At 44.5% G+C, this 142403-nt stretch overlaps 5 protein-coding genes across 17 annotated transcripts in view; 2 read left to right on the top strand and 3 right to left on the bottom strand.

Moving 5' to 3' along the window:
• The window catches only part of CFAP99 (cilia and flagella associated protein 99), a 37996-nt gene extending 16876 nt beyond the window's left edge, over positions 1–21120 (top strand). The window contains exons 8-16 of the mRNA XM_053387758.1: positions 1–52; positions 935–988; positions 1791–1879; positions 3546–3750; positions 4926–5067; positions 12513–12664; positions 13500–13705; positions 15986–16166; positions 20608–21120. The exon at positions 1–52 is cut by the window's left edge and continues 20 nt beyond it. Coding sequence (XP_053243733.1) covers positions 1–52; positions 935–988; positions 1791–1879; positions 3546–3750; positions 4926–5067; positions 12513–12664; positions 13500–13705; positions 15986–16166; positions 20608–20766 — 1240 coding nt within the window. The 3' untranslated portion in view covers positions 20767–21120. The remainder of the gene's footprint in view (positions 53–934; positions 989–1790; positions 1880–3545; positions 3751–4925; positions 5068–12512; positions 12665–13499; positions 13706–15985; positions 16167–20607) is intronic.
• Positions 21121–24384: 3264 nt separating this feature from the next.
• ZFAND4 (zinc finger AN1-type containing 4) lies at positions 24385–49347 on the bottom strand. 7 transcript variants are annotated; one of them, XM_053387749.1, is made up of 10 exons: positions 49215–49347; positions 45613–45924; positions 41895–41970; positions 41739–41806; positions 33826–34012; positions 32537–32684; positions 30427–31587; positions 28544–28595; positions 27966–28079; positions 24385–24874 (listed from the first exon to the last, which is right to left on the bottom strand). In XM_053387749.1, the coding sequence occupies exons 2-10, from the start codon at positions 45794–45796 to the stop codon at positions 24624–24626; spliced, it is 2241 nt and encodes a 746-aa protein (XP_053243724.1). In that variant the 5' UTR covers positions 45797–45924; positions 49215–49347; the 3' UTR covers positions 24385–24623. The 7 variants fall into 7 exon arrangements, with proteins under 7 accessions (XP_053243724.1, XP_053243728.1, XP_053243727.1 ...); XM_053387753.1 differs by having other exon boundaries at positions 27966–28076; XM_053387752.1 differs by lacking the exon at positions 49215–49347 and adding an exon at positions 46963–48147.
• Positions 49348–51107: 1760 nt separating this feature from the next.
• Positions 51108–96510, bottom strand: LOC128413596 (WASH complex subunit 2A-like). 7 transcript variants are annotated; one of them, XM_053387737.1, is made up of 30 exons: positions 96196–96510; positions 92247–92411; positions 91487–91552; positions 88914–89084; positions 87132–87225; positions 85942–86000; positions 85667–85711; positions 83113–83211; positions 82083–82155; positions 79782–79835; positions 78475–78584; positions 76663–76735; positions 76140–76196; positions 75063–75227; positions 74356–74474; positions 71627–71716; positions 71218–71313; positions 69666–69752; positions 67380–67534; positions 66147–66258; positions 65180–65311; positions 63259–63375; positions 61787–61912; positions 59643–59744; positions 58392–58496; positions 57144–57206; positions 56569–56760; positions 55315–55923; positions 53308–53482; positions 51108–51533 (listed from the first exon to the last, which is right to left on the bottom strand). In XM_053387737.1, exons 1-30 carry the CDS (start codon positions 96379–96381, stop codon positions 51394–51396), a joined length of 3837 nt encoding a protein of 1278 aa, XP_053243712.1. In that variant the 5' UTR covers positions 96382–96510; the 3' UTR covers positions 51108–51393. The 7 variants fall into 7 exon arrangements, with proteins under 7 accessions (XP_053243712.1, XP_053243706.1, XP_053243707.1 ...); XM_053387731.1 differs by lacking the exons at positions 91487–91552; positions 92247–92411; positions 96196–96510 and having other exon boundaries at positions 65180–65308; positions 88914–89013; XM_053387732.1 differs by lacking the exons at positions 91487–91552; positions 92247–92411; positions 96196–96510 and having other exon boundaries at positions 74356–74462; positions 88914–89013.
• A 7827-nt stretch (positions 96511–104337) lies between these two features.
• On the top strand, positions 104338–111412 carry MSMB (microseminoprotein beta). The gene is made up of 4 exons (XM_053387415.1): positions 104338–104355; positions 107519–107606; positions 108891–108993; positions 111280–111412. The coding sequence occupies exons 1-4, from the start codon at positions 104338–104340 to the stop codon at positions 111407–111409; spliced, it is 339 nt and encodes a 112-aa protein (XP_053243390.1). The 3' UTR covers positions 111410–111412.
• Positions 111413–126869: 15457 nt separating this feature from the next.
• On the bottom strand, positions 126870–128423 carry LOC128413375 (neuropeptide Y receptor type 4-2-like). The gene has a single exon (XM_053387413.1). It carries the CDS (start codon positions 128280–128282, stop codon positions 127176–127178), a length of 1107 nt encoding a protein of 368 aa, XP_053243388.1. The 5' UTR covers positions 128283–128423; the 3' UTR covers positions 126870–127175.
• Positions 128424–142403: the final 13980 nt, after the last annotated feature.

The raw sequence follows: 142403 nt of genomic DNA, 5'->3' as shown, positions 1-142403 counted from the left end.
TGTTAACCAGTTCTCCTGTGCAGCCCCCAAACCTGGATGTCACTGTGGTGCTGTAAGTAAAATCAGCATGGATATACATATTCAGTAGTGTGGGAATGAATAATAAGTCTGCCTCTAGTATTGGGGTGTTAGGATCAATCATTTTATTGAGATTTCCTTGTTGAGATCATAATATTGAGCTGCAGTTTTTGTATTGACTATTAAAACAACACAGCTAGTATAGAAGAATGACATACAGTGCAATCTGTACTTGGATTGCAGCTATGATCCAGTTAGTTCCTACTACGCATCTCATTGGGGCCACAAGCTCACTAAGTGGCCTAGGCAAGACATTTCTACCCCAGCCTCAATCCCACCTCCTTGGTCTGTAATAGTGGGGGGAAGGATATAACTCCGGACCACCTTATTGGGTTGTTGCAAACATTACATAAATAATGTAACCTATCACACATTCCCCATCCTGTCATAACCCTAAGTAAGCAAATTGAAGGCTTTCTGGGGGGGGGGGGGAGGAAGATGGGGCACTTTGCTTTTCCAGCTACGGTTTCTTTCTTGCCCTTCCTGATCTATCTGCTGCCACATTTTCAAGCTATCATTTAGGCACCAGGCAAAAGCATTTGTTTCCCCAGGCTTTCAAGAACTGCTGATGTTACCATTTTAAACTTACCACAGTGTGATTTTGCTGTCTATTAAACATTTGAGTGGGCTGCCAGTGCTTTAGTTCTTTTGAACTTGCTATATTAGTATAGTATAGTATTAGTAGCATCAGTGTTATTTTTCTTACTACTCTCTTAGTTACCATCGGGACATAAATTTATGGAGAATGTGTGTGATAGAACTTACGTAAAATAAATAAATACTGACTTTTCGTATTCAGAGGCAATATACCACTAAATGAAATAATTATTATATTTATATTATATTATATTTTTAGGGTATAATTCAGACTGTTCCGGAGACCTTTCAAGCTCAGAAGATCCAAGGGGAGGTGAGCAACTTGTTTGATTATGTTATCCTGATGTTCCAACCAGCAGGAAATAAGAGGTAAAATTTCAGATTTGGTATAAAAGTTAATAGTTCTGCAATTGAGGGCACACCTCTCTTTAATAATTAAATATCTTAGTTAGGTAAGAATCCAGGTTTTAATGATATTTTCCTTGTCCATCATACCCTTAGCTCAGTGTTATACATGGGGGATGCTGAAGTGTTCAGAATACAAATTAAGGTATTACATTAACCATCTGAAGTCCTTAAAAAGTTCTTTAGAATTTTACTGGCTGGTAAAGTAAGGTAAGGTAAGGTAAGGTAAGGTAAGGTAAAGTAAGGGACGCGGGTGGCGCTGTGGGTTAAACCACAGAGCCTAGGACTTGCCGATCAGAAGGTTGGCGGTTCGAATCCCCACGACGGAGTGAGCTTCTGTTGTTCGGTCCCTGCTCCTGTCAACCTAACAGTTCAAAAGCACGTCAAAGTGCAAGTAGATAAATAGGTACCGCTCTGGCGGGAAGGTAAACGGCGTTTCCGTGCACTGCTCTGGTTTGCCAGAAGCGGCTTAGTCTTGCTGGCCACATGACCTGGAAGCTGTACGCTGGCTCCCCTGCCAGTAAAGCGAGATGAGTGCTGCAACCCCAGAGTCGGCCACGACTGGACCTAATGGTCAGGGGTCCCTTTACCTTTACTTTTTAAATTGCCTTAATTATATTTAAATCATTCCAAGATTCGTTACTGCTTTTGTAATTCTTTTTGTATTGCTTTTTGTAATTCTCTTATTTATGTGCTAAATTTCCTTGCAGATTGACAACGTACCTGTGAAACTAAACACAACAGCGATCTTAAGAGAAGGTGTCCTTTACCAACGAAAAGTGGAGCAGGAGCTTAATAGGTACTTTTTACTCTCTGTCTGCTTCTGTTTGTGCATATGCATTAACTGAAAGATGTCACAGAATCATAGAATTGCAGAGTTGGACGGTACCTCAAGGGTCATGTAGTCCACACCCCTGTAATTCTGGAATCTCAGCATTGCATTCAAGTGAATTAATCAGTTGTTCTTAATATAATTATTCGCTTCTTTTCCAAACCTTCATGAAGGATTCCAGAAGCCAGCTCATCAGAAGCTTGTTACTTGTTCAGGTGATGACAAGGCCAGAGCCCTGCCTGAGGAGAAGGCATACTAAGAATATGCCACACAGTCCTCTACAGTCCAGCCCAAATTTGGGGTGGTGAAGGACTGCAATGCAGGCCTCTTAAATAGTGCTTTACTGGTAAAACATTACAAAACAAATCAATATTTCAAATCACTGTACCCCAAGATCACACTGCTGAAATACAATCAAATATTTTCCAAAATAATAGGTATATGCAGTCATGACTTGAAAGAAGTTTATATAATTATCTGTATAAAATTATAAAGATAATAGAAAGTCCTAACTTTCATAGTACAGTATTACGAGTTCCAGACAAATGACACTGACTGACAGTAGGTTTATTTATTTTTTTATTTCTATACCGCTTTATATTTTTAATAAAAATCTCAAAGCGGTTTACAGCATATTAAATCAATAAAACATTAGCCGGGTGATGTTCCTCCAGCCTCATCAGGAGCCTCTTCAGTAGGGCTGGTGAGTGTAGGTTGAGGACAGGTGAAAGGAATTATTTCAAACAATACATGGAATTCACTAGCACAAGATTGGTGAAGACTAGGAACCTAGACAGCTTTTAAAAAATGGGATTAGTTAGGGACATTTATGGAGGAAAGCTCTATCAAATATTTGTAGAATAGATACATGTACATGTACAGAAGTGGGATAACTGTGGACTAGCTACTGGAGACAAAGAACATGTAGAGGCAATTGTTCCTGCCCTACCTAGGAGCTGACCACTGCTGAAAACCGAATGCTTCATTAGATGAATGAAACAAAAACTAACTGAAGCAAAGACTTCATTATTGGACAACAGAGCAATTGGTACTATAAATTTATGTATGGGATTTTTATTTTCACTACTCGTGAACTCTGAGGCAATGTTTTCAGTGAGTTCTTTACCATAGTCCCAAAATCTTCCCAAGGTAGCCACAGACCAGTTCGGGCACCCTGGTTTTAAAAATAATTTTTTTGCCTCATTTAAAGTCACAGTGGTGCCTCGTAAGACGAAAGTAATCTGTTCCGCGAGTCTCTTCGTCTTGCGGTTTTTTCGTCTTGCGAAGCACGGCTATTAGCGGCTATTAGCGGCTTAGCGGCTATTAACGGCTTAGCGGCTATTAACGGCTTAGCGGCTATTAACGGCTTAGCGGCTTAGCGGCTTTAAGAAAAAGGAAACAAACTCGCAAGAACTCGCAAGACGTTTCGTCTTGCGAAGGAAGCCCATAGGGAAATTCGTCTTGCAGAACGACTCAAAAAACGGAAAACCCTTTCGTCTAGCGAGTTTTTCGTCTTGCGAGGCATTCGTCTTGCGGGGCACCACTGTATTATGTTGCTATGTAATGCCACGTTCACCTTGACAGCTCTACTCTGTTCAGTTCCTCAGAGTAGCCTGTTTTCTTTTCCTTACAGGATTGAACAACTTTTACGAGGGGCTCGGGATCCTTCTGAGTTTCTGGATTGGCAAAAAGAAATGTATGAGAGAGATTTGAACCAAAAGCTGGCAGAAGCAGAATGTAAGAGGCTGCAAGGACAGCTAAGCCACGAGGAGGCCATTCTTGCACGTCAGAATCGCATTCTGGAAAACCATAGAAAAGCTGAGCAGAAGAGGGAAGAGGTACTTTATTAGTATACTGTTCGTATTTTATCTCACCACGACTCCTGTGTATGGGTATGTTCAGTGGCAAAATGAGGAAGAGGGTGTGCAGAAGAGGCAAAGTCCACATCGAGAGACAACATCAATTTCAAAAAGGAGTGGGAGCCACCTATAAACTACCGTATTTTTTGCTCTATAAGACTCACTTTTTCCCTCCTAAAAAGTAAGGGGAAATGTGTGCGCGTCTTATGGAGCGAATGCAGGCTGCTCGGCTAAGCCAGAAGCCAGAACAGCAAGAGGGATTGCTGCTTTCACTGCAATTTTTTTCTTGTTTTTCTCCTCCAAAAACTAGGTGTGTCTGGTGGTCTGGTGCGTCCTATAGAGCGAAAAATACGGTATATAAAAAGACAGTATAAAAATTTGGACCCATTGGCAGGTTTTGACTAAACTTTCACAACTATAGAAGAGGTAAAACCAGCCGGGTACAGAATTTGTTTAATAAATCAGTACGGAAATACGGGGGAAGCCAAAGGGGGGAGGGAAGAAATATGGATATATAAATTGTTCAACTAAGGTTTGTGGAAAATTTCTACACCATGTTGGACCAACTTCCTTTATCTGCCTTTTTAATGCTGATGTCAGTACTGTTTGTGAGGCAGTGGGTGGCATCACACAAGATTAGTTTTACAAGGAGTGCATCTGCCACCATGTCCAATCAATAAAGAGCATATCAATAATCAATATCAATATCAATATCGAGCATCATTTGCCACTCAGCGGCTGCCTTGTAGAACATGATGCAGCCTCAGAAACAATACTGGTATCAGAATTAAAGAAATGGACAAAGGAGATCCAAAAATGCCATAATAAAGTTGTTAGCCTTTAAGGTACAACAGTAATCTTTGCCGATTTTGCTGCAACAGTCTAACCCAGGTAATCTTCAGCCAGGTGTAGGAAAATGATTAAAATCAGGTTTGTTTCTTTATCTGTAGCTCTAACAATCTCAGGTTTTAGGGCTTTCATTCAGATTTGAAAGAGTAAAGAATGCTTAGCGTTTTAAGGTCAAGGAAGCTTGCTTGCTTATTTATTTATTTATTTTAGAAATGCATGCTTAAAGTTAAAAAAACAACAACAAATAAAGCAAGAAGCTTTCATTGTAATTAATTTATCTGGCTTCAATTTTGCTTGGAGTTTAGGAAGCGGAAATGAGCCAGCAAATTGCAGAAAGGCGCATTCAAGAAAGGAAGGAAAGGGAAAAAATGGTGCAGCAAGTGGTGGAAGGACGCAAAAATGTGAAGCAAGCACGAATGAAGCTCCAAAAACAGAAGCACCAAATAGGTACGAGTAGTTCCAGATCTGTGTGTCTTTTTAAAAGGTACATTTTCTTCTGATTTCCTCAGCAAAGCATTGCTATATATAGAGAGAGATTCAAGTGCTGTATTATAAATAGCTATTGAAAAGCTCCTGTTGAGAGATATATGAAATCCTGAGACATTCCACCCATAAATATGTGTGCACAGAATTTGAGAGCCAAGCGACAAATTTGCTTTTGTTGAAGGATTCACCTAAAATATGCCTACTGTGTGTAGGCTGGCATGGGAAACATGATGGCTTGCTTGTCCTGATTCGCCAAGACCTTGTGACTTTGCAGATTAGTATAGCATCCTTTCTATAGTTTCCTTCCAGTGCTTTGTCCTTGCCCCCCCCCCCGTGAGGCAGCCAATCATACTTCTAATATTGATTGATTGAATTTATATACCACCCTATACCTGGAGGTCTCAGGGCAGTTCACAAAAAAGGTCACAATATATAAAATCAGAATAAAAACAATAATCCTATAACACGCCCCCCCAAAAAACCAGTCACATTTTAAAGGGTATAGGATGTTGATTAGGTCAGCCAAATGCCTGGTTAAAAAGGAACGTTTTTACCTGGTGCCTAAAGGTGTATAATGAAGGCACCAGGCAAACTTCCCTGGGGAGAGTATTCCACAGGTGGGGAGCCACTGCAGAGAAGGCCCCGTTCTTGTGTTGCCACCCTCCAGACCTCTCAAGGAGGAGGCACACGAAAAAGGGCCTCAGAAGATGATCTTAGGGTCCAGGTAGGTTCATATGGAAAGAGGCGTTCTCTTTGTTTCCCCTCCATTTTCTTGGATCCCTTGCTTCCCACAGCTATTTCTGACTCTTTCCTCCTTGATGCGTGTGTCTCACACACATACAAAGTCTTTACCTTTCTCTCCACTCCTCCTCTTCTCTTCCATGGCGCCTGCAAGCAAGGATGAGCACACTGAGCCTAAATGGGTGGCTGCCAACCAAGGCACTACAATATCTTCTTCTAGTGAAGCCATGCCTAAAACCATCTTCAGTGAGGCCACTGCTCCTCAGCTGCCTACCCTGAATACCTCCAGGGGCTTCTCTTGGACCTTAGCATGCATTGCCCAGCATTGGAAGAGTAAGTTCACCCTGCCATGGACGTTCCCAAATGATTCATCTCTTGGCTGCAAGATGCATAGTTGTGGGGAGAGCAAAGGAGACATCCTCATCCGCTCCCAGCCACAGCTTGGACCAGGTTCCATGTATCTGAAAGCAGAAGGCATCAGGGTTTTGAGCCACCAAGACCACATTGAAAGACCTGCATTGGCTCCCAGTACGTTTCCGAGCACAATTCAAAGTGTTGGTGTTGACCTTTAAAGCCCTAAGCGGCCTCGGCCCGGTATACCTGAAGGAGCGTCTCCACCCCCATCGTTCTGCCCGGACGCTGAGGTCCAGCGCCGAGGGCCTTCTGGCAGTTCCCTCATTGCGAGAAGCAAAGCTACGGGGAACCAGGCAGAAGGCCTTCTCAGTAGTGGCGCCCGCCCTGTGGAACGCCCTCCCATCAGATGTCAAAGCGATAAACAACTACCTGACATTCAGAAGACATCTTAAGGCAGCCCTATTCAGGGAAGTTTTTAATGTGTGACATTTTAGTGTATTTTTGGTCTCTGTGGAAGCCGCCCAGAGTGGCTGGGGAAACCCAGCCAGATGGGCGGGGTACAAATAATAAATTATTATTATTATTTGAGCCCACTACTCACGTTGTTCTGCGTTTACCCCTGCCTCCACATTTGGTGCAGCGTTCATTTTCTCTAGAGCATAGCTCTTCAACCAAAGGGCCAGGCAGCTGTTGTTGCCATGCTGGACTCCAGCTAAGGCTGACCAGACCAAAGGGACGCTATTTGAAGTGTTTGGGCAAGGATGTGTTCTTCTGATGAGACACACATTTGATGAATTTCTCTGCTGCCGTAGGAGGTAAAGCCTCTTTCAATTAGATGCCTGCTTCTTGCCAACCATATATCCCACCTTCCTATAGCTATGCCTTTAGTGAGGGAGCTCTCTTTTGAGCAGGGGCAGTCTTTTTCTCCCTTCTTTTTTTTTTTTTTTTTTGCTTTCTAGGCTCCTTCTGTGGCTTTCTAGATTTCTCCTGGAATGGAAGTATGCTGGAGACTAAAATGCAGACGTTGTTGACATTTCCATTCCACCTTAAGGAATAGGCATGCTTGCAACTCTCTGAAGCTAGCAAAGCCAAACAGGATCTGTTGTCTTGATACACCTGTATAGGACATTGCACAGGAACCCTGACGTCCTTAAACAGTTGCATCAACCATTCACAATCCATTAGTGAATATGACAGTGCATTGAGTTCAGCTTCACAAGAACTTAAGTTAACTGTGGTTTGCCTCTTGCACAGCCAGTCAAACAGACACTGGTTGTACACGTCGCTCTTTCTGGATGTACTTGTGCCATCTTTGGTGTCACTGCCAAAACTTGCATCTGCAAAGATTTCAAGACCTCCAGACTCCTGACCAGTGAATCTGAGTCTGTAGTGCATAGTACCTTTGAGATAACGTGCTTGAGAGCTTTCCAATCATTAACAGTAGGATTGTTAGCACAGCTGCAGTGTGTAGTCTGTTTGCCATCATGGCAGCAGCTGGGGACCCAGGAAGTAATGGTAGGAGCCTGACTGCTGCAGGAGTCAGCAGGTGGGAGTTGGAGGGAGCAGGGATGCCATATCACCCTCATGCTGCTCCCTGCAACCCGAAACAGGGCTGGGATAGGGGGAAAGGTTCTTGGTGGTCAGAGAGGGGGATCCATTCACAGGTTTCTGTACAGTTGCCAAGTTCCGAAGGCCTCAGGTGCCTCTGCTACCATTTCCCTATTCTCTGCTTCACATACACCAGTGTGGTGTAGTGGTTAAGAGCGATAGACTTGTAATCTGGTGAACCGGGTTTGATTCCCTGCTCCTCCACCTGCAGCTGCTGGGTGACCTTGGGCTAGTCACACTTCTCTGAAGTCTCTCAGCCTCACTCACCTCACAGAGTGTTTGTTGTGGGGGAGGAAGGGAAAGGAGAATGTTGGCCGCTTTGAGACTCCTTCGGACAGTGATAAAGCGGGATATCAAATCCAAACTCTTCTTCTTCTTCTCCTCAGTTTCAGGGTCTTTGCTCAGTCTATTTGCCCAGCTGCACAATAGCATGCTGCTCCTTATCTGCTGATCTGCAAAGGAAGAATGTTGTTGAGAGCTCTCTCTCTCTCTCTCTCTCTCTCTCTCTCTCTCTCTCTCTCTCTCTGTGTCTCTCTCTCTTGCTTTCTGTTGGGGTAAAAACGCAGCATCCACAACTAACATTACCGAAGTTTGGGATTTTGATCAGTAAGAAGATTACCTGGAATGGGCAAGCGAAGCTGTCATCTGTCTGCTGCCATTTGGAATCACCTTGTGAGCAAGGCTTCTCAGCAATGGTGACCTTCCAAACCAAACAGCTTAGCGCTAGGAAATGAGTCGCGAGTTAGCCTTTCTGTAATATCACCCCTCACTGGAATGAAATCTGGAAGAGCAAACATGCCCAGGTGTCCCATGGAAATTGTGAGTGAGACTTTTTTTTTAAAAAGAAAGCTTTCGTTTTGCAGTAATGCTAAGGTAACAGCATGTATATTGCTCTGTAAATTTTAGGATTAATAACGTGCATTATAAATCAAACATGGAAGTGGTTCCCATGTTGCAGGTGGAGAGTCAGAGGGAGTCTGTTCTGTGCCACTTGCAGATCGCTTCTCAAGGCTTAAAAAGTACAGTATCATCTCTGACCACCAGAGGCCCACACGGGATGCAGAAAGTTAGTGGTTTTCCTTCTGCCAATCACGAAACCTCCTTCAGTACAGTACGTTACAGCACAGTAGGCTTCCCTTCCCTTCTCTAAAAAGTCGATTTCTAGCTTTAAAGAGGCTTTGCTGACATTTCCAGCAAGCTGCAGCGTAAAATGGATATAAGCACAGAAAGAGATCTAGTCTATCTTCTTCCTCCTCCTTCCCAAAGACGCCCCTCTCCATATCACTGTAGCAAAGGGAATGGGAAGAAAAAGTTAAAACATCAACAACCACCCTGTGCAACGCGCCTTTGGGCTGAACTCCAGTTGTTCACTCTTCTGAGGCATCTGGATATGATTTTCTCAATCCATTTTCCTTGGCTAAAGGGCTTCACCCTTCTAGGATCCAGAGCCGCCAAAAATCAGTCATACCTCCCAGACAAGCCTTTCACCTCTTTCTCCAGGCAAAACAACCCACAGTTTTAGTGGCATGTGGGGGGGGGGACATCTTCAACACATTCTCTAATCATTCGCTTTACCAGATAAAACTGCGATGAGCGTCGGCATCGGGCGCCTTAACCCGGCGTTCGGTTCATCCCGCAGCGCCAGTTCTGCTTACCAAAAGTGGCCCACTAGGCGGCTCGCATTCCACCTTGCCCGGCTCCACGCCAGCGAGCCGGGCTTCTTACCCATTTAAAGTTTGAGAATAGGTTGAGATCGTTTCGGCCCCAAGACCTCTAACTTCAACACATCTATTATTAGTTTATCCCATAAAATTTATGCAGTGGACCCTCAGGTTATGTACCTCTCTGGATACGTAATCTTTTGGTTGCGAAAGTGGCAGACCCGAAAGTATTTTTCCGGGTTTCACCGCTCACACATGCACAGAAACGGCGCCTCTTGTTACGGATATTTCAGGGTGCACACGGACTCCCAGAACAAATTAAATCCGTATTCAGAGGGTCCACTGTATAATGCTTGATTGTATGTATGTATGTATGAACAGGTACAGCGGGTGGTGCTGTGGTCTAAACCACAGAGCCTAGGGCTTGCTGATCAGAAGGTTGGCGGTTTGAATCCCTGCGACGGGGTGAGCTCCCGTTGCTTGGTCCCAGCTCCTGCCCACCTAGCAGTTAAAAAGCACATAAAAGGGCAAGTAGATAAATAGGTACCGCTCCGGCGGGAAGGTAGACGGCGTTTCTGTGCACTGCTCTGGTTCGCCAGAAGTGGCTTAGTCACGCTGGCCACATGACCCGGAAGTTGTCTGCGGACAAACGCCGGCTCCCTCGGCCTATAGAGCGAGATGAGCGCGCAACCCCAGAGTCGGTCACGACTGGACCTAATGGTCAGGGGTACCTTTACCTTTACCTTTATGTATATATGAATGAATAAATAATCAATCAATCAATCAATCAATCAATCTCCAAGTGTTTTACAAAATGTAGAAAGGTCACATATTTGCTAGGGTCTATCTCTAATTTGCTGGTCATAAATAAATAAAAAGTTGGATCTCTGTGGCTCAGCAGATCCTTCCGTTGGCAGGCAAATAATGTGCAACGTTCTGCCTCCTCAGTGAAGAAGAGCCCTGCACACAGCATTTCTGTAGCTCCAAGAAGTCCCATCATGTGGATGCCTCAGCCAGCCTAGGAATGAAGTACTGATGCACTTACATTGAATGGGACTTCTGGGCTGGCAGAGTGAGCCATCCCTTCTCCCACTTCTAGTTGCACTCTTCATGCCTCGGTCTCAAGAGTTTTTCCCCTTAAAAAAATAGTTTTATTGAAGATTTTCTTGTGTAATAAAAAAGCACGCCCACTTTCAATTCATAGTCGTTTTCACAGTTTACAAGCGGTAGGAGACACCGTTGTCATAGACATTACACAGTTGGGGGGAAAGATAGGAGAGAGATGTGCTATTTTGTTCTATTGCATAATGTTTGTGCAGTGGTTTTGTGTCGGCGTCACTCGAGTAGGTCCTTTGTTTATGTATTTATTTTTGTTGGCAGTGTGAGAGATTAGAGGATGCAGAGCTTGGTTTGTTGAGTTCAGGTGGTTGCTGTGGGGTTTGTTTGTATGCGGGATGGGGTGTTGGGTCAGATTAGGCATATCGGTTTGTATGCTGTTGGCTGGGTTATGACATTGCTTTGTTGTGCTGCATATGTGATAAAGGGGAGCCACACCGGGCTGAAGACATATGCCTCAGTCTCACGAGTTGAAGGGGAGGAAGCCACTGTAGGGGTTGGTCTGTTCTGTGGATTTTTCTTTCTTTCTCTGTCATCCTTCTGAATCCGACTTAGTCAGAGCTTTGTCACATACAAAAACTGGGCAAAGGTAAATGAACCCCTGGATGGTTAAGTCCAATCAAAGGCAACTATGGGGTTGCAGCACTCATCTCACTTTCAAGCCAAGGGAGCTGGTGTTTGTCCACAGACAGCTTTCCGGGTCATGTGGCCAGCAGGACTAAACCGCTTCTGGCGCAACAGGACACCATGACGGAAACCAGAGCACATGGAAATGCCGTTTACCTTCCCGCCGCAGCAGTACGTATTTATCTACTCGCACTGGTGTGCTTTAGAACTGCTAGGTTGGCAGGAGCTGGGACAGAGCAACAGGAGCTCACCCCGTTTCAAACCGCCAACCTTCCGATTGGCAAGCCCAAGACTCTCAGTGGTTTAGACCACAACTGGAGGGAAGGTGGAAGAAGGATGCTAAATTAATCTGCAAAATCACATGGCCACTGCTCAGGTGAATTGGGACAAATAACTCATCATGTGGGTGCTTTGCTGTGTGAGCTCAGAAGGCTCATTCATGGTAAGCAAGTCAATGGGCCATTCCCTGTGCAAAGCATGCAACTCCTATGTCACTTTCAGAGTTTACAGGATATAATATAGCACTAGCTTTGAGACAATGAGTAATTGAGTCTCCAAGCTGATGAGCTACCAAGGGATTTTTGAAAGCCAGAATCCCATGAATTGTCCGGCTATATTTTGCTTGAAAATTGAGGTAGGGGCATCAAAATGGGTTCGGGAGCCTTGTTGGGTCCAGAGATTCCCATAAAGATCTCACGGGGCCAGCCCAGATACTTTTTGCAAATTTCGGTAATTGTGTCATTAGAAAACTCCAGAAGCTAGAGGTCTCTGGATAAGCAAGGGTAGAGGGGAATACCATATTTTTTGCTCTATAAGACTCACTTTTTCCCTCCTAAAAAGTAAGGGGAAATTTGTGTGCGTCTTATGGAGCGAATGCAGACTGTGCAGCTATCCCAGAAGCCAGAACAGCAAGAGGGATTGCTGCTTTCACTGCGCAGCGATCCCTCTTGCTGTTCTGGCTTCTGAGATTCAGAATAATTTTTTTTCTTGTTTTCCTCCTCCAAAAACTAGGTGCGTCTTGTGGTCTTGTGCGTCTTATAGAGCGAAAAATACGGTATATCCCTGTGAGTCTACACTGATAGAATCAATAAGCACAGACTCCTGAACACCAGAGAAAAGGGTAGATTTTGCTTTGATTGCCTGAAAGATCACCATGTGTTCTGCTTACTGAGAACCCCAAATCCAATTCAAATTCCGGTCTTGACAGAATTGGACAGCATCCCAACTTACATTACTAATCCACTCTACTTAACCTTATGCACTGCTATGGAGACTGCACATCTTTCCTACAATTTACAGCTCAGGAAGTTGCTGAAGAAAGCCAGGAAATCCTACTTCAGAGTTTGAAAGAAGAAGAAGAGAGATTCAAAAAAAGATATGAACTGATTCAACAAATAAGAGCGATAGAGTATCTGCCTTTAATGAAGCAAAAATTTGTTGACTTAACCCAGGTGAGCTCATTAAGACAGATTACAAAAGTGCTTGTGTGCATTTATTTGTTACTTTCCCATCTTGTTTTTCCTCCAAAGATCTCAGTCCAGCACCTGACTTTACAGCTCCTTTGTGAGATAGATTAGGATGAGAGAGATGTTCTTGGAAATCTCCCGCTGTAGGTTGCCAGGGCTTGACTGCCTTAAAGCAACTTCTGGTCAATGCAATAACTAGCCATTTCTATACCCAGTCATAGCTCTCCATTCCAACTCAAACCTCAAATAATTTTCTAATGAAGTCAGAGTTGTGTGTCAATTAATGTGCAGGCGACTCCCCACTTACAGGGGGATTACATTCCGGGCCGCTGTGTGCATAAGCAAAATGTGTGTAAGGGGGATCCTTGTCAGAGCAGGGAACTAGGGAAATTTCTTTTCTTTTGCAACAAAAAATTCAGAGCTGTTCACAACCCTACATAACCAAACCAACTCATACTCTTAACCTTTGCCTCCAGAGCACCAGAAATGGCAGGGAACAGCACGCCCGCTCTTACTGCATTACAGGTTCCCTGCCCAACAGTGTGGTAGCAGTGAGAGCTTCCACGTGCCATCTTGAAACCCATACATTCTTTTTTAAAGCCTTTTTGGGCTCCGGGAAGGGGTTTCTCACAAGCCACGAGGACTTTCCAGCTCTCTCCTGCCATTTCTAGGTTTGAATTGAAATCAGTTGGTTGATTCATTGATTGATTTTCTGGCGCTGCACACATACATGGTCACACGCGAGTTGATCATGCATAATTGGGGGGGACGCTTGTATAATAAAAAAAAGATAGAATTTGCCGGTTTCTCTTCTCTATAGACTCCTAACCATGGTGTTCTTGGTGAGATGTCCATAGTAGAACTGCAGGAACGCTTAGCCTTACTGAAACAAGCTCAGAAGAAGGCCGAAGAGGAGAAGAGGGATCAGATAATCCAAGAAAAATATGCGAAGGAACAGCTTCTTTTGGACAAACTTGAGCAGATCTCCATGTTCAGAGACCAATTTGGAAGAGCAGCTGCGCTGAAGTTAGTTTGAAGCACTGTAGCATTTATAATACATAATTGTGGATTACGTATTTACAGAAACAAAACAAATAATTCCTCTTCAAGTTAATAGATAGGAAATAGCTGTATTCTGTGACTGATTTCAGAAGTTTAATTAACACTCCTTTTTAGTAATATTCACAAGTTGAGGGGTCAAGCAGCTCACATGAGTAAATTTTGACATTTAAATAGTAAATCTGAATTCTTTGTGCTCTCACTCGATGACCAGAATACCATTTCAGAGGTAAAGGACCTTGCATGTGGGGGAAATGTCAAAAACAAGTCTCAAGAGTAGATTATTCTGTCATTCACCCTTTCAGAACAAGAACCACTAAATGCCTTCAAAACAAAACCAGGGTGTGTCCTTACAGAGGGGACTGAAATGGATGTTTTGGGTAATTTATAAAATTTCATTCTATAATGTATATAAATCAGAGAGGACAATTATAACAGATACCAATTAAAAGATGAAAACAAAACCATTGACTAGGCACGTAGAATAAGTAGTTACCGTATTTTTCGCTCTATAGGGCTCACCGGACCATAGGACGCACCTAGTTTTGGGAGGAGGAAAACAAGAAAAAAATGTTCTGAATCCCAGAAGCCAGAACAGCAAGAGGGATCTGGCTTCTGGGATACTGTGTGGCTGTTTTGGCTTCTGGGATAACCGCGCCAAGCCTCTTCAGGGCAGCGGGATGAAGGCTCCCCCTGCCCAAAGAGGCTGTGCGCAGCTAAGGCAGAAGCCAGGACAGGCAGGAAGAAGCCTTCTGTTCCTCCTCCGGCTTCCAGGTCAGGCACGTTGCCGCAAAGCTGGAGGAGGAACAGAAGGAGTCCCTTCTGTTCCTCCTCTGGCTTCGCATGATAGGCGCGTCACTGATAGCCACCTGAAGCCTTTGGAGCTCAGCGGGAACTCGCGCTGCGCTCCAAAGGCTTCGGGTTCCTTTCATATCATACCCCTCAGCAGTCCCGAATTGAGCAGGACATCCTGGAATTACAGAAGCCATTCCGGATTCGGATTGGATCCCAGAATGCCTTGCAGGAATCAGCTGGCTCACACGAGTGCCAGACCAAAAGACGCTTGGGTTTTTCCGTCTTGCACTCTTTCACAAATCACCTGCGAGAGCTCAGGACCAAAAAACAAGCATCTTTGATTTTGGTCAGTGGGATTTTGGAGAGTGTGACATATGAGTTAAGTAGCAATGTCCAAGCCATTAAAGCAAAAAGCAAAAATAAAAGTTGTCTTCATATAAAGAAATAATATTAGTGCTGTTTTATTGTCAAGTATAGTTCCAAATTTGCCATGCTTGTGATGATGGTTGTCTTAAAATGATGCTTCTGCTATATATGTAATGAAGGAATGACAAACCATATAACAAGTGTCTGGAGACTCTAGTCATCGTCAAAATATGCATAATTTTCTCCATCATAGCTATATTCCATTGTGAATGGTATTGTGTCCAATGTAGGATTTTGGGCTGTTTCCCATTGAGTTGCATTTAATACAGTATGTGAGCTGCCAGGACCATACATGAGGTCAATTCTCAATTCTCACTTTTATATATCTACCTTTGTATCATGAAAAATATTCCATAACTGTAATATTGGACAATCGTTTATTTAGTAATATTTATCATTTCTGCCAAAATTAAATTCCAGAAATCTTGTACCAATGTGCATTGTCACCAGAAATGATAAGCACCAAATTTATTGCAGCTCCCCCAAGAATTAGGTGACAGAGAAGAAAACATTTTGGGCATTTGCAAAGTAATGCGATACCATCTATGTGGTAATTTCAAGGAGTTTCCCCTAATGAAACTAGAAACAGATTTTAAGGGTTGCGATTCCCAAATTTTATTCTAACCTTTGGGGAGAATTCGTGTGCCAATATCATGTTCCTAAGTTGCATTAAGCAGCACAGAGTGCAACTTAGAAATTAATCCTTTTGCTCTCTACCCATTGTGTTCAATAATTTTAAAAATTGTGTTAAGGGTCTCAGAGCTTGTTTCTTAATTGTTATTTTATAATTGAACTATGAGTTTGATTAAAATAAACCCAGTTCACATTAAGGTGTGACAGAGCTAATTTTATTTGGTTAATAGCTGTAGGTTAGTGGTATAGAAAAATCACGTGTGTAAAATCTTTGGATTCCCATTGTTCAAATCACTTATCTCTCCCCTGCTAGAAAAAAAAAGGTGATCTGATATTGTGATTAATGGAAAAATAACAGCATTTGTTCTTACTTTTTTCTTATTTGCTTTGCAGGCTGGAGGAAAAGAAAACCAAGCCTCCGCTTCGTGAACGCATTTTGAAAGATCAACAAGTTTTGGAGCTGAAACAAAAGATTATGGAAAAATCTATGGAGCGTAAAATGCAAGCTGAGAAAATGCAGACTGCATCCCTAAAGTATGATGAAGGGTCAGTCACATCTTGGAGGCCAAAGAAAGTAAGATATTTCTTGTTCTCATGTAAATCACTGTCCAAACATAGCATGGAAATAAGTTCTTTGCAGCCGGAACTGGACACAGTATTCCAAGTGTGGTCACATCATAGGTTTGTATAAAGACATTGCGATCTTCGGTTTTACTGTCTTTCCTAATGATACCTACCATGAAATTTGCATTTATCACAGCTGCCACACACTGGATCATGTGCATTGTTCACCGGGATCCTAATATCTTGCCTGGTCAGTCACTACCAATTCGCACCCCATTAATGTACAGTGGTACCTTGGTTCTCAAACGCCTTGGTTCTCAAACAACTTGGAACCCAAACACTGCAAACCCAGAAGTGTTCCAGTTTGCGAACTTTTTTTGGAAGTCGAATGTGGTCCATTTTGCGTTCCACACTTCCGTTTTAAGTGTTACGCTGAGGCCCGTCTGTTTTTGCTATTTATTTTGCGTTTTTGTGGCTCTTTTTCGTGTGACTGTGTGGAACCCCGTTCAGCTACGGATTGATTGTGTGACTGCAGTACATTGTTTATTGCTTTCATTTTATGGAACAATGGTCTCATTAGATAGTAAAATTCATGTTAAATTGCTGGTTTAGGGGTTGTTTTTAGAAGTCTGGAACGGATTAATCTGTTTTGCATTACTTTCTATGGGAAAGTGCACCTTGGTTTTGGAACGCTTTAGTTTTGGAGCGGACTTCCGGAACGGATTAAGTTTGAGAACCAAAGTACCACTGTATATTTAAAGTTAATATTCCTGCTCCCCCAATATATCACTTTATATTTGCTTATGCTAAACTCTTATTTGCCACTTTACTTTTTACCACCTCGAACAATTTGGTGCCTGCAGCAAACTTGCTCCCCTTACTGCTGATCCCTAACTTCAGATAGTTTGTGAACAAGCTAGAAAGTACTGTTCCCAGTGCAGGTCATCATTGGCGGGTCCCACATCCGTTGTGAGAATTGTCTCTGCTTCCTGCCTTTACTGATCCGTAAGATGACCTGCCTCATGACTGCTAAGCTTACTCAAGAGTCTGGTGAGGAACCTTTTGAAGATTTGTTAGGCGCTATTTGAAAGACGCAGGTGGCGCTGTGGGTTAAACCACAGAGCCTAGGACTTGCCGATCAGAAGGTCAGCAGTTCAAATCCCCGCGACGGGGTGAGCTCCCATTGCTCGGTCCCAGCTCCTGCCAACCTAGCAGTTCGAAAGCATGCCAGTGCAAGTAGATAAATAGGTACCTCTCCGGTGGGAAGGTAAACGGCGTTTCCGTGCACTGCTCTGGTTTGCCAGTAGTGTCTTAGTCATGCTGGCCACATGACCCGGAAGCTATAGGCCGGCGCCCTTGGCCAATAAAGCGAGATGAGCGCCGCAACCCCAGAGTCGGCCATGACTGGACCTAATGGTCAGGGGTCCCTTTACCTTACTATTTGAAAGACGGCGGAAACGCCTCTTTCTGTTCACTTACAGACTTACTAGAGAACTCTTCAAGGTTAGTTAGAATAGGACATAACTTGGTGGAAGCCATGCTGATGATTCTTCAGAAATACTTGTTCTTCTGTATGCTTGTTAATTTTATCTTTAATAATATTTTCCACCAGTTTTTCCAGAACAGATGTTAAACTAACTGGCCTGTAAGGTTAGCAATTTCTTATTTGAGTTCTTTGAGAAAGCTCAAGTGGTTACCATCTGGGTATGGATATTTGTTAGCTTTTGTCGGTGCAACTTAGAACTTCATGTCTTGCCACCACTATTTGCCTGAGTTTTTCAGACCCTTTTTCTGAGCAGCCTGCTCTATACTGCAGTGAAGACAGAAGCAAATAATTCAGTTTCTCTGCAGTCTCCCTTTCCCCCTTAGCGCACCTCTAACTCCCTTGCTATCCAATGATCCAACTATCCCCCAGCCACTTTCCTGCTTCCAATGTTTAAAGAATTGTTTTGGCTATCTTTCCCCCACAAAGAATCATTCCTGCCTCTGATAGCTTTTGTGACTCTGTTCATCAACTCTGCTAGCAACCTCTTGGACTTGCCAGTACCTTTCCTGATCTGCAGAAGCTTCTGTTATTGTAGTTTTGAATAACCACCAAACCTTCTGGAGATTTGACTCTCTTGACTTTCCCCTTTCAACTTGCTTTTCCCCAGTCTCCTTGTTTTTGAGAAGCTTCCTGTTTTGAAGTCAAATAGGATTGTGTGATTTTCGCAATTGTTCAGTTATGTTGAATTTGATAGCACTGTGGTCATTCTTGCCAGTTGGTTCCACAGCTCTTAGTTCTTGTGTCAGGTTCTCGGTGCCCCTTAAGATTAAGTTCAGGATCATCATCTCCCCCCCCTTTCAGCGCCATAAGCAACTGTTGTAAGGATGTATGATATTTAGAAATGTTACCTCTTTGTTGTGACCAGAACATGCATTTACCCAATCTATGTGAGGGTGTAATTGTGATCACGTTTTGCTGTGGGTTAAACCACAGAGGCTAGGACTTGCCGATCAGAAGGTCGGCGGTTCGAATCCCTGCGACGGGGTGAGCTCCTGTTGCTCAGTCCCTGCTCCTGCCAACCTAGCAGTTCGAAAGCACGTCACAGTGCAAGTAGATAAATAGGTACCGCTCCAGCGGGAAGGTAAACGGCATTTCCGTGCGCTGCTTTGGTTCGCCAAAAACGGGTTAGTCATGCTGGCCACATGACCTGGAAGCTGTACGCCGGCTCCCTCAGCCAATAAAGCAAGATGAGCGCCGCAACCCCAGAGTCGGCCACGACTGGACCTAATGGTCAGGGGTCCTGTACTACAACACTTACTTCTTGGGATGCCTCCTTACTTTCATGCTCCATCTCAATTTTTTGGTCAGGTGATACGATAGTATGTAGCCTGTTCCAATTTCCTTTTGGAGCCTGGTATTGCCATTTACAATTCTGTGGAGGAGTCTGCCTCTGGGGGTTTCTAGCTTGTTTGCCTCCGTGTCCTCTAAGCAACACTCACCACCTGGCATACGTCTAGGGCTGGCATATGTCTGGGATCTCCTAGACATTAAAGGTAAAGGTACCCCTGCCCGTACGGGCCAGTCTTGCCAGACTCTAGGGTTGTGCGCTCATCTCACTCTATAGGCCGGGAGCCAGCGCTGTCCGCAGACACTTCTGGGTCACGTGGCCAGCGTGACAAGCTGCATCTGGCGAGCCAGCGCAGCACACAGAAATGCCATTTACCTTCCCGCTGGTAAGCGGTCCCTATTTATCCACTTGCACCCAGAGGTGCTTTCGAACTGCTAGGTTGGCAGGCGCTGGGACCGAACGACGGGAGCGCACCCCGCCGCGGGGATTCGAACCGCTGACCATGCGATCGGCAAGTCCTAGGTGCTGAGGCTTTAACCCACAGCGCCACCCGCGTCCCCCTCCTAGACATTACTGGGATTTTAAAGGTGGAAGTGATTCCTAGGGGGGAATCTGTGGAAGGCGGCGGGTTTTTTTTGGCATTTCCATAAAAAAAAAAAAGCTCAAGAACTTTGGGGTTAGTCTAGAAAAAAGCTGAACAATTTTGGGGTCTTCCTGAAAAATACCTCAACTTTTGGGGTGTCCTGCTTTTTACTTTTTGAAATGTGACATCTCTACCCTTGCCTGCCTTTCCAATAGAATCTGCATGTAGAAATAAATATCCCACTGGTTCTCTCCATTCTACTAGGTTTGTTATTCTCAACATATAGCCAGTGTGGTATAGCAGTTAGCAGGTCGGACTAGGACCTGGGAGACCAGGGTTCAAATCCCTATCTGGCCATGAAGCACACTGGGTGACTGTTATGTACTGAGTTGAATAGGATCCAAAGGCAGCAGTCTGATTGGTCCTAGAACAATAGGGTCCAGAATGCAGCAGTCTGATTGGTCCTAGAACAGTGCAGCAGTATGACTGGTCCGCAGGTGCCACCCAATCCAGCTCCAGGTAGAAGTGAATCTGCAACCTGATTGGCCTACAGGAGAATTCCAGAATTAGCCAATCACGTGCGGCTCGTTGTGTAAATAATGTATATAAAGCAGATATTTTGGGGGAACTTTCATTCCTCACTACTATGAGCTGAGTAAAGAGCACGAAATCCACACTCGACTCAGAGTATATTTCAGTGACCTTGGGGCAGCCACTGCCTCTCAGCCTAATCTACCTCACTGGGTTGTTGCGGGCATTAAATGTGGAGGAGAATCAAGTATACCACCATGAGCTCCCGAGGAAAAACATTGGCTCCTTCTGCCCAAGCAGTATCCAGGAAAGCTGTACTGATGCTGGCGACGAGAGTGTGGCTCTCCTTCTCTGCCCCACCCCACCAGCTGCCACTGCCAGTGCTAAAAGTCCAATAGGACTGCCTTTGATCTACATTTGCGGCGGACGAGACCATAAAATGCTTTTCTCTTATTGAACACCTTTGTACCAATACCAGAATATTCTGTGTGTTGCTTCCACAGAAATCTCAGCGTGAGGATCACTGGAAGAAGTTGGAAGAAAGTCAACAGCGGCAGTTCAAAATGCTTCAACATGATTTTATGGCAAGAGAATTGACTCAGAAAAGGATGACCAATGAGACTTTGAGAACTGGAACCAAGGCTTGTATATTGCGCTCTTAAGTTAGACAAAGCTATTTCTACGTTTATTTCTGTTTATGAGAGGTTTACTAGGTCTTTTATACTGTAAGCACCGAGAGCTAGTTTTGGTTCACAGTATCTCAGTATTCTTTTTCAGCTCTTCCCTACCATTACAAGATTTCCCTCCCATTGATGTCAATGGGAGAGAGAATTAATGCACTAAGGCTAGCGCCCTCCCTCCCCAACCCCCGCCTCCTATTCCTGCCCCAGCCAGCACAGCCCCTTTTTGTCATTACCTCTATTGGAGCATCAGTGTCAGACCAGCAAGAGCAGTGGAAATTTCCATGTCCACAGTGGGGAGGTTTGTTCCATTAAAGATAACCCACATTGTGAAAACGTGTCTGGCTCAGTATGTCTTCCTCATCACATGCAATTGACAATGCTCTGCTAAGGCACTGCCCAGACCACAAATTTGGCAAGAATTCTCCTGCGCTCCTCCACTGCTTGACAATCTCTAGGCTTGCCAACAATAAAAGGAAAGTTACCAACTTTCAGTAGCACATACCGTATTTTCGCCCTATAGGACGCACTTTCCCCCCCTCCAAAAATGAAGGGGAAATGTGTGTGTGTCCTATGGGGCGAATGGAGGCTTTCGCTGAAGCCTGGAGAGTGAGAGGGGTCGGTGCGCACCAATCCCTCTCGCTCTCCAGGCTTCAGGAAGCTATCCGTAAGCCTTGGGAGCCTGGCGGGAGTTCCCGCCAGGCTCCCAAGGCTTGCGGATAGCAGCATCTAAACTAGACCTGGTTTGGAGGCTGGCGGAGGGGAAAGCAGCGCTTCTCCCCACCGCCAGCCCCACAAGCTCGGGGGACAGTGGGGAGGAGGAGCGCCGCCTTCCCGCTGTTCCCCGACCTGGTCTTTGGGGCTGGCGGTGGGAGGAAGCAACACTTCTCACCCCCCCCCCCGCCAGCCCCAAGAGCAGGTCAAAAGGAACCCAAAGCCTCCAGAACCCAGTGGGAACTCCCGCTGGGCTCCGGAGGCTTCGGGTGAACGCACCTTGAACGCACAGAATGCACCTTGTTTTAGAGGGGGAGAACAAGAAAAAAAAATCCCCCCCCCTGTTCTCCCCCTCCTATGGTCCGGTGCGTCCAATAGAGCGAAAAATACGGTAATTCTTGGGAAGAATTTTTTATTCACCCCCTTTGCTGTTCTGCCAGGCTTCAGTGCAATGCATCATAAAGTAACCGGGGTCCACTGTGCCAACCAGTCATTCGGTCCTGCCTTTGCCAGTTAACCCTCTGATCCCTGATAAATGGTGATTCTGTAATGCAGAAAATAAGACGGTAACCTACATTATGACCTCTTGATCATATAAGCTCTGTTAATGCATTCAAAGGAATGCATTAACATACACAGCTTAAACGAAGCTACTGGGAGGTGGGTTTGTAGCTGGTTGACTGACCAAACCCAGAGTGTGCTCACCAATGGTTCCTTGTCATCCTCAAAAAAGGTGACAAGCGGAGTGCCACAGGCTTCTGTCCCGAGCCCAATATTGTTCATCATCTTTGCAAATGACTTGAATGATGGAATTGAGTGGATGCCCATCAAATATGCAGATTACACCAAACTTCCTCAGTTTTCAGGAACTAGTAACAATAGATATAGCATTAACTATATAGCCCTGTTTAGGGAAGTTTTAAATCTTTGATGTTTTATTCTGTTTTCAATCTGTTGGGAGCCGCCCAAGTTTGAGCAGATGTCTTATCTGAAGCTGCCTGTCCATTTTAAAAGATACAGATGTGTTTTCTTAGCCTTTAAATTGTTTGCACTGAAACACAAGCAATAGCGGAGACTTTTCACACACCCCCCCCACGTTTGCCATGCTCGAAAGAGGCTTCACATTTCCTCACAAATCCTCCTGTATGTGTGGCTTTACGATGATGCCAACTAGCCACATAAGGCTACTTTCCAAGCCTCTGAAATAATGTTTCAAGTTTGGGCTTTTCTAATGGCTGGTAGTCTGAGGAAGACAAAAGTGTATTAGCAGGATTATTGTCTCCCAGTTTCCCATTGTCTTTGTGGTCCAAGGTGTGTGCAAAATTCAAGGAAAAATATGGGCAGGGTAGGTGAAGTATCTTACTCTTTTTTTTAGTCATCGGCCATTTCCATTTCTTCCGCATCTTCACAGATGTGGTATATCGCACCGAGTTTCTTGATGTACTGGAAGAGGGGAGGACCAGGGTTCAGATCCCATTTAGCTATGCAGCCTGGGCCAATCGCTTTCTCAGCAAAACTCGCCTCACAGGATTGATGAGGAAAAGGGCGGGTGGTTGTGAGAACTTTGTACATTAGCCTGAGCCCCTTAAAAAAGCGGTGGAATCAAAGTATAATAAATAAATTCAAACTGAGCTTGCAAATGCCTTGGGTGAAATACAGTGCAACATCTTAGCTGCAAAAGGCGAGAGCTATGCCTGCGGCCTTTTAAGCCCCCCAATGCACCACCACCACCAGCAGCCCATTTTCTAAGGAAGTGTGGATGTGTGTTCAATTATCAGGACAAAACTTGAGCTCAGCCTGCAGAAGAGCTGACTCGGGAAAGGTGGAGAAGTGCTGTCATGAATGCGTGCTCTATCATTTCACGTTCTTTAATGTACCGAGTAGACCTGTTGCACCAAATTGCAGCCACATTTCAGGCCTCCTGAAAGGGGCGAAAAAGGAACAGAGTCCTCATGCTCTTAGCAATCCTACACGTTGCCAGCTGCACGTATATTTCCAGAAATAAATGCAACCGCAGATAAGCAGAGGTAAGTAAAAACTTCCAGCAACTGACAGGTAATTCGGCAAAAGTACAGTTATGTTTCTGCTAAAGGAAGGGGGGGGGGAGGAAGAAAAGACAGTGTTAACAGTCGCTAAAATCCCCTCCATATTATGGTGAATGAAAGTAGAAAGGAGATCAAGGCTGCTGGTGCCACTCCTATGTGGATTCAACATTTCTGAGAAAGCCAAAAATGTTCAATGAGGAATGCCAGAAAAAGGCGTAAGAGTCAGGAAGATGGTATGTGAAGATTCTGACGGAACCTGCAACCTAGCTGGGATACTTTGAAATTGCCTTGCAGTTCTGCAGTCTGCCAGCTTTCCTATGTTTTAATTGGATAAACAATGGCATAGCTTCTTAATCATTGCTCCTACTTGCCATCAGCCTGTAAAACAGTAGAAGTCAGTTGCTCTGTTTATAACTGCATGAAAATTTAATTTTAATAGATTCCCCCTGCCCCCCCGGTAATAGCACTCAACATTTTTAACAAACCCAGTCTTTTGAAAAAGGGAATTACAAAAAGGTAAAATAAGTTGTCTCTTCTTTTAAAGCCAAGGTAAACTTTTTCTTTTGTAAAAATGCGAAAACAAAAGAAAGACCAACTGCCTCCTAAGAAATAGCAGGATTAACATGATATGTTATTTGAGACTGGATCACACAATGTATGTATGGCTGACCATCTGAATGGAGCCTAGTGCAGCCGATAGAGCACTTTCTAAACTCTGAAAGGGTAAGGCTTGATGTGTGGGAAAATTTATATGAAAATAACTTACACCCCAGAATGGACAAAAACCAAGGTAGAACACAGAAGAGATTACATGACACCCTCATTACAGAACCTCCTCAAGTCTCATTATAAAATTTATATTAAAACTTAGTAAAGTGCATCTTTTAAAAGACTTGTCTAGTGAAAGAGCATTTGGAAAATATAAAACACTTAACACAAGACATATAATAATAGTTAAATCAGAATGTACATTTTCAAAAACTACTTTTTTAAATTTTTTGATTCACTCAAGAATAAATGGTGTCAGCTACAGTAGTGTTCACATTATTCTTCAGTATTATGCAGCCTCATAGGATTTTGTTAGTTGGCAATCTTTAGATTTGGAGCGTGGCAAAAGAAGCAGTCTAAACCACCGCTACTTCTCTCTGTGTAATAAGGCTCCTCTGGCAGACAGATGCATGCCATAAAATGATGCTCAGATTTTGGGAAGCTTTGGTGCACTGACCACAGGATTGGCCTCCTGCAAGTACCTTCGCCCTGCGTTCTTGTAGTCATAAGTACATGTGTGAGTCTCTGCATAGCGGTGAGTTGCACAGAAGTTGTTTCCACATCTGAAAAGAGAAAGGCAAGTGTTAGAGATCTTCCACAAATCTCATAGTCCAGATGCTGTCCCAGAAATAAAATAATGCCGTTTTTAATGGTTGAAGGTCTCATCTAAACGAGTTGAGTAATACAGGAAGGCTAGTAAAACCAGAGAGACAAAATCACTAACTCCTGACGCGAGATCTGCATTCTTCGTACAGCACAATCCACTGTATGTTCACTGGAAAAAAAGTCCCATTGTGTTGGATAAGGAAGATATTGGACTATGCAGAACTGGCAAAATCAACAGCAAAATTAAGAAAAATCTAATGATGAGTGTTTTGTAGAAGAATGGATGCTTTTTCAGACTACTTAAATATTATAGTATGGTGAACGTGTGAGCAGGATTTCAGCTATAAGAAACAGAAGTAATTTGATTGTAATAATTGAGTTATGTTTTGATAGATGGAAGATAGGCTGTAGCAGAAGGGGAATAAAAACAACTGCATGGGAAAAGGGGTGGGGAGTCAACAAAAATCAGAGAAAAGGTGAACTTCTGTTATGGCTGTGTATGTTAAAAATGTTGAAACTCAATAAAATATAATTGGAGAAAAACCAAGTCCCACTGTGCTGAATGAGGCTCACTCCCAGGAAACTGTGAATCAGATTCCAACCTAAAAGGGTTAAAAGTATAGCACTAAAGGAGGAACATTGGCTTTGGATGGAAAGGGGGCGTTGGGAGGAAGAGCACGACAGAGGAGTGGAGAAAAGAGATGCCATAAGCTGGATGGGATCATGCTGGGGGTTCTATCCTTGCTTGTGCTTGCTTGCTTGTGCCCATGCTAACCACAAATAGAAAGGGGAAGGTTGATTTCTCTTGCAGTCTGCTCTGTCACACCTCACAATGTCCTCCAGGGTCACTTGAGTCCTGACCTTCTGGAGCAAATTTCTGAGAGGCAATGGGATCTACAGGGAAAACTGCTGAAGACTGCCTCCCGTCCACCCCCCAAATCCATTAGCAAAATCCACCCTTTGCTGTTGTTATCAAAAGCCCTTCTGAGGATGGAAGGGCACAGTAACTTAATCTGAGGCAGCAGCACTCGTAAAGGTAAAGGGACCCCTGACCATTAGGTCCAGTCGTGGCCGACTCTGGGGTTGCGGCGCTCATCTCGCTTTACTGGCCAAGGGAGCCAGCGTACAGCTTCCGGGTCATGTGGCCAGCATGACTAAGCCGCTTCTGGCGAATCAGAGCAGCACACGGAAACACCATTTACCTTCCCGCCGGAGCGGTACCTATTTATCTACTTGCACTTTGACGTGCTTTCGAACTGCTATGTTGGCAGGAGCAGGGACCGAGCAATGGGAGCTCACCCCATCGCGGGGATTCGAACCGCCGACCTTCTGTGTCCTAGGCTCTGTGGTTTAACCCACGTCCCAGCAGCACCGGATTAATAACCCGGGTTCAGACCAGTCAAATAGAGGTACTGAACTTTGATACTGATGAACAGCGGGCAGAGTCAGTGGGAGTGAAGTTTATGAAGGCCTTGAGAAGATTGCAGGAGGTGACAGTCTGACAAATGTATTATGTTCGCAAATGAGGAACCTAATGAGGAGATCGTATTTGCTTAGCTTGTCTGGAGCAGCAGGGTGAGAGGTAGGGAGTCAATCGAAAAGGAATACCTGAAGTTGGAGAGAGATAGAAAAAGGGGATAGAAAGGTGACGGTCAGAGACAGAGGAAAAACTACCTAGAGTGGGACCAAGTAATCAAGACAAGAAAGAGCAGAGGAGGGGGGAGACCAGAGTCAATGAGAGTCACTCAGGCTTGCAAATTCAGAGATCCTGATGTCTAAGAACCAACAGCTTTGTATTTGTGGCTTTGTCTTGTGTGTCTGCTGTAGCTGCAGCTTAACAACATTGCAAAGCCATTTGAACTTGTCTGATCTGTCACTGCTTGGTTCAAACGGTGAATGGATTCCAGGTATGCACTTCAAACAGGGCGATAGTGTCCCTGCCGGGGTCCTATTATAAAACGCCACAAAAATCCCCACAACCACCACTTCTAGGTGTATATCAAACAGCTTGTAAGGAAGGAAATAGCTCATTTCACCAATTGTCTTGGCCAGCCAATTCCACTGGATTAGAGTAGGCATAAAGAACTAGTGCCTGAACACAATTTGGCAGACATTTTGCAATTCCCTTTGTCGTGTTTGACTTAGCTGAGATTCCTGCATTGCAGGGGGTTGGACTAGATGACCCCTGAAGTTCCTTCCAACTCTACGATTGGGACCGCCTCTCCTGGTATGTCCCACAGAGGAACTTACGGTCTGCAAATAAAAACATCTTGAAGGTCCCAGGCCTCAGAGAGGTTAGGCTGGCCTCAACTAGAGCCAGGGCTTTCTCGGCTGCGGCTCCAATCTGCTGGAACGCTCTGTCACAAAAGACTAGGGTCCTGCGGGACCTGACATCTTTCCGCAGGGCCTGCAAGACAGAGCTGTTCCACCAGGCTTTTGGTCAGGGCGCAGCCTGACTCCCTCCTCTGGCAATCTGCACAGAATTTTGCTTAACGGTTGCCCTCAATTTGATTTTAATTAAATGTTAGAATGTTGGATTATTTGATTGTTGTTAGCCACCCTGAGCCTGGCTTCGGCTGGGGAGGGCGGGATATAAATAATTTTATTTTTATTTTTATTTTTATTATTATTATATCTGGAAGAAGAGGGTGGTTTTATTCAGCTTAAACCCACTGAAATTAGAATCCAATTATTTTAATAGTAGGGCATACATTATGGTTTCTCCCAGCAGAACCAGGATTAACTCCTAGAAATGACAACTTTCAACATCCAGCAGCAATACAATTCTGGTAAATTTCTGTGATTCCACAGGGCCTAAGCGTGCTCTACCACCTTTACAAGGAAGCTCAAGGTGTGACCCCTTTTAAATGAGATGCAAAATATCCGGAGATATTTTACAATGGACAGCCCTTCATCCCTTGGAGATTTACGTCAAGAAATTTCACATTTTATCAATGAAGAAATAATAACCATTAATAAGTGACAAACATGGCAACAAGCTTTCGTTTGAAGACAAACACATTCCAGGTGCAAACTCAACCTACCTACATTCATAGCTAGTGGCTAATCCAGTTTTCTTCCCACAGAAGAAACAGTGCTTTGTCATTTTCTTTTTAGGCTGAACTGAACCATTCACAGGTGGGAGATGAGTTGCATCACCTGCTTTCAAAAAGCAAAACGTTCTCAATTTATACATGCTCTCAGAGTAATGGTGTAAAGAGAAAAACAGCACACATGGAAAACCTTGATTCACAGGTGAAAAACAGTTTCTTGTTTCAAGTGACTTTTCTATGCCCCCAAAATTACATAATGCAAACTTTGGCAGCAGTAAACATGTTAGCCTGACACATGTTTGATTAATGTGTTTTAATAATAATTAAATACTGTATATTTTTTTGTTAGCGCAATACACGCTATATAGAAAACTAAGTGGTTTAGTTATGTGAGTTCTATGCTGCCCAGAAGAACTACTTTTTTATTTAGAATGATTACCTTTGAAGAGTTTTGGTTCCAGAACTGCTGTCTATAGAAAAGAGAGGTTGGATACTCCCTCTTAGATCCTAGTTCAGTTTCAAATGAGACAAGCACTTTCTAGCTGATAACAGCAATACGGATTTATTACTCACCTATTCTTTTTCCTGCAGCCACAATACTTCCATTCAATCCAAGTCCAGGAGACTAAAAAGAGAGAGGTTTTTTTGTATTAGTGGATTAGGTGAAAAAAACGCTGGGTTGGGAAATGGGCACTAAAGCAAGATAAATGCATTAAGCTGTAGCAATTCAAGAACCAGTTGATGAATTTGAACCAAATTTGGTACGTAGGACTCTCATAGCGTACATAAGCACAGATTAGTTTTTGCTTGAAAAGACACGATGGGAGGTGGATAAAATATTGCATTTGCTGTCCCACCTTTCTCCCAGGGTAGGACGCAAAGTGGTTCACAACATGAGTTAAAAGCAAATACAGCTAGAAGACACATCAGATGCAAATATGAAAAACAAACAAGTTACCATAGTATTGGTATATATATATATATATACCTCTTCAACTTACATTTTTTTGCTGACGTGAAATTTCATACAATAAATTGATGTTGGAAAGAATGCAAACCCCTCCACAATTTTTTAATGACAGCAACTTGTTCAGGGTTTAATGTCAAACTTTAAAGAGAAAGATGAGGGTGATGACGCCCTGACTATTTTAGTTCAGGAAGGATTTTATTTATCTAAATATTTACATACCGCTATTTCATAAAACACATCAAAGCAGTTTACGCCAGAAGTTACATTAAACCATATGGTAAAAACCAAATAAAAACGATTAAAACCAGACATCAATTAACTAGTGTGGAAAAATGCATTACAGTATATGTTTGCAAGATTTAAAAGAATTAAGGGTGTTAAACTGTTACACATGATATGATAGCCATGTTCAAATATATAAAAGGATGTCACATAGAGGAGGGAGAAAGGTTGTTTTCTGCTGCTCCAGAGAAGCGGACACGGAGCAATGGATCCAAACTGCAGGAAAGAAGATTCCACCTAAACATTAGGAAGAACTTCCTGACAGTAAGAGCTGTTCGACAGTGGAATTTGCTGCCAAGGAGTGTGGTGGAGTCTCCTTCTTTGGAGGTCTTTAAGCAGAGGCTTGACAACCATATGTCAGGAGTGCTCTGATGGTGTTTCCTGCTTGGCAGGGGGTTGGACTCGATGGCCCTTGTGGTCTCTTCCAACTCTATGATTCTATGATTCTATGATTCTACATGTCGTAGTCAGCATTCCATACATCTGCTGCTGCTACTTTCTACAAAACCCTAGCATGAAAGAGAACGAAATCATTCCTCTTTTCCTCCACAAAGAACTTAGGGAACGAAGAAGTGACTGGGGAGGAAAATACCAGTGAGAAGCATTTTCCCCCTTTTGCCCACGGGCACCTGTTATCTCCCATTATCCCCTGCCTTATTTGGGCACCAAGATACACAGAACTCTCTTGTGTATGCCAGAACAATCTCCTCTCTTCTGCTAGTGCTGCTATGGGAGCCTTATCCTGCACCAGGCAAATTGTGCTGCTTGTTAAAACAAGGTGAACTTATGTAGGTAAGGTGCGGAAAGGGAGCAGGGCTGCAAAATATCGGTTTCATGTTCAAGAAATCATTATATTCACTTAGAGGTAAACAACTGCTGGAATAATTTTTATCAGTGCATAATGCCAAAATTATGAAGTCCTAGGCTTCTGAAAAGTATGGCTGGTACCTACCTGAAAGGGAGTTTTCCACTGGCAGTGCAAGGCTATTGGGTTGGGCTTACTGCTTGAAGATGTGGTCAACGGCACCATGAACAAGCCCAACATACCTAAGAAATACTGATACAAACAGTACTGAACACCCACATCTAGTTCTCAATTCCAGCCGCAATCAGCTTTGTGACTCTTCACAGAAACAAACACTAATCAAGCCTTCTAAGGAACACAAAGAGGAATCTCATCTATTTAGAAAGCTTATGTACTTACTAGGAAGTATCCGGGCATTTCATTGTGGGGAGCGGCCACGTTGTAGCTTTCTCCTTGAAAATGTTGGAGGTTTGTAGTCCGCGCAATACCAGAAGTCCGAAACCTGCTTGTCCCACAGGAATTCTGCAAGGCATCTCTGTTTGTGCTCCGGGCCAGCGAACTTAGGAACCCCACATTATTTACAGAGACAACAGGATCTTTGGATGCCTTGACCGCTACTTCTGTGACTTCCCGTGCCTCCATTTTAGAAAGGAGGTCGGGTCTTTTGCCGGGCGAGTCTAAACCTACGCCGTGGAATTTAGAAGTCCTTGGATATGAGGAGTCGGCTAAATTGTGCAACTCCAGGGATCGCAGAACATTTGGCGAGGCAGCGGGCCTCAAGTTACCAACCTCGAAAAACTTGGACTGAGCTTGTGGTTTCCGAGGACTGTAACGTGTCATCTGTGCGGAGCAGTGAAGAGGCGACAATTGTGTGTTCTTCTGGGGACTTAGTTCGCAAGAATTAAGAATACTAGTATCTGCTGCTGCTGCTGCAGCAGCAGGGGTCAGGAGTTTTGTAATGGTCTTGTTTGGAAGATCTGCAGAAGCAGAATCCTCATCCCCCTCGGATAAATGGAGCTCCGTGTTGACTTTTCCTATTCCATATAAATCACTGCATGGTTCAGCTAACAAGGCAAAAGCGTCAGAGTTTGGTATAACTTTTTCTTCTGCAGCATACAGCTTTACATTTGTGAGATTTGGATATAAGAAAGGACCAGCTTCGTTGGTTGCCGAACTGTTATCTATATTTCTCCCAGGGTGCCTAAGTGGAGCAGGGACCGGAAGAACCACGCTGTTTGCAGGAAGCTTTAAATCTTCTTTTTCCACACGTGGAATTTTAGGGGGCAGCCTAAGGCTGCTAAGTGACTGTGGAGCAGTCTCCCACCTGTCATTTTCCTTCACGAAGTCATTACTAGTGGACGGCATCCTTCTGCCAGCAGATGTTAAAAACGAAAGTGCATTTTGAGAAAAGTCTGAGGTATTTGAATTCCTAGGAGGTAGGCATGGTTGTCCCATACGGCGGAGCGCTCGCAAAAATCTCTGGTGAGCAGCTGTGACTGAGCCACTAGATGGGCGAGGAGCCAGTGGAGGGTGGGGGTTCACTTTAATTGTTTTTTTAGGCTGTGAAAAAAGAAAAAGGAGACGTGGTTATTATTACTTTTTCTGCATTACAATATCCACAAAAATTCCGAGATGACTTTTCAAATTAAAAAATAGCCTCTTCCCACTTTCTTTAACTGCATACCTTTCCAAGCATGGCCAATTAAGGAATTAAGTGAATTTAATGTCCAGATTAGTGCTCAGTGTCCAGATTAATAAAAGTTCAAAACTATAAGTATGCATAGACGGCCATGTTAATAACTATTTTTTTTCTAATAAATAATGAGAATGTTGGGGGGAAATCAGATACACTAAATAACACCGCTTTGCATTTTTTAAATATAAAAACAGATTCTCATTTAGAAGTTGTTTACTATATAAGGTCGTACCTCAGTTCTCGAACACCTTGGGAGTTGAACATTCCGGCTCCCGAATGATTGAAAACTGAAGTGAATGTTCTGGTTTTTTTAACGTTCTTCTGAAAGCTGAACGTCTGATGGGGCTTCCAATTGGCTGCAGGAGTTTCCTGCAGCAAATAGAAGCCGTGCTTTGGAAGTCAAATGTTTCAGAAGTTGAAGGGACTTCTGGAATGGATTCTGTTCAACTTCTGAGGTGCGACTGTACTTTATACTAAAAATGCATCTTTGTAATAAGTGGCACACACATATATTCTGGGCATATTATATAGTAAAGTATTATCTTTTGTTGGAACAATGTCTGCTATTGAAATAAAAAGTTGCTACAGGCAGATCAGGATGTTTTTGCCTCTCCCTTACTAAAGTTTTGGTCCAATAAAAGTACTCTTATTTCTATACGTTTCCTCGCTTTAAGGCCAACAAAGCAATAATTCCCTCTAACAGTTCTGTGATGAATACTTGTAGTCCATAAAGGTTATGGCAGTCAGGTAACTCTTCAAAAGAAATGAATATGCAGATAGTTCTGTATGGGGTAGAAGAATCTATGCCTTCACCTTTTTACTCAGATTCATGTTCTCCATCTTTGCTCTAAGAAGCTTCATTTTATTCATCGTAATAGAATTCTCAATAATCTGTTCACCAGAAGGAGATGCCTCTCTATCTTCATCATCATCCGCATACAAATTATAAACAGAACCACCACTGGCAAGGAGAGAGTGCAAATTTACATTTTAATATTAGGTATTTAAGTTGTAAATATAGATGCCAAACATTCAAAGCAATTGGGGGGGGGGGAGGTGTCAAAAGCTTTCAAAATTAAGCAGGATAATATGGGAAGAGATGGTACCCTGGATACATTTATGGCTTTGAAGGTAAGCCCTGACATTCTGAATTGTGCTTAGTGACATACCAGGGCAGCTGTTTTAAGATCAATATAACATGATCTCATGCGCAGGCACTGGACAACATTAACGCACTTGGATCCTGGACCAAGTAAAGTTTCTGAAGAGTCTTCAATGGTAGCCCCAAGCAGAGTGCATTGCAGTTAACGCAATATGGATGTGTGTTACCACAGCAAATTTGACCTCATCAGGAACATGTGTCACTGGTTGCCCATCAGGCTGCAATGCAGATGGAGAGAGGAAAACCAGGGCTATTCCATTGCCTCTTCTGAAACAGCCTTTGACCCTTCCTCTATCATCACCCCATCAGGCTACCTGAACTGCTTCCATCCCACCTGGTTATTATAATTTTTAGAACTGGTGCCTGAGCTTGCTTTCTCCCTCCTCCTCCACCCCCCCCAGCCTCTTATTATAATTTTTAGAACTGGTGCCTGAGCTTGCTTTCTCCCTCCTCCTCCACCCCCCCAGCCTCTTTTCCTTAAGTCTCTTGTCTTTTGTGTTGTAAGGACAGGGACTAGTTTTTGTCAGCTGCTCAGGAAATCTTTTCAGCTGAAGAGCAAATATATAAGTAAGCAAGCAAGTTGGGTGAAAGGCACTTCTGGCTACAGCTGCCACCTAAATCCAGAGATGTTCCAAGCTTGTGAACCTGATTCAAAAATCCAAAACATTTTCAATCACTGTACTCTGGTTGCACGCCCCCAAGGTCTTTCAACGCCACATTTTCAGGATCCATTGTTTCATCATTTTAGAATTCTGTGCCTTTTCCTTCCCCCTCAAACCTATGGGCTTGCCAGACTCCAATCTGCCTCATGAGCTGTAGCAAAAAGTTGAAGCGCTTCTTCAGAATGGGACCCTGCAGATTATTCCTACCAAATCTCTAAGAAAAGTTTCTATATTAGACATTTTTTAACTTTTCCGAAAAGAAATAAAACCCAGTATACCTTAACGATTCAGACAATGGTGTTAAAGTTCCATCTCCCTTGTCTATAATACGGAAAAAATTCAATTGATCTCCTTCGCGGTATACTAAGAAGGTAACCTGTTTGCTGGATGGAACCTTCTCCCAAATATCGTCACGACTGGGATCCATGTATTCTGTTATTTCCCTAATTGGGTCTCCCACAGGAACTATGAAAAAAACCAACCAGAAATATTTTATTGTCTGAAAGCAAGGATGCACACTTATCACCTAGGCAACATACTGAAAAGATTTATCTCCTGAAGCTATCCTAAAGTGTCTGTAATAGGCCAAATTAAGTGATTGTCCACATAACTTCCTCAAATAAATAATTACCGCATTTTTTGCTCTATAAGACTCACTTTTTCCCTCCTAAAAAGTAAGGGGAAATGTGTGTGCGTCTTATGGAGCGAATGCAGAATGCGCAGCTATCCCAGAAGCCAGAACAGCAAGAGGGATTGCTGCTTTCACTGCGCAGCGATCCCTCTTGCTGTTCTGGCTTCTGAGATTCAGAATATTTTTTTTCTTGTTTTCCTCCTCCAAAAACTAGGTGCATCTTGTGGTCTGGTGCGTCTTATAGAGCAAAAAATACAGTAACCTATGATCAAGTTGCTGTCAAGTAAGAACCATTTTCAAATAGAAATTTAATAAATAAAATCAATAACTGGCTAGACCTTGTAATGCTTCAGCAAACTGTACGGCAGCTCAGAAAAAGAGCTTTACCCTTACCAGCAAAATTGTGGACAAAAAGACTGGGCTGCACTTGCAGACAGATCTCTAGAGCTGACACGGGTCATTGTGTGGGCCAGAGTTTGCCCATCTTTTTGGGCCAGCGGCCACATTTCAGATTTTAAGAAACTGCTGTGGTTGCCGGTTATGACATGGCGGCCACAGGGGGACACGGCATAACACAATGCTGCCATGGGGGCCATGATATGACACAAAATCAGCTGTATTGTCATTGCTGCTCAAGACTATGTCGTGCTTACCATGGGAAGCCACTAAAAAGGATATACCAAGAGCTCAGGCCACAAGTTTCAATATAAGGAATAATTCCTACTCGAGAGTTGAAAAAAACGCGTGTATATTCTGCTAAGAATAACAGTTTGAAGCTAATAGTAAATTTAAACACAACGTGTAAGTACGATAGTTTTAAGGTAAAACGTTTAAGTACAGGAATAATGTAGTTTCAAATATGCAGTGATATAGTATAAAGGTACATAAAATACCAGTACACAACAATTATTTTGTACAAGTCTCAATGGCAGTCAAAAGGAGTCCATATTATATAGAATCAGAATAAAGAATAAAGAATCAAATAGGGCCGAAAAGGAGTATCCGGAGTGTGAATCAGATGTACGACTCAGTAGTGGTGACCAGGACAGGGCCCTGTTTCGGAGTAAACGCCTTCTTCAGCTGGTAATATCAAATAATATGTCAAAATAAATCAGGTTCTTCAATACCATAGATCATAAATATAATAAAGTATATACATTCTAAAGTGTATTAATACATATCATGATGGGAAGCCGGCTATGTCCTGCTGGTCTTGATTGTGGAGATCACACAATATAGATCTCTCTCTCTCTCTCTCTCTCTCTCTCTCTCTCTCTCTCTCTCACACACACACACACACACAAATACAGACCCCCCCACATCTCTCTCTGCCCCCAGATTGCACATACATAGACCACATAGTCATCCACAGACCCCTCTCTTCCATGCACAAACCTCACAGATAGCTCTCCCTCTCCCACATCACACATTCCTGCACACACACCCCTCCTTCCTTCTCTCTCTCTCTCTCTCTCTCTCTCTGGGGTAATGCAACTGCTAGCTCAAGACTGGCAGGCAACAAGTAAGCAATGAGGTGTGGGGGGGGGGTGAGGAGACCTTCTTTGCAGTCTCCCCCCCCCCAAAAAAAAGAATCCTTCCAAACCAACCAAAAGGCAAGGGGCGGACCCTTCCAGCTCCAGCAACCACTCTGAACTGTTCTGCCATGTAAAGAACCAAAGCAAACCAAAATAATAATAGTAGTAATAATATAGATATAGATATAGATATAGATATAGATATAGATATATGGTGGGTTACCAACCCAATGGGGACACGGGTGGCACTGTGGTCTAAACCACTGAGCCTAGGGCTTGGAAGGTCGGCGGTTCAAATCCCCTCGATGGAGTGAGCTCCTGTTGCTTGGTCCCTGCTCCTGCCAACCTAGCAGTTGAAAAGCACACCAGTGCAAGTAGATAGTAGATAAATAGGTACCACTCCGGCGGGAAGGTAAATGACGTTTCCGTGCGCTGCTCTGGTTTCACCAGCTTAGTCATGCTGGCCACATGACCCGGAAAAACTGTTTGCGGACAAACGCCGGCTCCCTCAGCCTGTAAAGTGAGATGAGCGCTGCAACCCCAGAGTTGTTCACAACTGGACTTAACTGTCAGGGGTCCTTTACCTTTACCGTTTTTTAACTAACCCAATGCCCACAGGCAGCCCAAGTCACAAGCGAAAGCCTTTGAGGGTACTGTGATGCTCGCAGGTGTCTGGGTGGCGGTCCCAGATTTTGCCCACTTCCAAGGCTGTCAAACCTGTAGTAGATACGGAAGGCCATTCCTACTGATGCATTTGCCCTTTCCAGCCACGAGAAGTATTTATACAGATGCAAATCAGCCCTTTTTGCTGCTGGCTATGACAGCAAACAAATTTCATCCTAGTGCATGGATTTTCCATGCAAGTCTTCCTGAAGATTTCACACATCCATAACTAAAAAGATTTTTCTTATACAAACCTTGCCATTCTGAGCACTGATTTCACTGGAGAATAAGTTTTTGAGTTATCTTTAAGGGCAGCCCCATATATAAGGCACCGCAGCTATCCAACTGGGATGTTATCACATGGATCACCATGGCAAGGCTATACTCTGTCCGGCAAAGGTTGCAAGCACGACAAGGTTGATAAAAGGAACCTGAGGTCTGGTGGGCCGCAAACTGACAATGCTGGATAAAGGAGCACCCCCAAACTGTGAACCAACTCTTTCAGGAGGAGTGCAAAGCCTGGTACATGACCCCAGTCAAGCTTGCAAAAATCTATCATTTGCCCGATAATAAATGTTGGAAATGTAAAGAGACTGAAGGTACATTCTTTCACCTTTGGTGGACGTGCCCAAAGATTAAGGCTTTCTGGGAAATGATATATAATGAATTGAAAAAGGTATTTAAATATACCTTCTTGAAGAAACCAGAGGCCTTTCTCTTGGGCATGGTCGGCCAAGTGGTGCCAAAGAAGGACAGAACTTTTTTTATGTATGCTACAACAGCAGCAAGGATACTCATCGCAAAGTATTGGAAGACGCAAGATCTACCCACTCTGGAAGAATGGCAGATGAAAATGATCGACTGTATGGGACTGGCAGAATTGACGAGCAGAATCCGTGACCAGGGAGAAGAGTCGGCTGAAGAAGATTGGAAAAAATTTAAGGACTATTTACAGAAACATTGTAAAATTTAAGAAAGTTAGATGGTGCTGGATTGAAATTGAGAGGTTTCTAGCTGCAATAATATATAAGAACATAGATGGGGAAAAGAAAGGGTTTGAAAAATAAGGTAATGTTATAAGCTGTAATGCTTTAAATGAAGGATTTGCTGAACAAATAATCTTAATTGGGATACAAGAAGGAGAAGTATGAGGAGGTCTGAGAAATTTGTTATTTAAAAGTATGGTTTATGAATTTTATGCCTGTGTTTAATGTTTCTGTTTGTTTTGTTTGTTTGTTTGTTTAAAAAACTGGAAAATTTAATAAATATTCCTTAAAAAAACAAAAAACAGGAGGAGTGCAACGCCAAACAAAGCAAGATAAAACACCAAAGTCCTAGGAACTACCTGCTCATAGTGCCTCTGTCTTATCAGGATTCAGTTTTAGTTTATTGGTCGTCATCCAGCCCATTATGGAGTCCAGATGATACATCTGCACAGCCTCGCTCAGTTCCAATATCAGAGGGAAATCAGTCATGACTCTGCATGCCAAGCCCTCGGGTGACCTCAGGCAGATACTTCATATTGGTGTCTAAGAGTGTGGGGAATAAGAAGGAAGCAGAATCCCACCCCCCACACTATCTTCTGAAACTACCGTATTTTTGGCTCTATAAGATGCACCAGACCACAAGACACACCTAGTTTTTGGAGAAGGAAAACAAGAAAAAAAATATTCTGAATCTCAGAAGCCAGAACAGCAAGAGGGATCCCGCTGCACAGTGAAAGCAGCAATCCCTCTTGCTGTTCTGGCTTCTGGGATAGCTGCACAGCCTGCATTCGCTCCATAAGATGCACACACATTTCCCCTTACTTTTTAGGAGGGAAAAAGTGAGTCTTATAGAGCAAAAAATAGGGTAATTTGTTTTAGAACCTATAGTACAAACGTTTTGAGTTTAGTGGCTTCATCTGCACTTTCCCAAAGTAATTTACGTTTTCTCAAGATTAAGGAATCCCCTCATAGTTCTAGTCTTTACTGCAGTATTTATATGACCTCTCAGATGAAAGCGTCAGAACCAACGAGAGTTTCCTCCTTTATATATGTTGCTCACAAAACTATACCACACCCATCCACCCGCAGTCATTTCTAGTTATAGAAAGGCCAGATGAGGGTGGTTTTTTTAAAAGTATCTTTTAAGTATTTTTTTAAGTATATATATATTTTTAATGTATCTGGCACATTTTCTAAAGTGAATGCACAGCCCTAGTGCGTATGGTAATACAGGAAAAGCTGTAATACAAGGGAAAGGAGACACACTCTCCTTTTGTACCCCTATTCTGCTGTCCTGTCACATCAAGAAATCCAAGTTTGACATCAATGGCACCGCAAGATTTTATTAATATAGCACCAGTAGCTAGCAAAGTATGCTTTCACTATGATTTAATTATGGATGCAGCAGAACTGGATTGAAACAAGCAGGCTCCCTCTGACCCTTTTGATACTACTTTTGAAATTATTATTTTTTTGCCCGGGGATGGGGGAAAGGAAAGGTATTTCTCAATATTTCAGAGTTTCCCCTAGACTGGTGCTCCCAGATGTTGGTGGAGGAAACTCCCATCATCCCTGAACATGCTGGCTACAACTAATAATAATAATAATAATAATAATAATAATAATAATAATAAGTTTTATTATTACCCCACCCTCCCCAGCCAGAGCCGGGCTCAGGGCGGCTAACACCAGTAAAATTACAATAGAAACATAATAGGGGGAAAAGAAAAAAAGGAACCCAATTTAAAATACAGATTAAAATGCAATTTAAAATGCAGCCTCATTTTAAAAGTAGCCCATAGATCAAAACCGTAAGGGGAGGGAAGACATAAGGGTCAGACTGATGCGTGTTGCAGTGCAAAGCATTTGCGAAGTAACAGGTTGGGGGATGGCTGGCCTAACAAGAGACACTCTAAAATGGGTTTATCTTGTGCAAACCCTGCCGGTTTTAAAAACACACTTCTAGGCATGAGGACTCTGATAGTGCACTACAGAGTGAGGGCTGAGAGATTTCCTGGGAGAGTTGATTTGAGTCATCTCTAATGATAGAATCGTCCCTCTAATGATAATCGGGGTTTTTAACATCCATGCAGGTATCTGCGCTCTCACAGGCAGTATCATTGAATGACTGTTTTTGACTTTGGGTTAGGGATTCAGTCACTATGGATGATTTGATTTCCTGGATACAGTCATTTGCTGTGAGCACTGCTAAAAAGAATGATTATGAAACCACAGTTGTGTCTCAGGTACTAATACTAAGACTCAGCCTCTCCTGGTATGCCCCGCGGAGGACCTTAAGGTCCACAAATGACAACACTTTGGAGGTCCCAAGTCGCAAGGTGGTTAGATTGGTCTCAACTAGGGCCAGGGCCTTTTCAGTACTGGCCCCGACTTGGAGGAATGTTCTTTCACAAGAGACCAGGGCCCTGCAGGACTTGACATCTTTCCGCAGGGCCTGCAAGACAGAGATGTTCCGCCTGGCCTTTGGTTTGGACTCAGTCTGACCCTTATGTCTTCCCTCCCCTTACGGTTTTGATCCATGGGCTACTTTTAAAATGAGGCTGCATTTTAAATTGCATTTTAACCTGTATTTTAATTTTAATTTTCCCCCTCTATTTTGTTTTTATTGTAATTTTACTGGTGTTAGCCGCCCTGAGCCCGGCTCTGGCTGGGGTATAAATAAAATCTGTAATAATGATAAAGTAAAGGATAAAGGGACCCCTGACCATTAGGTCCAGTCACGGATGACTCTGGGTTGTGCACTCATCTTGCTCTATAGGTCAAGGGAGCAGGTGTTTGTCCGCTGACAGCTTCCGGGTCATGTGGCCAGCATGACTAAGCCGCTTCTGGCGAACCAGAGCAGCACACGGAAACGCCATTTACCTTCCCGCCGGAGCGGTACCTATTTATCTACTTGCACTTTGTCATGCTTTCGAACTGCTAGGTGGGCAGGAGCAGGGACCGAGCAACGGGAGCTCACCCTGTTGCGGGGATTCGAACCACCGACTTTCTGATTGGCAAGTCCTAGGCTCTGTGGTTTAACGATACTTTGCAAATAATGCTTAGGGCTTCCAATGTGGGAACCAAAGGTGCCCCATAGTTAGAACATGCTTCCCACTGTCAGGTGATATGCCCATAGAAACCAATCATCTGTGTGTTTGCCCAGCATATTGAAAAGGGGAGGGGGAGGGGAGAGAATTGCAGAACACATTTGACATTTACTCTTCAGCATTAGGACTTCTGTGCTGGTCAAATTGCTGAAACTATCCGCAGTAGTCCATTGAGTGCTTTGAACACTCATTCTCACTTTTAATTTTGTATACAATGATAGACATTTCTGTAAATACGAGGGATCGAATGTTTGACCCACTTAATAATAAAGCACTTGGTTCATACCACTCAGCTTCATACAATATTTACGGGTTTCTCTCGATGCAAGTTACCAAGAGTAACTACAAAGCAAATGCAGTAACATTTGGGCGAGCGCTAAGAACACACGTCTCACTATGTTTGTTTCTTCATTTCACTGTCTTTCATTCCTCAAAGACAGGCTGTGGCTACCCAACAATTATCCTCTTTTAGGTACACCAAAGCTTGTGCTGCAACAGCTAAAGGAAGATGCAAATGGCAGGCAAAAATTTCAGCCCAAACTACACAGTGATACTTTAGTGGTGAAGAGAGAATGATCCAATAACTCTTGGGGTGAGATATATAGGTTGGGCCTTTTACCAGAACTGGGAGACTATTGCCAAGTTACTAAAAAGATAAAGGGAAAGGGACCCCTGACCATCAGGTCCAGTTGTGACCGGCTCTGGGGTTGCGGCGCTCATCTCGCTTTATTGGCCGAGGGAGCCGGCGTACAGCTTCCAGGTCATGTGGCCAGCATGACTAAACCACTTCTGGCGAACCAGAGCAGCGCACGGAAACGCCGTTTACCTTTCCGCCAGAGTGGTACCTATTTATCTACTTGCACTTTGATGTGCTTCCGAACTGCTAGGTGGGCAGGAGCAGGGACCGAGCAACGGGAGCTCACTCTGTCGCGGGGATTCGAACCGCCGACCTTCTGATCGGCAAGTCCTAGGCTCTGTGGTTTAACCCACAGCGCCACCCGCAGGCAGAAGTATATAGAATCAATTACCACAGTGCTTTAACTTGTACGTCACTGGGGTGTAATTGATTTATTACTGAACAGAAGCACAAAAAAGGAAAGAAGCTCTCATTCACTTCAATAGTTAGGCAAGTGATCCATAATGGGAAAGTGAAGCATGTGCTTTACTCCCTCTCACCTGCCAGTGGGATCATAGTAAGTTTAACTTTCAGGTGGATTGTACTGACTATGCAAAAAATACTTCAGAGACAATTTAATAGGCACCTACCTCTTCTGGTATTAATAGGTCCACCTCGCATTGCCAATATCAACTTCAAAGTGCAGCCCTCTGAAATGCTGTAAACCAATCAAAAATGTTTTGTAGCCTTTTGCCCGCAACAGAAATGGTATTTAGAAACATCTGTAATTGCATTTAAATACTCACTTGTAATCATTCAAGCAATAGTCGTCCTCCAGCTCTACATTATTCCAGATTAAGTGTTGCTGAGATACGGGGATACCTTAAAATGAGATCGATAAACTTTAATTGACTTACTGACCTTGTAAAGCTGTGCCCCAAATCACCATGGTTAACCACTGAAATTAATTGTAAGTATACTTAGTTATGTAAATTCATTTAGGTTAAAGGTACTAAAGAGCTGAAAAGATGTGAATACGTAGTAGAAAGTGCCTCGAAAATATATAAAGGAACATCCTTACATTACTATCAAGTGAACACAAACTAGGTAAAGGTAAAGGTACCCCTGCCCGTTTGGGCCAGTCTTGCCAGACTCTAGGGTTGTGCGCTCATCTCACTCTATAGGCCGGGAGCCAGCGCTGTCCGCAGACACTTCCGGGTCACGTGGCCAGCGTGACAAGCTGCATCTGGCGAGCCAGCGCAGCACACGGAACGCCGTTTACCTTCCTGCTGGTAAGCGGTCCCTATTTATCTACTTGCACCCGGAGGTGCTTTCGAACTGCTAGGTTGGCAGGCGCTGGGACCGAACGTCGGGAGCGCACCACGCCGCAGGGATTCGAACCGCCGACCATGCGATCAGCAAGTCCTAGGCGCTGAGGTTTTACTCACAGTGCCACCCGCGTCCCTAATATTTCTGTCCTTGAGATTAAATGGTAACAACATAAAAACAGAATACAGTAGTACCTCGGTTTAAGAACAGTCCGGTTTAAGAACGATTTGGTTTACAAACTCCGCAAAACCGGAAATAGTGTCTTGCTTTGATAACTTTACCTCGGTCTAAGAACGGAATCCGAATGGTGGAAGGGCACTGGCGGTGGGAGGCCTTATTAGGGAAAGCGCATCTCTGTTTAAGAACAGACTTCTGGAATGGATTAAGTTCGTAAACCAAGATACTACTGTAGCTACTTTGCTTGAAAAGTTCATGGTTTGAACTAGCCTGCTTCCAAAAGCAAGTAGCCAGATGCAACAAGAAACTTGCAAGCGACACGCTGTGCAAAGTGTGCCTTTCATCTATCTTGAAATTACCGCATATCAATTTCACTCTACGTACAAAGTAGGAACCCACAGGATGGCATTCCAGAGGTTAGTGCCACCACTGAAAAGTCTCCATCTCCAATTCCTAGCTGTTTGATCTCACATGACATGCCATTCTCTCAAGCGATCTTATGCAGGTAGAGTTCACGAGAGAAGGAAACGACTGTATTCTCTAATTTGGGGTTATGCTATTCTCTCCAGGAGAGCTGTGTTGTGTTATGCCATGCCACACACCACAGCCATTATGTGTTATGCTGTGTTTCCATGGCAACCATTTGAGATCACTGGACTCCTCTCCAAAAAAACGTATGACCATCATTGCTATTTACTGTTGTTGCAACAGAGACCAGGCAAATTTAACCCATATGATTTGGGAAGGTTCTGTTCTTATTTCCTTTTGGGCAGAGGTTGTCAATGTAGTATGGAATATCACATTTCAATGTAAAGAGATCAATATGAAGTTAACTGATAAGAATTTTTTTTATGCTGTCTGAGAGCACTCATGGTGGCTAAAGAGACTGATCCTATAACACTAGAGCTACAAATCTTGGCTTGCTGTGTACAATGCTGGGGTACTGAATTTTGCACTAGCTGAAACTTCTGAGCACTTAGATGTTAAAACTACTACCAGTGAGTACTTGGGTTCTTGTGAAAGCAAGCACTAATGATGAAGAACTCTCTGAAGATACAGTGGTACCTCAGGTTAAGTACTTAATTCATTCCGGAGGTCCGTACTTAACCTGAAACTGTTCTTAACCTGAAGCACCACTTTAGCTAATGGGGCCTCCTGCTGCTGCCGCACTGCCAGAGCACGATTTCTGTTCTCATCCTGAAGCAAAGTTCTTAACCTGAAGCACTATTTCTGGGTTAGCGGAGTCTGTAACCTGAAGCGTATGTAACTCAAGGTACCACTGTACTTCTATAGCATGAACAGTTGATAAGATTACTCATACAGAAAAGTGTAGATATTTCTAAGAATAAGTTACTACCAAAACATATCATTTAAATTGGCTAATTCACTGTCTTTTTAAATATCTCAATGATATACCTCAATGAGAATTCTAAACTTATGTAAAAAACAAAATACCAGTACAGTTCAATGGATGTTGTCGAATGGATGCTCATCAAATTTGCAGGTGACACCAAACTGGGAGGGGTAGCTACTGCCACAGAAGACAGAATCGGGATTCAAGATGACCTTAACTGATTGGAGAACCGGGCCCAAACTAACAAAATGAATTTCAAAAGGGACAAATGCCAAGTTCCACACTTAGGCAGGAAAAACCAGCTGCAGAAATACAGGATGGGAGACACCCGGATTACCAGTTGTACATGTGGAAAGGGTCACGGGGTCTTAGTAGACCACAAGCTGAACCTGAGTCAACAGTGTGATGCATCAGCAGAAAAGGCTAATGCTATTCTAGGCTGCATCAGCAGAAGCACAGCGTCCAGGTCAGGGGTCGGCAAGGCTTACCCGGCATGGGCCGGATCACTCCCACGGAGATCCTCCATGGGCCGGACCGGAGCAGCGCTGGAAATCTTGCCTGCGCATGCCTAGACGCCGAAAATCGCACCTGCGCAGAAGCGATTTTCGGCATCTGGGCATGCACAGAAGTGATTTCTGAGGCCGCGGAAGAGACCATGCGCTGCGCAGTGTCGGTTTAGCGTAGCACGCGGGGACTCACTGAGCGGGCGACTCAGTTCGGGGGTGGCTCATGGGCCGGTTAAACGACCCTCATGGGCTGCTTCTGGCCCATGGGCCTTAGGTTGCCGACGTATGGTCCAGATCAAGGGAAGTAGTAATACTACTCTATTCTGCCTTGGTCAGACCCAACCTGCAATCCTGTGTCCAGTTCTGGACACCACAATTTAAGGATAATGATAAGCTAGAACCGGTGCAGAGAAGGGCAACCAAAATAATAAAGGGCCTGGAAACCAATCCTTATGAGGCATGGCTGAGCCTGAAAAAGAGGAGCCTGAAAGGAGATGTGACAGCCATCTTCAAATATCTAAAGGGCTGTCACATGGAAGATCCTAGAATTGCAGAGCTGGGACCCTGAGGAACATCTAGTCCAACCCCCTGTAATGAAGGAATCTCAACTAAAGCATCCATGACAGATGGCCACCCAACCTCTGCTTAAAACTTCCATCAAAGTACACCACCTTCCAATGGAGTCCGTTCTACGGTCAAACAGCTCTTACCATCCAAAAGTTCTTCCTGATATTTAGTCAGAATTTCCTTTCTGTGGCAGGAGAAAACAAGTTTGCTCCATCTTCCAGGTGCAGTCATACCTCGGGTTAAAATAGCTTCGGGATAAGTATTTTTGGGTTGCGCGCTGCGGCGACCCGGAAGTAATGGAGAGCGTTACTTCCGGGTTTCGCCGCTCGCGCTTGCGCAGACGGTCAAAATGATGTCATGCGCAGAAGCACCGAATTGCGGGTTGCGTTCGCTTCTGGATGCGAACGGTGCTCCGGAACGGATCCCATTCACATCCAGAGGTACCACTGTATTTCACACTGCTAGCTAGCTCTTTACACTGATCACCACTGCATTACAAATCACAATGGCATGTTTTCTATAAAATAGCCGCCTTTTCAAGTGCTAAGTTAAAAACCTTTCTAGATTTTTATAACTTAAAAGGACACAAACCTTCCAATCTCTGGATTTTAGTTTTCACAGAAATTACTGTTTCAAAAGGAGATACCAGCAACTCAAAGCATGTTCCTGTTAGAGTTTCAATGAAGAGCTCCATAGTCTCATAGAAAGCAAATTTGTAATGGCATGGTCCCATGTTATTATCATTGTAGAAAGGAGGTTCTTTCTTGTTGGCCATTCTAGGTACTTTAAAAATGCCTTGTGGGGAAGTCAGTTGGGAAGCGTTGGGCACTGAGCTCCACGACAAGCCAAGTCAGCTCTGAACACGGGACATGGGTGATGCTGTTCATGTTTCGAAGTTTGCACCTAAGACAGACTCAGAGTCAGTAAACATGGTATTTGAGGAAAACATTTTTAAAAAAACAAACAACAAACAAATAATTGTCTCTGAACTTCTTGTGTGAGTTGTGACACAAAATAGTTACCTGACAACAGGCTACAGGTCAAAAGAAGGGACTGTTTATGGGCTGTGCTTACCCATCAAAACATTTGCTTCTCTGGGGCGTTATTTGACTCGGGAGTAAATTTCTCAGCGATATTTAAACAAACTAATAAATCGATATTAAGCACTGTTGTATCATAACCGAATTCTTTTCTATTCACACATGCAGCACATAACCACTCACTTGCAAGAAGTTAAGGAGATAGAATATCTGCAAAATCACACATACTGGTCAAGAGAGACAATGCAGTATGCCTCTGGGGATGAAGTCAACCCAGTGTCTGCAGCACCAAAGTGACCTTCCATGGTGTGCAAGCCATGGGGGGGGTCCTGGGCTGCCCCAAAGACAAGACACTCCTCTTGGTCTTGATGATGTGGTCCAAAAGAAAGCAGAGCACTACGTTTGGCAACAGCTTGGCTGCAGGAGTTGCCAGGAGGAGGTGTACAAGACGCCATCCAATCGTCTTTGGGACTGGATTTGTGTAGCCTTTTCTTCTCCTGAAGATATCCCTCAAGGCAGCTGAGGTTTAGGGCCAGAGTTTTCCTTCTCGTAGATAGGCTACCTTACAGGTTGACAAACCCCATCTGCCTCTCAATTCCCTCTACAACACACTGGGGAAGTCCCTAACTCACTGAGGGTTTGACACCCATCAGCTACCCTCACCCGATTTAGCTTTAAATTTGAAAGGTAGAAAATTTAATTACTGGGTTATTTATTATTTTCAAAACTGTTCTACATTTTGCAACACATAAAGCAGCATACTTGTAACTTGGACAGATGTTTAGCAAGCCATGAAGGCAAGCACAGTTAGGCACTTGGAAAGTTCACTTTCCTTGCTTCACATCTGATTTTGGGCCAAATTATAAACAGTAACCAAACAGGTACGATAACTTAAGCATACCTCCTGCTGTCCCAAATGGAAGCAGCCATTTAACTGCCAGTTGTGTGCTCTAGGCTGCGCCGATTGTTTTGTCTGTCATTGTAAAGTCTTCTAGAAGTTCACACAAGAGATTGCTGTACAATCTCTAACATCCCAATTCCATGCACGTTTATTCAGAGGTATGAGCAATTGCATTCAGCATGGCTTACCACTAAGTAAACATGCACGGAATCGCAGCCTAAGTCAATCAAAACGTTTCAGTGGGAAGGTGGCTAGAGTACCTGGGCTGAGCAGTGGAAACAAGCATGAACTTTTTTTCTTCACTAGCACAATTCCGCCCAGATTTATGAAATCCAACAAACACTGTGTGGGAAATGGGGCTTTGAAACTGAAACACTTGTGAAGCGGTTGCACAAAGAAGCAAAACCCACAGCTTCACCACTGCCGACCTGACTATGCTCATTAGCCTTTCACCAAAGCAGCCTTACAGCTGAGTGCTGTGAAGTCTAAGAGGTTGAAAACTGCTATTGCTCACTCTGGATGCCCAAGGAGGAAGAGGTCTCCCACTATGAACCTGGCACTTCAAGGAGTGGCTTTGGGCTTCCGGTTCCGACTGGCAGCCTCTGAACTAACTTCCAGTTAGTGCAGTGTGCCAAAGGTAGTGCAGTGTGCCAAAGTGACAATTGCCTGCAGCACCCTGCAGCTGAAACATGAAGCCTGTATAGCATGAGTAATTTATTAAGGGTCTGTTTTTATCTATTAACAATCTCAATAATACGAATAAAAGGAAATCATAAATAAACTTGGGAGGGGGGAATCATTTTTTGTTTGTTTTCTATTAACAATCTCAATGATATGAATAAAAGGGATGTATGAATAAAAATGGGGGGGAGGTTCACCAGAACCCCTCCACCTTTTGACCTTTTTTTTTTTTTGCCAAGCACATAAAGCCGAATACACACGAGTTCAACGTGCGCAAGCTGCACATTCAATGTGCATAAAATTCCATTCGCTGCGTTGGCATCAAGAAGGAAACGTGAACACTTATGTTTCAACCTCTGCCGTGTGAGGCTCGTAATACTTGGCTGCGGGAACCCTTGCAAAAAAAATTTAAAAATTCAAAGGGTGTGCATGGGAGGATGCGCTTTTCATATTCTTTGCAAGGGAAAAGTGAGGGAACTAAACACTGAGGTGAAGCATATAGATAGGAACTATCATATATACAATAAAAGGTAAAGGTACCCCTGCCCGTACGGGCCAGTCGTGTCCGACTCTGGGGTTGCGCGCCCATCTCGCTTAAGAGTCCGGGGGCCAGCGCTGTCCGGAGACACTTCCGGGTCACGTGGCCAGCGTGACAAGCTGCATCTGGCGAGCCAGCGCAGCACACGGAAACGCCGTTTACCTTCCCGCTAGTAAGCGGTCCCTATTTATCTACTTGCACCCGGGAGTGCTTTCGAACTGCTAGGTTGGCAGGCGCTGGGACCGAGCAACGGGAGCTCACCCCGCCGCGGGGATTCGAACTGCCAACCTGACAATCGGCAAGTCCTAGGCGCTGAGGTTTTACCCACAGCGCCACCCGCGTCCCCCTCATATATACAATATATATATATAACTCTCTCTCTATATATAGTTATATAAGTATATGTAAGTACATAGCTATATAAGATTATAACTAGATCTATATAAAACTATCTATAACTATATCTATATAGGAACTATATTTAGATCTAATAGGTTATTGTATTTTAATGTTATGTTGGAAGCCGCCCAGAGTGGCTGGGGAAACCCAGCCAGATGGGCGGGGTATAAATTATTATTATAATTATTATTATTATTATTATTATTATTATTATTATTATAATATAAAGCTATCTAAAACTATATATGGATAGTTATATAACTAAATCTATCTATATCTATAAAGCTATAAAACTACTCTCTATTATTATTATTATTATTATTATTATAATATAAAGCTATCTAAAACTATGTATGGATAGTTATATAACTAAATCTATCTCTATCTATAAAGCTATAAAACTACTCTCTCTCTCTAAATAACTAGTAGCCTTCCTTGAGTCCGTCAGGACAAAAAGGTGGGGTGTAAATAAATACATAACAAATGACATAACAAATCCATATATCGTTAATAGTGCTAAGAATGCCAGTTCCCAAAACAAAACTCTTTGGGAGGGCGCCTAGTCACTAAACAAGCGCGTCCCGCGAAGGAGGGAGGAGGGGAAAGAGCGCAACGGCCGCCTCATCCTCCTCACCTGCCTGCCTGCCGGTCGCCTCCGCCTCTCCCCCCTTCGGTCGCTGGACGGGGCGGGGCCAAGCGCCGCCTCACACGACCACCGGTGCCGCCGCCGCCGCCGCCGAGCACGCGACCATCACGAGAAGGCGCGGAAGGAGAACCGGCGGCCGCCGCTGCCGTTAGCCGCACTCACTCACTCCCGCCCCCGCCCGCCCCCTCCCCTCACAACGCGGCGCGCAGCCCGCCTCCTCCCTCGTCCGCCCACCGGGCCTTTGTGACGCGGGCAGGCGGGCTCCGGGCCAAGCCGCCCAGAGGTCTCCGCCCTCCCGAGCGCCGCCGCCCAATCGCCGGGCGCTCCCGCGGCTGGGAAAGAGCGGGGGGCGGGACTTCCCGCCGAGGCCGGGGCGCTGTTGGTCGTTAACGGAGCGTGGGAGGGACCCCGGATGTTGGGAGCCCGTTGCCGCTAGCAACGCGCCCTCGGCGCTTCCGCAAGGCCCGCAAGAGCTGCCGGGAAATGTAGTTTCGGCAGAGAGCCCCAGTTAAAAAAGGTGGACTACTCGCGTCTGGCATTTCAGTAACTAGGAGGGAGACGTGCGGTCAGGACAATGGGTTAGCGCCTATCACAAAATCAACGCCAAAAAGATAAGCTCTCAGGTTTGCTTCCACCCTTGGGAGTCATAAGAACAGGCATAGGCAGCCTTTGGCCCTCCAGGTGTTTTGGCCTACAACTCCCATGATCCCTAGCTAACAGGCCCACTGGTCAGGGATGCTGGGAATTGTAGTCCCAAAACATCTGGAGGGCCAAAGGTTTCCTATGCCTGTTTAAGAATATTTGGAGGCAGGAAATAAACCCCCATCTGTCTGGAGAGACAATGGAGTGCGCCTTTGGGGGTGAACTGCTGCCCAGACACACTGGCCATGGGGGTCCTGAGCTGCCCGGATGACGTGCCTCTCGGACTCACTGATGTGAGCTAAAAGAAAGCAGAGCAATACGTTTGGCACCAGCTTGGCTGCGGGAGTTGCTGGAAAGAGGCATACAAGACGCCATCCATCTGTCTTAGGGACTCCAACTCTGGATTTGTGTAGGACCTCACTGTTGTTGTTTAGTCGTTTAGTCGTGTCCGACTCTTTGTGACCCCATGGACCAGAGCACGCCAGGCCCTCCTGTCTTCCACTGCCTCCCGCAGTTTGGTCAGACTCATGCTGGTAGCTTCGAGAACACTGTCCAACCATCTCATCCTCTTTCGCCCCCTTCTCCTTGTGCCCTCCATCTTTCCCAACATCAGGGTCTTTTCCAGGGAGTCTTCTCTTCTCATGAGGCGGCCAAAGTATTGGAGCCTCAGCTTCAGGATCTGTCCTTCCAGTGAGCACTCAGGGCTGATTTCCTTCAGAATGGATCGGTTTGATCTTCTTGCAGTCCATGGGACTCTCAAGAGTCTCCTCCAGCACCATAATTCAAAAGCATCCATTCTTTGGCGATCAGCCTTCTTTATGGTCCAGCTCTCACTTCCATACATCACTACTGGGAAAACCATAGCTTTAACTATACGGACCTTTGTTGGCAAGGTGTAGGACCTTACTTAGGCTTTACTCTTCCCAAAGATAGCCTTTCTCCTAGATGAGCTACCTTTCCAGGTTGACGAGCCCCACCTGCCCCTCCTTTCTCTCTGCAGCACGTGCAGAAACCACCTTGACTGTTGAACTGACTCTCTGAGGGTTTGAGACCCACTGGCTACCCCCATCAAGTTTAGCCAGACATTCGAAGCCACATCCTGGCAGCTTCTAGGAGCCACAGGCGAGAGGTGAGTGCAGGGTGGGGACCCAAGGTGCAACCCAAAAGGAGCATGTGTCCCCCACCAGAGGTCCTACCCCTCTCCCCTAACACCCCATACACAAAAACTGGTTTTACAAATTGTATTTATCAATATCAGATTTATTTTGACAGTTCTGATTAATAAAATCTATACTCTGTACAAAAGATTACATTAGCAGGTCAATGCATAAGCTACTGAACTGGAACAGAAGTGGTACAGGGTACTGAAATTATTTTTGGAACACTATGTTTCTTCTGATGCCCTGGAAGGAAAAATATTTAGATGCGAGCCTGAACAGCTCCGTCATACCAGGAGTTTAATCAGAAAGCAAGGGAATTAGTACTGGGCAGGATAAGTGTTACAGAAGAGTCAATGGCTACATTTTCATTGACCTTCAAATACATTAAGCGGGTCTTCAAATGTACTTGATGTTCTGATTTCGGATTTAGTTCCTGAAGCTGCCTGAAAGGACTGGGCCTTCTTGATGGTTGTCTTGGATTGACTACTAGGTGAGAAGATATCATCTAAAGACACACACACACACACACAGAGAGAGAGAGAGAGAGAGAGAGAGAGAGAGAGAGAGAGAGAAAATGGGAAATGGAAATACACAATTACTGCCAATGGTAAAAAAAAAGCTACATTTGGCTGAGAATGTTGTCTGTGTGCAAGTGTGATGAACCTGGTTTATATTGCCAATGACTTCTAAAGTTTTGCCAACTTGATATTGCTGGCTTCCATTTTAAAAGGGAGACACACACTACTAGGTTTGTGTGTGTTTTGTCACCACCACTCTTTTCCGCCCATTGCTGAATTGTTTTAAAGGCAACGGTCATGGAAAATTCCCAGCTCCTGCTCAGATTATCTCAGACTCAAAAATTACATGATCTGCCTCAAGTATTAACTAGACAATATTCTGTCTCTTGCCATTTTAATGATCTTGAAAGATACTCATCAGTGCACATTACATGGGGAGATAGTAATCTTTTCAATTTTTTCCTATTAAAAGGCGGAACTTTAGTTTCCATAAGATTCTTGTTCCTTGAGGCCTTAAACTGCCTTCCAGATAGTCTCTATGGAATTTCATCCTTATTTACGTCAAATCCCTCCTCAAAACTCACAAAGCCTTTAGACCATTCCAGATGTAATTTCCTGCTGTAACTAAATGTGTAGCAGAAATAATTGCATCATATTTGCCCATTTAGTTTTGTCTCCATTTGCTTCTCCATTTTCTATTTTTGGATAGTGTCTCTAGCTATATAAAAAACAACAAAATATCAAGTATGTACATATTTGCTGTATTTATTTTTTTCTGCCATCCTAACTATGCATACCCCCAAATCTCTAGAGAATGAGAAGGAAATTACTACGGTTCAAATAGAGTTGTGAAAGTCAAATAATAGGTTTTGTGACTGGTGTGAATTTAAAGGTAAAGGTAAAGGTACCCCTGCCCGTACGGGCCAGTCTTGCCAGACTCTAGGGTTGTGCGCCCATCTCACTCTATAGGCCGGGGGCCAGCGCTGTCCGCAGACACTTCCGGGTCACGTGGCCAGCGTGACAAAGCTGCATCTGGCAAGCCAGCGCAGCACATGGAACGCGGTTTACCTTCCCGCTAGTAAGCGGTCCCTATTTATCTACTTGCACCCGGGGGTGCTTTCGAACTGCTAGGTTGGCAGGCGCTGGGACCGAGCGACGGGAGCGCACCCCGCCGCGGGGATTCGAACCGCCGGCCTTTCGATCGGCAAGTCCTAGGCGCTGAGGCTTTAACCCACAGCGCCACCCGCGTCCCGGTGTGAATTTAACAGGATACAAAACAAGGTTAGTAGCTATTGCCCAGGAAGCAACACTGAACCTGATGCTCATGGAATTTAGTGGGTCAGTAACGACAGATACAGGAGCTGTTGACTGTGGCAAAAGGGTTTGAGCCATGTACTGGGATACTGTACTTTGGATGTTTCACATTTTAGTCTATTCTGTAAACACTGTTAACACCAAAACTTTGTTGGAAGTAACAGAACATTTGAAAACACAGCACCCCTCTGCCGTGTATTAACAAAAAACCCGCTTTCACATTATGCAGGCTTTTCAAAATGCAAATATAGCATCATCTGGGATGGGGACTGATAATTACTGGGATAGCTACAGACAAGCAGTTGGAATTTTCTTTCAGTGGGGGGATATCCTTTCAATGCAAACTGCTCATTCAGAGGAGATAATAAATTTTCTCTACCCTATGAAAACCACCACTTGGCACTTGTAACCATATTACAGACCTAATTGCTTACATTAACTCCTTACCTATCTCCTCATCAAATATAGATTTAGATTCCATCTTCTTTTTGGCACTCCTTTCTTTTGGTTTTACTGCAAGATCAGCAAAGATGTCAACGTCATCATCAAACAGGTTCACTTCCAGCTCTTTTGATTTTGCTTTGACAGGCGGCTTAAGAGCTTCTGATGCAAATATATCATCCTCGAATAAAAGAAGAGAAATTTCAGTATAGGGCAAGTTTGTGTAGCCACATTTCCCTACTCCCGCTACTTGGCGGCTGGTAATTCAGAATACAGCTGCTCTCATTCTGCCTGGTTTGGGGTTGGAGGGAATGAGTATTACCAGTTTTTCTTTTGTGGTGCCTGTGCCATTTCTTCAATTTTCAAATGTGCCTTGGGACCCAATAAGGTTGGGGTCCCCTGCTATAGGCAATCATGGTATTTATCAAATTTATATCCCACCCCTCCTTGGTCAATGATTCTAGGGGAGATCACAAGTCACAACAACTCATACACAACAATTCAATTCGAAAATAGCAAAAACTGCAGTAAAAAGACATAAAACATCAACGTGGGTGGCGCTGTGGGTTAAACCACAGAGCCTAGGACTTGCTGATCAGAAGATCGGCGGTTCGAATCCCCACGACGGGGTGAGCTCCCGTTGCTCAGTCCCAGCTCCTGCCAACCTAGCAGTTCGAAAGAACGTCAAAGTGCAAGTAGAGTACCACTCCGGTGGGAAGGTAAACGACATTTCCGTGCGCTGCTCTGGTTCGCCAGAAGCGGCTTAGTCATGCTGGCCACATGACCCGGAAGCTGTATGCCGGCTCCCTCAGCCAATAAAGCGAGATGAGCGCCGCAACCCCAGAGTCTGCCACGACTGGACCTAATGGTCAGGGGTCCCTTTACCATTACCTATATATATTTTAAAAATCCTTAAATGTTCACAGTACAGCATGCAATTAACTGGCAACTGGCCTCATCAACTGAGCCCACCCTGCCCCCCAAAAAAAATCAGGGCAAAGAGGCATATCTTCAGCTGGTGCTGAAGGTAAAATGTGCGCAGCTCCTTTGCAGTGAGATTTGCAAAATGTACCTATCTTTCTCTGGCATCAACACATTTCTATTAACGTGAGCAAGTTACTTCTTTATATGCTACACAGCAAGGTTTTTAAAAATAAATAAAAAAGAAGTGTGATGTGAGTTGGCAATGTTTCTTTTTGTTATATTTGAAAAATAATTTCAAAAATAAAAAAGTGTGAGTTTTCAGGCTACCTCTGTATGCGATACCTGACACAGATGTCAGTGGTACAACATAGAATCTAGCCAAGTTAAATTCTCTTCCCTGCTACTCCAGTAACACATAAAGCAGCCCATTAATAACTTCTGCTGAATGTGTAAGAATTTTAAAGCACACTACACATCACAACAAAATCTACATAAATGCTTGATAGATAATTAAAGCAACTGCCTCTTCACTGAGATCATCCAGCGGAGGGGAGAAATGGAAATGAACTGGGTGAATTGTACTCAGGATTTGCGAAAGTATCATCGTGTTTCAAAGGCTGGCCCAGGAAAGAAAACCCACAGAGACCAGGTAAAAGGAGGAGACTGGAAAGGAAGAAGTTAAACATGTTTCCTACATCCTTCCAGAGTTAATCAACATTTCCAAATCACAACATAACCACCTCCCCATTCTACGATATGAGATCACACCCTTGTGCTGTCTAATTTTCGGAGGAATTTATGCAGTGGACTGTAAGCCCATGCTTACAGAGTTGCTGAGCCAGGAACAGGGAGGCTGTGGTCTTCCCTATGTTGTCTGACTCCAACTCCCATTGGCCCCAACAAGGCCAATGGTCAGGAATGACGGGGAAATGGAGCTCAACATCTGCAAGATGCACATTTCCCATCCCTGTGCTAAGCAAAAGTAGCAGAGCACAAAAGAAGCCATATCCAGGCCTGAAGGAACAAGATTCCAGCATTCACATACTGGCAGGTCTCTTCCAACTCTAAAATTATATGGTTCTACATTACCTCAAAAATATCTGGGACGGAAGGATCCTGGACTAACTGAGGAATGGGTTTTAGATCTTTCCTCTTCACAGTTTTTTTACTAGTGGCAAAGAGATCATCTTCATCCTCCAAGAAAGGAGTTGGGTCGGGTTTCTTTGAGGGCTTTTCAGCCTGGAAGAGGCCTTCACTATTTGCACCATCCAATGCCAATGGAACAGGCAAGCCTTCCCCACCTTTAGGGACCTGGCTCATGAGGCTCTCTGCTTCCACCTTTGCCTTTGGTCTCGTGGTCACTTTAGATGCTATGCTGTCAGCAAAAATATCGTTTGACTCAAAGAGATCATGCACATTAGGCTGGGCTGCTGATTTTGAGCCAGGGCTACCAGCTGCCTCGTGCAGCTGCTCACTGCTGTTGGTTGGTAGAGGCGATTGAGATTCTTCAGTGTTTTCCTTCCTATGCAGTTTTACGTTGGAGGGATGCAATGTGGCTGGTGGCACAGAGCTTTCTTTGAAGAGAGGCGGGGATGGATCCTCAGCAATGTTCATGTCATTCGAGTTATCCCCTTGAGCAGCCAATCGCCTGGCATTTCTGGTAGGTGGCCTTCGTTTCCCAGTCACCTTGATTCTGCCCTGCAATAACAATGAAGCCAAGGTGACAACAGGACACAAAATGAGAAACAAGTAAACTTACTGTATTTTTCACTCTATAGGATGCACCCGACCAAAGGACGCACCTTGTTTTAGAGGGGGAGAACAAGAAAAAAATAATTCTGCCCCTCTCTGCTCAGCACCCCTTCAGCGAAGCGGCAGGAGAAATGGAGCCCCTTCCATTTCTCCTCCCGCTTGGCGGAAGGGGTGCTACGCAGCTCTCCTTCTCTGCTGAAGCCAGGAGAGTCTTGCTCTCCCGGCTTCAGCAAAAGGAACCTGAAGCCTGCGGAGCGCAGCGGGAACTCGCACTGCGCTCCGAAGGCTTCAGACGGCTATCCCTGAAGCCTGGAGAGCGAGAGGGGTCGGTGCGCACCGATCCCTCTCGCTCTCCAGGCTTCAGCGAAAGCAACGCGAAGCCTCCGGAGCGCAGAGGGAGCGCTCCCTCTGCGCTTCGGAGACTTTGCGTTGCTATCGCTGAAGCCAAGGAGCCTGCATTCGCTCCATAGGACGCACACACATTTCCCCTTAATTTTTGGAGGGGAAAAAATGCGTCCTACAGAGCGAAAAATACGGTACATTCCAAATCACATCAAGGATGCTGCTGCATAAAGTATTACAAAGTTATACCTTGTTGGCATTTTGCAGTGTGTCTGCTTGCATGGGATCATCAAAGCTGACTCCCATCTCCTTATTACTTCCTGCAGCAGAGGCTGTTTCAACCTGCTGTACGCCATGAGGTTCATGAATCGGAGTCTTTGGGTACAATGAAGGTGGCTTCCCACTGGGCAGCAAAACTGCTGGGTTAATATCCAAACTTGCCTTAGAAAGGGATGGAGAAGCTATTGTTAATGGGAGCAGTAGATAAGGAAAATATAAATGTGAAATCCAAGAAAAATAAAATCACCAAGAGCATTTCCACATTTGACAAAGATCAGGAAAAACAAGAATAGTGCATGCGCACAGAAGGACATGCCCTCTCGCCCTTTCCCCCTCAGTTTAGGAATTTTAGTCCTGTCCAGAGACATGCCTTTCCCAAAAGGAAAAAAAGCACATCCTGTGAAACATGCATTTACAGAAAGCAGATGTTGCATCCACAAGAAAGGACTGAAGCCGGAAGTGGGGGGAAAAGAATTTTATTGTGGAAGAACCACAGTTAGCAGGAAAAGTACACTGAAAGCTAAAATGCCAGTAAAATAAATTACTTGTAATTTTCCAATCCTAGATGAGGACTCTCTATGTTTACTTGCACCAAGGCCAGTGGATTTCTGTATAAAAATTACATTAGATATACATTAATCCAAGTGAATAAAAGTAATGCACTCAGTATTTTACAGGAGAATCTCAGAAGCAGTATGATAGCCCAGAAAGTATGGTTGCCGCCCCCGCCCCCCCGGCCTGAGCCCTTACTGCCACAGCGCAGGGGTGCCTGTACCCTATGGGCCTCATTAGAGCCAATAGGGGGAGGCCTGAATTTAGCCCACAATGCCATTTCCCCGAAGGCCATAAAGCATCAGGTGTGAGACAGGAAAATACATGGTTGAAAAGGAACAATCTTGAAAATGTGCTCTTGGCTGTTCCTTGACATGTGGGTCTCAGATTCACTGTCTTCTAAATTTGGCATGAAATGTAACCCCAAGTGAGAACTTAAAAGCCCCACTTTGATCTGCTTGGATCTTACTTTGCAGGACAGCGTGACTTCAAGCCATGCTGTAAAGGAAATGTAAGTGACCTAACATTGTGGCACCATGTGATTTGAGAGGTCGGAAGGCCCACTCAGCTGCCAACATAGCCTGCTGGGAGTGCAGGAACTAAGGATCCAGACCTCCAGCAAAATCCTGTTCCCCACCCTTGCCTTAGTGACTCGGTGAAGAAGGGTGGAGAAAGGGCAGGATGCCAGGAGACAGTTAAAGGAGCAATGAGAATATCTATGTAGATATTTGAGTGTCTTATGTGCTTGCTTAGATAGAAAATGGGGGTACAGTGGTGCCTCGCAAGACGAAAAGAATCCGTTCTGCGAGTCTCTTCGTCTTGCGGTTTTTTCGTCTTGCGAAGCAAGCCCATTAGCGGATTAGCGCTATTAGCGGCTTAGCGGATCAGCTGATAAGCGGCTTAGCAATCAGCTGTTAAGCGGCTTAGCGGATCAGCTGATAAGCGGCTTAGCGATCAGCTGTTAAGCGGCTTAGCGGATCAGCTGATAAGCGGCTTAGCGGCTTGGGAAAAAGGGGGGGGGAAGGAAAAAAAAAGCCGCAGGAACTCGCAAGACATTTTCGTCTTGTGAAGCAAGCCCATAGGAAATTCGTTTTGCGAAGCACCTCCAAAACGGAAAACCCTTTCGTCTAGCGGGTTTTCCGTCTTGCGAGGCATTTGTCTTGCGGGGCACCACTGTAGTTCAGGAACTGCATTTAGGAACAAGAAGCTCTCAAAGCTCTCTAAAATTGGAACTTACAAACCTCAGTGGCCTTTAAGTTTGATTCTTCTCGTTTGGCGTTTTTATTACTTTCCGGAACTTCACTATCCTCTTCCAAAGAGGAGATTACTGTTTTCTTCTCTGCTACCTTCCAAAAAGTAAAATAAAGAAGCGCAAGTGAGCAAGAAGAGGAATACCCTAAATTCTGCACACTTATATATATTTTCCCATCTTAAAAATTAATACTAAGATGGGGGTGGGGAGAGGCAATTTGCACTGGGTCTGCAGTGCATGGGGGATGGTTAATTCTCCCCTCCTGTGCTGGAACCTGTTCTGATTAGGCAACATTCAAAAGCAGAAAAGAACAGCACAGACAATGTGAGGAGGCTGGGATATTCCTTTTCCTGTGCTACATCCTGTGCCAAATCCAGCAGAAATGTGGAACTCGGATAAGCTGCTATGGAGAGTTGTTGGTTGCAAAGACTGGCTGGTGAGGGTTTAAAAACAAACAAACAAACAAACAAGAGGAGGAAGAAGACTCTTGGGCTGCTTCGTCCTAAAAAGTACAGTACAGCCAACTCCCATCAACTGAAAGTATGAGGCATTTGTCTCATCTCTTCCCTGTTTTCAGGAGAATTTCCTTGTTCAAAAAGAGCTGAGCTGAAAAAATCAGTCTAGCTCTAGTCCCAAATTCTTATTTCCACAAAAAGTGAGTCAAAAACCTAAATCCTGCAACACTGAGCAAAAACACTACTTGCATGGACAGTGCATCTGCCCAATTTGCTTAATTTATGTGGCTGCAGAACAGAGTTTTTTTAAGCCGTAACATTCCATGTGATTAATATGCAAGGCAATGGGCAACTTTGCTCTGCGCATTAAGGTAAAGGTAAAGGTACCCCTGCCCGTACGGGCCAGTCTTGCCAGACTCTAGGGTTGTGCGCTCATCTCACTCTATAGGCCGGGAGCCAGCGCTGTCCGGAGACACTTTCGGGTCATGTGGCCAGCGTGACGAAGCTTCTCTGGCGAACCGGCACCAGAGCAGCACACAGAAATGCCGTTTACCTTCCCGCTAGAAAGCGGTACCTATTTATCTACTTGCACCCGGAGGTCCTTTCGAACTGCTAGGTTGGCAGGCGCTGGGACCGAACGACGGGAGCGCACCCCGCCGCGGGGATTCGAACTGCCAACCATGCGATCGGCAAGTCCTAGGCGCTGAGGTTTTACCCACAGCGCCACCTGCGTCCCGCTCTGCACATTACTGCTCCTCAAATTCTCAGGACAAAATGGCAAGTACCAAGGGCTTTGCTTTAGAAGGGCTGAATAGACCATCATCACCATCATCATCAGCTCCAAACAGCCCTCCTTCAGATGGCAGCTTTACCCTGGGCTTTGGAACCTGAAATTAATAATGGAAATAAATCAGTCTCTTATAAGTAAAATGAAACAAAATATTAAATTCCTTTACAGAACAGTAGAGGCAGATTTTTTTTGTGGTTCTAGACATTTTTTACCTTTTCTCACAAAGAGTCACTTTCTGACTACATCCCCTTTAAACCACAGATAGGGAATATTTAGGGCCCAAGGGCCGCTTTCATGCCCAGGCAGCTTTCTGGGGGCCACATTCCAGAGGTGGGCAGGGCCAGAGGCAAAAGAGGGCAAGGTAGCTGATGCGAGTCTTATCTCTGCACAGTAGAGGCTACATTCCAGCAATGCAGAAATCTCAAGTTTCTGTACTCTGCCCCTTCTCAACACACTCCTTTCCCTTCCCGGCGAGCTAGGGACAAAGGTGAGAGTTGTTTCCTAGTTCTGCTGGATCTCTCAGCGGCCTTTGATACAATCGACCATAACATCCTTCTGGACCATCTAGAGGGGCTGGGAGCTGGGGGCACTGTTATACAGTGGTTTCGCTCCTTCCTCCTGGGCCGTGTCCAGAAAGTGGTGGTGGGGGATGAGTGTTCAGACCCCTGGGCTCTCACTTGTGGGGTGCCTCAGGGTTCTGTCCTCTCCCCCATGCTTTTTAACATCTATATGAAGCCGCTGGGAGAGATCATCAGGGGGTTTGGACTGGGTGTCCATCAATATGCAGATGATACCCAGCTCTACCTCTCTTTCAAATCAGAACCAGTGAAGGCGGAAAAGGTCCTGTGTGAGTGCCTGGAGGCGGTTGGAGGATGGATGGCGGCTAATGGATTGAGGTTGAATCCTGACAAGACAGAAGTACTGTTTTTGGGGGACAGGGGGCGGGCTGGTGTGGAGGACTCCCTGGTCCTGAATAGGGTAACTGTGCCCCTGAAGGACCAGGTGTGTAGCCTGGGAGTCATTTTGGACTCACAGCTGTCCATGGAGGCGCAGGTCAATTCTGTATCCAGGGCAGCTGTCTACCAACTCCACCTGGTACGCAGGCTGAGACCCTACCTGCCCGCGGACTGTCTCGCCAGAGTGGTGCATGCTCTGGTTATCTCCCGCTTGGACTACTGCAATGCGCTCAACGTGGGGCTACCTTTGAAGGTGACTCGGAAACTACAACTAATCCAGAATGCGGCAGCTAGACTGGTGACTGGGAGTGGCTGCCGAGACCACATAACACCGGTCTTGAAAGACCTACATTGGCTCCCAGTACGTTTCCGAGCACAATTCAAAGTGCTGGTGTTGACCTTTAAAGCCCTAAACGGCCTCGGCCCAGTATACCTGAAGGAGCGTCTCCACCCCCATCGTTCTGTCCGGACGCTGATGTCCAGCGCCGAGGGCCTTCTGGCGGTTCCCTCATTGCGAGAAGCAAAGCTACAGGGAACCAGGCAGAGGGCCTTCTCGGTAGTGGCGCCTGCCCTGTGGAACGCCCTCCCATCAGATGTCAAAGAGATAAACAACTACCTGACATTCAGAAGACATCTTAAGGCAGCCCTGTTCAGGGAAGTTTTTAATCTGTGATATTTTAGTGTATTTTTGGTTTCTATGGAAGCCGCCCAGAGTGGCTGGGGAGGCCCAGCCAGATGGGCGGGGTACAAATAATAAATTATTATTATTATTATTATTATTATTATTATTATTATTATTATTATTATTATTCCCCAACCAGGTAAGCAAAAGACACATAATCTAGACAGGCAAAAGCACAAGAAAGGAATGTAGCCCAGGAAGAATCTTAAAGTCCATTTAAACCAGCTTGGAGGCTCCCCACTAAATGGGTGGAGGGTTCTATGATGCAAGAGTCTTCCACAAAAAGACATTGAATTGACTTAAGATTTCAACTGCTGTTAATTTTTTTATTACATGCATATGCATGGCCGCCTTGTCAAGCTGCACAAAGTCAGCAGGGTTTGAACAACATCCTTTGTAAAGTTCTTTCTGCTAGTGCTCCAACAGGAATTGTTCTTTTTGGTTTTAATTTTTTCAAACACGAGGACCCACTTTAAAGGTATTTTGGACTGACTGACTGACCTCTTTTTTGCTGCGAGCAAAAAGATCAACATCGGGATCATTGTCTTTCTGCAGCTTATGGCTGAAGAGAAGTTCTTCATCCTGAAAGACGCCTGTGCTCTTGGAAGGGATACTGTTCTCGGAGGGCTGGAAAAGAAGCAAGGCTCAAGAGGCTTTGTGCACTCCTTAATAACTTGAGTTTATAACACCTGTCAACTTGTCAACTTATTTCTAAGTCCTAGAACAATTCAATTTTCCAGATACAGTGGTGCCTCGCAAGACGAAATTAATCCGTTCCGCGAGTCTCTTCGTCTTGTGAAGCACGGCTATTAGCGGCTTAGCGGCTATTAACGGCTTAGCGGCTTTAAGAAAAAGGAAACAAACTCGCAAGAACTCGCAAGACGTTTCGTCTTGCGAAGCAAGCCCATAGGGAAATTTGTCTTGCGGAACGACTCAAAAAATAGAAAACTCTTTCGTCTTGCGAGTTTTTCGTCTTGCGAGGCATTCGTCTTGCGGGGCACCACTGTACCTGCGTGAATGCACATGACACACTCAAGTACACAACCTCACCAACACCTAGCAGCAGAGGTCCCTTATCCACCCTTGCCTGCTCCCCGATTCATGATGTTACTGAAGTAATACCGATTCAATTTTATGTGTCCTTAAGTAACTATGTTGCTGCTATGTGTTTACAGTGCAGATGTCTTTCTTCATAAGTAAAGGTAAAGGGACCCCTGACCATTAGGTCCAGTTGTGGCCGACTCTGGAGTTGCGGCGCTCATCTCGCTTTATTGGCCGAGGGAGCTGGCATTTGTCTGCAGACAGCTTCCGGGTCATGTGGCCAGCATGACTAAGCCGCTTCTGGCGAACCAGAGCAGCGCACGGAAACGCCGTCTACCTTCCCGCCGGAGCGGTACCTATTTATCTACTTGCACTTTGACGTGCTTTCGAACTGCTAGGTTGGCAGGAGCAGGGACTGAGCAACGGGAGCTCACCCCGTCGTGGGGATTTGAACCGCTGACCTTCTGATCAGCAAGTCCTAGGCTCTGTGGTTTAACCCACACGGCGGGAAGGTAAACGGTGTTTCCGTGCGCTGCTCTGGTTTGCCAGAAGCGGCTTAGTCATACTGGCCACATGACCCGGAAGCTGTATGCTGGTTCCCTTGGCCAATAAAGCAAGATGAGCGCCGCAACCCCAGAGTCGGTCACGACTGGACCTAATGGTCAGGGGTCCCTTTACCTTTTAAATGCTTCATTAGGAATTTTCTCTTACCTGGCATCTTGGTTGTGAGCCCTGGAAGACGTGCTCTCTGACTTGTAGACATTTTCCCAATTGGCCTGGGAAGGCGAAGCCCTGACTGACTCCAGCTACAAAAGCTACTGAACAGACTCTTGGGTTGTAGTATTGTTTAGGGTGTTTTGGTGGTGTTTTTTTTAAAAAATATATATTAATTGTTGTATCTTTATTTTTAGGATGACTCCAGTATCACTCACCTTTTCAATTTCCCTCTGTGTCATTTTATCAGCATCCACAGCTTCATTTTTCTCCTCTTCGTCAAATAAGCTGAAGACACTTTTAATCCTTTTTTTGACATCTTTCTCCAAAAGGGGCTAAGAGTTATCAAATAAATCTAAGTTATCCACTGGATCTAGAGCAGATTGCGCTAAATGCTCAAGCTAGGTTTAGAAGTAGTTGAATTGATTTTACATCCCCTTATCCAGTAACTGGAACAACAAATTAAAAGGTTCCGTCTCTCATTTATTAATTTACTTTCTGTTTCTGTTTTCCCTACCACCATTCTGAAAATATGCTCAAGGTAGCAAGAAACTGGCTATTGAGTTGCACGCTTAAGGTGCAAAGTCACATCTGCCTGGAACACACAAATGATCATGGTTTCCAAACAAACCTCAAAACTCTCTGAACCTTCAAATACATGCATTTTTGGCATTTCAAAGGCCAGTCTTCCTCCTCTCTCTCTCTTTCTCCACCCCCCCTGTGTACACATATAAATGTACATCTATATGTAGTTGCTGAAAGTCATCTGTATTTTGCTTAGCAATCTGTAGACACCTTTTTTTTTTTTTAAGTATAGTGACCCCAACATCGGCTGCTTTCCTTGCAAAAAATGGCTACATGAATTGAAAGCTGATTTCTATAACTGGAGGTCTTTGGAGAAATTGCTACACTACAATAGCTACCACTTACTTTCATGAGCACTGTCTTTCATTACATATTAATTTTATAGGCAGTTTCATTTTGTCAATTGATATATCACTTTTGGACTATTTTCACTGCTTTGGCAGTTCCTGTAATCTTGTCCGTGGTTTCTCCCTATACAGCGCTGCAAAGGTTCAGCTCATCCTCTGTTCCCTCACTGAAACCTTCAATTTAGTCTCTAAGTATTACAACCTTCTCTTTCACTCTCACCTCTAAGATTCTGTTTCCAAGATGCTTCACTTGTCTCATATTCACGCCATGTGAAAGATCTCTTTAAACTCCTGCATTGCTTTCTTGCCCACTTCCATATATAATGCAAATTATTTGTCCTGGCATTCAAAGCCTTCTCAGCCTTGACCCATTATACAGATATAACTCTGCCCATGACCTTTCCTTCTTCAACTTTGACATCCTCAGCTACCCAAAAGATACCATTCTCCCTTAAACAAGACTGCCTATTCTACCTTACTACCTCTTATTCCTAAAACACCCCTCCCATAATGCCACCTCTCTCTTCTTTCAACTCTCCCCTCAAAGCTTAGTTTATGCTTGAATACCTTGTTCTCTAAGACAACTAAGCCCAAGTATATATTGCTACACAAGTTCCTACTTTTATCCCCAACATCTCTGCCTAACTACCCCCTGGCCTCTCCCTTCAAAAAAACTCAAGACAGTAACATCCTTGGGGAAAGAGCCTATAATTTTGCTTACGTTACTTTGTATACTGTCCAATGGTGCTAAATATATTAAGATAGCGTTATTAAAATAGTGATCTTCTGCTGGAATAAAAGATTTTTGTACCAAAGGTTCCTTGGTTACTCATCACTAATTTACTGATGTCTTTACTATTCATACTACTTCTCTGCCCTGCTCCCCAACAATACCATGCTTTAATATATTATTTTATTAGATTTTATTCTGATACTGTGTTTAATTTTTGAATGCTGCTTTGAGTCTATTTTAATACAGGACTTGTCCAATACAGCTAAAGCAGGAAGAGCTAATGTCTAGGTCACAGAAGAGGCTAAAAATGGCAGAATATGACTTATTTAGTGAAAATCAAACCAAGTTAACAGGGTCAAAGTTTCCTAAGACCAACTCTAACAATGTGCCCACTAGACTCCACTATCATTGAAGACATACTTGCCAAAGGAATGTTATTCAGGGGTTTGTTCAACATAAATAGGTTTTCCTTACTTCATCCTTCCTCTGTTGCTCTCCTGCATCTCCTCCTCCAAGATCAGACCTGTGAAGTGTACCAGGTTCACCCAAAGGTCCTGCCTTCTCTTCCACTGGTTTCTTTTGACGTGTTCCCAGCAAATCCTCCTGCTGATCAATAAATGAAAGTTTAAAATCTGAAATGACTTAGAAGGTAAATGTATTTAAATAGACATATGGTGCTTCTGAAAGGGGGGGATTGTAAAAAAAAAAAATCAGCTGTGTATGAATCGCTGTTTATGACTGATATATACTGTAAATAAAGAAAACCACAATAAAAAAGATCTAACAATGAAGGACAAGGAACTCACCCCTTTCTCAATGGACTTGGAAAACTTGCCAATTTCAACAATGCAAAATGGAGTGTTACAGAATCACGTTCAGTTGAGAATGGCTGACAAGTTTAAGATTTTTTTGCAGCAATTCATATGATGAGGTTGCTTCTGGTCCATAAATGCTTTTGCCATAATAAATTTGTCAGTATTTAATGTGCGACAAAATTTCATTTCATTTTTGCTGTTTATCTCGGATTTCTCTAAGGAGGGCACTATCTCCCACAAAGCAGCCTAAGGATAAGCTATAGACAGCAGCTGCCTGGCTTTCTCTCCAGAAGCCTCACTGGATGTGTGAAGTTGGGGAACCTGTAGTCAACCAGATGTTGCTGGAATTCAGTCTTCCAGCTGTTGGAATTCATTTCCATCCATCCCAGCCGGATTGGTCAATGGTCAGAGATGATGGGAGTTGTAGTCCAAAAACATCTGGCAGGTTACAGGTTCCACATTTGTGGTGAAGAGACTAGGCAGAGGGAGTTAGAGCATGTCTCCATCCTTTGAATAGCAGAAATATGTGGGGATTAAAGCAGAGCTGTGAAGCCTCTGGAAAAAAGGTTGGGAGCAAAGTGTTGAGAAATTCCCACTTTAGAACGCTGTATTTGAGCTGTATATACCGTTACTTCTTGTACACCTGATGGGAGAGGGGATGGTTGAATGCTGAAGAATGAGTCTCCATTTACAGCATCTTCTTGGAACAAGAGAGCAGCTTTGGGTGGTTTTCTTTGACTGCAACAAGAAAAAAGAAGCACCATGAAATGACACAAATCAGATTATCAAATGTTGCAGTTCTTGGTAGAAGATTCAAGTCCAGTGCCTGCTTGCTGGTTACAACAGTGGTAGAATAAGTAACCATGGCCCATCCCTGAAATTTAGGCCACTGGTTCCACACAGGGAGACAAACTTCTAGGTCATAAGTAGGGAACCTCTGGCCTGTGGTTTTATGCTTTCATATGGCTGTATACGTCTGTGATATATTTTTATGATACAGTGGGGGTGGGGGTGTAAGATAGATAGGTGATAGATAGATAGACACGAAGGGTGACAAAACCAAGTATTGGAAAAAAATTAAAGTCATATTTATTTATTTTTAAAAAGCCTAGTTTATAAAGTCCCCCTCCACTCTTTTCCTTTTAAATGATGGGAAAGGATTAGGGGGGAAATAGAAGAGATTTCCTATACGTTGACCACAGCTAAAGTGTTTGTTGCAAAAGAATGTGTAGAAAAATTGTGGCAGTTTGTTAAAATGAGTTAATTTGACTATTGCAACAAAAACAGAGGGATGATAGTTTTGCAACAAGGTGGAATAATTTTGTTAATTAAACAACGAAAGTTGTCACCAGGAATAAATTACTGGTGTATAATATTTTGAATATTAACATGATGCATGGAAATTAAGTACGTTTTGTATTTCAATTCAACATATACTAGTGGTATTTATCACTTAATAATTAACTGTTCTTATGTGTTCCCTCAATCCAGAACATATGCAAACCAGGTTTGTTGTGGGACCCCTATTGTATATTCTGCACCAGCAACATAAAGTTATGTTACTAAGGTGGCTAAACAAAGTAGTACAGTAGTTATATAGAAAGCACTGTAGTGAAATAGGGCATACAAACCAACACAACAAACTAAAACTGCAAATGTACATTCAAATAGCAAGCAAAAAGTCCAAGCTGCTTCAAGTTCAAAATTTTGCCTGCCTAGGTAGTAGACGGAGTTAATCCACTCTTGCCTGGCTTACTCCTGTGCGAAATGTGTTTTAAAAAAGCACTATATCCATTGCCAAGGGAAGAACTAGACACAGCTGCTGCAATAGAAGATACATTCCTAATGCCACATTTTACCTGTCTTTAGTGATAACAAACAAATCTTCCTCGCCTTCTTCCTCAAAGAGGCCTGTCTTAACTGTGTGGCTGGCAGCAGAGGCAGATTTTGTAGGTTCCTTTTTCTGGCTGGATTCATAGGCAGGTTTGACCTCTTGGCCAATATTCCAGTGGTCCTAAAAATACAGCAATTATTTATACCTTTGTTGTACCAGAGGTTGTCTTTTTATCCCATTCCTCAAATTCACTGGGTTAACCAGGGCAGCTGTCTACCAGCTCCACCTGGTACGCAGGCTGAGACCCTACCTTCCCGCGGACTGTCTCGCCAGAGTGGTGCATGCTCTAGTTATCTCCCGCTTGGACTACTGCAATGCGCTCTACGTGGGGCTACCTTTGAAGGTGACATGGAAACTACAACTAATCCAGAATGCGGCAGTTAGACTGGCGACTGGGGGCCGCCGCCAAGACCACATAACACCGGTCTTGAAAGACCTACATTGGCTCCCAGTACGTTTCCGAGCACAATTCAAAGTGTTGTGTTGACCTTTAAAGCCCTAAACGGCCTCGGCCCAGTATATCTGAAGCAGTGTCTCCACCCCCATCGTTCTGCCTGGACGCTGAGGTCCAGGGCCAAGGGTCTTCTAGTGGTTCCCTCATTGCGAGAAGCAAAGCTACAGGGAACCAGGCAGAGGGCCTTCTCGGTAGTGGCGCCCGCCCTGTGGAAAACCCTCCCATCAGATGTTAAAGAGATAAACAACTACCTGACATTCAGAAGACATCTTAAGGCAGCCCTGTTCAGGGAAGTTTTTAATGTATGGCATCTTAGTTTGTTTTTGGACTTTGTGGAAGTCGCGCAGAGTGGCTGGGAAAACCCAGCCAGATGGGCGGGGTACAAATAAATTATTATTATTATTATTATTATTATTAAGCATGTATGAAGTATTTCTGAACACAGTGATTAACCGAGAAGCTACCAGAACAGTGAAACACAATGATCAAGGAAGTTTAGCCAAGTCAACCCCCCAGAATACTTAGCATCTGCCTTTCTTAGGTGCATTAAATTAAAGCCAATTTAAGCTGTAGCATAGTTCTCGTACGGACATATGAAGCAGTCTTGCACCAAATCAAGTCACTGGTTCACCTAGCCTAGTTTAGTCTATTCAGACTAGTTGTTCTACAAGACCTAAGATATGGGTCTTTTCCTTTTTTATATAAATGTATTTATTTGGTTTTTCAAATTAAAAATTTACAATCACAAACATACAACATAAAGACAAGATTCCAAAGAATCTCCTGGACTTCCCTTCTCCCTTTGTGGGCTATTATTAATCATTTCCTCCATCTTTTATAATAATCCTCATCTTTTACATCTCCATCATATCCAAAATTCACCATTAAACTTCAAGTGTTATAAGATATGGGTCTTTTCCAGCTCTGCTGTAAGATAGCCTTTCAGCAAGAGATGTCAGGGATTTAACTAGCGCCCTTTGACAATAATGGCATGTATTCTATCCATGAACTATAGACCCTTTCACATCTAGAAGCTGGTGGGTGGGTGAGCATGATTTGGGGGAAATGGCGTTGTGGACCAGTACTGGCCCAGGGCGTGGAGGTTTTCCACCCGTTTTAATGAGACAACAAGGACTGTGATGTCTTATACACATGTACCTCAACAAAGCAATTTCCAAAGATGTTGTCAAGTTATTCTCTCACAAAACCCTTTGGTGTTTATGCTGCACACTACTTCATAATGGTTCCCTAATTACTCAACAATGGAGTTAGCCTGGACCTGACACTATTAGAAGTACAGGGGTTTTACTACCCAGTTATGCCAGTTTCTCAAGCTTTGAAAATTTGCAGGGCAACTTTTCTCTGTCAGACTTTTCCGACAGAAATTCTCTAGATCCCAGATGTTTCTTCTATGTGCCCAACTTCTCATCTTCTGAACAGAAGAACCAGTTTTCAGAAGATGCTGCCTGGAGTTTTTTAAGGGATGTTGCCTTGAGTTTTATAGAGGCTGTTAGTTTTGAATATACTTATTATAGGGGGTTTAGAGTACTATCTCAGATTTGACAACAACCTTTTTTTTTTAAAATAACTCAGGGAAAAGCCTTCCCATTAAGGCTGCTTGTAAAATCTTTCACTCTGAAGCAGTACAGCTGAAATAAATATCTTGCAGAAACAGCTCTGACACATAGCAGTGGAAAACTAAACCTGAGAGTGAAAGTTTTGTATTAAATAATATCACTTTAACTTAACTGAGAGCTATAAAACAAGCCACCCTTTAACAACCTCTGCATATGTTACCTCCTCATCACTGCTGAAGAGCAAACTAGTTGCTTTCTTTACTGGTGGTTTTGAAATTTGTGCCTTAGGCGTAGACCCAAAGAGTCCCTAGAAAATGGAAAGGGAAGAGATGGTTACTTTCCCCAAAGATGCAATCACTGTGGCATTCAACGAAAAACTGCAGACGTAGGTGGGAGCCATGCCCCTCTAGTGTGTGTCAAGACAGTCAAGGGTGCCCCCCCCAAATGTTTAATTGCCTAGTCCTAGGTCCCAAATGTTGCTCTGAGCAGGTTCGGAACCCTTATGTGAAACTGTTCCAGATTTCCATGAATGTGCTCTTTATTGTACAATGTGTTGGAGGCACATCACAATCTGTTTGTGTTCAATTTTTTTTCTTACAGACTGAGATAGCTGCTGGCTCAATAGTATTAGGAACCAGAGAAAACCAGGGAAGTTACCGTATTTTTTGCACCATAACACTCACTTTTTTCCTCCTAGAAAGTAAGGGGAAATGTCTGTGCGTGTTATGGAGGGAATGCCTACGGGTGGCATGCCTACGGATTTTCCTCCTCTAAAAACTACGTGCGTGTTATGGTCGGGTGCGTGTTATAGAGCGAAAAATACGGTAATTTATTGGACTTGGAGCCAATGAAAGCTAGTGGGCGCCTTCAAGAAAGTGTTTTTATCCTTTTATAGATAAAAACGTTACCCAACTCCTCTTTCATTTCCTAGCAACCATGAGGACTATAAACTTCAGAAAGGAAATTGGAATTCTCAGGATTTTGTACCTATGACTAAATTAAGTATGTCTTACATTCTGTGTTCCGAGATACCCTCTAGATGTGACTTCCCATCAATGTCAGGCTTGTCTAGTAGCCCTAATGTCAAATAACTTGTTTAAGCAAGACTGGCTCCTGAACAATCAAATTCTGAAAGAATGAAGCTGAGCTCTCCCCTGCCACCCCCCCAGCTGAAGACCTATATGTCCAATGCTGTATTGGGGTTCCCCAAAACCTTTGTAGTTGCTCTCTGATTGAGAACCTGCAACTTCCATCTGTGTTAAACTCTATTTTGTTGTTTGCTTCATTTCTCAGTCACATCCGCTTTTCTTCCTTTAGGCTCCTTATTTGCTCTTACTGCCCTCCGTGCTCCCAGTTCTTATATCCACTCCTCCTTGTTGAAGTTTGTGGCACACAAGGCTCTTTCCCCTACCCAGCAATTAATTCGACCTAGAGAGAGTCTCAGATGCAGGTGTTTCATGCAGCATGACCGGCTGGCAGGCAAAGATGGGACCAATTCCATCAAATGCCAGCAAGTCCAAGAAAAGGAAGAGCAGTATTTCCTCACGCTCATACTCCACAGTTGTTGGGCTCGTGGGGCCAGGCAGTTAATTTCCCCACAAAGAGGTAAGAATGGGCTGCAAACAATTGATGTCTGGAAAACCCCAGCAGGGACACAAATAGGGGGAGAAGGGAGAACCACAATCAGCCCCCAGGCATTGTGTCACGCAGGCCTGCATCAGAAAGCATACTTTACTCTGAAGTAGAACCTAGTGCTTTCAGGCAACACCTACTTCTTCATCCTCGTCCTCAAACAAAGATAGTGATGTCTTTGTTGTCACTTTGCTAGAAGATGAACTCTTTGATTTTGATGGATAAGAAAACAAATCCTGTTGGACAGAAAAGAAAGCTGGCATCAGCAATTTCCACCCCCAGAAATACATTTCCTCTTTTGGAATATTCAGCATCAATGGGCAGACATGAAGGGTAGCATTCTCTCTTTGTGGACTTCTGGGAACCTTACCTTTTCCTCCACTACTTGTAGTTTTGCTCAGCTGATTAGATAACAAGGGAGGCACAACTGTAGACAATCAACATAAAGGTGGACCAAACATATTTTGTGGCACGCAGGCCAAATCCACTGACAAGTTTGCAGCTCGGTTGGGTTTGGTGCGAAAGTGATTGGTTAGGTTAATAACTTACTTCAGAATCCTCCTCATCAGAAAACAGGCTTTTGTGGCCTTTGGAAAATGTCTGAGTTGAAGACCGGACATTTTCAGCAGACGGTTGACTCTTAAACGACAACAACAAAACACACACACATTTATGTTGATTTGCAAAGGTTTTGCAAATAATCATGCTTTGGAATTGGTTCTCAACTAGTCGTCGACGAATGCCCTGCAACTCAAACATTTTGGCTCCCGAACGCCACAAACCCAGAAGCGAACATTCTTTGGAACCCAAACGTCCGACATGGCTTCCGATTGGCTGGAGGAGCTTCCTGCAGCCAATCAGAAGCCGTGCCTTGGTTTCCAAATGATTTGGAAGTTGAATGGACTTCTGGAACAGATTCTGTTTGACTTCCGAGGTACCACTGTAATTGCTTTTCTAATTTTGCTACTCAAAATGTGCCCTTTTCTGCTGTCAGTTTGTTAGCTTTATCTTTGTATTCTTTTTCATCTCTGCAAAATACTGCTGCCAAAAAAAAGCCAAGCCTAGAGAAACCCAATACCCATGTCCTGCTCATATAAAAGAAGACCATGCAGAATGTGAGAAGTAAAAAGGCCATGTGGGTACTTTCTAAGGGAAATTGGAATCATTATTGGCAATTCACTGATCCTAGATCCCAAATTGTGTCTTCCAGGAATAAATGCTTAAAAATCTTTGGCAATTTTCCTTTCAGTTACACTCAAGACTGGCTGGGGAAGGATAGATGTTTCTGTTATTAATGTGAACTGCTGGTATAAGAAAGCTTTGTTCTTAGTTGTCTCAGAAAAAGTAATCCATTATCTTTAAGGTTTGAAGGGGACTACTTAAACCAGAGCTTTCCAAACCGTGTGTTGCAACACGATCGTGTATCAGCTGCAGTATGTAGGTGTGTCACACGAAGACTCCCCACGCTCCTCCCAGGGCTGGAAAGGGGTTAGTTTAACCTCCGGTTTGCTAGTAAAACTGAATTACTGTGTCACGAAATGATGCATGTCTAAAAAGTGTGTCACCAACTTGAAAGGTTTGGAAAGCTCTGGCTTAAACCAATGAATTTGCTGCAACTTGGCTGACTTTTATGATGCACGCAAGCAAACAACATAGAAAGCCACTTATGCTAGTGACGTTATGACTATTTGGCATTACCTATAACATATAACTTTGCTTAACTGGTGCAAATCATGCCACCTTCACCTGATGCCACGAAAAAGACTATGTTCCTCCCTTTCATTTATTGCCTTATGCCTCACTCTCTGTTTTGTACTTACCTTGGTTTTCTATTAAGCCATTTCAATAACTTTTTTTGTTCTTCTCCAGTAGGTCTTGTGTTATTGTACAGTAGTACCTCAGAAGTTGAACAGAATCCATTCTGAAAGTCCGTTCAACTTCCAAAACATTCGGAAGCCACAGAAGCCGTGTCGCACTTTTGGGTTCCAAAGAACGTTCTCAAACCAGAACACTCACTTCCGGGTTTGCGGTGTTCGGGAGACAAAACGTTCAACTCGCAAGGCGTTTGGGATCCAAGGTACAACTGCATTAAGATTTACTTGTGCTGCTGTCTTTTTAAAGTCTTGATAGTAAAAAGTGTTGTTGTTTTTTAAACACAGCTTTCTCCAGAGCAAAATCTCACAATCCTTTACAGAAAGAGTAGATTTGTCAGCAGCTATTGTTTTGATTTGCATGCCAGAAATGTCCAAGGAAGAAGCCAATGGTGAACTTAATAATAATAATAATAATAATAATAATAATAATAATAATAATTTTTATTTATACCCCGCCCTCCCCAGCCAAGGCCGGGCTCAGACCGGCTTACAAGCAATAAAAACAAGTTGAATCATTACAACTTAAAAACAAAATTAAAATACAACATTAAAATACTGAAACATTAAAATATTAAAATGTAGCCTCATTGCAGGAGGAGAAGGAAAGGAAAAAAGAAAAAGAGGGAAGGAATCAAATTGGCTCCAAGCCAAAGGCCAGGCGGAACAACTCTGTCTTACAGGCCCTGCGGAAAGAAATCAGATCCTACAGGGCCCTGGTCTCATGAGGCAGAGTGTTACACCAGGCCGGAGCCAGAGTTGAAAAGGCCCTGGCTCTGGTTGAGGCTAATCTAACTTCCTTAGGGCCCGGGACCACTAGGGTGTTGCTATTTATGGACCTTGAGGTCCTCCGTGGGGCATACCGGGAGAGGCGTAGGTACGAGGGTCCTAGGTCGTGAAGGGCTTTAAAGGTCAAAAGCAGCACCTTAAATCTGACCCTGTACTCTACCAGGAGCCAGTGCAGTTTGAAAAGCACTGGGTGAATATGCTCCCATGGCAGAGACCCTGTGAGGAGCCTTGCTGCAGCATTCTGCACCTGCTGGAGTTTCTGGGACAGCTTCAAGGGCAGCCCCGCGTAGAGCGAATTACAGTAGTCAAGCTTGGAGATGACCGTCGCATGGATCACTGTGGCCAGGTCGGGGCGGGAAAGGTAAGGGACCAACTGCTTGATGCGGCGAAGGTGGAAAAATGTCGCCTTGGCTGTTGCTGTAACTTGCGCCTCCATGGAAAGGGAGGCGTCAAGGATTACACCCAAACTCTGAACGGAAGGCAATGGCACTAATTGGGCCCCCAAAAGTGGGTGAAACCACCCCTTTCTCTCCCTAGGCTGCTGGGTTGTGAAAGATCAATGAACTGAGAATCTGTCATTATTATTATTTTTTAAAAAAGTTTATTTATGTTGATTACCTTATCTCCTGCTGTAAAGTCTTTATTTTCTTTAGCTGCTTTGTTTGTAACAGTGGTAATGTCAGGCTTTTCCTTGAACAGATCTTCCTCACCTTCAAAGAGATCAGCTGCAGGTTTGGCTGTTTAAAAACAAAATGTTTACTTCAGGGAAAAAGTTAACTCATTAAGAAAAAAGTCAACTATCAAAGACACTGTGTATATTTTATTGTATTTGCAATGGCTTATGGCTAAAGCACCATATCATATCATACGCATCAGAAAAACAGTGTATAGTCACAAACCCAGGTTTATTACTCAATACATGTCAAGGACCTTTCAAGAGGAGCTTGTAATTCAAACATATTACAACTGAAGCTTTCCCCATCATTTCACTTTCACACCAACAAAAGCTTCACCTGCTAGATTTATGCATGTTGAGCCACTGTCAGAGACGCAAGGCACTAAAAGAAGTGGCAGTCTTAAATATAAAGAGACCTCCGGGTCTAGGGCAGTATCTAAATTCAACAAATTTAGGGTGGCTTTATGTTGCTTGGATTTGCTTGGCATCGCTTGGATGATTAAATAACCAATTGCTGCCACACTTCTCATTCCAAAGTTCTAACCAAAGACTTCTTCAGCACTTCTGTTCCAAGCAAGGCTTTGTGGGAAGAACAAGTTATCAGAATGCTTAAAGGGAGATTCCAAATGAATGAAATGTAGCAGCTTACCTGAAATGAAACTTTTCTTATTTGACTCAAGCTTGCCGCCATCATCATCATCATCAAAAAGCCCAACATCTTCATGTCTAGGTGCTTTATCTGTGACAGGTTCTGCCAGTTTCTTATCCTCTTTCCCCTTTAGAAACGAGGAGGGGCTAAACACATCATTTCCACCTATAGAGGACATACATTGTCATCTCATGTTTAACTGAAGTTCCTATTATTGTTGAAACGAATTACCTGTTGTTCCGTTTATAAAAGTTCTCTCCAAATCTCGGATGCAAATATTGGACAAGCTAATGGTGACTTCTAGACCTTGCTTTTTATTTTATTTTTTCCAATGCTTTTTATTGATTTTCACAAACATAAATAAAACTTAAACTTTTACAATCAACATTTTGTGTTGTCTTATTTACCTTGCGCAATTTCGTGCCCCGACTTCCCTCCTTCCCTGCTCCGGTTTTCCTAATTTACATCTTCTCATGCAGATTCTTACTTACCCTCTATTCACATCGCAGGATTTATATTAGCCCTGCTACAGTTTTTAAACTTCTGCAGTTAATTCGTATGTATGCAACAAATTTACTCCACTCTTCTTCAAACTTTGTCACTTTTTGGTCTCAAATTTTATAGGTCATTTTTGCTAATTCTGTATATTCAAAAAAATTTAGTCTAGACCTTGCTTTTTAGAATCATTAGGAACATTATCACTTGGTATTTAACACCAGCAGTGATTAACAAGTAAACTGGAAAGGCAAATCATTACAATTGGATGGGTTTCCAGGAGAACTATATGAATATGCAAGCTTACCAATTCCCAAACCCACACAGTCATGACTTAACATCACATATAAAACAGCTGGGAATCTCTAGCCTACAAGCCAAATGTGAACCTGTAGCCTCCCAATTTCAGCTCCACCCAGCTAGGCTTTCCTTAGGGGAGCAGATGAGATCAAATGACCTACAGGTGTCCCAGAACTTGCCCTGGAATCCTCTGTAATGCACAGGTGTTTGCAACAGACACATTGATGTGAAGGTAGAAAGTATAAAAAACACTATTTTAATTCAACTCTAGATTACTCATACCTGGAAAGAGAGATACTGCACCAGCAGGAACTTTCCTTGTAGGTTTTGATGATGGCTCTAAAAAGCATATAATGCGGTCAAATTGAACATGCAAAACATTCACTTCAGAGTTACTTCTGATCAATTATAAAACGGAACACGAGAAGGAGCATTTTTCTAGTAAGTTAACCACAGTTTACAAGGAGTGGGGAGGTATAACTCGAACAAAATACAAGGGGAAATCTCACAGGTACAGTTTCTCCTATTTTTACTTTTCTAGCTGACATTAAAGTCCCTTAACCCTCCGCTCAGTAGCTGATTTGACCCATCATCAGATGCTACTTTCAAATTTAAAAGGTTTTCACCACCACCATAAGCACTTGGAAAGTTGCACATTAGAACTCAAGCCAAGGTTTTCTGGCTTCTAATTCATACATCATATAATCAGCACTATGCTCAAGTCCAGCATTCCCAATTAATATATCTCCATTACATTTAGGAAATCTCCGTAGTTCCGTCTGTTCCACATTTCAGAAATCCTCACCATCATTTATTGGGACCCGCGATTCTTTTTCCATCACATCTTCCCCTTTTGGCAATTCAGAGAAAAGGTCACTCTGGATGAAAAAAAGAGACCAACAGTAAATAGTTTCTGCATAAGATAAATGGTAAATAGGGTAGCTGCATAAATGATGGGGACCAAATATTATAGAATAAAACAATGCTAGACTCAAAAAAGGTGACATTTTGGAAATATACTTCACAAGGACATGTAGCAAACCATCATTTTGCTTCCTGGCTATTAATGAGACTGTCGGGGTAAACAGCATTAGAGAAGGAACCATTTTAATTTAGTTTTCCTTACTGGCTGCAAATTGCAACATGAAAAGTTTAGATTCATTGGGTGCAGAAATCAGCCAGTGTGAGATAATAGGACATCCACAACTTCAGGATTAGGTTATCAAACTATGGGATAATATTAATAATAATAATTTTTATTTATACCCCGCCCTCCCCAGCCAAGGCCTGGCTCAGGGCGGCTTACAAGCAATAAAAACAAGTTGAATCATTACAACTTAAAAACAAAATTAAAATACAACATTAAAATACTGAAACATTAAAATATTAAAATGTAGCCTCATTGCAGGAGGAGAAGGAAAGGAAAAAAGAAAAAGAGGGAAGGAATCAAATTGGCTCCAAGCCAAAGGCCAGGCGGAACAACTCTGTCTTACAGGCCCTGCGGAAAGAAATCAGATCCTGCAGGGCCCTGGTCTCATGAGGCAGAGCGTTCCACCAGGCCAGAGCCAGAGTTGAAAAGGCCCTGGCTCTGGTTGAAGCTAATCTAACTTCCTTAGGGCCCAGGACCACTAGGGTGTTGCTATTTATGGACCTTGAGGTCCTCCGTGGGGCATACCGGGAGAGGCGGTCCCGTAGGTACGAGGGTCCTACGAGATATCCAGGAACGATACTTTGTTGCCCATTTCAACATACCATTTTTATATTTATTTATTTATTTATTTCAATCTCATAACATTTATATACTAGTTGATTGTAAAAAACAACAACCTCAAAGTGGTTTAATATCCCTTATCTTCAACCCAAGCAGGAATTCTGCAAGCCACATCTAAAAGGTGCCACTCAATTCCTGACTTTGGAGAGTTGCCTTAGTACCAGTTTCACCTGCTCTTCTTCCTTTCAGCACTGCAAAAAATGCCTGTGTGGGCTGAACTTTATTCGCCAGATGCTCAAACACCATGCAACAGCCACTCAACGCTCTACAAAGACTTAATGATATGAAAAAGTAGCAGCAGCATGATATACTTGTGGTCACCTAACTGTGTTTGAAGAAAGCAAAAGGACAGGATTAGATCCACTGCCTTTAAACTGGATCGCCTTCAACAACCATCTGGATCTCCTGATATTGAAAGTGGCTATACCATGCAACGACGACAGGGAGAATGCTACTAGCTCAGAGATGGAAGGAAGGAGAAGTACCAATGAAAGAAAAATGGCAGATGAAACTGATGGGAGTATGCAGAGATGGCGAAACTGATGGGGAAGATCTGACACCAGGAAGATCAAGTATTTACTAAAGACTGGAGTAAATTTGTAATTTACTTAAAAGACCACTGTAAACAGTTAAAATCTTTGGCAGGGATGTAAGGACACTTGTAATGTGGAATTATTTATGATAACTATGGTTAATTAATAGATAATGGTAAAAGATGTGGAAAACTTAAATTTAAATATGGAATCCATATTTATTGAGACGCTGTGTTAGGTATCATCTAGAGCAGAAGGGTATCATCTCTGAGCTCTTTGTTTGATTCTGTGCATGGATTTGAATGATACCAACCTCTTCATCATCAAAGAGTCCTGTCCCACCACTGAAGAGGCCATCTTTAGAGCAAAATGGTGAGAAGTCTTCATCCGTCAACTTGGGGGGCTTAAAAATATCCCCATCGTCTAGGAAGAGGGAATACGTGTATCAATGTATTTTACAGTTGTTGGGAAGAAGTTCATTATGTGTCACAGAGTGAGCCGGTTAGTAAATTACAGTTCCAAATCGGAGTTAACTCTTTATTAGAAAAAAAGGATCTTCACAGACTTGCCTGTTACAGGCCTAACTAGCACGGCAGGTCATTCCCTGTAGGCCTTACTCCATGAAATGAGTTGCCAAGACTAAAGGTCCCTGCCTACCCATAGCCATCTATGTCTTCTCCTTTCCAGGGCTTTCCCCAAGCAATCAGAGACTGTGCTTGTATGCAGCCTGTCTTTGCTCTTCCCATTTCACGTCTCTCCTTGTTCTGGGAGACAAGGGGAGGGAAGCTTGTTGCAGCGGGAGAGGGAGACACCCACGACTCTTCACCAAACTGACCCATCTCTGCCTCTTGACCTCCCTGTTCCCACTCGCCTGCTTCAGCTTCTGCCTCTGATTTTGGCCTTCTCTCTGCCACAGACTCTCCCAACTCACTGAGCCCTGTTACTCCTTCAGCTTTCAACACTTCCTCTTCCTAGTCTTCTCCCTCTGACCACTCATCGTTGTCCAACCACCACTCCCCGGGCTCTGAGCCCTCTTCCCTTGGTTCTGCCCACCAGGCCTCTGCATACAACCAGCCCATGACATTATGAAGAACTAAGTCATCTACCCCAGAAAGAAGCCAGGAACAACTCTGACAAATTTACTGTCTGAGGGCCACAAAGACTCAAGCTTCCCACTCTTTCCACTCCATTGTATTTGTGGCTATACAGTTCAATGGATAAAGTAACAGATTGGGACTCAGAGCTGAAATCACATTTCATTTGAGTCACTTTGGGGTCAAGTTCTTTTGTAGTTCCTTGCTATGTGCAAAAGGAGCAACAAGGGTCTAAAAACGCAATAAAGGGCATCCTCATCTCATAGGAAACATTTTAAAACTTAAGAACAGCAACAACAAGACTGCGGTCACAATAAGACATGCAGAAATTGCTCAACCTTCTCCATATGCCTCTTCTGTCTTGGCACTAAAAAAAGGGAAGGTTAAACTTCCAACCCACAGTAGTATTCATTAAGATTGAGAACATTAAAACATTTAGAATAGGAATAACTAGGTGATGCCCCCATCAATTTCACCTCCAGACGTCCAAAGAAAACTTAACACATGGGAAAAAACCAACACTTACCATCTGATGAGACACTTTCTTCCTTATTTGTCACTGTGGCTTTATTTTTTGCATCTACCAATGGTTGAAGTAGAAGAAAGTTAATTGATCATTAACTTTTCTTTGCCAATGCATCATTTATAGAAACATTTGAAAAGCAATAAATAGAAAGCCAGGAAAAAATGAAATATTTATGACTTTTTATCACAGTTCCCCTCAAAGGACCTTCTATAACAGTAAAATACCATCTATCTATCTATCTATCTATCTATCTATCTATCTATCTATCTATCTTGCAAAGCCAACATAAGAATCAATCAGCATCATATCACTGAAAACCAGAAAGAAACCATAATGTTGTGCTCTTATGCTTGGGTCTGTTAGGGTATACCCATTTTTAACAAAAATAATATAAACAAATGCTATAAAATTTCGTTTCTACCTCTTGGGGGTGGAGGGAAAGGGGAAAGCTATTTTCATAACAGAAAGACTTTACCCAAATGGAATATTTTTCAATCTTCTTTCTAGTCACTGATCTCTCTTTGATAGCAGCTACTGATGGTTTTTGAACATTATTAAAAATATGTAAAATGCCAGGCTTATGTGGTCCAAACAGCAGCAGGTACATACAAGAGGGAAGTGTCAAGAGGTTCAGGTTAACCTCAGGGTTTGCAGAAGAATGAAGTACCGTATTTTTCACTCTATAAGACGCACTTTTCCCCTCCTAAAAAGTAAGGAAGTGTGTGCGTCTTATGGAGCGAATGCAGGCTCCATGGCTTCAGTGAAAGCAACGCGAAGCCTCCGGAGTGCAGCAGGAGCGCTCCCTCTTGCTCTCCTGGCTTCGCTTCGCTGGAGAGCCACTGTGCAGCGCCCCTTCTGTGAAGCGGGAGGAGAAATGGAAGGGGCTCCACTTCTCCTGCCGCTTCGCTGAAGGGGCGCTGCGCAGAGGGAAAGCTGCACAGCACCCCTTCAGCGAAGTGGGAGGAGAAATGGAAGGGGCTCTGTTCATGGAACTTTGAAGTGTCAGGCATAGCTCTAATGGCTTTAGCCCAAACGTAGCAGAGTTTTCCTGCACAGCGAAGAAGCTAGTTGAGGTGGAAATGACTAGTCAGCTAGACTCAGAATAACTATTTACAGGATTTATTAAAAGGAAAAATAAAACCAGCAGAGTTTCTGCATACAAAACAAAGCAAAATAAATCCTCTCTCTCTCTCTCTCTCTCTCTTAACCATACACAGCACTCCTACTCCTAACACACACCTAACATCACACTGTGCTAGCAATCCCTAGATAACAGAGTTGAGTGCTGGTCGTTAACCAATCAGAGTAAGTAGTTTCTAGGTCAAGCTGACCTTGGCTTTCTGCCAAGAGTAAATTGACACTGCCTTGAGTTAATTGTGTGAAGCCAGAATCTGTAAGTTTCCCGTGAGAACCAATTAACAGAAACTGAACATCTGTTTCTCCTGCCGCTTCGCTGAATGGGCGCTGCGCAGAGAGGGAGAGCTGCGTAGCACCTCTTTAGTGCTGAAGAGGCGAAGCACAGAGAGGGAAAGCTGCGCAGCGCCCCTTCAGTGAAGCGGGAGGAGAAACGGAGCCCCTTCCATTTCTCCTCCCGCTTTGCTGGAGAGGCGCTGAGCAGAGAGGGAGAGAACGTTTTTTTTCTTGTTCTCCTCCTCTAAAACTGGGTGCGTCTTATGGTCGGGTACGTCTTATAGAGTGAAAAATACAGTGGAGGTGGAGGGACCTGAAAGACTGAGCATGTGTTGAGTAATCATGGTGGGATGACTGTTGAGAGGAAGAACACTGAAAATTGGGTGGAAATTGAACATTGGAAAAGGACAAAGCAGCACACCAATATGAACGATACTTGTCCATTCTCTAGTTCTGTCAACAACTTGCTCTGCACAGTCTCCTGCCTGAGAAGAGAGAGATCTGAAGGCTCACATTTGTTCCCTTTATTTCCAGAGTTCAGGCCGAAAGTGAACATCACCCCAATACAAGAGGGAGGGGACAGGAGCCTTGGGAGAGAAATACCAAAAAGACCTTAGGAAAAACCCTACGGGTTGAACCCCAAAACTGCCCAGTGAAGGTGAAGGATGTTCAGTAGCCATGGAATACTGACTGACTAGTTTGGGAAGGAATGAATGGGAATGAAATGGGAATAGCTGAAATCCCCAGCAACAGAATTCCACATTGCAACATTTTGCTGCAAGTCACACTTGTCCTGCATGTTTCCAAATGCCAACAGAAAATGTTTTTCACACCGCACACATGCACAAAATTCAACTTTATCAAAGAAAAAAGCTCTGAGAAGCAGCTTACGTGATTGCTCTTCCTCTTCCCCTTTGATACGAGCGGCAAGCTCATCCGTAAATGATGTGGGCCTTTTCTTTTTCTGAAGTAGTCATATGGGAATGGATGGAAGAGGGAAAGAAAGAAACATACACACACACATATTTCGTTTCAATTTGGTTTCATAACTTTTTAAAAACTGCTGTTGAAAAGGGTTTTTTTTTTTTAAGAAAACTGACCGTTTTTTCAGACTATGAAAGAAATAGGCGATCATAAGAACAATTGCCCCCACTTCCCCAAAAATGGGTCAGGTGCCCTACTAGTTAACATCACTTTAGCATCTAGATTGGAAATTCTCCCCTGGATTACCAAAAGAGTTAAATTAGTCTTAAGACCGCTCTCAGAGAATAGTCAGAGAGAAGCAGATTTGTAGAAATAGCACCTGCAGTTCCAATGAGCAACGTTTTGTATGAAAATTGTCTGTTAGTATTATTTTAGATGATTTTCTGTTTTTCAAAGCTATATACACGATCCAAATGCAGGTTACTCATGATCATTTAGGTACAGAGTAGGGACCTTTTGGTCCTGTTCTCGGCTGCAAAAGACACGGTGGTGTTAAAGCCTTAAACAAAGAAAAAGATGTAGTCTAAAGCTATTATTATGATTTTACGAATAAGCAGTCTTCAGTACAAATATCTTATATTGAAACATTCTACTGGGTCATATGCCAAGCAGAAACCAAGCAGGTTTTACTTAGTGTACTTTTAGATGTCATAACTAGTCTTAGGCTATCTACAGCACCAAGAAAGAAGCCCTGCTTTGAGCCAACTGAATTGTATCAGAGAGTTTTCTGTCCTTTTCTAAGTTTTAACTGTGTATTGACAAATGTACTTTTTTCTGACTGACGGTTGAATAAAAGGTTGATGATGATTCTGTCCTTTTCTAAACATGGAAGAGCTAATCCATCAACTATGGTCAATATTTATTTTTTCCACACGTTTTTTTTGTCCGAAATTTTTCTGAATAAAACTAGAAATGACGTCAGGCAGCAATCACTTACCAGCCTTGCGTTCTCTTCTAAATCACCTTCTTCATCATCGTCTTCCCCTTTTTCAGAGTCACCAAAAAAATCATCTTCGTCACTCATCAGTGCCGTTCTCTGAAAAAACAAACACACACCACACTTCATGCTCCAGGACACTTGAGACAGAAAGTTGTACTTTATTTTACTATTTTTCATTTAATGTCTTTATAATAAATCTTCATCAAAAGATCTGAGAGTAGTTCACAATAGAAAAATACAACATAAAAAAGCACAAATAAATAATTAAGACAGAAAGAACAAAACAATAACCCTCCCTCCCACAACCGCATTTTAAAGTCTGCAGAATATTAATCAGCCAAAGGCCTGGTAGAACAGGAACATTTTCACCTGGCAACAAAAAATATATAACGAAGGCATCAGATGAAGTATACTGAGCCAGCTTTAGAGTCAATGCTTGTCAGGGAGTAGCTTTCCTTTCTGACAACAGCAGCATTCAACCTGATGTCGAAAGCTGTATGACAAGTAGAGTATTCTTCTCTCACACAGTCTTATGTTTCATTTCCATGAAAGGCTTTCCCAAGGCAGATACTGTCAGTTGAAGTGCCTGGAATCACTTTTACCTGCTAAGCTATACAGATTCAAGCAGGGCCAGCGCCACTGGTCATAATGGTTGGGCATTTGCCAATGAACCTAGGGTTCAGAAGGTTCCCCCATTAACTGTGCTCCCCAGAAGGCCATCAGTCTTGGGGACTAATCTGATCTTCACAACTGCAGCAAAAGCTGTAAGACCATACCCTTGTCCCTATTATCAGGAAAATCAGTGCTCTGTGTGTGCAAATGTAGCATGCCATAAAATAGCATCCACGTACCATTTTCAGGAGCATCCACTGCCAATCTAACCCAACCCGGAAGCAACTTTGTGATCTGCCTTTCTCCCTGCCAGAAATCAGCTGAGTACACTGAGCATACCTAGTATTATTTAGAGCTGGGTAAGGAAGCTGCAGGTACGTGGGTGGCGCTGTAGGTTAAACCACAGAGCCTAGGACTTGCCGATCAGAAGGTCGGCGGTTCGAATCCCCGCGACGGGGTGAGCTCCCGTTGCTCGGTCCCTGCTCCTGCCCACCTAGCAGTTCGAAAGCACGTCAAAGTGCAAGTAGATAAATAGGTACTGCTCCAGTGGGAAGGTAAATGGCATTTATGTACGCTGCTCTGGTTTGCTAGAAGCGGCTTAGTCATGCTGGCCACATGACCCGGAAGCTGTACGCCGGCTCCCTCGGCCAGTAAAGCGAGATGAGCGCTGCAACCCCAGAGTCGGTCACGACTGGACCTAATGGTCAGGGGTCCCTTTACCTTTACCTAAGGAAGCTGCAACAGTGGTCACATGCACATATGCATACACAGAGCTGTATTTTGGCAGGCTGATTTTGCAAACCAGAACCTCCACTGATTGTGCATCATGTTTGGTTGTTAAAATTGACAACTTTTCTACTTTTATAACAGTAGCTGCCACTTGTTCTCAGTGCTGCTTGTAGCTTTCTTAAGATCTTCCATTAGACATGTGGAAGAATAGTGTGTGTCTCTGCTCAGAGCTGGAGCTTATCAGGTTCATCTGCTCTTTTTTTTAATAAAAAAATCAAACCTAAATAATCTAGCCGGGAGGAAGGCAAAGCAGAAGAAGGAAAGTCCTTCTTTTCTCTCAAAGCCATCAGGGCTTGCTTGCTCCCATCCATTTTATGGTTAGTTCCCCCATACCCATACAAAAGGAAAATTTATTAAATATCACATTTAAAGTTGAAGTATTTAACCAGTGAACTCTGAACAATTCTAAATATATACTAAATCTATTGGAAATATGTTAAGATTCTGTGATAGTCACTTTTACATCTCTTTGTTTTGGTTTAACAAAAAAAAAATGCTTTCTATGAATGAAAAGCAATGAATTAGTATGGACTCTGTTCTGTAAAGAAAACTTGGGCAGTTAAGACAATAGCTACCTAAAATTATTTGTAGAACCCTTTAAGAAAAATCAGTTTCCATCTGTCTTTTTTTAAACACACATGCGTTTTATTAGGTTTGTCCCATGATCCATGGGTTGCATTCAACATAGCACGAAGGCTAAGGTTCTGTCAGCACAATGATTTTCTCACACAATGAAACCTTCCCCCCTTCTCTCTCCCCCCCCCCAAATCTGTTCCAGGGTTTCCCCCAACCCTTCAGAGCATCCCTTTTAGGGATGGCATATAGCACATGGAGGGGAGGAAAGGGGGACGGGACCTCGTTGTGCTAGCAGAAATCCTTGTGCTGGCTTCTGCTAGCACAACAATTTAGTTAAATACAGCCCTTTATTTTGTACTTTTAAAAGATTGGAGTTCAGTAGTCAGATCTAACAAGGAAGGTGCGTATCTTAAAGAACATTGGAAAGATTACTATTTGCAAGATACCCCATGAGGCCATTTGTACACTTATGCCACTGTTAGATTTCTAACACTCAAAATCCATGGCCCATTCCCTACCCATGGAAAAGCTGAATGTTTACGTTAGTAGAGAGTACACATGGTGGACTTCTTACCGGTTTGTGGTCTTCCTCACTTGCATTTTCAAATTCTTCCAGGTCCTGAAAGGCAAAAGCAATTTCAGACTAAATTAAACAACATTTATACAGGCTTTAGAATGTTCACTTCTTACGTCCATATAATCTTATGGTCTATACCACAGATAAAGTCGGGGACCCACCAACATGAAAATCCATAAATCCCTATAATTTCCCCAAAGTGTTTCAATTTTACATTTTAAACTTGGGGGGGGGGTATTCAAGGGGGAAAAATGTTCTTCATGCCTTCTTACCTCTTCATCTTTGCCTTCGCTGTCAATCATGCTTCCACGATCACTGTCTACTGAACCTTCTGTTTCATAGAAGGGAAACAAAGAAGACTTATGTGTCATATTATTCACTATATACCAATATCCTTTCCCCAGGTAATAATTATACACAACTATGCATATAACTTTCCACCTGACTCTTCTGTAACAATATGAAAGTGCTGACACCTGATTTACTTTTCCATCTTTATTATGTTTCCTACATTATTAAAAATATGAACTGTTTTTGAGTGCTTTAGCAGAAAAGCAGAATATAAATGTAGTAAATACATAATCAGACAATCCTTTTCACTCACATAATGAACCACATCCCTATTCACTTGCAACTTCAATTCTTCAAACCCAGAGACATTGAGTGGAAGAGCAGTCCTCTTTGGGTTCCCATGTCCAAGATGGGAGTGACAAGAAAAGTATTTTCTTTGCAAGAAAACCAGCAGTGGCTGCATTTCAGAAAAGTTTCCGTGGATATCAGCACGCTGCATTTCCATGAGGGAACAATTTTTTTTGTACGCTTTCAAATTCATCCCTACAGCAATGAAATTCTGGATCCTGCAACACAGTCCATTTCCATCCCTACACTACTGAATGAAAATACGTTTCCTTTTTAGTTTTGCACTAATCAGGGAAAATAACCAGTGGAGCAAATGGGCTGGGGGGGACGGACGGGACCAGGATTTCTTTTTACAAAGAACGTATGTGAGAATATACAGATCTTTATTCTTGAATGTCTGAGCACTGTCTTTATAACGATTTATTTTGTATTCTCTGAATGCATTTGCTTTTGTTTCTTTCTGGAAAATTTAATAAGAACAACAGCAACAAAATTATGTGAGGGAGAAAGCTCATCAGAAGATACCCTGATAGGTTCCATAAAGTCACAACTGAAAAAGATATGGTTTTGGGTACTCAAACATATTCAGTAGCCACCTCACACTTAAGTCATAACCAAAGTATCTAGTGGATTGTTCAAAATACTAAGACGAAAAAGCGACACATTTTTCAAAGCGTCAAAAATTAGCCATAGACTATGTTTTCCAAGCCAGTTAAGATTTAGTCAGGCACCCTTACAACATTTTTTGTAATGAAGTATTTGGCCTGCCATAAGTCAAACACAAATCAATATTTACCAATACTTTATTAATCCTATCACACACCTTCACTGGAGAGATCGCCAAGCCCAACATCATCTTGCTCCATGAAGAGCTGAGAGCCAATTAAATACGGTAAAGGCCTGTCAATATAAAGATCCTATAAAAAAAGGCAAAAAAGTATTTTTAGATTTCAAATGAATATGCCACAGGTCAAAATTTCACATTTCATAGATAAAACTCCGAAACACATTTAATGATTTGTAGTGTCCTGTTTTGATGGTAACTCCCAATTCCAGGTTTGAAATTAGGTACTCGGATACCACCAGGGAGTACAAAATTACCTCCAGGTGAGTCTCATCTTAGCAGATAAGGATAGAAGGAATAATGAGAGTGCCTCACTGAATTAATTCCGAATTGGGATCTTCCTTCTAACTGTAAAGTACAGTGGTACCTCGGGTTAAGAACTTAATTCGTTCTGGAGGTCCGTTCTTAACCTGAAGTACCACTTTAGCTAATAGGGCCTCCCGCTGCCGCAGCGTGCTTTCTGTTCTCATCCTGAAGCAAAGTTCTTAACCCGAGGTACTATTTCTGGGTTAGTGCAGTCTGTGACCTGAAGTGTCTGTAACTTGAGGTACCACTGTATATCAGCTCCCTAGGGCTAAAAGGAAAGACCAAAAGCTTCAGAAGTTAAACACTGTGTAGACTCTTTGGAGAGGGCTCTCTTCTTTGTGGTGCTGATAATGCCAAGGTTGCAGGTTCGATCCCTGTATGGGACAGCTGCATATTCCTGCACTGCAGGGAGTTGGCCCTTTCTACATTTCTGATTCTGTAATTCTTGCTTTCCCTTCCAAACTTGGAGCCTGCTCTGCCACTATGCTCAGTCTCCAAGTGGACAGGTTCCCTTTCCTCTTTAGTCGCTGAGCTACTATCACATTCCATCTCCTGTCTCCATCTGCAGAGAAGGTACTGAGTGTGTGTATGAAGAATGGCAGGGTGGACCAGCTCAGGCAAGAAGAATAACAGATAGACAGCGCTGCCTTGATGCTCTTCACCCCTCCACACCATTTATAACACATTGTAGCCAAATTATTATGGAGGGCTGCTGTTGCTTCTAGTTCAGGATGTGAGAGCAAGACTCACTTGTTCAGCAGGTTTGAGGGAGACAGTGAGGACTTGCCTATCTTCAAGTATAGGGCAATGATGGCTCACCAATGCCTGGATGTCTGTCATCTACTCATTTGTGAATTGTCACTGCTAATAACTCTCTGTACTTTTCTGCATTTCACAATGGTTCTCTCTCATTAACCCTATAAGTAGACTTCAGTCCTGCTCTCCGCAGGGTTCTGAGCAGGATTTAACACCACGGTCATCAAATTGATGAGCAGGGGGTTAAATCCTGTTGCTTCTGCTGTGCAGGCCAGTTCCCCTCGCTGTTAACATCACGCCTGTCAGAATGACACGAGGGGGTGTGATTTGGAGGGAATGGCATCACAGGCCAAACTGGACCCCGTGGTCGGTCAAGAGTGGACAACAGGCAGGAGGTTACTCATCGCTGCTTTACTGTGTCATGAGCTTTCAGAGTTAATGTTACTAAAATTTCGAAATGCACCCAGATCAATTTCTCCATGGTCTTATCTTCCAAGGTACAAGAGAATGGCTATCAGTATTTACAGCTAAAAAATGGTAAAGGTAAAGGACCCCTGACAGTTAAGCAGCAACACCTTTCAGAAGCAGCGCTCACACTATTGTGTATCTTCCACTTTCCATCCTTCAAGTGTAGTTGCTCTGCAAAGTTTGAAATTAAAACATTGTAAATTTACTCTTTTAGAGACAAAGTTACATTACCTTTGGCTCCAATATTAGTTCTATCCTTTCATTAGTTTCTTCTTCAGAATCTGAGTTCCCTGCTTTGATGTCCAGCTGTTCAAAGGCACTGTCCAACACCTGCAGCCCATAATTCACAGCTTCTTGGATTTTGGGAATCAGATCGGCTTCTTTCTGTTCACGGGTTTTCTCCTTTAGGATCAAAAGAACCACATTTCATTGTTAATTTCCCATTATACTCATTTTTCAAAAATGTGATGGGGAAAGTTGGGATTTTGGTCAACATGGCTTGGCCACTCTTAATGGGCTGCATTACTAAACATGGAGCTAAAACATCCTGAATGGAATGCCTTCATAAAGCTGGACTTTTAAAAAAACAAAATATGCTCTCCTTTTCCCTTCTATGAAGAAGGCACTCAAAGTGGCTAACAAATAAAAAGCAAATATGAAAGCAATAATAATCCAATCATAAAAACACAAATAAGCTGAACTTAAAACTTCAGCACTAACCATGATAAAAGAAGTCAACAGAACCTGATCACCAATAGTCATTTCCTACAAGACATGGAAGGGACGAGTACTCAGAATTGACAGTAATGAGCAGCAATACTGACAATCATGAGGCTGGATCAGAAAAGGGGAACCTGTGACCCTCCAGATATTTTTGGACTTTAATTCCCATCAGCCCCAGCCAATAGTCAAGGATGACAGGAAATATAGTACAATAACACCCGGAGAACTACAACTGCCCCACCCTGGGCTAAATACACAAGGTTAAGGCATATACGGCAAGACTGACTTTAAAAGAGAGAGATGGGGTGGAAAGAAAAGCTTTCTTGAATCACAGGACTGCAAAGTACCTTGGAGATCATCTATTCCAGGGGTAGACAATGCAGTGCCAGTGGTCAAGGAGGATGGGAGTCCAACAGTTTCTCAAGGGTACTACATTGGCTATCTCTGATCTAGTCTGATCCTTGTCTCAGTGCAGGATCTACAGGAAGCAACTACAGTATTCCTGACAGATGGCTATCTAGTTTCTATTTAAATACTTCCAGTAAAGGAGAGTTCACTACCTCTCAAGGGGGTCTATTCCTCTGTTGAACAGCTATTACACTAGGAAGTTTCTCCTATTTTTTAGTCAAAATCTGCCTCCCTGGAATTTTGGCCCATTGATCCTGCCCTCTGGAGCAACAATGAACAAGTTTTAACTCAAATACAGACAGATTTTACAGGACTAGGGCCAAGTCCTTGAAAGCAGTCCTTCTCTAATAAGTCAAAAGATTGTAATGGGCAAAAAGAGCACTTGGAGCTTTTAAATTCAAAAGCAGCAGCTTGAATTGTGCCTAGAAGCCAGCAGTTTGCCAATTCAGTAGACTCAAGCCAAGTTGAATAGGCTTAGATTGCAAGAGGACATTCTGCACTGTACAAACAGCCTTTGATGGCAGCTCTACTTAACTGCGTTCATTTTCCCATCAAAAGTGAAAAACGAAAGGACCCCAAATAACATTTACAGTTCCCAACTGCAGAACTACTGCTTGGCTTGAGTGATAATTATTATATCTAATTGCAGCTTGACTAGTTGATGACCAGGTTTAGTCATTTGCTGGGGTGAGAATTTTCATGTGGTGGTTAAGTGGGTATACCCCTCTTTCTCACCACACAAATAACTTCATGCATGCCATGGGCAATCCACATGGGTTCTCAAAACTGATGTTTCCCCATTTGCAATTGTGCAGATAAGTTATCCACACAACTGGGAGCATGAATGGAGTGTGTATATCATATATCATGTTGGGGAGGGGATGTGATGAGCTCAATCCTGAAACAATTCACTGTCTTTGACATGTCTGCCTTTTAAATTGCACTCTGTGAAACTATCAAGAATGATAACACAACACGGCAGGAAATGCCAAAGATGGAATTACAGTCTCTCTCGAAGACTAAAGCCATAAAAAATAGGATCTTTAGCACTCAGGAACACCGTACATCTGAAGGCTTTCAAATGGAATGATTCACCTGTGCCTGAAGCACATGAAATCCATTATTACACATTAGAGAAAGGAAGTGGGAAGCTGAGAGGGGAACAAAATACCATTGGACACCACCCTCTGAAACTATGTTACCTATAGCTCATCCTCCTGAACCTTTCAACAAGCAGACTCCCACCCTCCCCACCTCAGAGAAAGGAAGAGAATGGTAGAAAGAGAAAGGTAATTTGGGAGGTGTAAGGAGGCAGAGCATGCCCTCAAAGAGATTGAATGTGCTTGCTTGGCAGCTCCAGAGAGGACCCAGGAACTGGTAGGCAGGAGGTGGTTGACAAATATAACAATGGCCTGCAAATATTGCAGTTTTGCTCTCGCAGAGGAGAAGCTTCCTATCAGTCATCACTGCCCTCTGCATCTGAATCCTCAATGATTAAAGAAGAACTCATTTTTTGGCAAGTGTGGGGAGAGTCTGCCACTGATAAATACCTCCTCCCACCCTCCCTGAACTTTCAATTTGTAATCTTCAGCATTGCAAATATTGAAGGTTACCATTACCAATATATTGCATATTCTTATGTATTATTACATATTCTTATGTAATCCACTTGCCTGTTCTGGTCTGTCACTCACTTCAGATTTGGATATGGTTTCTTCCACTTCATCGTCATACACTCTCTATAAAATTAATTCAATTTTTTTTAATTAAGTTTCAGCATCTGATACAAATAGCCTTCACAAGCAAAGGCAAGTCACCATGCTACCTGTACTATTAATACTTTTCAGTGGAAGAGCCAAACAGTAAGTGCCAAATGAAACAAGATTATGGCATCTGTTTAACCTGCACCATCACAGATAAAGTGGGGGGGATCTTTCAAGCCAAAGGGACAAACAGTACCCCCTCCCCCATAGCCCCTCTCCTAAAATGATTCTTTCACTTCATGTATCTGATCCCCAAGTGGAAAAAATGATAGTGAAGGAAGGAGCTGGGGGTTGTAAATCTGGTGGCCTGGAGGTGTGTTCAGCTCCCCTTACCCACGTACTTTGGCTCCCTTTCACTTAAAACTAGTTATGCTATAGCATAATCTGAAAATTCACTGTCCAACAAGTCAGTCATTCCTCATTTTTCATGTTTGCATCCCGTTTCTTACACATCTCAGAGAGCAAGAATCTATCCTTGCATTATGGAATTCAAAAGCACCCATTAATCAATTACATGCTTACATGATATTGTACTTGGTGCAAATCAAATCTATTAGAACCCTTGTGTTCATTATGAGCACTTCCTTCTATGATGCCTTCTCATACTACACCAGAGTTGGCTTAAGCATATCTCAGTTCATATCATAGTATTCAATTACTGCACACTCACATTTTCAATGAACTGTGTATTTGAAAGCATGAGGAAGCCATTGAAGACATTGTGCAGCCGGCAATCTACACTTTTGGTTTCGTGGATCAGCCTGTCCATTTGCTTCTTGATTTCATGTGTCCTGGAGATAGTTTGCTGGGAGAATTCTTGCAAAAACTGCAACAGCTACAAAAACAGAATATGCACTTGCTCAGACTTTTAAGCCATAGCTTAGAAACTGAAGTAATGATGTAAGACAAGGAGAACAGGAAAGTGTTCTTCCTACAAAATAATTAAGCTTGCTATCCAGCAACTGAAAAATACAACAGGCAGCTTATAGAAAGCAGCTAAAAATATACTACCGACTGTGTAACAACCATATTCTTGGAGAATGAACTGAGAGTAGAATCTCAACTGTAATAAACAAAGATGAAGCTCATGGTGCTCTATGTACTATAGAAGGTGCGAGGAACCTCCAGCCCACAGGCCAAACTTGGCTCACAGGCCCATTTGGACCACAAGGCTGTTTTCCCCAAGGAATTCCACAGGGAGAACATGGTTATTGGGAAAACCTCTTATATCCTACCACACCCCACATGTCTGACATTAAGAGGGTTCAGATGACCACCACTCTCATACACATTGTAAAAACAAGTACCGTATTTTTCGCACGATTGGACGCACCGGACCATAGGGCGCACCTAGTTTTTTGGGGGGGAAATAAAGGAAAAAAATTTCCCTTTATTTCCCCCCCAAAAGCAGGTCAGGGAAACCGAACCAGGTCGAGGAACAGCGGGATAGTGGCGCTGCGCCTCCCTGCTGTCCCCCAAGCTTGTGGGACTGGCTGATCTCTGCTTCAGGGCGCCCCGCCCGCCGGGCGGCAGGCTGCTATCCGCAGCTTGGGGAGCCTTGCGGGGAACTCCTGCAGGGCTCCCCACGCTGCGGATGTCTGCCCGGCGTGAGGGGCGCTCTGCTTCAGGGCGCCCCTCGCGCCGGGCGGCAGGCTGCTATCCGCAGCGTGGGGAGCCCTGCGGGGAACTCCTGCAAGGCTCCCCACGCTGCGGATGTGTTCCCGAAGCGCCGGGCGCTCTGCTTTCAGGGCGCCCGACGCTCCGGGAAGCAGGCTGCTATCCGCAGCCTAGACATCCCTGCGGGACCTCCCACAGGGTTGCCTAGGCTGCGGATGTGTTCCCGAAGCGCCGGGCGCTCTGCTTTCAGGGCGCCCGACGCTCCGGGAAGCAGGCTGCTATCCGCAGCCTAGACATCCCTGCGGGACCTCCCGCAGGGTTGCCTAGGCTGCGGATGTGTTCCCGAAGCGCCGGGCGCTCTGCTTTCAGGGCGCCCGACGCTCCGGGAAGCAGGCTGCTATCCGCAGCCTAGACATCCCTGCGGGACCTCCCGCAGGGTTGCCTAGGCTGCGGATGTGTTCCCGAAGCGCCGGGCGCTCTGCTTTCAGGGCGCCCGACGCTCCGGGAAGCAGGCTGCTATCCGCAGCCTAGACATCCCTGCGGGACCTCCCGCAGGGTTGCCTAGGCTGCGGATGTGTTCCCGAAGCGCCGGGCGCTCTGCTTTCAGGGCGCCCGACGCTCCGGGAAGCAGGCTGCTATCCGCAGCCTAGACACGGCTAGCGGAGCGCTAATCCCGAAGCTTGGGGCTGCGGAGCTCAGCGCGCCCCAAGCTTCTGGGTGCCGGCAAGGTCTAGACGGCTAGTGGAGACCTTGCCGGCACCCAGAAGCTTGGGGCGCGCTGAGCTCCGCACGCCCCAAGCTTCGGGATTAATGCAGCGCTCCGCTAGCCGTGGGAGAGCTGGGTCTCCCACGGCTAGCGGATAGCTTCCTGAAGCCTGGAGAGTGAGAGGGGTTGGTGCGCACCGACCCCTCTCACTTTCCAGGCTTCAGCGAAAGCCTGCATTCGCCCCATAGGACGCACACACATTTCCCCTTGCTTTTTAGGAGGGAAAAAGTGCGTCCTATGGTGCGAAAAATACGGTATGTGCTTGCAGGGATGCATAGGTCAACCCTGCCACTCCCACCAACACATCTGGCAGCTAGCTATCCTTCTGGCATTTATTGAGTGCAAGGAAGGACCTGAATCAGATCAGGATCACTTGCAAGGAGGAGTATTATGTTCAGAGCAGGACTTTTATTGTGGGGGGCAGAACCAAACTATCTGCAACATGAATGGTCAGTTAGTTTAGTATTTTTATTGTTCTACTTGATTTGGGGGGCAGCTGCCCCCCTGCAACTCCCTGGCCATGCCCATGTGGGCAGAGCTTGCCCCCCCCATTCTTTCCATGGGTGTAAGGGATCATCTCTTGTGATGCACAAAGCAATGGGGTGAAAGGCTGCATCCGTCTCCTGGGTGATTTGCAAATGTCCACACTTGCAACACACAGGTGGTAGTGCCACAATTTGGCATCCCAACTGCCTTTAGGCACCACCACACTTAAGGAAGAGAGGTGAGGCACTAACATCGCACCACTTTTGCAACTCTACCGCCAGCGGAAGGGTGGCTCATTTCTGAAAGGAAGACACAAGCCACTTCTTCCTTCTGTTCTGACAGCAAATTGGGACTTGCTTGGAAGGTGGTGGACTCTCCTTCATTGGAGGTTTTTAAGCAGAGGTTGGATGGTCATCTGCCATGGATGCTTTATAGTTGAGATTCGGGGTCCCTTACAACTCTACAGTTCTACGATTCCTCTTATTCTTCTGTCAGTGCATGCCTGCTACCTGGAGCATGTTGTGCCCTTCTCCCTATAGGCAAGAAAGAGGCGGCTGAGGCTTTTAAAGCATAGGAAGCGGAAAGTAGGGTTTGCCATCTTTGTTCTGGCAAAACATAGGACAGAGCGGGGTGGGTTTTTCTTTTCTTTTCATCTGGCTCTGAAGTGACTTCAAAACAATCTATTACATTACAACCTAGTGCAACCTAACAGGATGGCCCCTCTGGAATTTGTCACGCATGCACACAAATTCGCAAATCTTGTGCTTGGCTATCTGGAGCTTAAACACACGACATTTCACACCCCCTTTAAAAAACCACATGCTTTTGGCCAAAGAATATGAAGAAGATTGGCAAAACAAACTAATGAACTACGCAGGACATATTACACAATTTGAAACCCAAGAAAGAAAAGGACATTTTTCTTTTAAAGGGAAAATGTTTAAGGCATATATTGCAAGCTTTGTGTATAGATTTCTACATTAGTCGAACTTCTAAAGGTCACTTGTAACAACATGAGTAAGATTTTAAAATTGGACTGCTAAAAATATAAGATTCTATAGACGTGCATGAATTAGTATAAAATAATGGAACCAGGACTGGGAGTGGAGGGAAGTCAATTAAGATATATGAGTTAAATTTTTGACATGATGTTATTTTGTTTTTTTGTTGTCGTTATTATAAAATTAATAAATTGTATCTTAAAAACAAAAAACCACGTGCTTTTGGAGAGGACCCCTAACTTGGCAAAGAGAAAACAAAATTTTTTTCCCCTTCCAGTAGCACCTTAAAGACCAAGTTAGTTAGTTCTTGGTATGAGCTTTCGTGTGCATCTGAAGAAGTGTGCATGCACACGAAAGCTCATACCAAGAACTAACTTAGTTGGTCTTTAAGGTGCTACTGGAAGGAAAAAATTTTTTTGTTTTGACTATGGCAGACCAACACGGCTACCTATCTGTAATTGGCAAAGAGAGAGAGACCTGAAATACAGGACGAAACTGTTTATCAACCCAGGACGTAGCATTTTACATTGAAGCAGGAGGCCATCCCGTATTACACAGGACAGGGGGCGACCCGGGCAGGGCAGGGCAAGGGGAACGACAGCACGACGCCCCCCGCCCTCCGCAGGCACCCTGGTCACGGGCTGCGCTCTCTGCACGCGCTCAGGAGCGCTGTTGCCGCCGCGAGGGTGGCAAACGCCTTGGCAGCCCCCTAACGACGCGTTTATCCGGCAGCGGCCCCGGCCTCTCACCCCCGCGTCGGCGGCCAAGGACCAGCACGGGCTCCCGGCTCGGACCTCCTCCAGGGACCAGGCTCGCTCCCACAGCAGCAGCGCCGCCGCAGCCGCCGCCGTAGCCCCGGGGGGAGCCTCCGCCGCCGCCGCCCCCGACGAGGACGACGAGGACGACGCGGGAGGAGAAGCGGCCGACGAGGACATGGTCGCTGACGGGAAGACGCTGAGGCGCCCCTCGCGACGGCGGTTTAACTGCCGCCCTCGGCCCAGCGGTCAGCTGACTCCTCCCGGGCGGGTCGCGTGACTGGGCTGCCGCTGATAGAGGCAGGGAAAAAATGCAGAGCGGCCCCGCGCTCCGCGGCTTCCGGCCTCATTTCGAGATTTCGGAAGAGGGAGGGAGGGAGGGAGGGAACCGTGAGGGCGCCTGCGCGAGAAAGGGCTGGCGCTTGCGCACGCGCGCACGGCGAGGCTGTACGTTCCACATAGAGCCCCGCCCCCCTTCTCGTGGAATCGTTCAGAAAGGGGACCCATGGGTCATCTAGTCCACCCCTACCCCGGCATAGCTGTCAACTTACAGATTTGAAAATAAGGGACCAGCAGCCTCGAAAATAAGGGATCAGCAGCCAAAATAAGGGATTTTGGCTTGGCTTATACGGAAATCCCTCACTGATGGAGCCATACTGCTTTGGCTGCCACTGACTGTGTTTTGCAGGGGGTTGGGCTACATGATCCTAAGGGTCTACAACTCCCACCAAAGAAGAGGGGCAGACAAAACGGATGAACGACGTCGAGATGGCAAAGCTTGCAGGCAGAATTAGAAACCAGGAAGAGGACCTCTTTAATAAAGAATGGGGAAAGTTTATAATTTAGTTGAAAAGCTATTGTCAAGAGTTACATACATTGGTAGGGTTGACAGAAAACTTGTAGTAAAAATGTGAACTATGGATGGACAAATGATTTATAAAAATAGAGTTATGAAAGGGATGCAGAGGGGGAAATCACTACATTAAGATGCGGCACTGGTTGGAGGGGATGCTAAGCAGCACGTCGGGGCTGCCGTCGTCCTGGTGCAAGGAGTTCCATCGGCCCTTCGCCGCCCAAGAGAGAGAGAGAGGGAGGGAGACAGACTCTCGCCCACGCCGCCCGTGAGCCTGGCATGAGGCAGATGCGGTGCTACCGCGGCCCTGAAGTGCCGCCCTTCTGTGTCCCTCCCCATCTCCTCCTCTTCCTCCTCCCTCAGGCCGCCTCCTCAGCCGCCTCTGGCTTCCCCTGGCAGCGCGGCAGAAATCTCGCAAGAGAGGGGCTGCCTGCCCGCCCGCCGCCACCCAACTCCTCACAACGCGCCCCTGTGGGGGGAAAAGGGAGAATCAGAGACGTGGCAGCTCATGCGCGCGCTCTCTCTTGCGGCGGAGGACCCCGAGCCGCTGCTTCCCTCCTGAGCCTGGCGAGCATGAAACCCGGGAAATTTACGGGACATCATCAATAAGGGACAGCAGCGGGACACGGCACTGGGATAAGGGAGTTTCCCGCCAAATAAGGGACGGTTGACAGCTATGCACCCCGACAATGTGTGGGGTTCTGAGTGAAGGCGATGAAGAGGAGGAAGATATTTATTTATAACCCTCCTTTCCCCCCTGGCAGCTAAAATAAGAGCAGCTCAAAACAAACGGGAGGACAAAAAATAGAAGAAAAACCCAAGCTATATTATATATATTACAATTTAGAATACTCATTTTACATCCTTATCAATGACTTCTTCTCTTTCCATGGTTCGTTTTACATATCATAAATCCCTGCATATTTTACAAAAACTATACTGTTCAGTATTCCATTATTGCATCCATCAAAACTCGTTTACACTGTTGAATTTACAAGAAGAACCAAGTTTATGTTCTGTTTAATTTGACAGCTTTTTACAAGTCTGTTGCATTCCGTTGTTGACAACGGCGGTTTTGACTCAAGGTCTCTGATTTTTTAAAATTAAATGTAACGTTTTATTGATTGGCAAAATTGTATAGAAATGAACAAAATGGTATATTATTTTTACAAGGTACAAAAAAGAAAACTCACATAACAGCAGGTTGCAAAACTCTTCATGATCAGTGTACCAGTATATACGGTACACTATCTTGTAATAAACATGTCAATAATTATTCCCGAAGGTCTCGCCAGCATGATTTTAGTATAACATCTGCACCCTCAAATCCGCACCCTCAAATTAATTGTAATTAATGTTGGAATCGGCAGTTCTGCCTTTTGGAATCCAGAACTCAGCTTTGTGATCTTCCGGTACCTAGTTAATAGCATACTGGATGGACTAAAACCATTTTATGTGGTGTATCTTGCAAGTGTTAGGCTGAACTACAGCAATCCTGCAGAGTATATGAAGGCAAAAAAGTTTTTGTTTTTAAAGCCAGTTGGGTTTACATGAAATTACCTAGTCTTGGCCACAAGGTGGGGCAAGGGAACATGGAACTTCTGGAAGTGACTATTGATGTGGTCATGAATTGGGGAACTTGCAAAAAGCAGGTGCAAAAATCCTTTCTTGGGCTGACTGGCAAAAGAAGTTGGTTTGTAGTCCTTTCCAGTGCTGTTCTCTAGCCATCCCCTCACTGAAATACTCTTGGAAATGCGAAGCAGTCTGGAGTATCAATTTGCTCCAATTTTGAGTAACTTTTTTTCCAGAGACATAGGTTAATAAACATTTCCTTGGGCTGTACTGTATTTGTTACACTGATATATAAATCTTATTGGAAAGGGATTTACTTCATAAACACCTTCCATCAGTTCCAGTTGAAAACGTATCTTTAAAAGCCTGAAAAATAGTAAAAGATTACCAGAATCCTCTCTAGCCTTACATCACTGTGTGTGTGTGTGTGTGTGTGTGTGTGTGTTCCACAATCAAGCATCCAAGATTATTTTATCAAGACAGCTTCCCTCACCCTTGAATTAAGTAAGCCTCAAAAATGTGTTTCCCTGTCTCCCATTCTAGCAGGCAAGAAAAAAAGGACCAGCTGTTCAGACATTCAGGTTCCTTTCATCCCGTTCTTCTGACATAATTAGTTGTTACAAGGGGTGAAATGATAGCGTAGACATATTAACTTGTTCATTCTCAACTCTTTTTTCCATTTCTGAAAAAGGTTAGACACTCAGGCTCTTCAGGCTAAAATAACCAAAGCGACTCTTCCGACAATGCAATTAAAATCTCAGCTCCTGCCACGGAGCTATGAAGGCTCTGGCTCAACTATCTCCCTGCCCTAGATTCCCAGTCTAACAAGTGAGGGATCAATAGGTTCATGGCCGGCCCAAGAGATTTTGGCAGCCGAGGCAAATGACAAAATGGCGCCTTCCCCATCTTGGGTGGAAGGGTTGAAGGAACCTATACGTTGGGAACCAGGTGCGGGTATAAAGATCTACTTTGGGAACAAGCAGGAAGTGGGATTCAAAGGGCATTGCAGAGGGGAAAGGGGCCTGCTCTGTATTATACAGGACAAGTGGCAACCCTATGTGTAGATCCTGTTGCCTGAGGCACTTTGCCTCATGGGTGGGCCGGCCCTGAATATGTTAGTTCAAATGTAGCCTAGGTGACCCAGCCGTAGTTGGTGAGCATATTCAGTTGCAAGCATATTGGGAGTGGGGAACATCAGGAGCATAGCTATCAACTTACAGATTTGAAAATAAGGGACCAGCAGCCTCAAAAATAAGCGACCGACAGCCAAAATAAGGGATTTTCCAAGCACAGGTATGTTCAACTTCTGAGCCCCTCCGAGCCAAAGGCAGAAAGCCCAGCCAGCAGCCAAACGAAGCCTCAAGCGGTGGTTCCCACAGCGCAGCAACCTAGCAAAGGGGATGCAGCAAGGGAAACCACCGTCACCTCTCCGCTGGGAAGCGCTGAGCAAAGGCGAGTCCCCAGGCAACGCGGCCAATTTGATTGGCACAAGGCATGCAAGCTCCACCCCCCAGTCGTTCTTAGACTCCTTATTGGGTGAGCAACGCAGCCAAGCAACACAGCTGGAGCCTCCCTCCTCCCTGGCCGGCAGGGAGGGAGGGAGAGGAGCTGCTTCCTTTGAAACCCGGGAAATTTAAGGGACATCATCAATAAGGGACAGCAGCGGGACTCGGCTCTGGGATAAGGGAGTTTCCCGCCAAATAAGGGACGGTTGACAGCTATGATCAGGAGCTGCTCTGAAAGCCAGTAGCATACAATAGTGATGAGAAACCTTTTGCATTATTATCGAGGGTGTCATTTCCTTGGGGCCCACATACCTTGGGTAGTCCAGAGCCTGTTGTGGGTGAGGCCAGAGCCCAAAGAGGGTAGAATCATCCCTTTTTTCTCTTGTTTTCTGCTTTCTCCTTCTCTTGCTTCCTCCCATCCAACAGGCTGGCAGGAGAAGGACCAACTGCTCTTTCCAGAGAGGGGGCTTCTCCCTTCCTTGTCCCACCATCCCACTTTAGTCCCACACCCTCCCTTTGCCCTTTCTCTCTCCCTCAGGGCTCCCAGGCGGTTATATACTGGAGTTCTCATTAACGGTTTTCGGTAATTCTCCATTTTGTTTATCAAAGGCTGCTTCACTCCACCGACTGATGGGACTCAAGGGGTTAAGTGTTTCATTTAGGAAATTGCACTGTTCTCTGTGCTACTTAACATCATTTCGGACTCCATCTGGCATTAAGCTTTGACATCTGGGCTTATAGATGGACACTATCAAGGATTTAATTGGATTTTGCCAACAGGGGAAGAAATGCTCAACTTGCTGTAGCAACATGGTGGAAAGACAGTGATGCCCGATCAGAATCCAGCGCCAGTTTAAAGGTTCCTGTATTTAGGATTCACCCTAGACGCAGATTTCCGAGATATTAAACGGGTTGGTGCAGACAAGGCTGCTGAGCCAATGGGCAAAACATACAGGATGAATAACTTGCATGCCCTCCATGGCTTCTCCATGGCTACTGCTGCCTGCCTCCTCCCTTGGGCTGCAACCACCACAGCCCAGTCCCATGCAATGCACCAGCTCTGGGGGGGGGGGCAAGCAGAGGGAAGAGCCCCCAGGGTGGGAAGAAAGGGGGAGTGGAGCACAATGAGTCTTTATTTTGTTTTGTTTTGTTTTCAATGCTTTGTGCATCTGCATCTAATTTTGTTTCCTTCTAAAATTTATTGATTGGCGTGTGTTTTCCCTTTTGTAAATCTACCAAAGAACAGCATAGCGTAAAATAAAATTAATGTGTTTTCTCAGGACTGGGAAGGGTGCGCGTGTGTGTCGTTGGTATAAAGGTGGTATTAATGCTCTGGGGGGTGACAAAAAATGGAAGGGTCAAGGAGGGTCAGTTGGCGGGGGGGAGTGAGAAATGTCCCTATTTTCATCTGAGGAATGTTGGCAAGCTTCCTCAGATGAACTTGGCAAACGTGTTCACAGATATGTGGTTGTTGTTGTTGTTTAGTTACTAAGAATGACAGGGGAATTCCATACAAATCTGGGGTGGAGGAGGAGGCTAAATGCAGGGCGATTTCCAAGAAAATATGCTGCTGGTGTTGCATTGGGACCAAGTGGAAGGAACCTTGCACGAGGAATGGTTCTTGGGTTCCATAGATTTCAATATAGAAGCTTTGCCACTCGCTTCGGTGGAATTGTCAGCATCACATGCTCTCAAAGGTTGCTGGGTAAAGAATAGAGGGCAAATACATCATTTTCTCAGAACTAGCAGGAACCTTTTCTTTACCCGTCCTGTTTGTTTAAAGTAAATTTTTATTTTGCAACACTCCCACCATTGTACCAAGCTTTAAGGCTGCAGTTTACACTTGTCTTGTTTTAATTAAGTAGAAGGTCAAATCTCAACTAACACACTGAGCTAGAATTTCAGGGCAGCAAAGGTGCTTGCATCAAAGAGCTCAGTGCTGAAGCCCATGTGCAGATGACACAACCTTGATGGCAGAAAGTGAGGAGGAATTAAAGAACCTTTTATTGAGGGTGAAAGAGGAGAGCGCAACATATGGTCTGAAGCTCAACATAAAAAAAAACACGAAGATCAGGGCCACTGGTCCCATCACCTCCTGGCAAATAGAAGGAGAAGAAATGGAGGGAGTGAGAGATTTTACTTTCTTGGGCTCCATGATCACTGCAGATGGTGACAGCAGCCACGAAATTAAAAGACGCCTGCTTCTTGGGAGAAAAGCAATGACAAACCTCGACAGCATCTTAAAAAGCAGAGACATCACCTTGCCAACAAAGGTCCGTATAGTTAAAGCTATGGTGTTCCCAGTAGTGATGTCTGGAAGTGAGAGCTGGACCATAAAGAAGGCTGATTGCCGAAGAATTGATGCTTTTGAATTCTGGTGCTGGAGGAGACTCTTGAGAGTCCCATGGACTGCAAGAAGATCAAACCTCTCCATTCTGAAGGAAATCAGCCCTGAGTGCTCACTGGAAGGACAGATCGTGAAGCTGAGGCTCCAATACTTTGGCCACCTCATGAGAAGAGAAGACTCCCTGGAAAAGACCCTGATGTTGGGAAAGATGGAGGGCACAAGGAGAAAGGGACGACAGAGGACAAGATGGTTGGACGCTGTTCTCAAAGCTACCAGCCTGAGTTTGACCAAACTGCAGGAGGCAGTGGAAGACAGGAGTGCCTGGCGTGCTCTGGTCCAGGGGGTCACAAAGAGTCAGACACGACTAAACGACTAAACAACAATGTGGCGTTTCACTGACATTGCAAAGTTAGGTCCCCCAGAGTATGGGACTTATTAAAACTGATTTTCCTTCAACTTTGGTCACCTATTTAACTTCTCCACCAGTAGGAAAATTGACTTTCAGATGTACCCCAAAGAAAGTCACACAAATAAAATGCCTCTTGAAAGTTATTAAGCAGGACACCATTTTCAATTTAAAAACAAAAAAACCCATGACTTTATCATCGTAAGACCTTCCGTTTCCCCAAAAGATAATATAATTACACATGAATCATCAGGGTCAGCAATATGCCACAATACAAGGTACAAAAAACCTATTTGTTGTCTAAGTAACCTCACAGTTTAAAAAACACAAACATGGTGTGCCATTAACATCCATATAATTATAACATTAAGGGATGCGGGTGGCACTGTGGGTTAAACCACAGAGCCTAGGACTTGCCAATCAGAAGGTCGGCGGTTCGAATCCCCACGACGGGGTGAGCTCCCGCTGCTTGGTCCCTGCTCCTGCCAACCTAGCAGTTCGAAAGCACGTCAAAGTGCAAGTAGATAAATAGGTACCGCTCCAGCGGGAAGGTAAACGGCATTTCCGTGCGCTGCTCTGGTTCGCCAGAAGCGGCTTAGTCCTGCTGGCCACATGACCCGGAAGCTGTACGCCGGCTCCCTTGGCCAATAAAGCGAGATGAGCGCCGCAACCCCAGAGTCAGTCACGACTGGACCTAATGGTCAGGGGTCCCTTTACCTTTACCTTAATTATAACATTATAACACAGGGGGTGTTATTTCCTACTTATAAGTAGCCGTTCTCTGGTCAGATTTAATGTTAATATACCCAAATTGAGGACTTAGAATTCTTCATATATTCTTCTTGTGCAAAAAGAATTTAGCAGAGAGAGTATTTGAGAGGGAGAGCCTTCTGGCAGTTCCCTCCCTGTGGGAAGTGAGGTTCCAGGGAACCAGGCAGAGGGCCTTCTCGGTGGTGGCGCCCGCCCTGTGGAACGCCCTCCCATCAGATGTCAAGGAAATAAACAACTATCTGACTTTGAGAAGACATCTGAAGACGGCCCTGTTTAGGGAAGTTTTTAATGTTTGGTGTTTTATTGCGTTTTTAATATTCTGTTGGGAGCTGCCCAGAGTGGCTGTGGCAACCCAGCCAGATGGGCGGCATATAAAATAATAATAAAATTGTTGTTATTGTTGTTGTTGTTATACTGAAAGGCCCTTTTGGTATTCTTACAAATACGTTCGTTTATTTCAGGACTGGCCCAAGACATTTTGGCCCCTGAGGCAAACCCCAAAATGGTGCCTCTCCTCTCCACTACAGAAGAAGGGGTGAATGATGATCTACATCAGGAACAAGTGGGGAAGAAAAATTGACATCAGGATCTGTTGCCCCTGGGGATCCTGCCACCCGAGGCAGTGGCCTCACTTGGCCTCATGTGTGGGCCAGTCCCGGTTTATTCATAAGCGTATGGTTCCATGTTTCGGTCAACCAAGGTAGCTGACCTGTTCACTTATTTTATTTTAGCAGCTTTTATCCTGGTTATATTGCTTATGCTATGGTGACAAAAGCAGCAAACTTAGTTACCGTATTTTTCGCTCCATAAGACGCATCAGACCATAAGACGCACCTAGTTTTTGGAGGAGGAAAACAAGAAAAAAATATTCTGAATCCCAGAAGCCAGAACAGCAAGCGGGATCGCTGCGCAGTGAAAGCAGCGATCCCTCTTGCTGTTCTGGCTTCTGGGATAGCTGCACAGCCTGCATTCGCTCCATAAGACGCACACACATTTCCCCTTACTTTTTAGGAGGGAAAAAGTGAGTCTTATAGAGCAAAAAATACAGTAATTAGAAGGACAGATAAAGGTTGGGGGCGGGGAAATGGCATTTTAAACTGGAAAATAGGAGTCTAAGACAGTAGTCCTATACTCAAGTTATCCAGCAGTGAGCTCCATTGAGCTCAATGGAGCAGACATGTAGGACAGTGATCTAGTTTATTGTGTTGCCAAAGAATAGAATGCTGTTGGGACACTTGTTATGGTGACTAAAACTGAACATGGAATATTTAAGCCATTTTTAGAACAAATGAGAAAGGCACATAGGCAAAGAGTTCAAGTTAAATAAGCAAATAAAGTAACTTTTTATTCATGCGTTTTGGAATCAGTGGTCTAGAACTGAAATGTCTCATTCCTGTCCAAATGTACTTCACATAAAACGACTGTGAGGGGTAATTCATTGTTTATTGCGGATGACTTATTTAAACTTTGAATAGCTTACCCATAGCAGGTCAGTGCAACAATAGCTTTCCCCAAATGTGCTCTCCCCGACATTTGCGCTTTCCCCCAAAAGCTCTTTGATGGTCTGCCAGAACACAGATCCCTTGAACTTAATTCTTCCTCTGCTTATTTTTGAATCAAAGTGAGGTGACTGCTTCATCATTCTCTTGAGGTTACAAGCAAACGCAGGTGATCCGTATTAATGATCCATTGGCCTAACACTACGGTTCTAAAAATAACGTTGGAAGGCTGCCCTCCTAGAAAACGAGGCCAGGACAAATGAGACAAGCTTGCCCATTGTCCGATTCTGTTCGGGTTCCTGCAATTTGGCAGCTATTGTTGATGCCCCTAGTATAAATTCACAAACAATGTTTCGAAAGTCTCAGAGGTCTCCGGATGTGTGGGACACCTCTGTCATGGTGAGTCACTCTCTTGTGGAATGTATGGTGTTAAATTAAGTATGTGATCTTATATATACTTTCATGGAAGCAACTCGTGATGACTTCAGTACTTTCAATTATCACTCTGATCCTTCGCAGAGTTAGGCACACACAAATTCATTGATTTAAATTGGCTTAAGGGTTCCTAGGCATGTATAAGGCATTGATTTGTGTTCTGTTCTGCAGTCTTTTCATACAGCTCTGTTTCTATTCTTTTGCAGTTCAGCTTCTGATGAAACTATTATTATTATTATTATTATTATTATTATTATTATTATTATTATTATTTAAACTTGTATACTGCCCTATACCCACAGGTCTTGGGGCAGTTATGTCATTAAACTCTCCATCCACTAAGATAATAATGCAGTCGGTTGTCGAACGTACAGTGGTACCTTGGGTTAAGTACTTAATTCGTTCCGGAAATCTGTTCTTAACCTGAAACTGTTCTTAACCTGAAGCACCACTTTAGCTAATGGGGCCTCCCGCTGCTGCCGCGCCGCCGGAGCACAATTTCTGTTCTCATCCTGAAGCAAAGTTCTTACCCCAAGGTACTATTTCTGGGTTAGCGGAGTCTGTAACCTGAAGCGTATGTAACCCGAGGTACCACTGTAATCCATTCCGGAAGCCCATTCGGCTTCTGAAATGTTCGACAACCAAGACACAGCTTCCGATTGGTTGCAGGAGATTCCTGCACTCAAGCGGAAGCTGTGTCGGATGTTCGATTTCCAAAAAATATTCGAAAACCGGAGCATTTATTTCCAGGTTTTCGGTGTTTGGGAGCCGAAACATTCCAAAACGGAGGCTTTTGGGATCCGATGTTTGGCTGTGTCAAATCCACACCAATGCAAAGTAAACAGAATGCAAATGTGTGGGAGGGGGGCCATCAGCCATGGATCATTTGCGAACAGCAAATACCCAACATATTATCTGGATTGATATGCATCCTGTGCGTGGGATGAATAAGCGAACGCTGTCAATTTCCATTCCCCTCAGAATTCTCTGACCTCTCTGGGCGCCTAACCTTCTGTTGGGTCAGTGGTCATGGGTTCTAGGAAAGGAAAAGAAGGAGCAACGCCTCAAATGGTCCTAAACGATGATGGTTGAGCATTTTGTTGTTGTTGTTGTGGTTGTTTAGTTGTTTAGTCGTGTCCGACTCTTCGTGACCCCCTGGACCAGAGCACGCCAGGCACTCCTGTCTTCCACTGCCTCCCACAGTTTGGTCAAACTCATGCTGGTAGCTTCGAGAACCCTGTCCAACCATCTTGTCCTCTGTCGTCCCCTTCTCCTTTCCCAACACCAGGGTCTTTTCCAGGGAGTCTTTTCTTCTCATGAGGTGGCCAAAGTATTGGAGCCTCAGCTTCAGGATCTGTCCTTCCAGTGAGCACTCAGGGCTGATTTCCTTCAGAATGGAGAGGTTTGATCTTCTTGCAGTCCATGGGACCCTCAAGAGTCTCCTCCAGCACCATAATTCAAAAGCATCAATTCTTCGGCGTTTAGCCTTCTTTATGGTCCAGCTCTCACTTCCAGACATCACTACTGGGAAAACCATAGCTTTAACTATACGGACCTTTGTCGGCAAGGTGATGTCTCTGCTTTTTAAGATGCTGTCGAGGTTTGTCATTGAGCATTTTACTTTCATACAACTAGGATTATCTTCCTAGGAGCAGCCTTCTCCAAGCTTTGGCTCTCAGTATTTTTGAACCAGAACCTGCTTCGTTCCTCAGCACTGGCCAGGCTCTCTGGGGGGCGATGCTGGTTTTGGAGACCCAAGGTTGGGGAAAGGCTGTTAAAAATGTTTAATCTTCCAGCAATATTTTTAGACTTTACTTCTTCTTTTGCTTTCTATGGTGTCTGCTGCTTCGCATGTCCATTCCAACAATTCACTGTAACAACTGAGACACTTGTTCCAATTCTCTCTCTCTCTCTCTCTCTCTCCCACAGAAGTTCCTGCTGTTCTTCTTCCTGGTCCTTGCCCTCTTGGGGACCTTGTGTAACGCCCAGTGCTCAATAAAACCAGCTGACGAAAAGGGTAAGAATTCAGTGTTTGAATGTTGCCATGGTTAAAAAAAACAGCATTTACAGAGGCAGAAGATGGTCCTCATGATTTTTCTCCAGCATGATCTAGGGTTGCACAAGAAGGACACTCCCATGAGTTACTCTGATGTTACTCAGGAATAAAGGTGATTGCTGCAGAGATGCCCTGAACTTAGAGTCTCTCTTTGCAGCCAGTGAGAATTGAGCCTTTTGCTATCTATATGGCCCAATTCCACCATATGAAAGGAGTGTCTTCTGATTCTAGGGTTATGCTCTACTGCAACCTTTGCCAGGTGTTTTGGATTACAGTTCCCGTCAGGGTTAGGAAGAAGGAACTGGACACTGACAGTAAATTTAGAATTTGGCATATTCAGAGTGAATATGGGCTTTCAAAACCTTTTGCTGGGTTGGGAAGCGGCAGGCACAATATCAACTCCACTTTACCTGTATTCAAAGTTTGGCAGCTTGGGGGACCAGAAGTTTGGCAGCAAATAGTGGGACCAGAAGCAGCAGAAGGGCCAGGAAGAGAAGAGAGAGAGAGAGAGAGAGAGAGAGAGAGAGCTGGCACAGGTAGATCTGGCTGGCTGTTTTTCTGTAAACAGAAGTGATGTATAACACAAGAAGAAAGAATGGATGTTCTGAAGCTGAGACCCACACCATAGCCTCCAAGATATTCTAAATTCATTCATTTATTTATTTGACAAGGCTTATTTATTTGACAAGGCACTGTGGGTTAAACCACAGAGCCTAGGGCTTGCCGATCAGAAGGTCGGCGGTTCGAATCTCTGCGACGGGGTGAGCTCCCGTTGCTCGGTCCCTGCTCCTGCCCACCTAGCAGTTCGAAAGCACGTCAAAGTCCAAGTAGATAAATAGGTACCGCTCTGGCGGGAAGGTAAACGGTGTTTCTGTGCGCTGCTCTGGTTTCGCCAGAAGCGGTTTAGTCATGCTGGCCACATGACCCAGAAAAACTGTCTGCGGACAAACGTTGGTTCCCTTGGCTAGTAAAGCGAAATGAGCACCACAACCCCCGAGTTGTCTGCGACTGGACTTAACTGTCAGGGGTCCTTTACCTTTTTAATATTTATATAACAGCTTGACGGTAAGAAAAAGAAGCTCAAAGCAGTTCATAAGCGAATAGCAAAAAAAGTCATGGACAGGTGGACTGAAGCTTCACTGAAGCAAGTCATCTTGTAGCAAGCAAAAACCCCAGTTTCTGACTCTGGTTTTTATAAATTACTAGATTCCGACCAGCATTGTTTGTTTGTTCTGCACATTTCAGGATGCTTTAAACATGGGAGGTGGCACCGTGTGAATGCTGTATGGAAAACTAACAACTGCCAAAGATGTGAATGCAAACCAAAAGAAATGATATGCTGCAGCTTGTAAGTTCAAGTTCTAAAAACAAGTTTATGGGTGTTTTTGTGTGTTTTTTTAATGCTGGCATTTCTTTCTAAGTACCCAAGAACATATGAGACATGTGGTTACATATGCAACCCTAGTTTATCCAGTACATGTTTGGGGCTGCAATGCTATTTATAGCCTTACCTGCGAGTAACTCCATAGAATTCTATGGGACTTGTTGTTTAGTCGTTTAGTCGTGTTCGACTCTTTGTGACCCCATGAACCAGAGTACGCCAGGCACTCCTGTCTTCCACTGCCTCCCGCAGTTTGGTCAAACTCATGCTGGTAGCTTCAAGAACACTGTCCAACCATCTCGTCCTCTGTCGTCCCCTTCTCCTTGTGCCCTCATTTTTTCCCAACATCAGGGCCTTTTTCAGGGAGTCTTCTCTTCTCATGAGGTGGCCAAAGTATTGGAGCCTCAGCTTCACGATCTGTCCTTCCAGTGAGCACTCAGGGCTAATTTCCTTCAGAATGGATGCGTTTGATCTTCTTGCAGTCCATGGGACTCTCAAGAGTCTCCTCCAGGACCATAATTCAAAAGCATCAATTCTTCGGCGATCAGCCTTCTTTATGGTCCAGCTCTCACTTCCATACATCACTACTGGGAAAACCATGGCTTTAACTATATGGACCTTTGTTGGCAAGGTGATGTCTCTGCTTTTTTTACTCCAGATACAGTAAATTTTTTACTCTTTTGCAACTACCACCTGCTACTTATTGCATCCCAAGCCAACATATCCCATTCAACCATCACACATAAAATACCAGTCAACGCTACCTTTCTGCACATTTAATTTATATTCAATAACGATTTGGGGCTCCTGAACATTGAGAATGTAAGAACATTGTTTTATTTATATATGTAGAAATCAACAACGTTGCTTTCACTTCAAATGCTCCCCTCTCCTTTGTGGTGTGAATTACCTCAGCCCCCAAACTCATTTGCGGTCCTGGGGCTAGTGAATTTTGCATTGGCATCTCCAGGTAAAGTATCGGCTAAAGCACCTCTTTAACGTTCCTCAAGAATAGCATAAGAGCCATCTGTCTGTACTTTCAGGACTGAATGAGGCTAAGCAGATTTCTTTCCTAGGTTAGCTAATGACACTGAAATGCCGGTTCAGGTGTTTGAACTTTAGCACATGTTTTCAGCCACTGCACTTGCAGACCCTCCAAGTGTCCCTTTTTTCCAGGGATAGTCCTGGATTTACAAAAGCTGTCCCCAGGGCTCCCCCCCCCCACCAGAATTCACCGGAACTCAGTTCCGGCACCTCTCAGGTGGGCACCATTGCCATTATAAGAAAACAAGGGAGATATTCGTTGTGAGTTCCAGCAACTCTTTTTCTAGAAAAATAGCACTGGATGTCCCTGTTTTCATCAGAAAAATGTTGGAAGGGACATCTCTGTTTTCATTGGAGAAATGCTGAAGGGACAGGCATAGGCAAACTGGATGATAAAGAAGGCTGTTCGCCGAAGAATTGATGCTTTTGAATTCTGGTGCTGGAGGAGACTCTTGAGAGTCCCATGGACTGCAAGAAGATCAAACCTATCCATTCTGAAGGAAATCAGCCCTGAGTGCTGACTGGAAGGACAGATCCTGAAGCTGAGGCTCCAATACTTTGGCCACCTCATGAGAAGAGAAGACTCCCTGGAAAAGACCCTGATGCTGGGAAAGATGGAGGGCACAAGGAGAAGGGGACGACAGAGGATGAGATGGTTGGACAGTGTTCTCGAAGCTACCAGCATGAGTTTGACCAAACTGTGGGAGGCAGTGGAAGACAGGAGTGCCTGGCGTGCTCTGGTCCATGGGGTCACGAAGAGTCGGACACGACTAAACGACTCAACAACAAAAGCAAACTTGGCCCTCTAGATGTTTTGGGACTACAACTCCCATCATCCCTAGCCAACAGGACCACTGGTCAGGGATGATGGGAACTGTAGTCTCAAAAGATCTGGAGGGCCGAGTTTGCCTATGCCTGGAATAGGATGTTCCTATTTTCATTGGATAAATATTGGAGGGAGTGCACTTGTATGTAAGATTGCTGGAAAGTAATGCCTGTAATAATTAATATGTCAGGTTAGAGATTGTTTTCTGCCATTGAATGCATTCGCCTGCCTCTGAAGTGGTTCATTGTCTAAATTCCATTCCTAACGTTTAAAACCACAAATGCTGTTGCCCGCTGGAGGCTGAGCTGATTTTGACTCTAGTCCTCTTAGTTTTACTATCATCTCTGCCATACGGCCTGACTCTCTGTCTTCATTGTTTATAGAGTTTTTAGACCTATCAACTACGACAGGGAGAAGTGTGTTGCCATGTTCCACAAGCGAAGCTGCTCCATCCGTGTGGTGCACAAGACTGATCCTGCAAAACGTTGCGAGGTCTTTGCTGGCGTTGGTTAACACCTGTCTGTGGGTTTCTATTCCGGTTGGGTCTTTTAGGAAGACAAGGGGCAATAGGTCAAGGAATGTAATTCTTCACATTTACCGTATTTTTTGCTCTATAAGACTTGCTTTATCCCTCCTAAAAAGTAAGGGGAAATGTGTGTGCATCTTATGGAGTGAATGCAGGCTGCGCAGCTATCCCAGAAGCCAGAACAGCAAGAGGGATTGCTGCTTTCACTGCGCAGCGATCCCTCTTGCTGTTCTGGCTTCTGAGATTCAGAATATTTTTTTTCTTGTTTTCCTCCTCTAAAAACTAGGTGCGTCTTGTGGTCTGGTGCATCTTATAGAGCGAAAAATACGGTATTTAGGGAACCACAAATGTACTAATTTCATCCTTTCCTTGTTATTATTTTCTCAAATACTCCACCTCTATTACTAAGCAGCTTCTGACTTTGCAGGATGAGTTCATGCATTTTTTTTAATCAAAAAAAGAATAATAGCTATCACCTGATTACTCAAATGCACCAGAAAGCTATCATAGATCACTATGCAATGATTTAGTTTGATTTCCTGGTCATTCATTATCTAGTACAGTACTTGAAACAAAAATTCCCCTGTAGGAGCAAGCTACAGAAAACATTCTCTAACTACTCTAGGATGAAAACATTGGAAAGCAAACTGAAATTTTTCAACATGGGAACAATCAGGTGTCAAGTCAAATATCCAAAAGTATATCTTTCGATACTTGCATTAATATTAAACCTCAAATATCTGAAAGACCGTCTTTATCTCTTCAGACCATCTTCCATATTAAGATAAGCTGAAAGAGATCTTTTGGTAGTTTTAGCATCCAAAGAAATGGAAGAAATGGTGATCTGGGAGAGAGATTTGTCTGTGGTGAGGATTGTATGAATGTGCCTGAATCCATTCCAATATTCATTTGAACTAACATTTGGTATTTTCTGTTCTACTGCAACTGGTTTATTTTGCACAAGTCTGTGTTCTGTTTTTTATTTAGCATACAAGAGAAAACATATCCCAACCACCAACAGATATTTACAAATCCAGTACTTTCCCTGTGTGTTCCAGAGGGGCAGCCCCATTAGCATTTTGCAGCAAAAATAAATAAAGCGCTTTAAAGACAAAATGAACTAAGTGACCAATGGCCCACCACAAAGCCATCTGTGGCCGCAAACCTAACAAGGGGCAGGTCCACACCACACACATCTAATGCACATTTAAAGCACATGATTTCCCTCAAAAAATCCCAGGAACTTCAAATGATATGAAACCTTTTGTGCAAAATTGTTAAGAGAACCAAGTAGCCCATTTTTTTTTTATAATAGTTTTTATTAAGTTTTCCATTTTAACAATCCAATCACATCACATTGAATATTCCAAATTGTACAAATACATATCATAAAGTCCAAATATTTTGCCAAATTATAATTTTTTTGTTGGCGGTTCCCATGCTTCAAGTTCAGTAGGGTCCAATCATCTCATGTTTCTACTGCCTTGAGTGTCCAATAGTCCCTTCTTTAAATCCCAAGTAGCCCATTTTTAGCCTGTGGAAAGCATTAAAATGCTCTTGTACGGCAGTTGCAAGAAGGGGTTTTCCATGTTGATCCCTGCAACAAGCCCCTCCCCACGCATGATCTCCTAACTGAGGGCCTTCTGAAGCTTCTCTCACTGTGAGAATCATTAAAATCACAGAATTGTAGAGTTGGAAGGGACCACAAGGATAATCTAGTTCACACAAGCAGATTGTCTGAAAACTTGCTATATATTCATTGGTCTGTGTTTGCCTGAGCTTGAGTCTGGACTAAGGATTCTGAGCCCCTGTGTTCTGATTCGATACATGATATCCAATCACAGAACACTTCAGGATTTGGGCCTCTGCCACTGGCCCTTGAAATCTGAGTCATGATTCGCAGCTTGGAAGTTTAGACAGCCAATCACGTTGGGGGTGGGAGTGGCCCAGGCCTTCAGAAATGTATATAAGCAGTTGCTTTGCCTTTGTTGTCCAGTTCTGTTAGTTCAATAAAGGTTCTTGCTGTTATTGCTGTGTCTTGCTTCGTGGGAGCCCACCTACACTTCAACTTATATACTAAGTAAAACTGAAATAAAAAGGTATCTGTGCTGGTCCCCAGGGCTAACCGTGCGGCGAGGTCCGAGTCCAGTCCGAGGTTGAGGGTGAGGTTGAGGGTGAGGTATGGAGGCTGTCCGTCAAAGCTGAACTCGGGTCCAAGGCAGGGAGTCGGGTGAGGTAAGAAACTCTGGCAGAAGAGCAGGACAGGGTGCAGGCAGGAACAGGCTACCAACAATGTTGCTCCCGCAACCTGGGACTGGGGCTGGCTGGCTTTTATCTGCCCTGAGGCATAGGGCGGCCCCGATCCTCTGGTCACTCGCCTCTCCTGGCCTGGAGGCGAGCACTCCTCCTGCGGGAACTTAGTTCCCTCCGTCTCTCTGCCCTGAGCCTCTGCAGCTCAGGAGAGGCTGGAGGATTACCGGACCCAGAGGCAACCTCAGCTTCCCCTGACGGGGCTTCCCTGAGAGTGGAGCACCTGCAGGCAATGGGTCCTCCATCACCTCAGGAGCCAGAGCAGACTCAGCTGGTGCCTGCACCTGAGGATCCGGCACAGGTGAGGACCCTTCAGGCTCATGCCCCAGCCCCGGCTCAGCTGGTTCTGGAGGCGGGGAATCCTGTGCAGGCTGGGATTCCTTGGGTTCAGCCTCTGAGTCCGAATCCCAGGCCATCATAGTATCTATGGAAACCAATAAGGACAGATTCACCCATCCCAAATGCAGGCATGCAGCAGCCTGGATGAGGAGCTGCCGTTGTGAGCACATTAGGTGATATAATATGCTCTTTCTGTCCTCTAGCACGTCTAAAGGGACCCCTGACCATTAGGTCCAGTCATGGACGACTCTGGGGCTGCGGTGCTCATCTCGCTTTATTGGCCGAGGGAGCCGGTGTACAGCTTCCGGGTCATGTGGCCAGCATGACTAAGCCGCTTCTGGTGAACCAGAACAGCGCACGGAAATGCCGTTTACCTTCCCGCTGGAGCGGTACCTATTTATCTACTTGCACTTTGACGTGCTTTCGAACTGCTAGGTGGGCAGGAGCAGGGACCAAGCAATGGGAGCTCACCCCGTCGCGGGGATTCGAACCGCCGACCTTCTGATCGGCAAGTTCTAGGCTCTGTGGTTTAACCCACAGTAGTGAGAGGCGAGTGGGGGTCAATAGGATAGGTTGCTGGCCCTATCTTAGCCCTCGTCCCGATCAGTGGAATTAAAATCTGAATTGAACCAAATTTCTCCCCTATCTCTAAAAGACACGTAACAGATCTTGCAAAATCTAACGGATATTGCCAAATCCAAGGAGTAATCTGGAACGAAGCCGTTCCATGGGACGATACCTTTTAATTTGGTATCTTATTAACGATGGAGAATGAAATCGTTCTATTCATTAGAGGCAGCGCTGGAAATGAATGGGGAACTTTCCACGGTAATGGGCTTTAATCAAATTTCCGCACAGCAAATATTAGCTAGGCAGGAACTGTGGGAAAGCTGTAAAAGTCTGTAAAGGTAGACATTAGAAAAGACCACGAGATGATCGTTCCATAGAAGCTGAATATTCATTCCTTATCACCTTATATGTTTTGTAATTTTTTTGCCGGGCGGGATGGGGGGGGGGAGTATTCAAAATTTCTGCTTCTGACTTTTAGCTAGGTGCCAAGACCCAGAGTAATTGTTCCCCGTGTAGTATATAGTAATGGTCCGTGGAAATGGCAATCGAACATTGGACATTCCAGTGTTTCTGCCATGTCATTGGGTTTCCAAGTCAGATACGCCAGAGTAACATGGTTTTTAAAATATAGTTTCCCATGAAAATATCATGTTCAATGTATTTGGATTAATATTATAGTGGAGCTGCGGTTCAAACAAATTAAGCAACATCGATTGTCTGGATAAGCAGTTATTGCCTGAGGAAATGGGAGGGGAAGCTGTTTATTTTGTGTCTCTCTGTGTACACCGAATGTACAAGAGTCAAGATGAATCCAACCTCCACTCAGAAATTTAACTTCTAGAGATCTGGCAGGAGCCGAGGTCCAAGGAATAGCCATCTCTCCCTCCCACTTCGCAACTCTTAGGAAGACATTTCCAACATTTCTACGTAAGGCAAAATAGGGAAAAAGGGAAACAGAAAATTAAAACCGTCCCTCGTTAACAGAAACAACCCAAGTATATAAATCCTTAAGTTTCGCAACAGTGTTATTAACTTTGCGTTTTCTGCCAGATGTTGCAGCATCCAAATTTCACATTTCCCCATATCAGTCTAATTCTTACAGCGTTCCTCTCAACGATCTGCATTTGTAGCTTTGAATAACTCCTGCCCTATCTTGGCCTCTTATTTGAATTCTTTCATAACACCAGCATAATCCATCTTGCTCAAAGCTATATAGGCAGCACCAGCTTCTGAGATGACTATATCCATTCTTTGCACACACACAAAAAAGCAACAACAAAGAATTGAAGAATGGAGGTAGCCTGAAGAAGAATATAAAATGACCACAAACCGAGCAAAACAGCTATCCATAGCAACCAAGGCCAGAAATCGAATCAGCGTGCTAATTGAGAATGTTTGGTTAGCATCAATTCCAGCCATTTGGAGGAAGGGAATGTCACTTGGAATGAGCTTGGCCAGATCATGTACTTAAGGTCATGTCTTGTTCCTAGATACATTTCTCACAGGGAATTTAAGGGCATCACTATGGCACCAGCAGCCACTGGAAACTTTATGACATGGAGTTCCGGGGCTTTCTTTCAGCCAGAACTTGCCAGAACCTCTCAGGTGGGCGCCATTGCCATTACCAGGAGAACAAAGGAGGTGTTCGTGGGGAGATCTGGCACCTCTTTTTCTAGAAAAATAGCTCCGTGGAGTGCTAGGGATGGTGGAGGGATCTGTCGACACAAACTTATCAAGCAGATTTTGTCCTGCCTGCCCAACCTGGCATGACTCCTGCCATGAATTCTTCCCTCACACCCCTAGTTCTCTACAATGGAAGGTTTTTGGCACCTGAGGTGAACCACACTACGGTCAGGTTACCAGATTTTTTTCAATGAATCCGGGGACACTTTTCAACTTCAGTGGATTTTCTATGGGGACTGATTTGTAAATCTGGGACTGTCCCCGGGAAATGGGGACGTCTGGTAACCTTACACTACGGCACCCATCCTCTCCCCTAGGGAAGAAGGGGTGAGCGAGGATCTACGTCAGGAAAACGGTGGTGGTGGGGATAAAGATCTACATCGGGATCTGCTGCCCCTGTGGATCCTGCCACCTGAGGTGGTCCCCTCACATGGCCTCAGAAGTGGTCTCGCCCTGCCTGCACTGATAGATAGTTGCTGCTGTTCCAATGGAGGAAGGGGTCTCATTGCCTCTCCACTCGCCCTGAAGTGTTGCTTGTTGACTTTGCGTGCGTAGAAGTTCCTCGTTGCTAGATGGGCGTTAAGGCTGAAAGCCAAACCACATCTACTCAATAGGACTTGCCCTCAGGTAAGTAGGGTTGTGACTGCAGCCTTAGTTTGCTTTTTACCACGAATTTTAAAAACCAGTAGCATGGACCACTTGTTATACAGTGGTACCTTGGGTTACAGATGCTTCAGGTTACAGATGCAACTAACCCATAAATAGTACCTCGGGTTAAGAACTTTGCTTCAGGGTGAGAACCAAAATCGTGTGGCGGCGGCGCGGCAGCATCCGGAGGCCCCATTAGCTAAAGTGGTGCTTCAGGTTAAGAACATTTTCAGGTTAAGATCAGACCTCCAGAATGAATTAAGTTCTTAACTTGAGGTACCACTGTAGCTGTTTTCATGTGGAAATCTCCTTTGTTATGGGTGTAGACTTCAACTGTGCTCTTCAGTTAAAGTCTGAGGATTTCAAGCCGTCAAACACAGAAGCATGTTCATGACAAATATTTAAAACCCATTACTTTGCGTGTCTCCTGCCAACCTAGCAGTTTGAAAGCACGGCAAAGTACAAGTAGATAAATAAGTGGGAAGGTAAATGGCGTTTCTGTGCGCTGCTCTGGTTCGCCAGAAGCGGCTTAGTCATGCTGGCCACATGACCTGGAAGCTGAACGCCAGCTCCATCGGCCAGTAAAGCGAGATGAGCGCCGCAACCCCAGAGTCGGCCACAACTGGACATAACGGTCAGGGGTCCCTTTACCTTTACCTTACTTTGCATCTTACGTTTTAACAGAGGGGCACAAACCCATGGCCGCTTTCTGTATGAGCTTCACATTTATGAAAAGTTGCATTACAAAGGAGACTTATATAAGTGAATTAAACTGAGCAAAGGAGAAGGCCTGTAAATGTTTAATATGACCACGGGAATTCATGCAATCCAGGATACAAAGGTGGCCTATTTAGTAAAATATCAACAGGGTGCCAAACCGCCCTTTCGTTAATGCCTGAGTGAGGGAATTGAAATCGGGTTCAGTTCACACTGAAGTGTAAAATCAAGATACAGTGGTATCTCGGGTTACATATGCTTCAGGTAACAGACGCTTCAGGTTACAGACTCCGCTAACCCAGAAATAGTACCTCGGCTTAAGAACTTTGCTTCAGGATGAGAACAGAAATCGTTCCGGCGGCGTGGTGGCAGCAGGAGGCCCCATTACCTAAAGTGGTGCTTCAGGTTAAGAACAGTTTCAGGTTAAGAACAGACCTCCGGAACGAATTAAGTACTTAACCCGAGGTACCACTGTAGTTAAATTGCAATCCTAAGCCTATTTACTTGAGAGTGAGCCCCACTTAATTCAGGTAAAGGGACCCCTGACCATTAGGTCCAGTCGTGGCCGACTCTGGGGTTGTGGCGCTCATCTCGCTTTACTGGCCAAGGGAGCCGGCGTACAGCTTCTGGGTCATGTGGCCAGCATAATTAAGCCGGTTCTGGTGAACCAGAGCAGCGCACGCAAACGCCGTTTACCTTCCCGCCAGAGTGGTACCTATTTATCTACTTGCACTTTGACGTGTTTTCGAACTGCTAGGTTGGCAGGAGCAGGGATTGAGCAACGGGAGCTCACCCCGTTGCAGGGTTTCAACCGTCAACCTTCTGATCGGCAAGTCCTAGGCTCTGTGGTTTAACCCACAGTGCCACCCGCGTCCTGATGGGCTATTAGCCACCTCATTAACTTTGCCTTTAAGGTGCCAAGACTCTTGTTGTTTTCGCTGCAAAAGACCAAGAGGGCACCCCTCTGCAAATTCATTACTCTTGAAAGGAAACACACAGGGGAGGTGATTTATTTGATTTGCTGATGATTGAGATATGCATGTCTATTGTGTTCTATAATAGATGGAAAAGAGTATTTTTCCACATCACTGGATGATGAAACAGAAGACCTGTGCAGAATGGGGGGGTGGGGTGGGGAAACAGATGAAAGTTTGAATGAGAAAGGCTATGGAAATAAACGCCAAGGAAAAATATGTGCCCGCTGCCTTGTAGAACATCTTCAGGAGAAGAAAAGGCTATGTGAGGTCCTACACAAATCCAGAGTTGGAGTCCCTAAGACGGCTGGATGGCATCTTGTACGCCTCTTTCCAGCAACTCTCGCAGCCAATCTGGTGCGAAACGTATTGCTCTGCTTTCTTTTGGATCACATCAGTGAGACTGAGAGGCCTGTCATCTGGGCAGCCCAGGACCCCATGCCCAGTGTGTCTGGGCAGCAGTTCACCCCCAGAGGCGCACTCCATTGTCTCTCCAGACAGACAGATGCAGGCAGTTTATTTCCTGTTCCCCAGTGTTCTTAAGACTCCCCAGGGTGGAAGAAAACCTGAGAGCTTATCTTTTTGGAGTTGATTTTGTGATAGGCTAACCCATTGTCCAGGACGCGGGTGGTGCTGTGGGTTAAACCACAGAGCCTAGGACTTGCTGATCAGAAGGTTGGCGGTTCGAATCCCTGCAACGGGGTGAACTCCCGTTGCTCGGTCCCTGCTCCTGTCAACCTAGCAGTTTGAAAGCACATCAAAGTGCAAGTAGATAAATAGGTACCGCTCTGGTGGGAAGGTAAACGGCGTTTCCGTGCGTTGCTCTGGTTCGCCAGAAGCGGCTTAGTCATGCTAGCCACATGACCCGGAAGCTGTACGCCGGCTCCCTCGGCCAATAAAGCGAGATGAGCGCCGCAACCCCAGAGTCGGTCACGACTGGACCTAATGGTCAGGGGTCCCTTTACCTTTACCTTAACCCATTGTCCTACTTCTGGCCGCATGTCTCCCTCCTAGTTACTGAAATGCCAGACGCGAGTCCACCTTTTAACTAGGGCTCGGCTACCGCGGGCAATGCTCTCCGCTGAAACTCCATTTCCAGAGGGGAATCTGTTACGTATTGAAGTTCTCACCCTGGCCACCAGGGTTTATTGTGTACAGTCATACCTTGGGTTGAAGTAGCTTCGGGTTAAGCATTTTTGGCTTGCACTCCGCGGCGACCTGGAAGTAACGGAGCGCGTTACTTCCAGGTTTCGCTGCTCGCGCATGCACAGACGCTCAGAATGATGTCATACGCAATAGTGGCAAATCGTGGCACGCGCAGACGCACGGACACAGGTTGCGTTCGCTTCAGGAATGGGGCTCCAGAACGGGTTGCATTCGCTTCAGGATGCGAACGGGGCTCCGGAACGGATCCCGTTCGCATCCAGAGGTACCACTGTATATAGTTTTCACTCAGGTCCACGTCAGTTAATTTAGGCGGGAAACCCTGGGCTGTGGTTGTTGCAATGTTGACAGCTGGCTGCCTATAAAAGCAGGCCGGCTGAGCTGTTTGCTGTTCAGTTTCTGTTCCAGCTTACTTATAAAGAACTTCTTGGAGAAATCTCTGTGTCGTCTGCTGTGTCCACCCACCAGTGGCGTAGCGTGGGGGGTGCAGGGGGGGCCGGCCGCACCGGGCGCAACATCTGGGGGGGGCGCGCTCGCACTCGCAGCTCTCTGCCCCTACCTGGCTCACTCACTCTCTCTCACTGCAGTGCTGGCTGTGCGAATCCGATCCAAGCCGCCCGTCGCCGCCCACTGTGGAGGGGGTGGGTGCCAGGCGTGGGTGCCAGGCGTGCGGAGAGAGAGTGAGGGACTATCTGGGGGAGGGACAGTGCAGCGGCCGCCCAGCGCAGCACTGAGCGCGGGAGAGAACCACACCAGACCAGACCAGGCAGCAGCAAGAAGAAGCTGGCAGCGGCGGCAGGTTAGGGGTTAGGGGGCGCAAATTACTTGCCTTGCCCCGGGTTAGGGGGCACAAATTACTTGCCTTGCCCCGGGTGCTGACAACCCACGCTACGCCACTGCCACCCACTACTTAACAGAGTCCCTAAGATGGCTGGCAACTCCTGCCAAATGTATTGCACTGCTTTCCTTTGGACCACATCAGTGAGGCTGAGGGGGGCCTTGTTGTCTGGGTAGCTCAGGACCAACATACACACTGACCAGGCTTGCACCCCGGGGAACTCATTTGAGTGCTGATAACGCAGTGGTTTGACTTCACCCCCGGAGTCGCAATCCATTGTCCTTCAAGACAGACGGGTGCCTACAACAGGAGGATGTGTTCAAATTCATCACTGAATATAATCAAATGCTTTGATCACTTCCTTTGGGATCCCAAGTGCTGAAATCTTTTATTCCCCCCCCACCATTTATTCACATATAGTATTGTTTATTAAAAATTGGTTTAATATGACATAGTGATACGGAATTGCATTAAGATAAACATGTATTTTGATTGTCTTGCTTACACAAACACACCCAATAAACCATTCAGATCAACGGAATCACATTTAGCAAAGCTTTTGGCAAAATTCTAGCAACAACAACAATTTGTTTTCACGTCTTAAAGGTTAATTGCCGCACCCCAGTCTTGTGGAGTCACCTATATGTACTGCCAACCTTAACACAACATCTTAAATCGATTTCTTATGCTATACTACTCCTGGGGGGTGGGAATTAAATAACTTTCCCTTTGCTCCTGTTCCTTTTGAATCAGCTTCTGTATACAGAATAATATTTATTCATGATAGCAATAATCATAATGCAAACTCCTTTCTACTGTCCCAAGCAAACACTGATTAGCTGGACAGAGCCATATAATTTGCTTTTCTAATAAACCAGGGGCCCCTGTACTTCTAAAAACTAGCATCCTGGTTTCAATCTGCTTTCATATCAGCTACAAGAAAAGAGTAGCTCCTGTCACTGTTTCCGAGCTTTTAATAGCAGCCCGCGTTGCGCAAATAAATCTAGCGAAGTTTTCCAGTAGCTGCGATTCTCTCTCTTCCTAAGTAGGAAGCCTAATAAGGGTTGCCAAGTCGTTACTGGATTGCCAACTGACCAGGAAAAACACCACCACCAATTGGCCTTTCTCTTCACATTCTCGCCTACAGGGTATGTTTCGAAATAATCATTTTCTTCTACTGCCATTTCTGAAGCAGTACAGTTGTCCTTTCCATCACTTGTCTCTCCCCATAGCTGTCAAGCGTCCCTTATTTGGCGGGACAGTCCCTTATCCCAGCGCCATGTCCCACTGCTGTCCCTTATTGATGATGTCTCTTAAATAAGCTACTGAAGGTAACAGGGCCCTTTCTATGTCCAGCTTGCTTTGTCAACAACAAATTGTTGCTGTTTTTTTGTGTTGAATATATGCTATATGGTAATTTATGGACCTAATAGGTATGTAAAGCCATTTGCACACAACAAAATATGTATTTTATAAAAGTAATTGTCGATCCCTTATTTTGGCTGCTGATCCCTTATTTTCGAGGCTGCTGGTCCCTTATTTTCAAATCTGTAAGTTGACAGCTATGCTTCTCCCCATATCACAGGATCCAGCTTCAGAGTTTAGGTGGGGTGGGTTTTTTTTTGCAACAAGCGTTGAAACAACAGAGAACCAGGGCAAACACTGCAGTTCAGGGTGGGGTTACTATTTGCTGCAAACCGATGAATGACGGGGTGGGTTGTGTGTGCACAGCCTACAGGTGTGATTAGGTGCCTTAACGAAGACAGAACTGCACGCCACATCCTCAGACTTTGACTGCCAAGCCCCGTGGACAAATATTTCCATTTTGACTCTTTATCGACTTTCCTGGAACATCTGGCTGCTGAATGCTAGGAGATAACAGCTGAGTGAGATGTGCCAGCTGGCTGATCCAGCGTGGCAGTTCCTAGGGGCTGGCTTCCTTTTCTTCTGCGTCTGTGAATATTTCTTATATGTTCGAACACTGCCGGTTGACTGTTAGTCCACCGCTGCTAATTTCATCCCCCCCATTTTTTTATTAGTTTTCACAATATTATAAACAAACAAACAAACAAACAAACAAACACACACACACACACACAAGACAAACTAACATAGATCATAGCCTTATTGAAAATTGCAGTTATTAATTTTGTTAAGTGATTTCCTCGCTTCCCCTTGGTTGAATTTCATTGCATGTCCTTTTAACGGTTTTCCAAATCCCAATTTTTATGAAATTTAACTTAAACATTAACATCCTTGGATCTTCACCTTACCTGATGGAATTAAACATATTAATTCACCACTTAACATAAATAAAATCCTAAGGGCATTAAGTATCTGCAAGCTATGTTCAGTTAGTTTAACTTAACAAATTTTACTAAATAATCATTAAATTTATTCCACTCTTCCTGATACTCCTCCTCCTTCTGGTCGCGGACTTTTCCGGTTAGGTCGGCTAGCTCCGAAAAATCCATCATCTTCATCTGCCATTCTTCTATTGTTGGTAATTCTTGGGTTTTCCACTTTATAGCTAACAAAATACGAGCAGCAGTTGTGGCATACAAAAATAATTTAACATCTTTCTTGGGCAATTCCAAACCTGTTATTCCAAGAAGAAAGGCCTCTGGTTTCACCAGAGGTTTGGAGAAGTAGAAAATACATTTTTTTAAAACAACAACAACAACAACAACCCAGAGGTAAGGAAAAAACAAAAAAACCCAAAAGAGCAGTGTTAGGATTGGTCATGCTTAGAAGCCACTGCCAATGGGGTGCAGTTCTTGGGCCCCACAACCGAGAGAGGTCCCAATCGCAGCTCAGTGGCCCTGGGCACAACACCTTTGCTTTCTTTTCCCCACTTGTTACAGAGCAGGTGTGCTGCTGCTGCTGCGGAATGAAGACGCTCCAGTCGCATCCGCCATTTTCATTTCCCAAAGTGCTTTGCTCATGTGGGTTCTGTCCTCTGCAGTAGCAAAGCACCTGCTCAGCAAAATGGTGTTTTTTTTTGTTTTTTTTAAAAATAAATTTTTAAAAAGGAAACATATTGCTGCCACCTGAGGGTGGAGAACAGAGATGGAATGCATGGATCCACCTTTCTTTCCTTTGTTTGGGAATGAAGGAGCGTCTCCACCCCCATCGTTCTGCCCGGACACTGAGGTCCAGCGCCGAGTGCCTTCTGGCGGTTCCCTCATTGCGAGAAGGAAAGCTACAGGGAACCAGGCAGAGGGCCTTCTCAGTGGTGGTGCCCGCCCTGTGGAACGCCCTCCCATCAGATGTCAAAGTGACAGACAACTACCTGACATTCAGAAGACATCTTAAGGCAGCCCTGTTCAGGGAAGTTTTTAATGTATGACATATTAGTGTTTTTTTGGTCTTTGTGGAAGCCGCCCAGAGTGGCTGGGGAAACCCAGCCAGATGGGCAGGGTACAAATAATAAATTATTATTATTATGAGGAAAGAGGCCCATTCATTCCCTTCCTGCTACCAGGCAAGGAGGAGGGAGGAAATGACAGGATGATTTTCAATCACACCCATGCACCCCTTTGCAGGTAGCATGAGGCCCCCACCACCTAGATAGCAGGGCAGTGGGGTGGGGGCCCCTTAGAGGGCATCTTGCTCAGGGAACCCTCAGACTTGGCAGTACCATTGTCAGTCACCCTGGAAAGCCTCTCCTCCTCAGGGAGGGGAGGAGTTGTGAGCAGGAGCCATTTCCTGCTTTGGCAGGGGGTGTTCCACCCCCTGCCCAACTGCTCTGGCTGCCGTGCTACGCCCCCCAGATGGCCAGCCAATCGGCTGGAGGCTTGGAGGCGGGGTTTAGCCACTCAAACGTGGCCTGGCAGCGTTTCTCAGCCATTGTGCTGCTGCTTCTCGTCGGATCACGCACCCACCCTCCCTTGGTTCATTGTTTGGTTCTTGACATTGCTACGGACCTGTGGTTGGTCGCCTTGGTTGTCCAAGGGGCCTGGAAGGAATTTTTATCCAACTGGCAAATTGGCACCGGCCACTTGGTTTTTCGCCTACCTCATAGCAAATCGTCACAACTTTTGGGTATTGGCAGTTAGGCATTGGAATATGGTTGTGTGTTGGAGGGCAGGGTGTACCCCTCCATTTTATGGGTATTCCGGTAAAGGAATCTGGCGGTCGTGGATCCTGTCCGACGCCCTTGCTGGTGGCTAGGGCCATGGCATGACCCCCCGGTGACATCAGGGGGAACTTCCAGTTGTATTTGCATCAACAGGCTCCTCCCACTGGTGGTTAACCCTTGATAGACTCCCCGCTCCCCGAGGGGGTGGAGTCACGCTCTGTTGTTTTATCCAATGGCTAAGCCAATACCTCTCACATGCTGTAATCAATAAAGTTGTCACCTTTTTTAGCCCATTAACCTAATATACTGCGTCCTTGTGTCTTTCTTATCCTCAAGCGGGTGGTGGGTCCTTGAATCACAATGCTGAATGCCGGTTGCAAAAGAAAAAGGGAAAACGGTGGAAGAAGTGGAATTCCCTGCTCATAACAGGGATGGGGAATATTTGGCCCAGCAGCAGGATGCTGCCGGGCTCCAACTCCCATCAGCCTCGGACAACACAGCCAATGGATATGGATGATGGATGATTCTATCTCCAATAACTGCATCCCCTCGCAAAATTGTATTTTAAAATTAAGTTTAAAAACGTGAAAGTTTGAATCGGGCAGCCCTCCAGTGCCACATAGCAAAGCAGCTGAAGGATGAGAGTGCAGGAATAGATTCCCCACTCCTGAAATTCAGTCACTGAATGTTCTCATTCCAGGCTATCAAGAGTCACTTCTTTTAGAATTAGTCAAACTAAAAGGAAGAATTCGAAACCGGCGGGACCAGAGATACACAGAAGATTGGTGTAAATTTACGGACTATTTGAAAAGTAATTGTGATGACCAGATTACATTTGTAGGTTTGCAAGAAGTTTTGTGAGGTGAATAATTTCAATTATTGCATAAATGGATAAAAAGGGAGACATTAGTGAAGATAATTAAAGGTAATATGAATTTAAGAAATGCAGAAGAAATGATAAAAATGGGGGATCATCAGAGGTGTTGATGGAAGTCCAAAAAGATTGTATAAGATGTGAAATTTTGTGGTATGTATGACAATTAATATGTTTAAAAATGAATAAAATTATATATATATATATAAAAGAGTCACTTCTTTTAGGATGTCAAGATAGCAGTGGAACCTGCCACACTAGGGTCCAGTGTGTGCGAGTAAATAAATAAAGCGAAACGACAATTTTTTAAAAAATGGAGGAACAGGATAATTCATGTCCTCTGTGCTGCAGGGCACAAACTCAACTACTTGCCAATTCCTTGGTTCTAAAATGTGTGGGGAGCTTCCAGAACTTGAGTGTGGCGGCATTGCTGGACAGAAGGTGGTTCACTGGGGCCCTGACGGTGGAATTACAATGGCAGTACCCTTCCCGATAGGGGGAGGGGGCATAAGCCCCTGCCGCCTATGGGAGCCGGATTTTAGCCTGCACCCTGCTTTGGCAAATGGGGATGCAGCCTGGGATATGGGCTGTGCTGGGGGGGCGGATCTGATGAAGCCAATAGTGGGCTTCCCTCAGATCCGCCTCATGCCCATTTAAGCAGCCCACACCTGGGGCACAGCCGGTTTCTTCCTGCGCCAGGTTTCCCCATCCCACCCTCAGTTTAAGCTGATAGTCAATGACTTTGCTATGGCTATGGTGGTCGCCATTCTTTACAGGGCCGGGTAGGAATTTGCCCACCAGGATAATTGGCCCTTACCTGGTGGTTTTGCCTAAAATGGTAAAGGGACCCCTGACCATTAGGTCCAGTCGTGGCCGACTCTGGGGTTGCGGTGCTCATCTCACTTTATTGGCCGAGGGAGCCGGCGTACAGCTTCCGGGTCATGTGGCCAGCATGGCTAAGCCGCTTCTGGCGAACTAGAGCAGCACACGGAAATGCCGTTTACCTTCCCGCCAGAGCGGTACCTATTGATCTACTTGCACTTTGACGTGCTTTCGAACTGCTAGGTTGGCAGGAGCAGGGACCAAGCAATGGGAGCTCACCCCATCGCGGGGATTTGAACTGCCGACCTTCTGATCAGCAAGCCGGGGCCGAAAGCACTCCCCCAGACGGCGGTCCCTGTGGGGGTCACCCTATTGGATGTAAGTCTTAGTGAAGGACCCATTATTAGGAACCCCCACCTGGATTGACCACGCGTCACTTCCAGCAGGCAGGCCGGAAATATTTAGATTGCCCCAAGCCAAAGCTCTTTCATCTGTATTCAATAAGGTTGTGGCCTGTTTTTACCCCAAACCCAGTCTGATCGGTCTCTTATTTATATGGGTTGGGATATGGGAAGTCCGATGCCTTATCCTACAAGTCTCCTTCAGGCAGTTGTCCTCTGCAAATTGGAGAATGACAGATACTGCAACTTGGTGGTGGTGGTGATGATGATGGAGGAGCTAGCAGATATAGGTGAGGTCCAAGCCTCAGGACTCTGAAGGTTCAGCCTAGGAGTTAGATAGGATTCTGCTGACCGCTTATCCTCAGCGAATCCTTGGAGAGTTCCATCTGCCTGGTCGATACAGGTATCATCTCATATTCCTGCGATGAGGAGCGGTGATGGCAACCCAGAATCAGGGCCTTCACTTCTTTTTTGAAGTTCTTGTTGAGAAAGCCGTAGATGACGGGGTTGATGCAGGCTGATGCCATGGCGACCAGATGGCACAGGGAGAAGATCAGGTCATGGATACAGTGGGGGATGATTTTGTAGTCCCAGTCATCAATGGTGTTGAAAACATGAAGCGGCAGCCAGCAGACTGCGAAGGCGGCGACCATTAACGCCAGCAGGATATTGATCTGCTTCAGGTGGCTCGCCCGGCAACTGCACTCATGCTTCTTCCGAAACATGTCCTCCCTCTTCTGGAGGCGCAGGTAGATGTTCAGGTAGCACAACGCGATGAGGAGAAGAGGGATGCAGTACTGCACGAGCAGCAAGACAGTGGTGTAGGTGAGCCTGTAATCCTTCGACGGCCAGGAGGGGAAGCAAACGACCTTGCTCGCCAAAGAATCTGTTCTGCGGAGCTGCTTTGGGACGACATCGTCCAAGATGCTGTAAGTGACGAAAGGCAAGGACAAGAAAGAAGCAGAGATCCAAGTGATGGCAATGCCCAGGTAGGCTTGGGAGAGGCTGGGCCTCCAGCCGGTGGGGTTTATGATGAGCTGGTGCCTTTCTAAAGCAATGAGCACAAGTGACAGGATGGAGACGGTCAAAGACGTGCACTGGATGAACAAGGTCACCCTGCACATGGCTTCGCCAAATATCCAGTGCTTCAACAAGACCGTGGTGACAGTGAACGGCAAGCAGAATATGCACATCGTCAAGCTTGAGGCTATCAGATTGGCGATAAATATGTTGGTGACGGCGGCTTTCTCTTTATGTCTGGCCAGGATGCCGATGAAGCACAAGTTTCCTAAAAGGCCTACCAGGGTCTCCAAGCTGTAAGAAGCGACTAGAAACAGAGTAATATCTGTGCTGTTTCTACATGGCTGGATAGTGTGGAAGGGGAAACTCCAGTTGCTCTGGGGTGGAGACGATGTGTTAGAAGCCACAGTCCTGTTCATTATGGAGCCAAAGAGGTGTGTCTTTGGTCGGAGGGTTAGGAACTTCCTGTGATCTTACTACAATCTGTCGGGGCGATCTGCAAAAGAGAGAGACGGTTTTATTTCTTACTGACACAGTCTCAACACTGGAGCAGACTAGGGGATGTAAAAACGTCTTGCAGCAGTCACAACTTTCTCAGCGGACTCTGTGCACAACCACACTGTATTCAAAGCTCTCTTATACCCTCCTTTTAACAGTTGTGGGGGATCCTGGGAACGGCAGCTTGTTAAAACTGGGAGTCATTTTGGACTCACAGCTGTCCGTGGAGGCGCAGGTTAATTCTGTGTCCAGGGCGGCTGTCTACCAGCTCCATCTGGTCTGCAGGCTAAGACCCTACCTGCCCACGGACTGTCTCACCAGAGTGGTGCATACTCTGGTTATCTCCTGCTTGGACTACTGCAATGCGCTCTACGTGGGGCTACCTTTGAAGGTGACCCGGAAACTGCAATTAATCCAGAATGCAGCAGCTAGACTGATGACTGGGAGTGGCTGCTGGGACCACATAACACCGGTCCTGAGAGATCCGCATTGGTTCCCAGTACGTTTCCGAGCACAATTCAAAGTGTTGGTGCTGACCTTTAAAGCCCTAAACGGCCTCGGTCCTGTATACCTGAAGGAGCGTCTCCACCCCCATCGTTCAGCCCGGACACTGAGATCCAGCGCCGAGGGCCTTCTGGTGGTTCCCTCACTGCGAGAAGTGAGGTTACAGGGAACCAAACAGAGGGCCTTCTCGGTAGTGGCGCCCACCCTGTGGAACACCCTCGCTTCAGATGTGAAGGAAATAAGCAGCTATCCTATCTTTAAAAGACATCTGAAGGCAGCCCTGTTCAGGGAAGTTTTTAATATTTAATGCTGTACTGTTTTTAACATTTGATTGGGAGCCGCCCAGAGTGGCTGGGGAAACTCAGCCAGATGGGCGAGGTATAAATAATAAATTATTATTATTATTATTATTATTATTATTATTATTATTATTATTATTATTAATGCTGAAATGGCAACTCTGTGAGGTCAGTACCCATAACAAACTACACTTCCCAAGATTCTTTTGGGGGAAGTCATGACTGTTAAAAGTGGCACAAGAAAGGGTTTAAACCAGGGCTCAGCAACCTTTTTCAGCTGTGGTGTGGGCCGGTCCACCGTCCCTCAGACCATGTGGTGGGCTGGACTATATTTTGGGGGAAAAAATATGAATGAATTCCTATGCCCCACAAATACCCAGAGATGCATTTTAAATAAAAGGGCACATTCGACTCATGTAAAAACACGCTGATTCCAGGACCATCCACGGGCCAGATTGAGAAGGAGATTGGGCCACACCCAGCCCCCAGACCTTAGGTTGCCTAAAGGTAAAGGTAAAGGGACCCCTGACCATTATGTCCAGTTGTGACCGACTCTGAAGTCGCGGCGTTCATCTTGCTTTATTGGCTGAGGGAGCCGGCGTACAGCTTCTGGGTCATGTAGCCAGCATGACTAAGCCGCTTCTGGTGAACCAGAACAGCGCACGCAAACGCCGTTTACCTTCCCGCCGGAGTGGTACCTATTTATCTCCTTGCACTTTGACGTGCTTTCGAACTGCTAGGTTGGCAGCAGCAGGGACTGAGCAACGGGAGCTCACCCCGTCATGGGGATTCGAACCGCCGACCTTCTGATCGGCAAGTCCTAGGCTCTGTGGTTTAATTCACAGCACCACCCGCGTCCCTTTTAGGTTGCCTACCCCTGGTTTAAACATAACGAAGTGGCTCTAACCCGAATGCAAATCCTAAAGATTTCTGCCCCTGCGTAATCTCAAGGTGGATGACACTTGATCAAGTATGACAACACAGACATCTCATGCACAGCTAAACATAGCTTTGAATGAGATTGGGACAGTTTATGATCCCAGCTTCCACTTTCTTTCAACAGGAGACAAGGTCAGCCAGCTCCACAGATTTATGCTGAGCGGGATTTTGTAGAAAAGTTCATTTTGGTGTTCTGGACTTTCAAAGTCATATTTTAAAAGCCAAGTTTCTTTAAACTGTATGAATTTACTATGAATGCATATTTTGTGACACTTTTTATGTAAATAAGTGCATGTTTAATTATGTAAAATGAAGGCTGAAAATGCACTTTCAGATGATTTCATCCATTTGGAGTTCAGTAAAAATTCCTTTTAGAAAGCCCCAAGGAAAACTGTACACATTTCTTCAAATCCAAATTTCTCTGTGTATGCCTTAGAACTGATCTTGTAACTTAAAGAAATCAAATCATACACATAAGACACTGATGGGTTGCGCTGTTTGAACGTTCTTCTTAAGGCTTGCTTCCCCTAGACTTACCTAAATCTTACACATTATCTTTCAGCAAACACAGAAATACTCATTTTCTCTACTCATTCAGGGTCTCTATCTCACTACCTGCCATGCAACAACAAAACAACAACAACATAATAAGCCTTAAATATCTATATTGGGTGCAGGAGAGAAAGATGTTTCAGTATTGCCAGTCTATGTTTCAGAATGATCAATTGCCAGAAGGTTCTGAAGGCACGGGGATAGAAATATCTGATTTTGTTAAAATCTGTTAAAATTGTGGCATGGTTTCACTGCTTCCATGTCTAAAAATGCCTTGGGGGAAAAACAGCAAGGCATATCCTACCATAACATTTCTACTTGAGGGTTCTCTGTGCCATCCGCGGCATACATTATATTCCTTTCCCAGGGCCACATAAAGGACCAGGGTGCCACCACCCTCAGTCATATACAGAACACCGAAATGCTCTCTTTTCCTTCACCTATAAACCACATTTCTCCCCTGTCTGTTTTCACATACACAATGCGCTCTGAGGGCGACTCCTGTGATCCTGATCCTGCTGCCTCCTTGGAAAATACAAACTATTTATTTGTTTGTTTGAAAAAAAATCACAATCTTAGCAGGGGTTTCATCGTTCTTTCAGGGTGCTAACTCATTGGAGAGAGTGGCCACACGGGGAATTTCCAAGAAATCCGTCCGTCGCTTCTGTCTGGCTTATTAACGATTGTTGTAAGCCACTCCGGGAGCCTTTTTTGACCAAAGAGTGGGTTAAAAATACTTTTTAAAAAATCAATAGTTAGTGGATAACATACCACTAGTTCTAGAATGTTCTAGGGGCATGGGCAGCAAGTTGATTTTCTGGCTTAACTTCATCACCCACTTCTAAGTGCTTTTTTCCATGCTCTTGTGGATGCTGAGAGGGGAAAGTACCGTATTTTTCGCTCTATAAGACGCACCAGACCACAAGACGCACCTAGTTTTTGGAGGAGGAAAACAAGAAAAAAAATATTCTGAATCTCAGAAGCCAGAACAGCAAGAGGGATCGCTGCGCAGTGAAAGCAGCAATCCCTCTTGCTGTTCTGGCTTCTGGGATAGCTGCGCAGCCCGCATTCACTCCATAAGAGGCACACACATTTCCCCTCACTTTTTAGGAGGGAAAAAGTGAGTCTTATAGAGCAAAAAATACGGTATGTGCAAAAAGACTTACCTTTGATACCCCCCAGGAGCATATCTGCTGCAAACATACACCAGGGATCTCCACCGGCAGAATCAAATGAGCAACAGGCCAGCAAAACCAACATCCGATCACCTTTCTGGGCTTTAAAACTCTCTTTTCTCTTTTCTCTTTCAGTATGAAAAAATGGGTGCCAGTTCCTCTCCTCAATCTCTCTACCTCCAAAGGGATGTTAGTCCTGGAGTTTTGATGGGAATGCAAATCTCTGGCTCCCTCTTGTTGTCTCCTTAGAAAAGAAGAAGCAAACTCTTAGCTGCAGGAGAAAGAGAGAAGGAACGTGCAAATGATGTGAAGCAGCGAGTCAATGAGCATGGCAGCCAAATGAGTATAAACAACTCAGATTGGCTGCATTCATCCTTATATGCAGGCTGGGCATTGCAATCTGGGGTGGTGGTTTTTTTGGTCACCCATGGGGCATCTTTGATCTGTTTACCAGATGGCTCTGCAGAAAGTCACTCCCAGCATCAAGGCTTGGCACGTCAGCCAGGGGTGGGGTTTTGCCTTACAGTGACTCAGAGTCAGACCAAGGCTTGGAGCACCCAAGGGCATCAGTCCAGCTGGGGCAAATGGGACAGCAATACAGTGGTACCTCGGGTTACAGACGCTTCAGGTTACAGACTCCGCTAACCCAGAAATAGTACCTCGGGTTAAGAACTTTGCTTCAGGGTGAGAAATCGTGCTCTGGCGGCGTGGCGGCAGCAGGAGGTCCCATTAGCTAAAGTGGTACCTCAGGTTAAGAACAGTTTCAAGTTAAGAACGGGCCTCCAGAACAAATTAAGTTCTTAACCCGAGGTATCACTGTGATAATAATAATAATAATAATAATAATAATAATAATAATAATAATAATAATAATACTTTATTATTTATACCCTGCCACCTGGCTGGGTTTCCCCGGTTGCTCTGGGCAACTCCCAACAGAACACTAAAAACAGAATAAAACATCAACCATTAAAAACTTCCCTAAACAGGGCTGCCTTCAAATGTCTTCTAAAAGTCATATAGTTTTTTATTTCCTTGATATCTGACAGGAGGGCATTCCACAGGACGGGCGCCACTACCAAGAAGGCCCTCTGCCTGGTTCTCTGTAAGCTCACTTCTCGCAGGGAGAGAACCACCAGAAGGCCCTCGGAGCTGGACTTCCGTGTCCAGGCTGAACGATGGGATGGAGACGCTCCTTCAGGTATACCGGGCTGAGGCCATTTAGGGCTTTAAAGGTCAACACCAACACTCTGAATTGTGCTCGGAAACATACTGGGAGCCAATGTAGGTCTTTTAAGACGGGTGTTATATGGTCTCAGCAGCCACACCCAGTCACCCGTCTAGCTGCCGCATTCTGGATTAATTGTAGCTTCCGGGTCACCTTCAAAGGTAGCCCTACGTAGAGAGCATTGCAGTAGTCCAAGCAGGAGATAACTAGAGCATGCACCACTCTGGCGAGACAGTCTGCGGGCAGGTAGGGTCTCAGCCTGCAGTGGAGCTGGTAGACAGCTACCCTTGACACAGAATTGACCTGCGTCTCCATGGACAGCTGTGGGTCCAAAATGCAAGCAAATGAGAGCTACACAGGAGGAACATGAAGCACTTGATAGAAGTCATGTTGCTGTTCTTTGGACAACTATCCAGGAGGGTAATCAAAGGCTCCTAACTTCTGTGTGTCCTGCTTTTCCTGGGACAGTCCCGGAATTACAGAAGCCGTCCCGGTTTTTGATTTGACCCCGGAATGTCCCGATTTTCCTTTTTCCTCCCTTTCACATAAAAGGTAAAGGTAAAGGTAAAGGGACCCCTGACCGTTAGGTCCAGTCGTGGCCGACTCTGGGGTTGCGGCACCTCATCTCGCTTTATTGGCCGAGGGAGCCGGTATACAGCTTCTGGGTCATGTGGCCAGCATGACTAAGCCGCTTCTGGCGAACCAAAGCAGCACACGGAAACGCTGTTTACCTTCCCGCCAGAGTGGTACCTATTTATCTACTTGCACATTGACGTGCTTTCGAACTGCTAGTTGGCAGGAGCAGGGAACGAGCAACAGGAGCTCACCCCGTCGCGGGGATTCGGACCGCAAACCTCTCAGGGGAGCATTTGCAACCGTTTGACACCACTTTTGAGTGAAGGGCCGAAACTCAGATTTTTGATGAAATTGTGACTTAGCGATTTTTTCAAAAAAATCTTTTTCTGCCGGTTAAGTTGTCGAGGGCTGATTTCTTTTCATGTGATAAAAAGCCTTCTATTCCAAGCGCCACACCTCTAAGGGGAGCATTTGCAACTGTTTGGCACCATTTTTGGTGTTGTCGAGGGCTGATTTTTTCTCTCTGATAAAAAGCCTTCTGTTTCGACCGCCACACCTCTAAGGGGAGCATTTGCAACCGTTTGGCACCATTTTTGAGTGAATGGCCGAAAGTCAGATTTTTGATGAAATTGTGACCCCGGGGCTTAGGGATTTTTTAAAAAAACATAAATTTCTGCCGGTTAAGTTGTCGAGGTCTGATTTCTGGTCCGCTGATAAAAAGCCTTCTGTTTCGACCGCCAAACATTTGCAACCGTTTGGCACCATTTTTGAGTGAATGGCCGAAAGTCAGATTTTTGATGAAATTGTGACCCCGCGGCTTAGGGATTTCTTCAAAAAAATCTTTTTCTGCCGGTTTAGTTGTCGAGGGCTGATTTCTTTTCCTGAGATAAAAAGCCTTCAGTTTCGCCCGCCAAACCTCTCAGGGGAGCATTTGCAACCGTTTGGCACCATTTTTGAGTGAATTCGAGAACGTCAGATTTTTGCTGAAATTGTGACCCCGGGGCTTAGGGATTTTTTCAAAAAAATCTTTTTCTGCCGGTTAAGTTGTCGAGGGCTGATTTTTTTTCTCTGATAAAGAGCCTTCTGTTTTGACCGCTAAACCTCTCAGGGGAGCATTTGCAACCGTTTGGCGCCATTTCTGAGTGAATGGCCGAAAGTCAGATTTTTTATGAAATTGTGACCCCGGGGCTTAGGGATTTCTTCAAAAAAATCTTTTTCTGCCGCTTAAGTTGTCGAGGACTGATTTCTTTTCCTGTGATAAAAAGCCTTCAGTATCGACCGCCAAACGTCTCAGGGGAGAATTTGAAGCCCTTTGGCACCATTTTTTAGTGAATGGCCGAAAATTGGATTTTTGATGAAATTGTGAGCCCGGGGCTTAGGGATTTTTTCAAAAAAATCTTGTTCTGCCGGTTAAGTTGTCGAGGGCTGATTTCTTGTACTGTGATAAAAAGCCGTCTGTTTTGACCGCCACACCTCTAAAGGGAGGATTTGCAACCGTTTGGCACCATTTTTGAATGAATTGCGGAAAGTCAGATTTTTGCTGAAATTGTGACCCAGGGGCTTAGGGATTTTTTTCAAAAAAATCTTTTTCTGCCGGTTAAGTTCTCGAGGGCTGATTTCTTGTCCTGTGATAAAAAGCCTTCTGTTTCGACCGCTAAACCTCTCAGGGGAGCATTTGCAACCGTTTGGCACCATTTTTGATTGAATGGCCGAAAGTCAGATTTTTGATGAAATTGTGACCCCGGGGCTTAGGGATTTTTTCAAAAACATCTTTTTCTGCCGGTTAAGCTGTTGAGGGCTGATATCTTGTCATTTGATAAAAAGCCTTCTGTTTCGACCGCCACACCTCTAAGGGGAGCATTTGCAACCATTTGGCACCATTTTTGAGTGAATGGCCGAAAGTCAGATTTTTGATGAAATTGTGACCCCGGGGCTTAGGGATTTTTTCAAAAAAATCTTTTTCTGCCGGTTTAGTTGTCGAGGGCTGATTTCTTTTCCTGAGATAAAAAGCCTTCAGTTTCGCCCGCCAAACCTCTCAGGGGAGCATTTGCAAACGTGGGGCACCATTTTTGAGTGAATTCGAGAACGTCAGATTTTTGCTGAAATTGTGACCCCGGGGCTTAGGGATTTTTTCAAAAAAATCTTTTTCTGCCGGTTAAGTTGTCGAGGTCTGATTTCTGGTCCGGTGATAAAAAGCCATCTGTTTCGACCGCCAAACATTTGTAACCGTTTGGCACCATTTTTGAGTGAATGGCCGAAAATCAGATTTTTTATGAAATTGTGACCCAGGGGCTTAGGGATTTTTTCAAAAAAATCTTTTTCTGCCGGTTTAGTTGTCGAGGGCTGATTTCTTTTCCTGAGATAAAAAGCCTTCAGTTTTGCCCGCCAAACCTCTCAGGGGAGCATTTGCAACCGTTTGGCACCATTTTTGAGTGAATTCGAGAACGTCAGATTTTTGCTGAAATTCTGACCCCCCGCGGGACTTAGGGATTTTTTTCAAAAAAATCTTTTTCTGCCGGTTAAGTTGTCGAGGTCTGATTTCTTTTCCTGAGATAAAAAGCCTTCTGTTTCGACCGCCACACCTCTAATGGGAGCATTTGCAACCGTTTGGCACCATGTTAGACTGAATTGCCGAAAGTCAGATTTTTTATGAAATTGTGACTCCGCGGCTTAGGGATTTTTTCCAAAAAATTTTTTTCTGCCGGTTAAGTTCTCGAGGGCTGATTTCTTGTCCTGTGATAAAAAGCCTTCTGTTTCGACCGCTAAACCTCTCAGGGGAGCATTTGCAACCGTTTGGCACCATTTTTGATTGAATGGCCGAAAGTCAGATTTTTGATGAAATTGTGACCCCGGGGCTTAGGGATTTTTTCAAAAACATCTTTTTCTGCCGGTTAAGCTGTTGAGGGCTGATATCTTGTCATTTGATAAAAAGCCTTCTCTTTCGACCACCAAACCTCTCACGGGAGCATTTGAAACCGTTTGGCACCATTTTTGAGTGAATTGCCGAAAGTCAGATTTTTTATGAAATTGTGACTCCGCGCGGCTTAGGGATTTTTTCAAAAAAATATTTTTCTGCCGGTTATGTTGTCCCTGGCTGATTTCCTTTCCCGTAATAAAAAGCCTTCTGTTTCGACCGCCAAGCCTCTCAGGGGAGCATTTGCAACCGTTTGGCACCATTTTTGAGTGAATTGCCGAAAGTCAGATATTTGATGAAATTGTGACTTCAGGGCTTAGGGATTTTTTCAAAAATATCTTTTTCTGCCGGTTAAGTTCTCGAGGGCTGATAACTTGTCCTTTGATAAAAAGCCTTCTGTTTCGACCACCACACCTCTAAGGGGAGCATTTGCAACCGTTTGGCACCATTTTTGAGTGAATGGCCGAAAGTCAGATTTTTGATGAAATTGTGACCCCGGGGCTTAGGGATTTTTTCAAAAAAAATATTTCTGCCGGTTAAGTTGTCGAGGGCTGATTTCTTTTCCTGTGATAAAAAGCCGTCTGTTTTGACCGCCAAACCTCTAAGGGGAGCATTTGCAACCGTTTGGCACCATTTTTGAATGAATTGCCGAAAGTCAGATTTTTGCTGAAATTGTGACCCTTGGGTTTAGGGATTTTTTTCAAAAAAAATATTTCTACCGGTTAAGTTGCCGAGGGCTGATTTCTTCTCCGGTGATAAGGAGCCTACTCTTTCGACTGCCAAACCTCTAAGGGGAGCATTTGCAACCGTTTGGCACCATTTTTGAGTGAATGGCCGAAAATTGAATTTTTGATGAAATTGTGACCCCGGGGCTTAGGGTTTTTTTTTTTTAAAAAAAATTCTGCCGGTTAAGTTGTCGAGGTCTGATTTCTTGTCCGGTGATAAAAAGCCTTCTGTTTCGACCGCCAAACCTCTCAGGGGAGCATTTGCAACCGTTTGGCACCTTCTTTGAGTTAATGGCCGAAAGTCAGATTTTTGATGAAATTGTGACCCCGGGGCTTAGGGATTTTTTCAAAAACATCTTTTTCTGCTGGTTAAGTTGTCGAGGGCTGATATCTTGTCCTGTGATAAAAAGCCTTCTTTTTTGACCGCCACACCTCTAAGGGGAGCATTTGCAACCGTTGGCACCATTTTTGAGTTAATGGCGGAAAGTCACATTTTTTATGAAATTGTGACCCCCGGAGCTTAGGGATATTTTCAAAAAAATCTTTTTTTGTCGGTTAAGTTGTCAAGGGCTGATTTCTTGTCCTGTGATAAAAAGCCTTCTATTTCGACAGCCAAACCTCTCAGGGGAGCATTTGAAACCGTTTGGCACCATTTTTGATTTAATGGCGGAAAATTGGATTTTTGATGAAATTGTGACCCCGGGGCTTAGGGATTTTTTCAAAAAAAACTTTTTTTGCCGGTTAAGTTGTCGAGGGTTGATTTGTTGTCGTGTGATAAAGAGCCTTCTCTTTCGACCGCCAAACCTCTCACGGGAGCATTTGCATCCGTTCGGTACCATTTTTGAGTGAATTGGAGAACGTCAGATTTTTTATGAAATTGTGACCCTGGAGCTTAGGGAAATTTTCAAAAAAATCTTTTTCTGCTGGTTAAGTTGTCGAGGGTTCATTTCTTGTCGTGTGATAAAAAGCGTTCTGTTTCGACCGCCAAACCTCTCAGGGGAGCATTTGCCACCGTTTGGCACCATTTTTGAGTGAATGGCGGAAAGTAGGATTTTGGATGAAATTTTGACCCCGGAGCTTACGGATTTTTTCAAAAAAAATATTTCTGCCGGTTAAGTTGTCGATGGCTGATTTCTTCTCCGGTGATAAAAAGCCTTCTGTTTCGACCGCTAAACCTCTCAGGGGAGCATTTGCAACCGTTTGGCACCATTTTTGAGTTAATGGCGGAAAGTCAGATTTTATAAGAAATTGTGACCCCGGGGCTTGGGAATTTTTCAAAAAAAGCTTATTCTGCCGGTTAAGTTGTCGAGGGCTGATTTCTTCTCCGGTGATAAAGAGCCTTCTCTTTCAACCGCCAAACGTCTTAGGGGAGCATTTGCAACCGTTTGGTACCATTTTTGAGTGAATTGGAGAACGTCAGATTTTTGATGAAATTGTGACCCCGGCGCTTAGGTATTTTTTCAAAAAAATCCTTTTCTGCCGATTAAGTTGTCGAGGTCTGATTTCTTGCTCTGTGATATAAAGCCTTCTGTTTCGACCGCCAAACCTCTCAGGGGAGCATTTGCAACCGTTTGGCACCATTTTTGAGTGAATTGCCGAAAGTCAGATTTTTGATGAAATTGTGACCCCGGGGCTTAGGGATTTTTTCAAAAAAATCTTTTTCTGCCGGGTAAGTTGTCTTGGGCTGATTTCTTTTCCTGTGATAAAAAGCCTTCTGTTTCGACCGCCAAACCTCTCAGGGGAGCATTTGCAACCGTTTGGCACCATTTTTGAGTGAATTGCCGAAAGTCAGATTTTTGATGAAATTGTGACCCCGGGGCTTAGGGATTTTTTCAAAAAAATCTTTTTCTGCCGGTTAAGTTGTCTTGGGCTGATTTCTTTTCCCGTGATAAAAAGCCTTTTCTTTCGACCGCCAAACCTCTCACGGGAGCATTTGGAACTGTTTGGCACCATTTTTGAGTGAATTGCCGAAAGTCAGACTTTTGATGAAATTGTGACCCCGGGGCTTAGGGATTTTTTTAAAAAAATCTTTTTCTGCCGGTTAAATTGTCTTGGGCTGATTTCCTTTCCCGTGATAAAAAGCCTTCTGTTTCGACCGCCAAACCTCTCAGGGGAGCATTTGCAACCGTTTGGCACCATTTTTGAGTGAATTGCCGAAAGTCAGATTTTTGATGAAATTGTGACCCCGGGGCTTAGGGATTTTTTCAAAAACATCTTTTTCTGCCGGTTAAGTTTTCGAGGGCTGTTTTCTTTTCCTGTAATTAAAAGCCTTTTCTTTCGACTGCCAAACCTCTCACGGGAGCATTTGCAACCATTTGGCACAATTTTTCTGCCGGTTATGTTGTCTATGGCTGATTTCATGCTCTGTGATATAAAGCCTTCTGTTTCGACCGCCAAACGTCCCAGGGGAGCATTTGCAACCGTTTGTTACCATTTTTGAGTGAATTGCCGAAAGTCAGATATTTGATGAAATTGTGACCCCGGGGCTTAGGGATTTTTTCAAAAAAATCTATTTCTGCCGGTTAAGTTGTCTTGGGCTGATTTATTTTCCTGTGATAAAAAGCCTTCTCTTTCGACCACCAAACCTCTCACGGGAGCATTTGAAACCGTTTGGCACCATTTTTGAGTGAATTGCCGAAAGTCAGATTTTTTATGAAATTGTGACTCCGCGCGGCTTAGGGATTTTTTCAAAAAAATATTTTTCTGCCGGTTATGTTGTCCCTGGCTGATTTCCTTTCCCGTAATAAAAAGCCTTCTGTTTCGACGGCCAAACCTCTCAGGGGAGCATTTGCAACCGTTTGGCACCATTTTTGAGGGAATTGCCGAAAGTCAGATTTTTGATGAAATTGTGACCCCGGGGCTTAGGGATTTTTTCAAAAAAATCTTTTTCTGCCGGGTAAGTTGTCTTGGGCTGATTTCCTTTCCCGTGATAAAAAGTCTTCTGTTTCGACCGCCAAACCTCTCAGGGGAGCATTTGCAACCGTTTGGCACCAATTTTGAGTGAATTGCCGAAAGTCAGATATTTGATGAAATTGTGACCCCGGGGCTTAGGGATTTTTTCAAAAAAATATTTTTCTGCCGGTTAAGTTGTTTTGGGCTGATTTCCTTTCCCGTGATAAAAAGCCTTCTGTTTCGACCGCCAAACCTCTCAGGGGAGCATTTGCAACCGTTTGGCACCATTTTTGAGTGAACTGCCGAAAGTCAGATTTTTGATGAAATTGTGACCCCGGGGCTTAGGGATTTTTTCAAAAAAATCTTTTTCTGCCGGTTAAGTTGTCTTGGGCTGATTTCTTTTCCCGTGATAAAAAGCCTTTTCTTTCGACCGCCAAACCTCTCACGGGAGCATTTGCAACCGTTTGGCACCATTTTTCTGCCGGTTATGTTGTCCATGGCTGATTTCTTGCTCTGTGATATAAAGCCTTCTGTTTCGACCGCCAAACCTCTCAGGGGAGCGTTTGCAACCGTTTGGCACCATTTTTGAGTGAAGTGCCGAAAGTCAGATTTTTGATGAAATTGTGACCCCGGGGCTTAGGGATTTTTTCAAAAAAAATATTTCTGCCGGTTAAGTTGTCGAGGGCTGATTTCTTTTCCTGTGATAAAAAGCCGTCTGTTTTGACCGCCAAACCTCTAAGGGGAGCATTTGCAACCGTTTGGCACCATTTTTGTATGAATTGCCGAAAGTCAGATTTTTGCTGAAATTGTGACACCGGGGTTTAGGGATTTTTTTCAAAAAAAATATTTCTGCCGGTTAAGTTGCCGAGGGCTGATTTCTTCTCCGGTGATAAGGAGCCTTCTCTTTCGACTGCCAAACCTCTAAGGGGAGCATTTGCAACCGTTTGGCACCATTTTTGAGTGAATGGCCGAAAATTGAATTTTTGATGAAATTGTGTTCCCGGGGCTTAGGGTTTTTTTTTTTTTTTAAAAAAAATTCTGCCGGTTAAGTTGTCGAGGTCTGATTTCTTGTCCGGTGATAAAAAGCCTTCTGTTTCTACCGCCAAACCTCTCAGGGGAGCATTTGCAACTGTTTGGCACCTTCTTTGAGTTAATGGCCGAAAGTCAGATTTTTGATGAAATTGTGACCCCGGGGCTTAGGGATTTTTTCAAAAACATTTTTTTCTGCTGGTTAAGTTGTCGAGGGCTGATATCTTGTCCTGTGATAAAAAGCCTTCTTTTTCGACCGCCACACCTCTAAGGGGAGCATTTGAAACCGTTTGGCACCATTTTTGATTTAATGGCGGAAAATTGGATTTTTGATGAAATTGTGACCCCGGGGCTTAGGGATTTTTTCAAAAAAAACTTTTTCTGCCGGTTAAGTTGTTGAGGGTTGATTTGTTGTTGTGTGATAAAGAGCCTTCTCTTTCGACCGCCAAACCTCTTAGGGGAGCATTTGCATCCATTCAGTACCATTTTTGAGTGAATTGGAGAACGTCAGATTTTTTATGAAATTGTGACCCTGGAGCTTAGGGAAATTTTCAAAAAAATCTTTTTCTGCTGGTTAAGTTGTCCATGGCTGATTTCTTGTCGTGTGATAAAAAGCGTTCTGTTTCGACCGCCAAACCTCTCAGGGGAGCCTTTGCAACCGTTTGGCACCATTTTTGAGTGAATTGCCGAAAGTCAGATTTTTGATGAAATTGTGACCCCGGGGCTTAGGGATTTTTTCAAAAAAATCTTTTTCTGCCGGGAAAGTTGTCTTGGGCTGATTTCTTTTCCCGTGATAAAAACCCTTTTCTTTCGACCGCCAAACCTCTAAGGGGAGCATTTGCAACCGTTTGGCACCATTTTTGAGTGAAGTGCCGAAAGTCAGATTTTTGATGAAATTGTGACCCCGGGGCTTAGGGATTTTTCCAAAAACATCTTTTTCTGCCGGTTAAGTTTTCGAGGGCTGTTTTCTTTTCCTGTGATTAAAACCCTTTTCTTTCGACCGCCAAACCTCTCAGGGGAGCATTTGCAACTGTTTGGCACCTTCTTTGAGTTAATGGCCGAAAGTCAGATTTTTGATGAAATTGTGACCCCGGGGCTTAGGGATTTTTTCAAAAACATTTTTTTCTGCCGGTTAAGTTGTCGAGGGCTGATATCTTGTCCTGTGATAAAAAGCCTTCTTTTTCGACCGCCAAACCTCTAAGGGGAGCA

The sequence above is a fragment of the Podarcis raffonei genome, chromosome 5 (assembly GCF_027172205.1).
Source record: "Podarcis raffonei isolate rPodRaf1 chromosome 5, rPodRaf1.pri, whole genome shotgun sequence".
In the NCBI taxonomy this organism is placed as follows: domain Eukaryota; kingdom Metazoa; phylum Chordata; class Lepidosauria; order Squamata; family Lacertidae; genus Podarcis; species Podarcis raffonei.
This window is presented reverse-complemented; position numbering and strand designations above follow the sequence as displayed.

Bases quoted from the DNA above. Each gene is read 5' to 3' on its own strand.
- ZFAND4 (XM_053387749.1), bottom strand. From the start codon at position 45,796: ATGGCCAACAAGAAAGAACCTCCTTTCTACAATGATAATAACATGGGA. The intron at 28,080-28,543 runs GTGAGTAATAAA...GCTTTTTGAAAG, and splicing joins GGCTGCAGGAAAAAGAATAG to CAGGTGATGCAACTCATCTC. The intron at 24,875-27,965 runs GTAGGTAGGTTG...TTCTCTTTTCAG, and splicing joins ATTAGCCACTAGCTATGAAT to ATGTGGAAACAACTTCTGTG.
- LOC128413596 (XM_053387737.1), bottom strand. From the start codon at position 96,381: ATGTCCTCGTCGGCCGCTTCTCCTCCCGCGTCGTCCTCGTCGTCCTCG. The intron at 87,226-88,913 runs GTAATGTAACTT...CTTTTTTTATAG, and splicing joins AACTAATATTGGAGCCAAAG to GATCTTTATATTGACAGGCC. The intron at 51,534-53,307 runs GTAAGGAGTTAA...GTGTGTCTTTAG, and splicing joins TATATTTGATGAGGAGATAG to ATGATATCTTCTCACCTAGT.
- MSMB (XM_053387415.1), top strand. The intron at 107,607-108,890 runs GTAAGAATTCAG...TGCACATTTCAG, and splicing joins AAAACCAGCTGACGAAAAGG to GATGCTTTAAACATGGGAGG. The intron at 108,994-111,279 runs GTAAGTTCAAGT...CATTGTTTATAG, and splicing joins GAAATGATATGCTGCAGCTT to AGTTTTTAGACCTATCAACT.
- LOC128413375 (XM_053387413.1), bottom strand. From the start codon at position 128,282: ATGAACAGGACTGTGGCTTCTAACACATCGTCTCCACCCCAGAGCAAC.